Raw genomic sequence first — 144,179 nt, 5'->3', positions numbered from 1 at the left:
AAAACGGACTAACCAAAAAGTTGTCAAGCTCTTGGCGCTCGTGTGGGGAGACTGAGTGGCCATGTTGCTGCTGAGAAGCGTAAGAGCGCAGGAGGTGGTGCGACTGAGACAGCTGAGCGTCTATGAGCGGCAACTGATCGATTGGCGTCGCCACCCGAAGACAGGACACGTGAGCAGATAGGAGCTGCTCGTAGAGAGGGTGTGTGGCTATCTCAGCCTTGAGCTGCCTGTTATGCTGGTCATGATGACCGTCGATGCCGCCACCACCCATCATCCCCAACCCGGATTCTTGCATTTCTCGACGACTCGATCCAAATCTGTTGGAAATTCTGAGAGATGGGTTTTGTAGAGAAAGAGGAGAATTATAAAGGGTAATTTAGAGCTTGGTTCGAGGACCACAGAGAGAGTAGAAAACCCTTGAGTTTTGAGAACGGGATTCTATGCCGTTATGGTGTATAACAGTGTAGAGAGAGAAAGTGCTTGATATAGGCTTTGAGTACAGTTTAAAATCGTTAATGGTGTAAGAAAGATGCCGAGAGCCGTATATTGGGATCTGAGACAGACAACTTTCTGCACCACGTCTGAGAAAAAACAAAGATTCTACATAAACAAAGAGAGAGGGAAAATGAAAAAGATTTTTAAAGCTTCCTCGTTATGAGGTTTTCAAGGTTTTGTTTTGTTTTGGTTTTGGGGTTCTGAGAAATGGAACTAAGAGAGAGAGGGAGGGAGGAGAGAGAAGATTTCAGAAATATTGGCAATAGAACGAATCATTACCATGAAAGCGGTTGGAAGAGAGCTCGTAAAAAGAAAAACAAGATAAAGCTGCTTGCTTCTGTGGCCTGACAATTTGATTGCTTTTCTTTTTTCTCTTCTTCCTTTAAAAATTTTCCTCTGATTTTGGTTTTCTGAGGGGTCCATTTTTCCTTCCTTCTTTTAAAAATTTTCTTCTAATTTTTACTTTTTGAAATAAAACGATATAATTTACACTAAGAGACAGGGGAGTTCAGCTAAGTTAAATAATGGGTAATTTAATTTAGTATCGAATTCAGCATGCACAAGATTCAAACCTAAGATTTCCCACTTACAAATGAAGAGAAATACCACCAGACCATAATACTGAGTGACTTTAATTTTTGTTTTTAGGTAGATTGCCAAATTTATAAATTATGCTTTTGTGAATCTTTCCGGCCCTTAGAATGGATGGATAACTGTGGTCTGCCATCATTTGTCTTCCTTTTTTCAAATTTTTTTTATAAATTATGTGATATATTACGAATAGAAAATAAGTACTAGAATCAATACTTAAATAATAATTAAATCATATGATTTGTAAATTTTAGTCTATATAGTTGTCTCTCTAACATTATTCGTAAATTTATTGAGGTGGTTAATTACAATTAATTATTTTTCGACCCAAAAACAAATTACAAATAATTATGACTAATCTTGGTTTATAAAGATTGAATTTTGATTAGGCATAAGAACTAAGGGGCTGTTTGTTTGGCTTCACTAAACTTCCTTGGACTAGACTGGATTACACCTTATCTTAGTCCCGTGTTTGTTTCATGCCAGGACTATGTTTTATGAGACTCACCTAGACTAAGTCGGACTAAAAGCTTCGTTGAAGGGTCTTAGTGAGGCAACCCCCCCCCCCCCCCCCCGCAAAATTGGCCAGATTGCTAAGCCAAATCTGATCGCTTCACCCCCTCCCTGCTTCGTTCCTCCCATCTGCTTCTATCTCGTGTCCCACAACACTGTTCAAACCCAGATCTCGCAAAATTAAAAAAAAATGAAAAAAATTTGCAGCGGTTCCCTATTCAAAACCAAAACCAACTCCCAAAATTTGAACCCAAAAAACCCAGGAAATCCAAAAAAAAAAAAATGCAATGGGATGATCATGGTTGTTTCAATCATACACATGCACCCAGAAAACCCAAACCAAATCCAACCCTTATCCTCCACCTTTGAGCCAATCACACATGTAGCCACCTCCTTCAATCTCTTTCTTACTCAATGTTTTGATTTTAAGATTTGCAATTCATTTTGTGAGAGGAAGTGAAGAGGCAGGAGGGAGAGGTGAAGTGCAGAGGTAGGAGGCGAAGAAGATGAAGTGAAGAGGTAGAGGATTTGCAATAAAAAAAGTTGGTCTATTCTTCTAATTAAAATAAAGGTTGAGAGAATTTGCAAACCTGAAACATAATTAGGTTTTTAAAAATTAAATAACTACAATATAATATTTTATAACAAATATCAGTTCTTTTTAGTTTTTTAAGGTAAAAGTAAATTAAAAATGATAAAAAAAATAATTTGGGTTCTAAAAATATTTTAGTCCATAGTTTAATCTTCCACTGTACCAAACACTTCACTATTCTTCTCCTACTTAGTCTAAAAGCCAAGTCAATTCGACTTAGTCCCTTAAATTAATCCAATTTGAAATAATTCAGTGCAACAAACGTATCCTAATAGAAAATCGACAAAGTAGGCTTCAACCATCTATTTAAAAAAGTGATTTTTTTTTTGTAAGTATATAAAATAAATTTGGTAAATATTTAAAGAAGTGATTTGGACACTTCACGGGATAGGATCATAAATGGAGCACTCCTTTCTATACGATTATTGTTGACTAACACTACACTAGACTCTCTCTCTTTATAGAGGCAGAGCTTTCTGGCTAGAACTTGTGGTCACACTGTATAAAGCTGTCGAACAATTTACTATACAAACTTTTTAGGATTATGCTAGAGAGAAATACGATGTAATGGTTAATATTTGAATTCTTTTAAATTATTAAAGAAAGAATTTAATCATTAATTGTCATATGATGTGACTTATAAAATATAATAAAAAAATGTGAACCCTATAACATATTATGTGATGAAAAAAAAAAGGTAAATTACATTTTATCACTTCAGATTTGAAGTCTATTGTAACATTATACAACATCTTTAAAAAAATTTACGTTCGTATCTCATGTACTATTTTATTTCAATATAATACATCCGTTATATTTTCTATTCATTAGTCCGTTAAAAGCTAACATAATAGTAGTGAAACCCATTACCCTAAATATAATTTACCCTAAAATAAATGAAGTTAATAAAAACATCATCTTCCTCCTTCAACTCATCAGCGTAATCAATCATCGAACCAACTCCTGCCAGCCACCTTCTTCCAGATCCCAACTCAGTTGAGCCACCCTTCCTTGTTAATATGATGAATCTCACCGGTGTCATACCTGAACATCGGCGTCCTTCTACTTTTTCAGAAGCGGCATGATTTTCCCCACCATGTCGATTCATGCCAACACTTGTTTAGAAACGGCGTAATGGGGCGATGGTGAAAGCTGCACGATGAACCAGTTTTGGCCGCTTCTGGTTCAGATTCTTCTGATAGACGTGGTTTTCATTGCCGATCTGGAAAGGTCGTTGATGGGGGCGTGAAGCTTAATTGAACCCTAGTTCGTTGGGAACACTGCATGAGTTCTTCTCCTGTGGCCACCTAGGATTCGATTCACACTACAAAAAAATTAGTCATTACCGACAAAGATTTTCTGAGGATCCTAAAAAACCGTCATAAAAAGCACATTTTGTGACCTTAAAATATGGATTGTCGGTAACATGGCATGAAACAAATTTTTATTACCAACACACATAATGTCCTCGGAAAAAGTTTCAAGTTTCGTTGGAAATGCACTTTTGTTTGGCTGGAAGAATTGGCGTCAGTTGTATTAACGACAAGTAAAGTTCTTATCGGAAATAGAATGGTTATTTCCAAAGGTTTACTCATGTTGACGAAATTGATTTAGTATTTTTGAAGGAAAAAAAGTCCTCTTGATAATGTTTTTATATTTTTGAGGGAAAAAAAGTCTTCTCAGTAATGCTTTTATATTTTCGAGGGTGATTAGTTGTTGTCGGGTTTTCCGACAAAATTTTTTCTTTGTCAGAATAAATTTTTAAGGCATATGGTTTTGTTGGAACCAATTATTTAACAATTGTCACATGTGTCGTTGGAATATTTTTGAAATAAGTTTGATTCTTAATTTAAATTCTACAATAAATAGATCATATAACTTGGAATACATATGGAGAAGATTGGACCATAAAATTAAAAATAAAACCGTTGAGCAAAAATATGCATAACTTAATATAGTATTCTATAATAAAGAAATAATTTGCACGCTTTTGTTAACTCATAACATTAAAATAGTAGGGTTAATCTTAGTTTACTACCATAAAATTTCTTGGTTTTCAACATTTGGTATATGAAGTTTTTTTCATCCTAAAGTGGTACATAAGGTTATAATTTTGGGATACTTTCATATATCTGTTAAGATTGCTGTTAAATTTACCGTTAGCTGATGAGGTGGCATCCACATGGACAATGATTGGCGCCATGTGGATATTAAAAAAAATAAAAATAAATTAATAAAATAAAATAAAACTTTTGGTCTTCTCCCTCACCCCTTCCGACCCCTACCCTTCCCCCTCCCTCTTCGACTCCACCCATTCCATTTCTCTCTTTCTCCCTCCCACATCTCTCTCTATCAATGGCATCCTCCAAGTCCACATCTCTCCTAAACCCTATCAGGCTCCAAATCTCCTCTTGGACCCATGTCTCCGCCCATTTCTTCGGCCCGGTGGCACCGCTGGAGAAACCTAATCCATCAAAAGCTAGATCCGATCAAAGAATATATGTCTGTAAATCGACCAAAATGTCTTCTTCAACCTTCAGTGGCGATGAAACGGAATCGTTCTTCTGGTTCCTAGGCGCTGCTACGGTCCTTGTCTTTTCTTGTATGTTCCGATTCGGCCCAGATCTAAACGCATAGGGTTTGGTCCGGGCGGATATAGGGATTTTTTTCTCTCTCATATTCTGGGTTTGGTAGGAAAAGGGGAACAAGTGTGTGTAAAAGGGTAAAAAGCATTTCTCTAAAGCCATAGATTGCTACACGAGGGCAATCAATCAGCAAGCTTTGAGTGATTCTGACACCTCAATTCTCTTTTCAAGTCAAACCCATGTCAATCTTTTGCTCGGTAACTACAGACGCGCTCCTACTGATGCCGAGGAAGCAATCAAGCTCTGCCCAACTAATCTCAAGGTGCTCCGTTTTCGACAAGTGGTGGTTGTCGTTGTTGTTCTGAGATGGGTGTGTTTGAATTTCTAGTCTTTTTTGTGTAGTTCTGAGCTAGGGTTTTGTTTGAAATTTTAGTCTGTTTGGTTTAAGAAATGTGGGTTTTGATTGTTAGGCTTTTCATGGATTTGGTTTCTCCAGGCGGTGGGTGCAGAGGAAAGAAGGGAGGCGGGTCGGAAGGGGTGAGGGAGAAGATCAAAAGTTTTTTTTATTATATTTTTTTTAATATCCACGTAGCGTCCAATTATTATCCATGTGGATGTCACGTTATTAATTAACGATAAATTTAACAACAACCTTAACGGATGTAGGAAAGTGTCCCAAAATTATAACTTTATGTACCACTCTGGGATGAAAAAAACTTTATGTACCAAATGTTGAATACCAAGAAACTTTAGGGTAGTAAATTGAAGATTGAATTTGTTGGTCGTACTCTTATAAGGTTGAAGAGTGTAGTTGCAAAAAATCAGAAAAATTAGATTTAAAATAACCGTGAAATCGTAAGTTTTCGTTTATAACCATTGAAAATTTTGTCCCATTACCTAATAACTAAATGTTTGTTTTTTGCGATTTTTTACATATATGATCTTAGAGTATATACAAACAAGTTTGACGGTTGGATCATTGAAACTAGTTTTGTAGGATGTGTATTCCTTCAAAACGATAGATTCAACAAACACTTGGAGTTTATTTTATACTTCCATTAACTAAAACATTACATTTTGTGGTATCCACTAGTGCAAATCTTTTAAATTGAAGATCGAATTCATTCATCATACTCTTATAAGGTTGAGGAGTGTATTTGTAAAAAATAATCAAAATCAAAGTTAAAATAATCATTAAATCGTGAGTTTTTGTTTATAACCGTCGAAAGGTTTCGTCTCGTTACCTAATATTCGAATGGCAGTTTTTTGCAATTTTTTATGTAGGAGATCTTGGAGCATATACAAATGAGTGTGACGGTTAGATCGTTGAAACTAATTTTGTAGAATGTGTATCCCTTCAAAACGATAGATTCAACAAACACTTGGAGTTTATTTTATACTTCCATTAACTAGAACATAATATTTTGTGGTATCTGATAGGAGCGTATTTATGTGACCTTGCTAGCTTATTTTTTTGCATTTACTTAGTTAGTTTCTATTTATTATAGTGATTTAAGCTATTTTCGTGTGTTTGTAAGTCAATTGACTAAAGTGGCAAGAAAGTGCAATTTAAAGCATTTTGGAGCAGTTTTGGGCTTGGAATGGATAGCACATGCTTGGAGCAAGGTAGATGGATGAAATGATGGACGAAATTGAAGTTCAAGAAGGGCTAGGAATGTGCTAAAGAGTTGAAGAAATTAATTCAAGACTTGGAAGACAAGGAATCAGCCACAAAGAAGGAAACATGAGTCAAACTATCTTATTTTGACTTAGTTAATTCTAATCTTTTCCTACTTATGTTCCAGCTACCAAAGGGATTCCTAAATATATTGGGACACTTAAATATGTGTTCTAGAAGCCTAAATCTCATTCCTAAACTCAATGCTGCACCTATTCTTTCCTTGCCGTGCAAGGAAGTCACATTCCCTTTTCTTTCTAGGCTTGCCGCATATTTCCTTCATTTTTCTCTTGGGATTCTGATTTGTTACCCTTTTCTTGGAGGATTTGGAGTCTTAAAACCTTTCCCAATTCAATTTCCAGCCGTGCCCTTCCTTCCCAGATACAAAAAGAGCCTTACCGTACCAAAGAAGGGATCCATTCACTACTATTCATACTCTCAACCATTCATTTGTACAATTCATCACTCAAACCTTCACCCACACCTTGTGCCGCATCAAAGAAGAAGAAGGAGGACCCTGGGACGTGCTTGCCATTCAAGCTTGGATTGTTGGAGTGTTTCTAGGTGTTTTCAATCCTTTGTTTCCAATGTTTAAGTTTAATTATCTTTGTTTTGCAAATATGAGGATCTAAACTTGTTTTAGCTAGAGGAGAATTTGAAACCATGATTATATTTGCAATATGAATTAATTACTTCCAGTTGTGATTTCTAAATCGTGAATGCAATTTACTTAACTATTTGATTAAGAACTTATTCTTGTGTGTTGATTAAGAGGGCCTGCTTAGTTTGTATGCGTGAATTTGATGCTAGAATATAAGGAAGTTTCACATAATCGTTATGAACTTATATTCACAAGTAATGAAGATTGCTGGTCACGATCATGTTAAGTTAAATTCCTGGCATGAGTATCATGATATCATAGTTTCGAATGCCTTGTCAATGCTTATGATTTTCACAAAGCTTAATGATCTTTGCTTGTGTCTCTATTATGCAGTTCATGTAGGGAACTTGGGAAGAATAATTTGGTTGTCGATGCGTTGTCCGTCCAATTCAACGACTTAAGGAAAATCTGAGGGTTAATTAGTGATGACACGGTTAATTTAGGGCGTTGAGGTTCATGGTTTATTGGAAAAGCAACTGGAAATTGATTTGTATACAAGTGTATCATGTGTGGAGAAAGACCCTCTAGCTAGCTTATCACCCATAGTTCCCCCCAATTTTGTGCCAAACTTGTTTAAGTCTTTAATTTGCTTGTTTTTACTTTAAATTCGTCAAAACCCTAATCCCCTTTACTTTGTTGTGTCAAATTAGTTAGAATCTATTCAAACTTGTGTTTTTGAGTGTTTTGAGTCAAAATTAATTCAATTTTCATCCAAAGTAAGTCCTAGTGTCTGTTTTGAGTCTTTTTATTGTTTTGTGCAGTTTTGAGTTTGATTAGTTTATTTTGAGTCATATAAGTCTAGTTAAGAGTCATAGAGTCTAGTTTTCAGTTTTTAAATTTAGTTTTGTGTTTTTAAGTCAGTTTAGAGTAGATTAGCAATCCCTCCTAATCCCCGGCCTAGAACGATCCTTACTTACATCTTTACTACAATTATCAATAAGAGGGTTTAATTTGAGTGCTATTTTATATCACATCAAATTTTTGGCACCATTGTCGGGGATTAGCAACTTTGCTAATCCCCCGTTGTTTCCCTTTGTTTCTTTTTCGTGTGTTTTTATTTTAGTTGCTAACTTTGTCTTGTTTTCTTGTTTTTAGGTACTAGTTTATGACTCGAAGCTCTTAACCTGTTCGTGCAAATATCTTGGACTTTGACGATGACTTTGAGCGAACTTTGAGAAGAAAGAGGAAGGAGCCAGAACCTAATCCACCTATTCTAGCTCAAAATCTGAAGTAGAAGAGGAAGAAGAGGCCACGGCTCAGGAATTAGAGGAAGCACAAGTTATGGCAGCAGATAATCGAACAATCAAGGAACTTTCAGCCTCGGGATTGGACAATAACGTGCCCCTATGTATTCAATATCCTAGGGCAGCTTAAGACAAGACCGATGAGTTCGAATTGAAGTCTAGCTTGTTGCATCATATTCCCAAATACCATGGGCTGTCCATGGAAGATTCAAACAAGCACTTAAAGGAATTTGAAGTGGTATGCTCAAGCATGACTCCAATCAACGTGGATGGCAACATTTTGAAGATGAAAGCTTTTCCATTCTCTCTTTTGGAAAAGGCTAAGGATTGGCTCTATGAATTAGAACCTGGAACTGTCATATCTTGGGAAAACATAAAGAGAGCATTCTTCGAAAAATTCTTCCCTACTTCAAGAGTCATTCTTTTGAGGAAGAAAATTAATGGCATTCAACAAAACCAAGGAGAGTCATTTCCACCATATTATGAGCGTTTCAAGACTCTAGTTGCATCATGCCCTCAACATCAAATAAAAGAAGGGCTTCTAATTCAATATTTCTACGAAGGACTTCTTCCAATTGAGAGACAAATGCTAGATGCCTCGGCGAGATAAGCTTTGGTTGACAAAACACCAATTGATGCCAAGACCTTAATTGCAAATCGAGCTTTGAATGCACAACAATACGAGGGAGTTGGACAAAGGGACACCCCATGACAGCAACCACAAGTGAATGAAGTAAGTGCAATTTCTGAAATTCAATCTCAATTGTCTAATCTCACTGTTCTTGTGTCACAGGTTGTTGATGGATCCAAAGTTCAAAAAGCAAGTGTATGTGGCGTGTGCACCATGCAAGGACACCCATCTAAGCAATGTCCTTAATTGATAAAGAATGGAGGATGGGAAAGTGCCAATGTCGTAGGTTTTCAAGGCCAAAATCAGCCAAGGCATGATCTATACGCAAACACTTACAATCCGGGATAGAGAGATCATCCAAACATGAAGTGGGGGGAGCCTCAACAACCTCAGCAATAAGGAGGATTTCGACAGCCACCTTCTGGGATTTTTCAAAGGCTATTTGCACCAATGCAACCTCAACCACCTCCGGTTCAACCAAATTCAGGTATGTCTTTGGATAATGATAAAGTTATTCAATTACTCACATCTTTGACGCAGGGAGTACAAAATCCAGCAAAAAGGTGGATGAATTGGAGAAGCAAATGGGACAAATGGCGGAATTCATGGACCAATTCAGAGAACAAGGCAAACTGCCTAGTTCAACCGTTGTGAATCCAAAATGAGGATTTGAAACTGCCAATGCCATCACTTTGAGAAGTGGCAAGGAAGTTGGAACCGACCCACAACCATCCAAAGCAAGCTAAAATGAGGAGGAAAAGCTCCTGCATGAAGAGGAGGAACAAGGCCAAGCCACGGCAAGGGTGTAGCAACCCTTGCTGCAACCACTCACTGCCCCTAAGTCGTCCAACAAAGGTAAGTTAGGCCCAAATTCAATTGTTTCTAATGTTATTCCACCAAATGTGCCTTTCCTTCGCACATTTTTGCAATCAAAAAAAGAAAAAAGTGACAAGGACATTATTGAGACATTTAGGAAGGTGCAAGTCAATATCATGCTCTTTGATGCAATCAAACAAGTTCCAAAGTATGCCAAATTTTGAAAGAACTTTTCACAACAAGGAAAAGGATTTCAAACAAGGAAGTGGTCCATGTAAGTGAAAATGTCTCTGCAATGTTACAAAGGAAATTGCCTCCTAAATGCAAAGATCCAAGTAGTTTCAATATCCCTTGTGTAATTGGTAATACAAGGTTTGAACATGCTATGTTAGACCTAGGTGCATCCATTAATGTCATGCCATATTCTGTTTATGCATCTATGAACTTAGGAGAGCTTAAAAATGATGGAGTTATTATTCAATTAGCCGATTGTTCTAATGCATATCCAAAAGGAGTTTTGAAAGATGTTTTGGTGCAGGTTAATCATTTAATCTTTCTGGCTGATTTTTATATGATTGAAATGGAAGATTCGGCCCATTCTCTACCATTGCCACTCCTACTTGGAAGACCATTCATGAAAACAGTCCAAACCAAGATTGATGTGGCCAATGGAGCATTAACAATGGAGTTTGGTTGTGATATTATTAAATTCAATGTTTCTGAATTTATTAAGAATCCTAATGATGTTCGTTCTTGTTTTGTCATCGATGTGCATAAAGATATAGGGTAGGAACGTTCAACACCTATCAAGAAAGATGCATCTAAAACCACCATCGAAGAGGGAATTGGAGTGGAGCACAAGGAACACACCACTGCCCTCAAAACACCCAATTTGGCCGAAAAGCAACCATAGTGAAATATTGAGGACAATCTAGGGTGTTGAGGGTTAATTAGTGATGACACGGTTAATCTGGGGCATTGAGGTTCATGGTTTATTGGAAAAGCTACTAGAAATCGATTTGTATGCAAGTGTGTCATGTGTGGAGAAGGACCCTCTAGCTAGCTTATCACCCATAGTTTCCCCCAATTTCGTGCCAAACTTGTTTAAGTCTTTAATTTACTTGTTTTTACTTTAAATTCGTCAAAAACCCAATCCCCTTCATTTTGTTGTGTCAAATTAGTTAGAATCTGTCCAAACTTGTGTTTTTGAGTGTTTTGAGTCAAAATTAATTCAATTTTCGTTCAAAGTAAGTCCTACTGTCTGTTTTGAGTCTTTTTTATTGTTTTGTGTAGTTTTGAGTTTGATTAGTTTATTTTGAGTCATATAAGTCTAGTTAAGAGTCTTAGAGTCTAGTTTTCTGTTTTTAAGTTTAGTTTTGTGTTTTTAAGTCAGTTTTGAGTAGATTAGCAATCCTTCCTAATCCCCGGCCTAGAACAATCCCTACTTACATCTTTACTATAATTGTTAATAAAATGGTTTAATTTGAATGTTATTTTATATCACATCAGTATCCACTAGTGCAAATATTTTAAATTGAAGATCGAATTCATTCATCGTACTTTTATAGGGTTGAGGAGTGTATTTGTAAAAAATAATCAAAATCGGAGTTAAAATAATTGTTAAATCGTGAGTTTTTGTTTATAACCATCGAAAGGTTTCGTCCCGTTACCTAATATCCAAATGGCTATTTTTTGCAATTTTTTACATATGAGATCTTGGAGCATATACAAACGAGTGTGACGGTTAGATCGTTGAAACTAATTTTGTAGAATGCGTATCCCTTCAAAACGATAGATTCAACAAACACTTGGGGGGCATTTGTTGCACTGGACAGTCTCGGATTGGATTAGCTTCAGGGACTAAGCTGGACTGCTTAGACTAGACTAAGCTGGACTAACTTAGTTAAGCGTTTGGTGCAGTGTCGAATTAACAAGTAGGATAATGAAAATAATACTGTAGTTTATTGTCGAAGTTGATTTATTATTAATTTCTTCACATAATCTCTCTCTCAGCTTCCCTTCTTGATCTCGAGTCCACCAGCAAGCTGCTCCACTTCCCTCATTAACTTCATAATTTCACCATCCCTCTACTCATCGCCTTCTCAATCTCAAACTTTATCTCACATCATTTGCTCCATCTGGGTCATAATAAAAACACCACAAACACTTTTCTCTAACTCTAACCCAACATTTTCCTTGCTCTACTCATTCAACTCGCTCACAAGTGGCATAATCTCCACGGCGGAACTAACTCAGCTCGGACTCCAAATCTGCCTTGCCCTGCACCAGTGATTCCACCTACTGTTGGCGGTCCATGGTTTCCTTAAGCAGCAGAGAATTCAGCAACTTGAGGTTCTGGAGCTTCTCGGATGGCACGTCCATGGCGGTGGTGGCGGCAGGAAATATGAGATTGGGGATTTTTTGCCGGTGATGGTTGGTGGTGAGAAATATGAGGTGGGGGATTTTTTGTGGTTGATGTTGGTGGTGGGAAATATGAGATTCGAGATTTTAGAGGATGATGACCATGGCGAAGCGAAGCAGCTTGCTAGGGATAGTCTGCAGATCTTAATTAAATCCCATCGAAATTAAGAAGCCCATAACTCACAGAGGGGCTCGCAGGGATAAGGAAGAAGCCGGTCTTAGCAAGTCCCATGGTTTGGGAAGGGCCTCGCTAGAAAAAATACTTTTGTCATTTTGAAAAATCAATTTTGACGAAAAGATAACTAGTAACGACAAGCCACAAGCATTGTAAATGAAGCATTTTCGACGGCTGGTCGAAAAAAAAGTAATTCTAATGGATCAATTTGCGACGCCCATCGAAGGCTTTTGCCCATCATAAAAAGTATTTACGACGGCAAAATGCCTTTTCTGATGACATTTGACCCTCGCAAATGACCAATTTTTTTTGTAGTGTCACCACCAATTGAATCAACCTGATGAATTTGAAGCTGTCTTCTAGAAACTGGCGAACTATCTATCGCTTCCTTCTCTCCAATTTCCCTGACCCATCTGGTCTCTCTCTTCCTTCTCTAATCCTTCTGGATTACTTGATTTATCCATTTTTATTGACACAAAATTCTAATTGCAGGTTGGAGGTTGGTGATTGTGGATTTGAGGAACCATGGGAAATAGGGCGAGATCAAAGGTCTGAACTCACTAGATCATTGGGTCAACGCGGCCTTGATTTGGCTGATTTGGTTAGGACTCAGGGTTGGGTTTGAACCCACCTCTGTTCTCTTTCTTTCTTTCTCTCTCTCTCTCCCCCCCCTTTTCTTCAGCGTTTCAATCTTAGATTCTTTTTTTGTTTTAATTTTTTTAACCCACGTGGGACAAATTTGAATTCTAAATCAGCAAATTTGGGCTCCACACTTTACACATCATCAGTTAACAGTTAACTTAACGGATTGACTAACGGTTGTACGAAATTGAAATGAAATGAAAGTAAATGTATGGAATTGAAATGTTTTAAAGATGTTGTATGCACTTGCAATTAACGCCAAATCCAAGGGTGCAAAATGTAATTTACCTAAAAAATAAGCATATGAACAAGATGCTCAATCCTAGCCATATATGTCGGAGTAAATTTTCACCTCCAATTGAGCTGACAAAAATCTACACACACAAAAATAAGAGACAAACAGAGTTAGACAACCACCGATGTAGTGTTAGCCAAAAATGACTCCTGATGGCTAAGTCAGAAAGACTATAGGAAATAATAAAAGTGGTGAAAATTCTTGATTATTTATATAGAACTTAGGAGTTAAGCCTAGCAAAGTGTTACCTAATATGCACACCAATGGAGGAATATTACTTTGAATGTGACAACCCGTCTCCAATTTTTACGTTTTTATTAATTTTAAAAGAGTGATTCGACGATAATGCCCTAGAGGCGAGGGTATTGACTTTCGTTGACCAACGTATAGTGAGACATACAAAATATTGTTTTAGTGTATCCTTGTAGTGCTCATCACTACAAAACTGAAGGTGTAAGCTGAATCAAGATTGGGATTACGATAGAAGTTTTATAGAACTACGAATCCGAAAAATACTTTTGTAAATATTACTATTTTATGTCTATTGATTCAAATTATATTATTATTTTAAGATTATTTAGTTATTATTATTATTTTATTATTTGGTTGAGAGAAATGAAGGAAAGGGGAAGGTTGGACGGAATAAAGAAGAAAGGAAAGTGTTGTTGCCCAATCAGAGAAGAGTGAGGATGAATTGGAAGAGAAGAGAGGAAAAAGGCTAGCCAATGAGAAGAGAAGGAAATGAGGGGAAGGGTGAAAGTGAGAAGCACTGAATCCATTATCCCGCTCCGTTTCTCCTCCTGACTCGACTGCAACCTGACGGGTTGCATGGTTTCCGACGAGATTTTCGTCAATTTCTCTTGAGAAAATCAGCAAATTACCACCACCATACACCTCAGAGCCATCCATGCTTCCAATTTCATCCAAACACGACTAGGTTTAACCTCAATCTCAAGAAGAACACACAGATGGGTGCGACGGACACGGCGGCAATTCATCCATTTCTGAAAAGCTTGCCTTCAATCACAACCACCAAAACACTTCCCTTAAGGCCTAGAATAAAGGCCAAAAAACTATAGAGGCGGTGGAGCACTGGAGGTGAAGGATCGAAGCCACCTATTTATAGGGTTTTCGGCGAGTTTGAGGGAAATTGGAGCTTTTCCTAGCCAAATTGGACTTGGCCACAGGTATAAAACTTTCTCTACTTATTGAGATCTTCAGTTTTGTGAAATTTGGTAATTTTTGCAAATAGTTGATTTTTTTGGTGAGTCGGGACGGCTGTTCGCCGTGTGTGGCGGTGGCGCGTGGGTCGAGGCATCCCCCTAACCTTCCTAGGTTAAATTTGATACCCCAATTCCATAGGTGAAGTTCGATTGATGAAATCTCATCATTTGAACATAGTTTTGATAGAGACTGCCACTTGATGCTTATATGAATTGACGATTCGACCGTTGGATTGTCACCAAACCTTAATACACTATAGTACGTAAATTTAAGGATATTAGGAACTGATGGATGGGTTTTCTAAGTTTGTAAATCTAAACGTCTGCCACCACTTAATTTTAACGATTGGCGGAGATCCGGCCATTGGATCATTCTAAAACTTTAGGACGTTGTTCTAGAAGCTTATTGAAACTCTTGGGAAGTTATGGATCAAAAGTTTGAGGTGCGGATCTTCCAGATCGGTTACGTAAGGTTGTGGACCCTACAGCGAACCTTTGACCGATGGTTGGCTTTTGGTATATGGGTTACAAATCATTCTAGAACATCCTTGGGGATGTGTTTTATGTAAGTTACGTCTTTTATCTATAAGAATTCTGAGATGTGATTTGATAATTGTTCTAAGCGACAATTGTTCGTGGCACCTCGATATTCGTGTTAGGGAGTTGTAACGCGGACTTCAGATGAGTGGGTCTTTTCCTTTTTATAATGTGTGTGTATATATATGTGATTGATAGTTTCCATTTATACACTTGAAAAAGAATTTCTTACATACGCCTAGATTAGACTAAATTTTATAAGAATTAGCAAAATGATGAAATTTATGAAATATGCTACATCCTACGAGATGCATAGGTATGCTTACAATCCTTGATGCCATAATTATATCTACGGCTATGAATGTTGGTATGTTGATTAGAACTATTGAATCAATGTGGCATGCTTATATTTATGTAGTCTACTCATCATTGCTGCACCCTAGTGTTAATGCTCGGCCAGGGCCAGGGCCAGTATTTCACTTGTATGTTCACCTCCGCACAGCACACTTGCCTTGGATCTAAGTAGGTGCTAGTCCTGTTGTACAAGTCGCATTAGGCGACTCCGACTCGTGTGCTAGCATAGATTGATGAGCATCAGTTCAGTCGTACACGTCGCATTAGGCAACTTTAACTTGTGTGCTAGTATAGATTGATTGAAAACCTGATTTTACTTATATTACTGTTGAGATATTGTGCCGTAATGAATTATTTAGATTTTGCAGGCTACGGTAAGTATTTTTATACCATACGTAGTAAGTATATTTTGGAAACTATACTTGTTTTACGGCAAGGGGTCATAATGTTTTCAGAAAGGTTTTTATAAAACTTTATTTTCAGGCCCACTCACCATTGTTTTTCGCCCCTTCAGGTTTTAGTAGCTGAACTTTCTTATTGACGAGGATTCTTGGCAAATCTCAATATAGGTGGCTACCTATAATGGTATAATCCTTATCTTACCTTCCTATACCTTACTTATGCTCTGTCATCACGGGTGAAATGGGTTCATTCCCGCTCACAGCGCAATCTTATATTAGGCACCTTTAGGTTTAAATTTATTAACATTTTTCCACATCACTACACTTTATGACTTCGTCACCTTCCAGGTGCCAGCTAGCACAGCTCGATTCGGAGTTCTAGTGGACATTCCGGGTTTGGGCGTGTCCCTGAAATTCCTAGAATATGTAGAGACTAATAGGCAAGCTGTTGAAAATCAATATAATATGCGTAGGTCATGTGGTGATCAACTTGGATTGTTGACAAATAATTGGGCCTAAAGTATCAAGTGTTAAGACCCTCAGTGTCTTCTACAATTTCACAAAGAGAATACCAAACATAATACAACAATTATATTTCATTAACTGCCTAACTTCTCTTATAAGCTAGTATTTGTAGTAGATTCTTCCTAACAACTTGTGATCTACTAACTAACTATTACATCGACAACGTACACTTGGCATCACAAGATGATGCCAATTGTTAACATCTTAACAATACCTTCCCCTTGAAACAATGCTTGAAACAAGCATTTAACAAGTTGACAGTTGACATCACAACACAACAATACAAAAAAGTCATGGAACGAATTCCATAATTCGTTCATAGATACTCAACTTCAGGGAATTTGAGCTTTAATTCCTGATACAATTCCCAGGTAACATCTTCTTTGGAGTGATTCTGCCATTATACTAGCACTTCAGTTGCTGTAGTATTGTGGTTCTTGATGATTCGCCTTGCTAAAATGGATACTGTGACATCCTGCAAGACTCCTGAATCTGTAATCACAGGTAGTGGCACAATAGGTTGTACATTTACTCCCAAGTGTTTCTTCAAACATGACACATGGAACACTGGATGCAATTTGGAATGCTCTGGTAATTGCAATTGATATGACACAAAACCAACCTTAGTTATCACTTAGAAAGGTCCATAAAATCTGGGTTGGAGCTTATGGAAGGGATGTGACGCAAGGGACATGTATTGATATGGTACCAACCTCAAGTAAACCCAATTACCAATCTCAAATGATCTCTCAATTCTATGCTTATCTGCTTGGGCTTTCATCCCTACCTGATCAATTGCTAAGTTATTCATGAGCAATGATAATACTCTGTCCCTTTCTTTCAAACTGTGATCCACGGAATCCACATTAGTAGACCCACTGTATAAGTAGAAATGACTAGAGGTGGTTGACCATAAACTATCTCAAAGGGAGTAAGTTTAGAAGCAGTGTGGTAGCGGGTGTTAAAGCTCCATTCAGCCCAAGACAACCAATGGACCCATTTTTTAGGTTGGAGACTATAGAAACATCTCAAATAAGTTTCCAGGCAACGATTTAAAACCTCAGTTTGGCCATTAGTTTGAGGATGGTACCTCGAACTGAGACATAATGAAGTCTAAAGAATTCTCTCCAGAACTTACTCAAGAACACGGGATCCCTATCACTGATTATCAAATTAGGCATTCCATGGAGCTTAAAAATGTTGTCAACAAAAAGTTGAGCAACTAATGAAGCAGGATATGGATGCTCGAATGCAGTGAAATGAGCATCTTTCGACAGTTTGTCCACTACCACCAATATCACTGTTTTTCCTTTGCAAGGAGGCAACCCAATGATGAAATCCATCGAAATATCTGTCCACACTTTTGTAGGAATGGGAAGATGCTGCAAGAGTCCTGGAGGAGACAATGCCTCATATTTATTTTGCTGACAGATGGAACAACAAGCAACTGATTGTTTAATAAATTTTTTCATACCCACCCAATAGAAACACCTGGAAATTCTTTAGTATGTTTTCAGGAAGCCTTCATGACCAGCAGTAGGAGAAGCATGATGTTTCGCAAATATTTTGTCCCTCCATATGCTATATGGACTTAATACAATCCTATTTTTATATTTCAGAAATCCATTATCCACCTGATACTTGAAAGTGGAAATAGGTACTGAATCACTGTTAAGGGACAATACTTGCTGTGTTTTTTCCATAATCCAAGGATCCCTTTCAAGGTTTCATCTCATATCATCTATCCATTGAGAGTAAGGGTAGGATATAGCTAAGATATCCATTTCATCAATTTCAGTTATCTAATGCAAAGAAGAATCTTCCACAGGCCCAAGTACTATTTATAGGGCATCTACAGCTTGGTTGTTGCACCATTGCTTGTGATGTATCTCATAATCGAAACCAAGAAGTTTAGTAACCCATTTATGTTGGAATGGTGTGTGAGGTCTACCGTGGAGGAAATATTTCAAACTATAATGATTAGTTTGAATTATGAAATGGTTGCCCACCAAATAAGACTGCCACTTATGAATGGCATGTATGATGGCCAACATTTCCCTTTCATATGTTGACAGTGCTTGGTTCCTTGGACATAAAGCTTTACTGGTAAAGGCAATGGGGCTCCCCTCTTGTTGAAGCACTGCTCTAATTCCATGGCCTGAGGCATCCGTTTCAAGAATGAAAGGTTTGCTAAAATCTGGCAAAGCTAACACTTAGGGAGACATCATAGCGTGTTTAAGAGTTTGAAAAGTTGTTGTAGCTTATTCAGTCCATTTAAAACTGTCTTTCTTAGTGAGAACCGTTAAAGGACTAATAATCTTCCCAAAATGAGGGATAAATTTTCTATAATACCCTGTTAATCCCAAGAATCCTCTTAGAGCCTTGACAGAAGTACGGACATGCCACTTGGCAATGGCATCTAATTTGGTAGGATCCGTTGAGACACCATGCTGAGAAACTATGTGACCCAAATATTCCACCTGTGATTGCCCAAAAGCACATTTGGATTGCTTGACAAACAAGGTATGTGCCTTCAATATATCAAAAGCTATTCTCAAGTGTTGCAGATGCTTGGACCAAGAAGTACTGTAGACCAATATGTCATCAAAGAAAACCAGGATAAATTTCCTAAGATATGGTTGAAAAATTTCGTTCAGCAAACACTGAAATGTTGCAGGAGCATTTGTGAGGCCAAATGGCATCACTAGGAATTCGTAGTGGCCATCATGTGTCCTAAATGCTGTCTTCTCCGTATCTTGTGGATGCATACAGATCTGATGATAACCTGCCCTCAAATTGAGTTTAGAAAAATAACTTGCACAAAACAATTCATCAAGCAGTTCATCAATAAGAGGGATAGGGAACTTATCCTTGATTGTAATACCATTGAGCTCCTTGTAGTCCATACACATCCTCCAGGTTCCCTCTTTCTTTCTGACAAGAATGACAGGTGAGGAATAAGGGATGTTACTCACCTTTATAAAACTCGCATGCAGTAGTTCTTGCACACATTTCTGTATTTTAGTTTTTTGTACCGAACCATATCTATAGGGCCTTGTGTTGGTGGGTTTACTGCCTTTTATTAGTGGAATCCTGTGATCATGTATTCTATAAGGAGGCAAGGAAGTCAGAGTGAGAAAGATGACCTCATATTCTTGTAATAAGATGTGCAATTCTTGTTGTTGTTCTGTAGAGATGTTCTAGGAATTCAAAGTTGTATGGGAATGAATTTCAGCCAACTTAGAAGTATCATGCATAATATTGTCTGCTTCATGCTCATTGTGGTAAAGAACTGCACCAAACGTTGGTGGCTTATAAGGTCTTGGTAGAGAATTTGACCCGTTATCCCGTCAGGGTTGGATTAACGGTCTGCGTATTTTGTTAGTAGTCATATTTGATAAGTGGTACACTTGCCAGTTTCCATTGGTCACCAATATTTTATGTTTTCACAATATATATGTGTGTGTGTATAAATTCTTCGTGTGTGTTTGTATATGGTACCGATGCTAAAAATAAGGTTTCATATTTGATCCATAATTGTATACCTAATTTGAGAGAGTTATCCCATGAGAAAAATGAATGGAAAGTACTTTTCAAGTCTTTTCTAAAATTTAAAAAAAGAAAAAATCATGTATGTTGGTGCAATTTACAAGTCTTTTTCGATGATTATGTATTTTGTTATAGTGTACACTAACGCACTTGTAATATCAATTTACAAAATATTATATTGCTATTAGCAACGTACGTATATAATTTCTTATCGTTCATGTATTATGAAGTACACATGCATTAACGATTAAAATTTATCCATGCATGCGTAAGGAAATGACTTTAACATGTTGAATTTAAATATGTTTTGTTGGGCTAAACACATCTAACACACAATTACGTTCGACACTGGACGATAAAGTTCTACTTTTCTAACATTGCAACCTTGGTGTTTTAAAATCCTTCCATTTTACGCATTGTGATAAATTTAAAACAAATTTCTCAATGTAAAGGTGTACGTTATTTTGAAACAAACTTCATAGCATTTTAACTAAACTCAAACTCAAACTAATCCCCATTTTACACATCTGATATATATATATATATATATATGTGTGTGTATCAGAAATAGTTGATTCAAAAGTCATTTAACTATCGTTCAGTCTTACGGTCTGATGATATTCTTCTTCATTTATAAGTGAAAAGTCTTGGATTTGAATCTTGTAATTGGCAAATTCGATACCAAATTAAATTACTCATTACGTGGCTCAACTAAATCTTCTTTTCTTTTCTTAGTCTAAAATATATCATTATACTCAAAAGTCATCCAACTGCATAGCCTAGTTCATGGTGGGTGCTCCATTACTCAAGATATTGGCACCGCCTGTCGGTACCAAAACCTTTGCAAGTCTGCATTTTCTATGTTTTGTTATTTAAGAAAGTCGGCTGAGGGTTGGGATGTCACTATTGCCGCTTCCTTGCCTTGGCTGCTGCTGCATTATATTATGCTTTTCATATTTGGATCCTTTTGGAAATGCGAGGATCCTTTTCTTGGGGATTTGAGGATCAATAATCGTATCCGTTCATTGTATATCGTGTGGTTAATTTTTGTTAGACATTATTTATAATTTAATTTTAAATAGATTTGAAAATAATTTTTGATCATACGATGTACACTCATGGACAGAGCGAGGCAAGGCTTTGGGGGGGGGGGGAAGGGGGGGGGCACATGCCTCCTCTCACCTTTTTTTTTTTTGGTATTAAAAATTATTCTATTAATCATATTAAACCAGTAAAAAAATCCTCTTGTAGTTTTTAAATGCCCTCCTTTGTTTTTATCTTCATGTACTAATGTCTCAATCTTGTTGAGTTGCATGTATTTGAGTAATTAGTACGAATAAGCATTAGATTGTCAATACAACAATCAAAGACAAAATTAGACAATAGAGTAATAAAATTAGGCATTTTGTAACTAATTTTTTTAGCATTTGTGAAAAAAAACTAGCTTTATTTGTTCAGAAAAGGAGCTTAAATTTTTTAAGGTGCCCCCTCTTAGTTAAATTTCTGGCTTCGTTCCTATGTACGATAAACAGATACAATCACAGGATCCCTAGATCTTGAAAAAAAAAATTCGACGAGGATCTTTTCCTTCATATTTTATCAATTTCATTATTTCCCACGTTTGCCAAATATTTTTATTGTTGTTGGGACAAAAAGAATTCAAGAAAAACTACGCCCACCCGTTTGTTAGGAAACAAAATGACCCACCACAAGCACCAACTTTTTCTAGAATCTACGTGGTACATAGTGGGCCAAGAGATGAGTTGCCAACCGTGGGATCTGTTTGTTGGAACTTTAAATAAAAAAACCTTGGCTGAGACGATTATTGGACGGCAACGTCAAATGCAGTGGTTGAGGTAGAAAACTAAATTGGAATGAGCCCTTAAGCTATATGAAATATTGCAATATAATTAACGGGAATAAAATTAGAAGTTTTATTCTTTTGTATTGGCATGAAAATTTTTAATGAAACAAAAATGGTGAAGTTTTAAATTTTATATGAAAAACCTAGTATTGAAATGATTATATTATAAATCAAAACTTGTTTATGAGTCTTGATAAAAAAAAATAATATTAACAAATTAAATTTGAACTAAAATTTAAATTTCGTGACTTAAAATAAGATCTTGCTCTAGACTGTGTAAGCCTTTATTTAATACCAACTCGCTAAAAAAGAGGGTATGATTTTTATATGTTAAAACTTAAGGCTAATTATAAAAAATAAAAAAAATGAAGAGAGCGTAGTTTTAATATGGTAAAAAATAAGGCATATTATAAGGTATTTTTATTCTTTGAGCAAGACTTGAAGCCATGGACATTTGGAATTGCAAAAACCTCACTACCCAATGAGTCACATGCTCATTTCTGCAAAAACTTGCATAAAGTACATACAAAAGGCTGGAATTTTAGAATAGGCATGGACCAATACTGGACTCTCCGTAACTCCATTGCTGATCAAATAACGCTAAATTCATTTCATATAAATCATTATCTCTTATTTGAGAGATCATGTCTAATCTTTAAGTGCTTTGTTTTTTTTCCTCTGGTGGTTGAGGACGTCAATATTATGTTCTTAATTGGTTGGAGGGATGCATGAAGTTGTCCCAATCACAAATGTATAAATATTAGGCCCTTCTAATTTCTATTAACATGAAAAGTTTGAATATTGTACCAATAGCTATATATATATATGTATGTATTAAAAAATTAGTTGTGGTGATTGAGGCATCATGAGGAGCAATGTGGGATCTATAACACAAGAAAAATAATTCTTGATGGGGAGATTTGCATAAAATTAGACCTAAAGCATTTAGCAATAATATTATTCCAATGTTCCTTTTGTTTTACGTGTAAATATTTTGTTTGCGTAGGTAGCAAGGAAGCATTTTATCTATATTTGGTATTGTATTCTTTAACAGATAATAACCAACCACTCATTTTTAGTGTTTCAACAAAACAAATGCATATTTCGAGCAAAAAAAGAACAACAAAACAAATGCATATAACAAATTCAAAGTAGACGTCCAATGTGCATGCTTCAATTTGGTTTCTAGGGAGGATAACATTTTAAAAAATTATGAAAATGTAGAATGCGCGATATGAATTTATATGAGCTTAAATAACATAATGACAATTAGCAATTTATTAGTAATATTTCTGGTCAAAAAAGTGAATTGACATAGTTTTGGTCACCGGCTCATTGAAGGTTTGGTACTATAGAGCTTAGTATTATCGTATTATCGACATGACATGAAGTAGGTGGATTGCCCTGCCCGTACATGGTTTCGTTTTTTGTTCTTTGGAGACCTATAAGGGCTGTCCACCTAAATTGGTACTTTTTTGTTGACTCTAAAAATTATAAAGTTTACGTGGCGTGCATGCCCAGTAACTATGAGCTAACTATGCCCTTCTTGTGAATGTGGGCGTGCCAACTCGCAATCGAAATCGATTGGGTGCGTAGAATAGATGTGGTGATAGTGGTATTGAATGCACTGTTGACTTTTATACTCGAGTGATTATGGTCAAGGAAGGAACACGTCTCGACCTTGGGCTCTAAAACCTGTAGACAAAGTTGCCTAAATCATTGTGAAGTTCAAGAACTCATGCACCAAGTTCAGCTGCCTCCATTATATTCATGAGAATGTAGGTGCACTTAATCAGTATTAGGATGTGGGGACACATATACTCAAAGGACATGAGTGTTTTGATGGTGAATGTGATTCGGCTGTCTGAATGTCGAACTGCAAAATGCACATGAGAGTAACTAATCATACAACACTTCAATTCATTGGGAAGCTAATGAAGTAACATCTTTCCATGAAAAAGTCAGAGACTCTTCATTAATTGAGAATTGGATAGATAACCAACCAACTAGAAGCAGTTTTGTTTACTTGTTCGAACTGAAGGTGCTCCTAAATCGCCTTGTTCTACGGCTCCAGTGCTATTCACTTATCCTACTGAAGGTGTCACTGGTTGCCAGCACAATGTTGTTAGCCAAAACTAAAGATGTGTTGACAGAGAAGGTTAGGATGATTATTGTTTTTTCTCAGGGGTGTCAGAAGAGCTTCGCGTAGAGCGAGGGTTTGGCATAGAGCGTTTTGAGTTGTTTGTTTGTCTGTCACATCATTGTCCATGTGAATGTTATGTCACACATTAACAGAGGTTCTGACGGAAAATCTAAAAGCAGTATGAAAGAGTCCCACAATCCTCACTTTAGCTATGACATCAGGAATAAAAAACTTAATGTCTGAAAATTTGAAAACCACGATATTTTAGGGTAATAAAGTAAAAACTAACTAGAATATTTATACCTACTATAATTAGTACGAGACACCACATGGTATTATAGTTGTTATGGTATGGTTCGAAGTGGGTTGTTGGATTGCATAGGAAAACAATGGATAATGTGAAAGACAAGGAAAAGCAGATGCACCCTCTCAGTCTGTCACTTTCTCAATCTCTCCTTCTATTGATCAGTCGTCGTTGTAACGTCGTCGTCGATGGAGGTGGTGGTGGTAGGAAAAGGAAAACTAGTTCACCATCACAGCTGTAACTTTGTCGTTTTCTTATCTCTTACATTTTTTCTTTTTTTAATATTGAGATTCGCGGATTTTAGAATCTTTAATATAAAATAATTTCACAAAAAGAAAATAATGAAAAAAAAAAATCAGAGTTAAAAACAAAATAAAAATAAATTGAAAGTGTGGTCCTTCCAGAGAAGCAAAAAGAAAGAGAAATTATCTGGTGTGGTCGCTATCGGGATAGGCCCCCACAAAGACCTCTCTTTATCTCCTTCCCCTTGAGGATATTTTGTCTTTCATCGATTCAAAAGTGCCCCAAAAGTCAATCCGTAGGCTAATCATCTTCAATTAACCAACACAATTTTTATGTGCATGAGTAATGTTAAAGAGATTAAAATTACAAACTAAATGATAAGTCATTAATAAAAAATGAGCACATTTATCATTGTTTAAGTAATAATCCAATCATCAACTTCTATGTCATTTAATTTACAAAATTTAGTTTACAAATTTAGTCTCTCTAGCATTTGAGGGAATTAATGTTATGGACATTGGGCAACAACTGTGATAGTAGATACTTTCACATGTATTAACGATCAGAATTACTTAAATACACTTCTTAATCAATCTTAACATAGTTCATTTTGATACATGCATCGATCATCAAGAAGAAAAATTATGCTATAATATGATACTTTAGAAAGGAACTTCGAGTCATTACAGTACGTCTAGCTAATACCTTCGCTCAGCTCCAAGCGAGAATTATTGGCTCATGCGTGTACATGCGACTGACCTAAACATAAGTCGATCGTCTTGATTAATGTCAACAAAGATGGTTCAATAGGGTAAACTTGCTGTGGATGATGATGACTCAGGGTAAGGACTGAGGAGCAAGGTCAAGGTGATTAAGAATTTTGAGGGCTGCCATTGGTTCAATTTGGTTGGTTAGTGTGTTGATGTGGATCCTACGAAGAACAAATTAGCTTTGATTATTGGTTATTTTGAGGCCTCTCTCTCTTTAAAGGGAAAATGCTAAGAAGACTGTTTTTTAGATAACATAACATGATAGTTGACAGTTGGATACATTCTTTAATGATTTAAGTAAGAAATCAGACCGTCAATCGCCACATTATGTGATTTACAAAATATAATTTAAGTAAATAGTCTCTCCAACTGATGTCCCTCACTAAAAAAATTGTCAAACCTTCCACAATTATGTTGTGGCCTTAGTCTAGTCTGGCTGGTCGAGTGGGTATATAGAGAAGACATGGCATTTGACACGTTTTTGGGGGCCTTATATTATTTTAACCATTCAATAATATAAACCGTATGCTGTAATTCATCGAATAATTAAGTGAGATTAGCCAAAATGAACGGAAATCAAATTCTATTGTTGACTAATCAAAATTAGTTAAGACAGCACAACGATTAGATATCAACAACATAGCCAAAAAAAAAAAAAAAAACTGATAATTTTGACAATTAAGATTTTAAAAAACATCATTTTAGTCAATTTTCCGTCAAGTAAGTCCTTTACAAATCCATAAAATACCATCACCTCAATGTTGGAACCAAATTTGAAAATTATAATCCCACACCCAGCATATGAGATTGTTCTCAATCTTTTACAACAATAACAAAACCTTATTTCACTAAGTGAGGTTGATTACATGAATCCTAGAATGCCACTACTCTCAGTTTTGTAATTGTTCTCAATCTTTTAAAAAAGAAAATTAGAGAAATGGACTGAAATATGAAAAATGAAAAATTTCAATTATTCAAATTATTAATTTCAAGACATTTGACTAATACGTCGTTAATATCAATTTTGATCCGATCAACAACCAAGATTTGAAAAATGATCATTTTCGTCAATATTTCCAAATAGTTTGGTGTTACCACTGTGGTGAACTAGTGACATTGAATGGCACTCAATTCATTGTCTGAGAAAATATGAATTTTTGGCAGAAAATGCAGGAACTTCATTAAGATTGATAGGAAAACGTGCTACATCAACTCAGAATGTTCGTGAACAAGAGCCCAGTTTCACTGTTATCCGACCTTTCTCTGAACCTCTCCGATGAGTTAGAACACCGACCTCATTCATCCGGTTAGGGTAACTGCCAGGCTTGGGGGAGGGCCGGCAAGCGAATTGTTTATCTACTTACTATATACAGTAAAAAAACTTTCATCTAAAAATCACATAAAAAGTTGGACGGGGTTGATTAATGTCGTAATATAACTCGGGGCCAAGACAAACACCATTTACAATACAAACTTGTAAGACTGCTGGCTGCCGGAATTCACATCAAAGTACACTTCTCCTTTTTTGCTTCGGGTCTTGCAGATGCGGATGCCGACGAAGTTCTGGCATTGTTTCTTGGCCCCTGCAAAATTTCAATTGTTTGCTCTCAGATTCATATGATATCCTCCGAAATGAAAAATCTAAAATACTTCACCATGCTATGACTGACTGCACCAAACCTATGTAATCTAAAACACGGACAATTGTGTTTATACAAAATTAGTACGTCAGTCACCCTACATACGTGATATAAGATATGCTTAGGCAACATTAGTATCTGACTACTTATATTAAGTTCGAATGCAATATGATGGAGTAATACAATCATTTTCACCAGTTTTTTGCCGCAAAAAATTGAAAGGGAGAAAAAGAAAGAAATAATTAAAACATATATTGAACAAGAAACTATACCTGGGGACCTACAACCATCCTTGAATTGCCACTACTAGATGGTTGCTGCGAGTTTTGACGCTGCTGCGGTTGTTGTTCAAACTCCTGCTGCTGCAGAGCAATTGCCAACTGCATATCAGAACTGCCAATACACAATTCAACATTATTAGTACATTTTGAACTCCGTAGGCCAAACCATATTTTAATAACCAGGCTGTAACTTGTCGCACTGCAGAAAAAGGTAAAACCATATTTTAGAGGCAATATCCCTAAAATTTCGTTTCTCATCTGGTTTTAAACTACAGATTGTAAATCAACTAACTAAAGATTGTAAATCAACGAATAATCTGCAAGTAGAAGCAACGTAAAATAATTACTTCATATCGAATCCCGCTTGTGCTGCACTATCGATGCTAGCAAGATAGTCCTGAAAGTGAACATTAATTTCATATTAGCATCTCAGAAAACTGTGCAGAGACTAAATATAAAAGTACGAAAGGTCCTGCCTACCGCAGTGCTGGTGACAGCATTGTTTTCATCCCATGTGTCATTTGTATGACTTTCTACCTTAAATTCTTTGAAGTTGCCTGTCATAAACAATGTATTCCCATTGACCTGAAATGCGTAGGGAAACATCATTAGGATACATAATAGTAGGGCGTGAGAGAAAGAGCATGACAATGTGAATATAAGAATCCAACTTTAAAAGTTTGTGCATCAAGGCACCATACTATTTTGAACATCTCTGATTCTCTCTACATATGGAACTTTTATACTTCGATGACAGAAAATATTGGGATTGCTAATGAACTTAATCTAACATTTCAGCTAGACCTTGCATTCGTATTGTGTTTCTCGTGTTCGTGAAATACCCGATATCTTAACGGGTCATGTCGTGTAATACCCATTAAAATGAATGGGTAATATGACCCAATCCGTTAAAGAAAATATATTTTAAATCAAGAAATAATCAAATGAAAAACGTAATACTAAAAACGTAAGTGAGATCAAAGAATCTAACAATTAGGTGAGAATAAAAGAAATCCTATGGCTATTGTTGTAAAGTTTTTTTTTAATAGTTTTTTGAATTAATATAGGGGTGTGAAAAATATAAAAAAAATATACACACACACACACATACACAAACGCTCATAATGACAAGCTCTACAACTTTTGTGAAGAGGTCAACTACGAGATTCGCCACCATAATCCCCTAAACCATAGATTTAAACTTAAAGTTTTAACTGTTGATTATCGTTTACATTTAAACTCCACTCTTCTCACCGAATTTTGTTTGTTCAGATTTTCTTTTCTGAAAATATGATCTTTTAGCGTATGCAAAAAGATGATGGTTCGGATCATTGATATCACATTTAGATTTCTACGTTTATCTCTAGAAACTATATAACATCGACTCATATTTCAATTAACCGTAGACACCGAAACGTGATATCAACGATTTGAACAGTTCATTTTTCTGCATTAGCTAAAAATCATGTTTTTAAAAAAGAAAATCTGAAAAATGAAATCAAATGAGCAGAGTAGAGCAAACGACAACTGATGATTAATTATAAATCTAGGGTTTATGGATTATGGTGTCGGATTTCGGAGTTTGCAATCACAGTAAACACTATTCATGAGGGTTTGGAGGGTTTTAAAAATCTAAATGATGATGCAACTGTCGTCTAAGCATAGAGGATATAATCACGAGTGTTTGTATATTCTTTTCATATTTTCACACTTTAAAATTAATTATTATATTTATTTTGAACTCCTCCTAAAACACTATTCACGACGGTTTGTAGGGTTTTAAAAATCGAAACAATGATGTACCATCGTCAAAGTGTAGAGCATGTGATCACGAGCGTTTACATATGTTTTCACATTTTTCACACTTGTAAATTAACTACTATGAATTTTTAATGTGCTTTGGAATTTTTTAATCACTTTTGTTAGATTTAATAATATGGTTATTGTAGTAAGGTTTTTTAGTAATTTAAAATTATCAAACGAAGTTTTTTTTATTGGGTTGAAACGTGGTTAACCACGGGTAAACCTGTTAAGAACCCGTTATTAACGGGTTTTTAACGTGTAATTCGGTTAGTTAACGTTTTGACCCAAAACCCGTTATTTTCGTGTCGTTTCAGGTTGTGTAAGGGATTGCCAAGTCTAATTTCAGCTGACTATAAAAATTTAAACTAACCAGGTTGGGCGGGTTCCTCATTTTAAATAGTTCCCTTAAAATGGTTAGGTTCCACCATAAGTATATTAACATAAAACATCAGCGTATATCTACCTTTTCACTGGGATCAAATCATCAATACCAGTGAACATGCTTTAAAAAACCTTGATGGATAACAATCTCCTTTACTTAGAAACATAGGAATTAAATATCGTACCTCATTTAGCTTTTCCCACACCAAATCAGGCTGATTTATGTAACCCTGATCAGTAGCCAAAAGATAAAGTTCACCATTGAACTGCAAACGGAAAGAGATCTGGTAAATACTTTACGTAAAAGAAATAAAAATATGGATTTCGATTTCCACCCCCCCCCCAAAATAGATGATCCTGGCAATTCAAGAGAAGCAAACATCAGTCATTAAACTTTCAATACATACTAACCTTAAACAAGGTGCTGAAGTGATTATTTCGGAAGAACACACATAGCTCATGCTCTTTAAGACCCTCTTGTAAGCAGAAAAGGCTGCACAACCACAATAACAAATAGTTAACGGAGAACATAACTTTTATCCAAAAGGATTAAGGCCTACAAATATCAAAAAGTAAGCCAGCATACCCATAAAAAGTCAACTGACTAGCATTGTTCTTCAAAAAAGTCCTAACCAGTTCACCTGAACCCAATTGGCAATTGCAATGGGAGACAGTATATATCAGAACATTAAAAACATTAAATGAATGCAAAATAGTCACCAAATTTACAAATGAAATAACAAGAACCACAAAAAATCATTTTTCCGCTCTAATATGGTATAGCACTCACCTTGTTGTGGAGTGATTTCACCCTTGGGCCTTGCATCCAAGGGGCTTTTGTCAACTTGTTTTGCGAGTACCACCTCACCTTCATATACAGGCTCTCTGTCTTCAACAACTGGAGTTCCTGAATCCTGAATGCGCTCTTCTCCTTCATATATGGGCTCACTGCCTTCACCACTTGATGCTAAAGTTTCTGATGCCTCATTTTGCTGCATTCTGCCAGTAGATGAATTCAAACCCACATTTGGAGCAGATGAGCAACATCCCTCTGTCGCGTTGCTCTCATTTTTCTTATCTATATGTCCATGAGCATCAGGTGTAAGCTTGGCCTGACTCTCAAACTTTTCATCCCCTATTGACACATCTGTACAGTTCTCCTCCAATGACTCAGTATCTTTCCCCAGAGAAAAAGAAATTCCACTTTCAATCTTGACTGATTCATTTGTAGTGCTTTTCACTTCCAGATCAGAGGAAAGACGCTCTTCTGATTTCATATCAGTTGGCTGATCATAATTTTCTGCCTTAACAGTCTCTGACAACGAGGAACATGCTTTTTGCTCTGGAGTAGTATATAAAGATATCGCATTACTACTCTCATTCCTGGAGGCATTGCAATCTTCTGGTACATACAGTTCTGACTGATGGACATTATCGTATACAGCAGCGTGATTCTCTGATTCATCTACAGAATCTACTGGCATAACCTTCTCAGGAAGTGTACTTGCGTCTGAACTAATCGACAGAGGGGCTCTGTTAGTACTGACAACTGCACATGGATAACAAACTAAGGTTGTCAATTCGGCCTCCGACATTTGTAAAGCCCTCATCAACTCCTCTTCTTCTTCACGGTCACCTTTTCTTGCCTTTGGTTCATCAGAAGCTGAATGTGGAGACTTGTTGAAAGATCTAGTTGTAGAAAGGCATGGTGTAGGGACTCCCAGGGTTGCAGTTGTTGCGGCAGCAAAATCAACGCAATCTTCTTCTGGAGTATTCTTACACTCACTCTCCATATTCTGGGTTTCCAATGCAACAAGTTCCCCCATGAGAGCATTATAAGACTTTGACCCAATTGCATTGGCAGTATCATCATCCTGGTCAACATACACTAGAAAATTGATTACGAAAACAAAAGCCATACGGTAAATCTCAGATGGCATATTCTTCAACAAAAATCAGAACATTTTATTCAATGAATTATGAAAGAAACAATACAATGTTACAAACCAGGGAATAAAGTACATGTACACTGTAGCCTAGTAGCCTACTGAGAATATCATGAATTTTCCTAAAAAAATTTAAAAAATAAAATGAAAAAGTAGAAACATAGCATATTGTATCAGTAACAAGTTTCCCCAAAAAACTTTGATCATTATATTAATGACATAATAATGAGATACACCAACACAGGAAAATCATTTGAATTTTCAAACTATATGCTGTTTTCCCACTCCAGAAAGTTGCAGAGATCAAATGCATGTCGAAATTCCACTCATGTGATGGTCAATCCAATACCTAAGCAACAGACTTTCTGAATTTGTTTCCAGTTATGATGTGATATATGACATTTCATTACTAGAAATTTCCATATATATTGAGGCCCGGTTTAAAGTAGATGTATGCATGCAGACCTCAAATCCTGAGTTCAAATCCCATCACAACCCCTTTGGTGGCCACTACATGAATTTTAGCCCAGTAATTGCCCACTCTTGTGGCACAGAGGGATTACAAGTACCCAAAATCCACCAGATTCCACCTTGGCAATACACAAATGTACACACCAGGACCTGTACATGTTATGCAAGAGCAATTTTGATCCGTGGCTCTCTTGTGCTTGCCTAACATGAGACCCAATTGATTATTCCTACCCATAAATTCAATATTCAATTTATGTTCTTTTTTTGGCCATAAAGTTTTGGACCATCTTTTTTGTGAGATTTTAGTCATTTTATGAAGACACAAGATATCTTTATATTGTGGAGGCACACATTGTAAAGTTGTTTAAGTAGTTAGGTGCGTGAAATCTAATATAGTTGTTTTGTGCAGACACGTGATGTCTTTATGTTGTAGAGGTATATGATGCCATCTAGTTTATAGGCATGAAACAATAATTCAAGGAAGCATAAGCACAAATCTATTTTTTTTCAATTCTTTTCATTTAATTATGTCAGTTTCTTTTACGTTTCTAAGTTATTTATTAAATATTCAAATTATGTAACAGGTTGGAGAATGATGATCTTGGGAAATAAGGTTTTCTTTCCTAATTTGTTTACAGTTTGATGTAGTTTCTACTTTGTGCATAGTATGGTTGTGATTTAGCATCTTATTGTGAATCTGTGATTAGAGTTATACTATATTTAAACCCTTTTGGGCTTATGAATAGTGCATATAATTCTCTCCCCAAATTTTCAATTACTAATATTATGTGAGGCAAACAAGCATTAAGGGAGCGTACTTCACCAGGCCCAAATGCACCAACCTACAGCAACCATCAGACTTGCAATAAGCAAAATTAGTGCTTGAATAACTCTAGAACTAAGAAGCAAACCTGCGGATCAACGATCCAACCATGATATAGTGGAATGTCTAACAGGTCAAATATGGCACACTCTGGTGTAAACTCAAAATCATCTATCCTGCAATCATTAGTTAAATTTCAGTTAAAACTCACAATGAAGAACATCACAATAAACTACTGGTGGAAATAAACAATGGCAACCTTCTGAATTTTATATTAACATCAATCCCCGTTGCAAGTTGAGGGAGATGATCAATAGCATCAGCAATGTTTTGCTGTTGGTTTTCTACATATCCTGCATCTTTATTCTATATCACAATAACAACATAGTTCGCATCAATTTACAAAAAGAAAGAGAGAAACTGGGAAGTGGTCATGAAAAAAATTGTTATTAATTACATCAATATTACTGTTAGAATCAATTAGTCGTTCAGCAATGAGCGAAAGTAGTTTCTCCTGTGATACTTCTGACGTGTCTGGACTCAAATTCAAGCTGTTCCTCAGCGAGAGAACGTTACCTGTAGGAAACCCAAATTCAAACCAACAAAAGAAGGCATGAGTCCTTTTCCCCCAATAAAATAATAATCTTGGTATGCATCTGTTTCCGTAGGTGTACATCACAGGATTATTCATGTTCAAATTCACTTGCATAAGAAACCAAACATACAAGCGTGCGTGAAATTTTTGTTCCTGCATAAGGAACCCATCCAGGACCCAGTAATTTGTCATAGGCCTGACCTCATACAAGAATTTTTTTTAGCTAAATCGAACTGTTCATTTAATTAAAATCAAATAGCAATGGCACTTAAGATTCATAAAGTTACCCATTAATTTCCACAGATCTCCCAGCAACCAAATAGCTAATCAAGAAAATGACAATTGAAAATAATAACAATAATAATTGAAGAGCGATTAGAGAAACAGAAATAATGTAATGGCGAGATTGTTCGTTCTCGGCTTGACAACCAAATAGAGTAGTCGTTCAATCCAAAAATCAACTTTTTTATGGTACCAGAGCAGCTTGTCCTGCGTGTGAAACCCAAGGCCCCACGTGCTCCACCCGATTTGTGTTGTCCACATGAGAGCATTAAAAATTTGCCACACACAAGGGGCGTGTTGAGAGTATCAAATCCCACATTGGAAAAAACATTTTTCATAATCAACAAGATTGATGATCCGAAAACCCTAGAAATGAACTGGAAACTGATCACAGGATCCTCCGATTTTGAATATATTACAAAAATGATTAATCGATGTTTGCCAGGATCAAATCTTGATTCAGAATCAAAAGAAGACCAAATAAATGGAGAATACAGAGTATTGAGTGATCAAGTCGGTATTTTCCTCCATGTTTGTTTGTTTGCCAGAAAAAAAGCGTATGAAAAATAACAGAATTTTCGAATCTCAGTTTCTGACTACACTAACACACCTGCAACTCACAATTGACAGAAAACCACGAAACAACTTCAGATTACGAGTCAAAATTCCAATCCCCTAATCATTTTCCTCTACTTTCTAATGGCAACCAATCAATCCAAATCCAAAAGCAAGAAAAATCAGAAAGAGAAACCCAAAGCGAACGAGACAGAGAGAGATGAATTACAGATTGCGAGCAGCGGGCAGGGACCATTGTCGTTCTGGAGGACGATAGGCGCGGAGCGTCCCAAGAATTGGATTAGCTTGGTCTTGTGCACGCACTCTTTCACTGATTGTGGTTGCTGCTGCTGCTGCTGTTGTTGCTGTTGCTGCGGCGGCGGTTGTGGTGGCTGCTGCCGCTGCAGCTGCTCCGGATTCGGTTCTTCAGTCGACGACGACGACGCCATGGCTGTAATTGATTTTTTATCACCACGTTTTTTGTTTTCTTTTCTGCTCGTTTAGAGAAAGAGAGAGAGAGGGGGATTGTGATTCGTGGAGTATTTACATTTTTTTGGTTTGACGGAAACGCCAGAGCAAGTTCTGCTTTTCTTTTTCCTTTTTCTTTTTTCCTCCAATAATATTTTTGTTGGAAATTTTATATTTAATGGAAGATGAATTTTCTTATTTCTTGTCCAAGAAAGAAAATGAAAGTTTCCAATTGTGTTAAACCAGGTTCTAAAAAGAGCTATGCGCGGCGGGTTAGTGCCTAGCGCTTGGGTGGTTAGGCGGGGTCCAGGAGGGTTTAGGTAAATTTATTTTATATCTTATAAATAAGTGCATATTGACACTTACAAAATGTTATACTTGTATGAAATGCATGGATAAGATGATAAAAGAATGATAAAATGCAAAAAGAGTATCCAACATGTCCAAAATTTAAAAACACATTAAGCATTATGCCATATAACCTTAGTGAGGAGTATTGTAGCACGATATTGTCTGTTTTGGGCCCCTACCACACCCTCACGATTTTGTTTTTAAGAAGTGGTATGGGCCCCCACCACATCCCGGGGCGGGATGTGACTTCTTTAGCATCCCAGATTTCAACTAAGACGTTTTGTTGCAACCCTCCTTGATTTCAATTAAATAAATTTACTATACACACACACACACACACACATATAAGTGCTTATGCACACTTAAAAATAGAAAGAAAGAAAAAACACAATTATTAATTGAATAATTATAAGTATGAATATATGGATTTATGTATAAAATTTTAGGGTAAATGTTGGTTTTGTAATATTTGTAAACCGGATTTGGATCCTCTCCTGAGCTAATGGAGAGGATCCTCATGACCAATCATCGTGGGTTATTGGATTTTTATCCAACGGCTACAAACAAGGGGTCCCTTTAAAGTTATAATGATTGTAGCCGTTGGATAAAAATCCAACGACCCATGATGATTGGTCAGGAGTATCATCTCCATTAGCTTAGGAGAGGATCCAAATCCTTTTAAACCCATATGTTATAAATAATTGGTGGACCTTGTTTTCAAATAAATACAGAAGGTTGGGCTTTGTTTCTTGTGAAACCATATTTGCTTTTTCTTCTGTCAGAACCATATTTGTTAGGCTTTTACTAATTAGGATGTTAGATGGCGCTTCTTGATTGGGCATCAATTAAAAACAAAATTGAAAAAAAAAAATGAGGCTTTGTCCCGTGGGTGTGGCTCAATGTCTTCTTCTTCCTTGGAAGCAGCTTTCTTCATGGAGTTGCAGAGTTAAAACAAAGTCATAGCGTTGCTTCTTTCTCACCCATGCCCAGACTGCCTAAGTCTCTGACGCCCACCTAGGCGCCCCAATTGCCGCCTAGCACTCTTAGGTGCCCACCCAAGCCCCTTAGGTGCCCGTCTTATCTCTTCCCTAATTTGCCTCCCGATTTGAGCTTAATCCAAGCGGACGACCACTCCGGCTAGGCCGATTTTTAGAACACTGTGTTAAACCACCACAAAATGATCATGTGATTGCAGACGAATGTTAGACCTATATTTCACATAGCACGTTATGGGTTCGCTTTCTAGTGCTAGTAAATCACATGATGGTGGCCCGAGAGAGGCTGAAATGCATATGTGAGTCTTCTTGGCCCTGCAAAAAAGTGGACTGCCATGACGAAGTCCCTTACAAACTCACTCACTCACCAATCTCATCTAGCTCTCTCTATGTAATTGATGATGTGGTTGTGGAAGGTTGTCAAATGTGAATCCGATTCTCTCCGGATCTTCTTTGTGAGGATCCAGGAATCTATGAATTGTGTTCATTCATCGTACATCGTGCAGTCATAAATGTTTTTAATTTTTTTTATTTATAATTGAACACAAACAGTATTTGACGAAAACTGACCGCATGATGTAAGATGAACGAACACAATTCACAGATCCCCGATCTTCACAAAGAGGATCCTGTTGGGTCAAATGTGACTCGTTAAGGAGGAAAAGTCCAAGTGGATGCTAGACGGGTTGAATATGTTCTAATATGGTCTTTTTGAGATGCCCTGTTTGGTATTGCTTTTTCTTTTTTTTTTCACCAAAAGCTGCTCCAGTTTAAACTTAAGTAGTAAAAAAATGTTTGGTAAAAATAAAATATACTGGTTATTTTAAAAGTAATGACATCCAGATAGTAGTTTTGAAAAGCAGCATGTAGGTTGCTCTTAAAAGCCACTTTAATAAAAACGAAGTTAAGTCTTTAGAATATTTTTAATTGTTGTAATATGCTCATTAATGTTAAACAATGACATTATTTATCCTTCTAAACATTTTTTACATTGCTTTTTTATACTCACAACACTTTTAAAAATACAATTTATCAAACACTCAACTGTTTTATTTTATAATTGATTATTTTTAAAGCACAACAGAAACAATTTATTAAAAAAACACATCAATTCCAAACTGAATATGGCCTTTGATAGCCAAAATTGGCAAGCATTTTAATTTCTGGTACCTTGGTCTCTTTTGGCAGTAATAATTAATGTTTATGGTAATCTAGTGCTTTATTGTTTCATGTTAAGGGGTGTTGTATTCGGAATAGGATCAGGAGAGGGATCCTCATCCGTTTTATTCAATTCAAATTTTGAATTTTCGTCTTTGTTTATTAACGAAATTTCCTTTTTTTTTTTCTTTAATAAATAAATAAATAAAATCTCATGCAACCCTCTCTTAAATATTGTATTCCCATCCACGACATTGATAAAAAAACAATTTAATTCTCTCACGAAGTTTATACTCGTGTTTTGTTGTTATTGTCGATGTATCGACATTTAATATCTGATCACGGATATTTAAGTGAGTGACACTTTAGTTAAACAAAATTATACCTTGGAACAAGGTGCTAGAGTAATTAACCCTAGGGTTTTACAATACCATTTAAGAGTACCCATAAACGGGAGACAAGGATTTCCATGAAACAGATTCACAGACACATGATGTTTCTTTTTCAATAATATATTGTCATGTTCAAGTTTTTTCTTCACGTGACAATATATTATTGTATCGAAACGCCACGTTGCGTTGAATCTGTTTCATTTAAGTTACTCTCCTAATAAATGATGTTTTCCTAACAAAAAATGTACAATGAATCATTTGGTAAAGTTCAGATCATCAAATTTGTTTGTTATATTTGCTCATTAAATAATCTCACATATTATATATACTAAAACCCAGCTTGGGGTTACTATTGATCTATAATGTGCGGACGGATTTGCCCCTCATTTTCTTCAATGTTTTCTGATTTTGGTGGGACTGTGCAGTGAATTGGCCATTTTGCCCTTCATCGTACATGTTGCGCGTGCCTACTGCCCGTGTGGCTTTTCGTGTTTTGTGGGAAATATAGTACTAATAATAAGGCCTAGAGTGGTGGATATTAGATTGGCCAAGTTGCCTTTTTTTTTTTTTTTGAGTCATTAATCTATGATGCCCTCTTTGAAGCTTATTCTTTTTCTTGATGCTAATAAAACCGCTTTCGTAAGAGTAGATTCATATAGAAATAGACAAGGAATCTGGCTTCTCTCGTAAATGTAGTCTTCATACATCATTAGGAGAGAAACTTAGCTTGCCAAATTTGATTAATTAGTGGATATATACATATACATATAGAGAAATTTTATTTGAACTCATATAACCTTTTTCTACACTCAACTTATTCTCTACACCTATATTATTTTTAATTAAATACTTACTATCTCTTTAAATCTAAATTTACTACCTAAACTAACCTCACAAACCCAATTCAAAATGTAAATTTATCTTGACACCCATTTAGAAAGTAAAATCTCAAATTAAATAATTTGGTGAAGTTTCTACTTGTTTATGGGAATTATGAAAGCTTTCTGGAGTTCGACTTGACACACCCCGACCCGGAATGTCCACTAGGACCCCGAAGACGTGCTGGCTAACACCTGGAAGGTGACGAAGCCACAAAGTGTGATAATGTATAAAATGTGATTAAATTAAAATCTAAAAGTGCCTAAGTACCTAAGTGAGCAGTGAGCGAGTCTGGACCATTTCATGCGTGATACAGAGCATATGTATTGTACAGTAAGGTAAGATAATGATTATACCATCATAAAAAAGACATATGTACTGAAAAGTGCCACGAATCCTCGTCGATACGGAACTCTGCTGCTAGAACCTGGAGGGTGCAAAAATAGAAAATGTGAGTGAGTGAAACAAAACTTTTCAAACCAATTTCAATTACCAAAGGTAGTAGCCCCTTGCTGTAACAACTGTATAATTTCCCAGAAAATAACAAGCGTGACTATAACTCAAAACCATAACCAAAATAACAGTCTCACAGTTATGCCGTGTCAAATATCTCAATAAGAATAAGTACCCCAGGTGAAATAAATCAATATGAAATGGTATATCAGCCGGATCCACCTATTGTGGCCTGTACGGTTAAATCAATAGTTCATCAACATGCTAGCTAATAGCTAATCAACATATTAGCCAATAGCTCAATAACATGCTAGCCAATACCTCATAAACATGCTAGCCAGTAGCTTAATAACATGCAACCAATAGCTCATCAACATGCTAGCCAATAGCTCATCAACATGCTAGCCAATAGCTCAATAAGTATACATGTACACAAGTCGAAACCACCTAAAGTGGTCTGTACGACAAGAATAAGTGTAAATAAATACGCTCAAGTGCTATGATCACGTGAAGACTGTGCGAATGAGCGTGGGTCACCTACGAGTCGGAACCACCTATTATGGTCTGTACAACAGGATTGTGCACCTACCTTGGATCCAAGGTGAGCGTAAGGTGCAGGAGATGAACATCACGTGAAAGACTGTGCCCTGGCCACGGGTGGGAGCACTAACATCGGGTTGCAAGTGTATGAGCTCTAATTGCATCTAATATAACATGTACAACTCATGGGCAACCTGTACAACAAGGTCGGAGTTGCCTAAAACCTAAATGTTGTCATGTCATATGAGGAGCGCATATTTTACTACTTATTTTACTCTGAAAGCTACATTTTCTGGTGTCATGTTTGTTCTAAATGAATGAAATTACATGGTTTTGAGAAAAATATGAATTCAATCCTTTTAAGTTCAATTCAAATAAAGTAGCTGGAATTTGGTTTTGTTTAGTAAGTGGATTGAGTTGAAGTGTGTTTGTTATATATATATTTTTTTTCTTAGTCAAAATTGGTCTTAAGTGATATTCACAAGTTGGGAAATTTTCAATTACATTTTTGGCTCATCCAAATCTTATGCAAGTCTTTCCTTTAGAAATTAGACAACAGCTTATTTGGTTGAATTTTTCTGTAGGGATCATATTGTTTTACAAGTCTAAAAGGACATTGACTAGTTAACTAGACCGTTCACTTGCACATGGCTTCTTACCAATTCCATGGGAAAGAGTTTTTATTGTTTTCTATTCCAAAAGAAAGATAAGGCTGCATTCACCTCTTGGCATTGTACAAGAGAATGATAGTGTTCAAATCCACACACCACCAGAGATAGTACCAGAGATAATACTTCATCCACCAAAGTTTCAATCGGTGGATCTCTACGAGAAGATGAATTTGGAGCATTGGGTTGATTATCTTAACTTTTGGAGTCTGGGCAGTTTTTGAAAAGTGGCAAAGATGACCTGGAAGGTTAAATTCGAGTTGCACAGTTGGGGGAGAATGGAAAAGGAAAGCAGAGAAATGTTATTCACATATTTTCTTGCTCCTAATTAGTTTGACTTTCTTGTGGTGTGTTCTTTTATATTATGGGTTTTGGTGTGAAGGCATTAAAGAGAGATTTGGCTGTTGATGTTTTAAATGGATTTACTAAGTTATTGAAATCAAAGGGTAAACAACAGCAAGGAGATCAAGGGCACAAGTTTGTCAGAATTCATTTGGGTGCTTTAATGTACCAAAGAGTGGCCAGCACATAATTGAAGATTTCTACCGTTTTTTTTTTTTTACTGTCAGCAATCAATTGGGGTTAAGCTTTTCTTCGGTTACAGAAACGTAAAAGGGGAAAAGAAAAAGAAGAAGAAAAACAGGGAGTAAGAAAAGAAGGAAGACTAGAGGTGCAGAAAAGCAGGGGGATTTTTCAGGCTTTTTCTAAACTAAATTTTCTTCTTATTTCTTATGGATTTAGTACCAATTTCGATTATGTTTTGGAACTAATTTCATTTGCTAGGGCTATGATGTAGCCTAACTATGAATTCTTAATTTCTCGGTTTAATTATTTATGAATTTTCATTCACTTTGAGTATCATTTTGTTGTGCTTATGAGCTTGATTTTAATTCTTGTGATTAGCTACCACTTGGGTTTGAATTGAGTGTATGTGATGCGAGTTAACGCATATGCCATGTTGTTAATTCGGTTTTAGCGTCTTGCAAGTGGTACCATGAATTTCTTGTTGTAGATGCCATACACTAGGTTTCATGCGGTCTTGTAGTTAGTTCCCAAATTGTAAATGAACTTGTGTGTGTTTAGTAGTCTAGATGCCATAGATTATTAGCACATATGAATGTACGTAGTAATCTAGATGCCATGGATACTATATGAATTAGAGGAACTAGACCGTCAAGTTGGATGTTTATTTGTTAATAATTAACTGTTAGAATTAAGTAGGATTGGTTATGGTGAATCGGATGCTCTAGTGTTTTTCACAATTGAATTATAATTTGTTTACTTTGTCGTTGTCATCACTTAGCTAAATTCATTTCATTTTATTTACATCACCATTTCAAAATTCTCATTCAAATCATCAATTTTTCTTTTCCAATTCAAATGAAACTTAAATTTAGTTAGATAGTTAGAATTACTTTCAATCTTAGTTGGAACGATCTTGTGCTTGCCTACTATATTATACTACGATTCGTACACTTGCGAGCATTAAAATTTTGGACTTAATTGGATTGATTTTGATTAATCTAATTTTAGCAACACCATAACTCCATCATTCCAACTAATACCATAAACTCACCTGAACTTACCTATGTGTCCTGCGTTCACCTTTGCACTTCAAAGCATTCACAATAATTATGTGTAGATAATATACATATGGATATGCCATGATGCAATCTAATACTCAACCATAACATAGTGTTTCTAAATATATATATACAACATGGTGTGATATGCATAATCTATAACGCTCCACTTCCAAACTATTTATTTTCGGGAATAATTATCGGTAATAAGCCCAACTAGACACTAGTTTAATTAACTATCATTACTTATGTTTCGTTACTTTAATTTCTTGATTCCTCACACATTGATTTATGACCAACATTTAACCACCAAATCATAAGGTTAAATCTCACATTTTCCACCAATGTCTCTTACATTGCTCATTTCTCCAAACAAGGCTATTGTCTCATTTATTATACGGCTGCATCTAATGTCTCGTTAGACTGTCTACATACCCAAAGCAGGGATCAAGCCATTCGTAGTTCGTACTAGTCCTCCAAAGCATTCATAGAAATTATATGAAATATTCAATTTATAAATGTTTGCTGAGATGTCAATCTTATCTATATATATATATATATATATATATATAGATATGATAGAAGGGAAAAGACCCACTCACCTTAGGTCTGCGCTACAACTCCCAAGCACGAATATCGAGACATCACGAACGATCCTCACCTAGAACAATTATTCAGTCACGTCTCATAACTCTTATCCATAGAACCCATAGTTTACATAAAACACATCCCAAGGACGTTCTAGAATGATTTGAGATCCATTGACCAAAAGTCTACCTTCGGTCAAAGATCAACGGTAAGGTCCACAACCCTACGTAACTCAATCCGGAAGATTGCATCTCGGATTTCCGATCCGAAACTTCTAAAGATGCACATTAAACTTCTAGTGGTTGGATCTCCGCCAATTGCCAATTCAAGTGGCGGTCAACGTTTTATTTTACGAACTTACAAATCCAATTTGGGAAGATTCGTACGTCAGATTTCTAATCTGTAAGTTTTTATTATCCTCAAATATTACATACTATAGCGTATTAAAGTTTGGTGACGATCCAACGACCGGATCATCGATTCATATAATGACCTTTTAACGTATTGTAGAGAATTTAGGTTCTAACGATCCATGTACGTCATACGATCCTCAAGTCTAAACTCCAGGAATCTAATTTATCCTAAACATAACATTGACGGTCCTCAGGCCATGCACTGCCGCACGCGTCGCCGTGAGTGGCAGTCGGCCGCCTTGACTCGTCGGAAAATTCAACTATTTCTAAAAAATCTCAAAAATTATAGAAATGAAGATGTCAATGAGTAGGGCAACTTTCATACCTGTGACCAAGGCCAATTTGGCCGGGAAAATCCCTAATTTAGCAAAAATCCGTCAGAACCCTTCGTGTGGGTGTGCTTCGATTCTTCCTCCTTGATGATCCGCCGCCCCTACAACTGATTGGGCTGTGTTCCATACCTCAAGGGAAGTCTAATGGTGGTAGAGATGGATGCGATTATTTTCAGATTTAGGTAAATTAAACCCAAATTCGCCGCACCGCACTATGCGGTTTCTCTTAATTTTAAAGCCAAAACCCTTGATTTTTGAGGTGTAATAGGAAAAGGGAAGGTCATGGAGGGTTTTACAAGGGTTGGTTTGATACGATTCACCAAAAAAATGGGCTAAAACCCATCGAAAATGGCAAGAACACCAATCGGGTCGGGTTACCAGTTCGCGGGTCGTGATTCCCCTTTTCTCCCTTCTCTCCTTTCTCCTTCTTTCTTCTCTTCCTGATTGGGCCATTCAATCCTCTCTCATTTCTCTATTCGCTGCACCTTCTCCCTTTCTCTCTGGTTCTCCCTTCTTTTTCCTCCCTGTAGACCCCCTTTTTATTATTATTATTTTTTTCTCCCTTTCTTTTCCAACCGCCCTTAATAATAAATATAATAAAAATAATAACATGAAATGAATGAAATAATAAATAACAATCCTTACCAACGTTCTTTTGAAATACAGTAAGGTAATAGTTCATACGCGTCATGAACTACTGATCAACGAAAATCAATACCCTCGCCATTAGGGTATTCTCGTAAATTCACATTTTAAAATATATAAAATTGTAAAATTAGGGACGGGTTGTCACACGATTTCTGAGGACAAGTTAAATAATTCGGTGAAGTTTCTACTTATTTATGAATCTTCCATATACTAATAATAATTTATTCTGTAGTTTCCCCTTCAGATTGTATGGCTTGAATTTGAGGAACTGTTGTGTTTGTTGAGAAGATTAGATGCACAGCAACGACAAAAAAGTTAAAACAAACTTCAAAGTAATTAAAAGTACTGAAAATGAGAGTTTCCCCCTTAAAACTTATTTTCTCTTACTTAAAACCCATCCTCTTTATTTTTTTCAAACTTAAACCCCATTTACTAGAGTCCAACTAAGCAAATTTTCTTAGCAAGCTTGGTATGTCAGTTTTTATAATTCTCATGTTCCTAAAATACCATCATAGAGTGTAGCGTGGGTTAGGTTTGACTTATGATTAATAATAAATTTTACATTTTATTGTTTTCAATGCAATTAAATGCCAATTAACCTATTGTCACATCCTGGCCCGAGACGGATCACTTCCCGGGGCGGATCACTTCTACTTTGGGCTTACCATTCCCTCACGGTTTTGTATTTGGGAACTCACGAGCAACTTCCCAGTGGGTCACCCATCATAGAAGTGCTCTAGCCCCCTTCTCGCTTAACTTCGGAGTTTCTACGGAACCCGAAGCCAGTGAGCTCCCAAAAGGCCTCATGCTAGGTAGGGATGGGAATATGCATTTAAGGATCACTCCCCTAGGCGATGTGGGATGTCACATCTATTGTATGATTAGGCTTTCTTTTCTCAATTTTTTTACCAACAGTTGTTGTGACAGCCCGTCCCGGACTTTTCATACCGTAGGGGTGAAATGACGGTTTTGCCCCTAATGGATAATTGTTGTTTGTGTGGTTGTTTTGGGTTCTTGGTTGGTTGCATCCCAGCCACACATCCATCATCATCCTCATCCCCCTTCTCTGTTCACCCTACTTGTCCCGAGACCCCCTCTCTCTCTCTCCTATTCCTATCTTCTTGTACGGACAACACCATAACCTTTGGAAACTTCACGGATCGAGGAAACAAACTACATATTTATGCTCATGAGGTCCTTAAGAGTTCAACCATACACATTTCAGGTAAGGATACCTTCGTTTTCACGTCGAACTCGGGATCCCCCAATTTGGTCACTGTTCATGCACACGTTAATTCTTGTGTTTTTGGGAATTTCAAGCTTGTAGGAAACTTGGTGAGGTCCTTAAGAGGCTCGGGGTGGTTCGTTTGAAGGTTTTGGACGTCGGGATTGTGAGTTGCAGGTTTGGTCGGAGTTGGTGGTGTTTTTCTAGCGAGATTTCGTGGGTTTTAGTGCTTGAAAGTGGTGAGACCTATCCCGAGGACGAGCATGGTCACTTGAGGCAAGGGGGTTACAACCCTTCTATATACCAGTGAATGGGCTTTTGGTTTTCCGTATATACCTATATACTTATGTTTTTCCCAGAAAGTGAAATGAAACGTTTATACGTTTATATGCCATGCATTATGTTTACCCATTTAATTATGCATTATTAGTTGCATATATATATGTGTGTGTGTGTGTGTGTGTGTTGGTGCTGCGGACGCACAGGTAAGTGCCAGGTGAGTTATGGTTTATGTTTATGTTTATGTTCAGTAGTGATTTGAGATGCATAGAGAGCTCATAACCTGCACCCCCTGTGTTAGTGCTCCTGCCTAGAGTTGGGCACAGTCCTTCACATGAAGATCACCTCTCGCACCACACGCTCATCTTGGATCCAAGTTAGGTGCACAGTCCTATCGTACAGGCCACTTTAGGTGGTTTCGACTCGTAGGTGACCCGCGATTATTCGCCCAGTCTTCACGTGATCGTAGCATTTGAGCGTACTTATTATACACCCAGTCCTGTTGTACATACCACTTTAGGTGGTTCCAACTCGTGTGCAAGTATAGTTAGTGAGATGGAGATTTGAGCTCTAGATTCAGTCGTACAGGTCACGTTAGGTAACTCCGGCTGACAGATTACACGGCATTGTTTGGCATTACCTGAGTACTTGCATTTTATTTTGAGACATTTGGCTTGGCATATTTTTCGAGCATGATTTATATATATGTATATATTCTACTTTTCTGGGAAGTATACAGGTTTTACGGCGAGGGGTTAGAACTTGGTTTATGAAATGGTTTTTGAAAAGCTTTGTTTTTGCCCATTCACGCTTTCTGTTTTGCGCCCCTCTAGGTTCTAGGTTGGCTAGCACTTTTGGTGGCTCCCCAAAGGATTTTCCCGGCTTATCTGACAGATTATCACCAGTGTAGGACCACCTTTGGGTGTGTTTATTTAGTGTTGTTTCTCCCGGATTGCATTAGGTCTTCCGTGCTCTGAACTTTGTTTCTCACACTTACGCTTGCGCATGTATGTTATTTACTTTGTGTATAGCTGAGTTTTTATTTATTCGTACTTTTATTATTATTTATTAGCTTCCGCACTGTGCACATGGTTACGTCACTTCCACGTGACGGCCAGCATGCCCTGATCTCGGTCGGGGTGTGTCAGTTGTTTTATCGTGAGACTAACTTACCTTATTGGCATGCAATATATAATATAAATAAATATATTGTGGTGTTTTATGTTGAAACATGGACAAATAATTTGTGTAAAAACAAATTATACAAAATAATGTTTGTATTTTTTTCTTTTCATAGAAAATAATTTACCTAGCTATATGTTAGCATCCACTTAGATTAGAATGCTGTAAAAATAATTTACCTACCCCATCGGTGTGATATTGTAAAGAAAAAATGTATATGATTACTTTGGATATTATAATTAATTATATGACTTTATTATTTGTATAGGTAAATTAATAAGTAGATTGGTGAATTAGTGACACACCCCGACTAGGAATGTCCACTAGGACTCCGAATTGAGCTGTGCTGGTCGACACTTGGAAGGTGACGAAACCATAAAGTGTAGTGATGTGGAAAATGTGAATAAATTTAAACCTAAATGGACCTAAAGACAAGAGTGCGTTGTGAGCGGGGATGAATCCATTTCACACGCGACGTCAGAGCATAAGTAAAGTACAGTAATATGGGTAAGGATCACACCCTCGGAGGTAGCCACCTATACTGAGATTCACCATGAATCCTCGTCGATACAAACTTTCAGCAGCTAAAACCTGGAGGGGAAATGTTATAACCCCTCGCTGTAAAACCCTTATAATTTCTCAGAAAATAATAATACATACGTATATAGAAAGCATGCTCGAGAGTAGTGAAAACCAAATATATGCCATGTCAAGTATCTCAGCAATGAAATAAGTAAGCCAGGTAAAATAAATCAATATAAAATGATATGCTAGTTGGAGTCACCTAACATGACCTATACGGTTGACCTATAGCTCATTAACTAACTCTTGCACATAAGTTGGAACCACCTAATGTGGTATGTACGACAGGGCTGTGGTGTAAATAAGTATGCTCAAGTGCTACGATTACGTGAAGGCTCTGCGAATAATCGCAGGTCACTTACGAGTCGAAACCACCTAATACAGTCTGTACGACATGGCTGTGCACCAAACTTGGATCCAAGGTGAGCGTGTGATGCGGGAGGTAAACTTCATGTAAAGGGCTGTGCCTTGGCCATAGGCAGGAGCACTAACACCGAGGTGCAAGATAATGAGCTTTACATGCCTCTACGTATAACCATAACCAATGCAACCACTAACATCATACAGTACTCACCTAAAACTTACCTGGCCTCTGCAATGTCATACAATAGTATACACATACATACCAATGCATATAATAAAATGAAATGCAAGCATGACATGGCACTTAAAACGTAAATCCATTTACAACAATTTCTGGGAAAAATGGAAAATATATATATACGTATATATAGAAAACCAAAAGTCCACTCACCTAGAGTCTGCGCTACAACTCCCTAACACAAACATCAAGGCATCATGAATGATCGGTGCCTAAAACAATTATCAAATCATGTCTTAGAATTCTCATCAATAGAACATATAACTTACATATCCTATTCGGGAAGATCCATACATCAGATTCCCGATCCGTAAGTTTCTAATATCATCAAATATTACGTATTATAACGTATCAAAGTTTGGTGACGATCCAACTGTCGAATCGTCGATTGATATAATAATCAAGCGGCGGACCTTAATCTTGGAATGTATTATAACGTATCAAAGTTTTGTTAACATACAATACATATGCAAAGCGTAAGGCTTTTTGGCTTTGGTTTTAACTAAACAACTTCATCTTGTTTTATGTTATGCACTCAATTTTATGCTTTGAATGAAATGGGCATGAGTTCTAGTATTTGGAACTATAGTGATGAAACGCATTCTAAGTAGCAACCAAGCAACGAATAATGAGATCATGCAACGACTTAGAAAACAAGAAATCAAGATTAATAACTCTCCAAAGAATGTTTAGACTCAAGTCTCTCAAGGTTGTAGCGTTAGTTTGAGTTTCTTCCTTCAAGCATGTTACAAAAACTGATTTTTTTTCTTTGTGATTACATGTGAATTCGTAAATGTCAACTACAACTAAGCATAAACCAAAGAACATATCAAACTTCCATCCATGTTTGTAACTTTCTTTAATAGTCATGCAATTAAAAACCAAATCTTCATCATTGTGTTGGAAGGTATCCTAAGACACAAACATACATAAAAACAAAAACGACTCCAAAAACAACTCTTTTTGGGTTTTTAAAACACTCTTTTTCGATTTTTTTTTTCAAATTTTTGGATTTTCTGTTTAAGACACATAAAAACACCCTAAAAACACTTAAAAACAGTGAATAACAACTTTAGAAGTGATAGGTGATAAAATCCCACGAATTTCGTGCAAAAATAGCTTGTTTACGCCCCCACACTTAAACCAAACATTGTCGTCAATGTTTTAATCATAGACTCAGAAACAAACAAACCAATAACACAACGAACAAACATGACAATCATAGCAAAGTAAAAGCAATAAAGAGTAGGGTTTAGAAACGCAAATCTAGTTATGGAGTGTTGGAGATTCCTAGGTCTTCTTTATTTGCATGCATGGGTTGCCTCTCAAGAAGCGCTTGCTTTAACGTCTTCCAGCCGAACGAGACCTCATTTTAGGCTTCATTGGAGCCCACGGCATGGAAGGTTGCACTATCCACGACATGTTCCTCAAGGTTCTCATAGTATGGCTCAATGAATGGGAGGGGATAGTGATCCTCCCTGATTGTGGTGTTTTGGTTCCTATAGTCCATGTAAATGCTCCTACCACTTTGAAATCGATTTGAACCTGCACCAAAGAAGGTAACAACCTATTAGTTGAAATGGGAATTGGAATTGGGACTGGAGACTTACTAGGATGTTGTGGCAATGCCCCTAGAGCAGCCATCAACTCGCCAATTTTATCACTAGGCACGGCCATATTGGGTGTTTTTAGGGTAGTGGCGTGCTCCTTGTGCTCCACTCCAATTCCTTCCTCGATGGTGGTTCTACATGCATCCTTCTTGATTGGTGTTGAACGTTCCTGCCCTATAGTTTTTATTATACCAACGGTAAAACAAGAACGAACATCATTAGGATTCTCAATGGATTCAGAAACTTTAAAGTTAATCATATCACCACCAAACTCCATATTTAAGGCTCCCTTGGCCACATCAATCTTGGTGTGGACTGTTTTCTTGAAAGGTCGTCCAAGTAAGAATGGCGATGGTAGAGAGTGGGTTGAATCCTCCATGTCAAGCACATAGAAATCTACAGGAAAAATCAAGTGGTCTACCTCCACCAAAACATCTTCCAAAACTCCTCTCGGGTATGCATTAGATAAATCGGCTAATTGAATAATAACACCATCATTTTTAAGCTCTCCTAGATTCATAGATGCATAAACAGAGTATGGCATGACATTAATTGATGCACCTAAATCTAGCATAGCATGTTCGAACATTGTATTACCAATTACACAAGGGATAGTGAAACTACCTGGATCTTTGCATTTAGGTGGCAGCTTTCTTTGCAACATTGCAGAGACATTCTCACTTACATGTACTACCTCTTTCTCTCGAATCTGTTTCCTTGTTGTACAAATCTTCTTCAAAAACTTAGCGTACTTCGGAATTTGCTTTATTGCATCAAGGAGCGAGATATTGACATGCACCTTCCTAAACGTCTCCAGAATGTCTTTTTCATCCTCCTTTGTCTTAGATTGCATAAACCTGCTAGGAAAGGGCACATTTAGTATAATAGAACTAGACAAATTTGAATTTGGACTTACCTTGGTGGTTTGGGATGGTTTTGGTGCACTAGGGGGTTACGGCAAGGTTTTGGCTTCCTTTGCTGTGGCCTTTGCTCCTTGTTGTGCTTCTTGCAGCAGCTTTTCCTCCTCATTAAGGCCTTGTTTGGATGGTTTTGGATGATTTCCAAGCTCCTTACCATTTCTCAACGTAATGGCCTTGGCGGTTTCAAAGCTTCCCTTTGGATTCACAATGGTTGAACTAGGAAGTTTGCCTTGTTCTCTAAACTACCCAAAGAACTCTGAAATCTGCCCTATTTACTTCTTCATGTTACTCATCTCTTTTTCTTGGTTCGCTATTCTATTATTTTGATTTTGTATCCCTGCGATATAGAAGTTAGTAATTGAATAGTTTGATTATTATCAATTAGCGAACCTGAGTTTTGTTGGGCAGTTTGTGATTGAGGTTGAGATTGTGCAAATGGCCTTTGATATATCCCAGGGGGTGGCTGTCGAATTCCTCCTTGTTGTTGAGGTTGTTGAGGCTCCCTCCACTTGAAATTTGGATCATCTCTCCATCCCGGATTGTATGTATTTGAGTATGGATCATTCCTTGGTTGATTTTGACTTTAGTACCCCACGGCATGGGCACTCTCCCATCCTGTATTCTCTATCAATTGAGGACATTGATCATTGAGATGTCCTTGCATAGAGCACACTCCACATATGGTCGTACCTTGCATTTTGGATCCTTCAACAACCTAAGACACAAGCATAGTGAGATTAGGTAATTGAGATTGAATTTCAGAAATTGCACTTACCTCATTCACTTCTTGTTGTCGTGGGGGGGTCTCTTTGTCTAACTCCCTCGTATTGTTGTGCATTCAAGGTTCGATTTGCAATTAGGACCTTGGCAGCCACCGGTGTTTTGTCAACCAAAGCACCTCTCGCCGAGGCATCTAGCATTTGTCTCTCAATTGGAAGGAGTTCTTTGTAAAAATATTGAATTAGAAGCTCTTCCTTCATTTGGTGTTGTGGGCAAGATGCAACAAGGGCTTTGAAACACTCATAATACGCTGGAAAAGACTCCCCTTGGTTTTGTTGAATGCCACTAATTTTCTTTCTCAAAAGAATTACTCTTGAAGTTGGAAAGAATTTCTCCAAGAACTCTCGTTTCATACTTTCCCAGGAAGTAACGATTCTAGGCATCAATCCATATAGCCAATCTTTAGCTTTTTCCAAAAGAGAGAATGGAAAGGCTTTCATCTTCAAAATGTTCCCATCGACATTGATGGGTGTTATGCTTGAGCATACAACTTCAAACTCCTTCAAATGCTTGTTTGGATCTTCCATGGACAGCCCATGGTATTTAGGAATATGATGCAGCAAGCTTGACTTTAATTCAAACTCATCGGTCTTGTCCGAGGCTACCTTATGGTATTGAATGCAAATAGGCACGGCATTGTCTAGTCCCGAGGCCAAAAGTTCTTTGATTGTTCGATTGTCCGCCGCCATGCTTTCTTCTTCTTCAAATTCAGATTCGGAATCTGAACTTAAACTAGGTGGATTAGGTTCTGGTTGCTTCCTCTTTCTTCTCAAAGTTCATTCAAAATCGTCATCAAACTCCAAGATGTTTGCATGAATAGGTTGAGAACTATGAGTCATAAACTAGTACCTAAAACAAGGCAAACAAACCAAATCAGCAACCACTTTAAAGGGCACGGCAAACATAAATAAAAAGACACAAAAACACACAAAAGACACTTTGACACAACACAAACAAAAGGGATTAGCAAGTTTGCTAATCCCCGGCAACGGCACCAAAATTTGATGTGAAAATTAACTTGACACATAAATTAAACCCTATTTGTGACAATTGTAGTAGATATGTAAGTAGGGATCGTTCTAGACCGGGGATTAACTAGGGATGCTAATCAATACAAATAAGACTCAAAAACACTAAACTAGACTCTAGAGACTCAAAACTAACTTAAGACACTTAAAACAACAACCAACAATCAAAAAGACTCAATTCTAGACCTAACAAGTTATTTGGACAAAAATAGAACTTAACTTGACTCAAAAGACTCAAAGAAAACAAAATTTGACTCAAATAGCAAGACTAAATGAAAGGGGGATTGTCTTTGACGAATTTAAAACTTAAAACAAAAACTTTGTAGAGAACACTTTGTAAAAACGAAATTAGGTGAATTAAATGGGTGAAAGGCTACTTCTCCACACATGATATATGCATATAAACCAATTTCCAGTTATTATTCCTTTAGACTATGAATGACAACGCCCCAAGTTAGTTGCATTGCACAACTAACCATCAGGTTTTCCTTATTTCATTGAATTAGATGGAATACGCATCGCAACCAAATTATCTTTCTCAAGTTCTTTATATGAAACGCATAATAAAGATAAATATCAAAAGTTATTAAGTTCTATGAAAATCATAAGCATTGACAAGACATTCATCACCATGAAACACATGAGACTCATACCAAGGATTTACTTAACACGATTGTGACTAGCAACCTTCACTACTTGTGAATGTAAGTGAATAACTATTACGTGAAACTCCCTTATACTCTAGCATCAAATTCATGCATGAAAATTAAGTGTCAACCCTCAACCAACATACATAAACAAGTTTTGATAACTTAGATAAGCAAATCACATTCAAGACTTAAGAGACAATAACTGGATATAATCAATTCATATAAAACATAGAATCATGGCTTCGAATTCACCTCTAACTAAAAAGAAATTAGTTCCACATGTTCAGCATAATTGAAAACCAAATTAATATAAACATTGAACTAAAACTAAGGATAGAATACACCTAGAAACACTCCACACTCCAATGGCATGCATGGCACTCCCTTGGATAGCAAATTGCACAAGCCTTCTTCTTCTTCCTTCCTTGCTTGCGGCACTAGGGTGATGTGGTGTGAATTATGGTGTTTGATGGCTGAAAGTATGAATGAATGGATGAGTGAATGGATGATTTAAATGGTGCGGCATAGGGTTGTATTTATAGGGCTTAAACCCTAGGGAAATCAGATTAGGGTGTTGTAGAAATTAGGTGGGAAAAGGTTTGCACAATCCTAAGGTAAAAGGACTAGGATTCCACGGCAAAGACCAAGGAAGAAAGGGAAAAGGATTGTAGATTCTAGAGCTTCTAGAAGAGGGGGAGGCGCCACTTTTGTAGGGTTTCTAGAAACAATGTGTTTTTGGCAGAAATTGGACTTTTAGAAGGGATAAAGGGTGTGACACCTATTTAGGAGGAGATAGGGTCTTCTAGAACCATATATTTAGGTGTTCTAATATCAAATTAAGTCCTCTTTGCAGCTGGAATTAAGGTAGCAAATGATTAGGATAGGATAAGATGAGATACGGTTGGATAATGTTTTTTATTTCTTACTCTTTCCTTATCCTCTTTGTTTTAGAACTTCTTTCTCCAGATTTGTAACCTTTCCTAGCCTCTCTTGACGTCAATTTCGTCCATCCACTTTGCTCCATAGTTAAGCTATCCAATCCATGCCCAAAACTGATCCAAATAGCTCCAAAATGCACTTTCTTGCTCCTTTTGCCACTAGGACCTAAAAACATATGAAAATAGCTTACAACACTATAATAAGTAGTAGTTAACTAACTAAATGCAAGGAAACAACTTAGCTAAGTAGCATAAATATGCTCTAATCAAGGAGACTAAGGAAAGAATGCCTTCACATGGGTGAATATCCTTTGCTAAGCAAAGAGGTGCTTCAAAGGTATAAAAGTTTCTCAACTCTTTTCTTTAAGATTTGAGTTAAGTCTTGGTTCACCACAATTACCAGGCCTTGAATTTCATGGATAAAGTTTTGTTTTCAAATGCATACAAGCATGATTCCGCCTTTTAATTGTTAATTGCATGCATAGATGTTGCTCAAATGAACTAGTTTTCACAAATATTTCCTTCATTTATGATGAAGCCGTTAGTTTAGTTCTTTTTGAATGATGGATTGTGAAAGGTTATGACACTAAAGCTTGTGTTTGTAAACCGAAAAAGAAAACCGAACCTGTCAAGGTGGGAGCCTATCATTGGGTCCTTATTAGGAAAACCAAATGTTGAAGTCAAAGTCCTCCACCCACCCCCCTTCTTCCCAATCTTCGCAACCACCTAATTGAACATGTGGGAGGCTATGATTTTCCATGTTCTTCATCAAGGACAGTATTGCATATCCCTCCACCGCATGGACATGGTTGGGATGACATCCAGTATGATAAAGTGCAATTTTATCACAAATGTGAAAAAAAATATGGAGATGGTCAGGATGACATCTAGTATGATATGATCGGGTTCATACAGCGATACTAGGTTAGGGAACAAACTCAACGGTCACGAATAATGAATGACTTGAGACTAGTCATACTCACGCTTGAATTAACATAACACATACTAACCTTAGCGGATTGTCAATGTCTAATTGGCAATTCCTATGGCTTGGAACATTTTAGGAATGAACATAAGAGAAAGGTCTCGTTAATCTAACTTACTTAGATCACTTCTCTCTTAGATTAAATACATTCCTTGGATTCCCTTATTGCTTAAACAGATAATACAATAAATAATGATTAGCAATAAGCTTTGCCTTTCATTAAACATATAATAGTTTAACACAATAAGTATTCCAAAAGCCATTACATCAAATGAGTGGCTTTGTCGGTATACATCCAACAGTTTATCCCCTTGCAATATTAACACATCTTGCATACAAAATGAATAGCCACAATTCAATTATTCACACCCTCTTTAATGGTCATTCATCATATATTCATAAAAATCATCTAACACCCTCGAATTACCGCCCATAAATTTAGTGTTACAAATTTGGGTTGGCATTGAATTAGGCTCAGGGTTAGTAGCTTCATTTCACCAGATACAACATCATAAGTGGGGCTCAGTGTCGCCTCTGTTTGTTCTTCGAGCTTGCTCCGGCAGGAACTGGACAATTGCTAATCAATCCAAAGTTATTTCAAATATTATAGCCATAAATATATTGTCAAGCAAACCCTATTTTCATTGCGTACCATCTATCTAGCCATGGATAGTTCTTCTTCCCACCCCTATGTCTCTAATTTTGACTCATTTTCCTTTAACTTGAATGGGATCTTCAAGCATCTCGGTTTGGGAACTCCTGGCCTCCTCTATAGTCTGTTTTCTTTTCTAACTGCGGTTACTACCACCCAAACAGTTCAGCTTCGTATCCAATGATGTCAAAGGCCAAGACAGAAGTACGGTACCTTCATTTACATCACCATATTATCAACCAAGTCTGAAGTTTTTTTTTTTAAAAAAACTGAGCTCTTTTTGGACACAATAGAATTATCGGCATGTTTGCCTACTTATTTCCCTTCCGTGTCGAAGACAATGCTATATTTGGCGGTTTATAGCCACCTTTTCATTATGCAACGTTCTGGCAGTAGCTCTATTTGTTTCATTCTCAAATATGCTAATATGTGTTGACAAGGAAGTCCCCGAAACTCCATCTCTTTGCAGCAGCTCTACTTGTTCTTTTGATAAGCCCTGGGTTCCTTGGCTTGAGTTATCGCCCCGCTATTATCATAGTAAAAAGTTACTGGTGGTGTAATGGTTGGAACCACTCCAAGTTCAGTAATGAACTTCTTCAGACATAACACTTCTTTACCAACTTCAGCTGCAGTGACATATTCAACCTCCGTCATAGAATCAGCAATTACATCTTGTTTCTTGCTTTTCTAGCTGATAGCCCCAACATTCATTGTGAACACATATCCGGAGTTAGAACTTCTATCATCGATGTCATATTGGTAATCTGCATTTGTATAAGCTTACACGCAAAACTATGTCGCTCCTCCATGAACGAGGAACATGTCCTTAGCTCTTCTTAAGTACTTAAGGATCATCTTGACAACTGCCCAGTGTTCTGATCCTGGGTTAGATTGATATCGATGAGTAATGCTCACAACATATGCGATATCAGGCCTTGTGCATATTAAGGCATACATGAGACTTCCTATAACGGAAGCATAAGGAACAATACTCATTTGATGTATTTCTTCAGGAGTCTTAGGTCTCATAGACTTAGAAAGGTGAATTTCATGTCTCACAGCAAGAAAACATTTCTTAGATTGTTCCATCTAGAACCTATTTAGCACCTTATCTACAAACATAGATTGGGATAATCCAATTAATTTTCTAGATCTATCATGATAAAGCTTTATCCCAAACACATAAAATGCATCTTCCAAATCTTTCATGTGGAAGGTTTTAGACAACCACATTTTTACAGAAGAAAGTACCTCAGTATCATTCCCGAATAGTAATATGTCATCTACATATAACACTAGGAATATAACCGCATCCCCGACAACCTTTTGGTAAACACAATTGTTGTCTTCGTTTTGAGTAAAACCAAATGACTTAATTTCAGTGTCAAAACGAATGTTCAGCTCCTAGAAGCTTGCTTAAGTCCATACATGGACCTCTGAAGCTTGCATACCTTAGTCTTTTCATACTTGGACACAAAACCTTCGGGTTAACTCATATAGAGCTCTTCCTCTGGATAGCCATTCAGAAAGGTTGTATTCACGTCCATTTGCCATATCTCATAATCATGGTACGTAGCTATAGCAAACAAAATCTGAATGGACTTAATCATGGCCATAGGAGAAAAGGTTTCTTTATAGTCAATCCCTTCTCGTTGCCTGTAACCCTTGGCTACTAGTCTAGCTTTATAAGTCTCCACGTTTCCATCAGCGCCTATCTTCCTCTTGAAAACCCATTTGTTTCCAACAGGTACTATACTTTCTAGAGGGTCTACAAGAGTTCATACCTAATTTTGATACATAGAATCCATCTCGAATTTCATGGTCTCTTGCCATCTCTTTGAATCAATGTCAGATATTGCTTCAGTGTAGTCTTTAAGGTTCTCTTTTGTGTCATTATCACCCAGAAGGTGCATTTCCCCAAAGTCATTATCTAAGCCATACCTGTTAGATGGCTTGCTGACCTGTTTAGATCTACATGGAGCTAGGGATTCAAGTATAGGGTTGTCAACTTGTCAAGTGCTTGTTTGTGGTTCATCATTAATTTTATTAATTTCCATCATTTTACTTCTAGTTCATTTAAGAACAAATTTATCCTCTAAAAACTTAGCAGTTCTGGCAACAAAGACTTTCCGATCGTCAGGATGGTAGAACTCATTTCCCATAGTTTCTCTAGGATATCCCACAAAATAGCACCTAACTAATCTTACTTCAAGCTTAGTAGCTTCAAGCTTCTTGACATATGCTTCACAACCCCAAATCTTAATATGATTAAGACTTGGCTTTCTCCCATGCCATATCTCATAGTGCATCAATGAAATTGACTTGGAAGGTACTTTTTTAAGCAAGTGACTGCTGTATATAGAGCGTATCCCCAGAATGTTACTGGTAGATCGGCGGAACTCATCATAGAACGAACCATGTTCATCAAGGTTTGATTTCTCCTTTCAGAAACTCCATTAAGTTGTGGAGTTCCAGATGGAGTCCATTGTGATATTATTCCACACTCTTTGACATAATCTAGGAACTCATTACTTAGATACTCTCCCCCTCGATCTGATCTTAGGATCTTTATCTGCTTCCCAGTTTGCTTTTCAACTTCATTCTTGAATTCTTTGAACTTTTCAAAGGATTATGACTTTTACTTCATAAGATACATATAGCCAAACCGAGAGTGATCATCAATGAATATGTTATTATAGGAGAATCCTCTTCTCGACGTAGTAGACATAGGTCCACATATGTCAGTGTGGATTAACCCTAGAATTTTAGTGGCACACTCTCCCTTCCTAGTGAATGGATATTTGGTCATCTTCCTTTTCAAGCAACATTCACAAGTACCCATTTGGTCATTACCTAATTGGCGGAAATATCCGTCTTTCGACATCTTGCAAATCTTATCAAGGTTCACATGTGCAAGTTTAAGATGCCACATCTTTTCTTGGTTAAATTCTTCTCTAGCCCTTTTGGGTTTCGAGGTATTCCCACTTTCAATACAGTGCATCCCACTACTTCTCTCTAGGTTAAAAAGTCCCTCTATCATATTACCATGAGAGATAATACGACCGTTCAAGTATAAAGTGCAATTCATTTTGTCAAACAATACTGGGTGCCCATCTCGTAAAAGCATAGAGATAGAAATCAAATTCTTTATACATGAAGGAAAATATAATCAATTTTTAAGTTCTAAGACTTCCCCAGAGGGTAGTTTAAGCATGTAGGTGCCTACTACTTTTGCAAAGATCTTAGTGCCGCTCCCAACGTTCACAATCATCTCCCCATTACGCAGTGTCCTGCTCCCTATTAGTCCCTGCAACAAATTGTAGATATGTTTACTAGCGCTTGAATCAAATATCTAGGAATTGGAGTTCAGTGTAAAAGCACTCTTTATGACAAAAATAGTCCCTTCAAAAATTCATGTCATAAGACTCGCAACGCGCACCCTATATTTATTTCTCCAACGTTCATCCTTTCCACAATGAAAGCATGTTCCTTTGGATTTTCTTGCCTTCTTCTTATGCAACCTTTTCCTTGTGATTGCATTCTCACTTCCACTGTCCTTTTTGAAACCTTGTTCAAATTCACAACACAGGTCAATCATCTCTGAAAGAGTACAATCGATGGAATCTCCTAAACTCTTAAGATCTTAAAAGATCATTTCCATCTTTTGTCCATGTTTTTGGACCAATTTCCCCTTTGCCATTTTGGCATTCAATAGACTACAAACATTTGAGAATCGTAGATTACTAGTCTCAATGTCATGCATCTTATGCAAACTATCAACCATGGCACAAGAAGTGTCCATGTGCTTATGTAGCTTCTTAAGCTCCTCACTAAGTGGAGTGAGGATTAAGCACTTGGCTTGTATGTCATCCTCATAGTGTCTAGCATAGTTTTGACAGTCCTCCTTTGAAGCTGGTTTCATAGGAGGTACATGAGGAGGGGATTACTTGAGCACATACGATATGTCATTCATCTTTGAGACATTCTCAATGTGATGATACCAAGGAAATGTTGGCCCTTAAGGCTTTTTTTGTCAAGTATAATGCTAGGTGTAATTTTAGGCATGTCATTAACTACATAACATAATAGAGATTGTATTAGATTATTGATTTTAAAAAACTACTTGATTGGGTCTTAAATCAAATAGTACCACCCACTATTTTTGGAAAATTCCACATCCCTAAATGGAATCCGAGAGTTATGTTGAACTCTTAGCAGGGTATGGGAGGCTCACCATTACCAAGCCCACCTCACAATGATATGATGTTGGTTAGCAATAATAACGATGGGAGAATAATGCTTTAGTCATTTACAACTTTTGTAATTACCCATCTAGTTTGGCCTCTGGAGAATGATACCTCACAATGATATGATGTTGGCACCATTGCACTTACTTAAGTCATTCCCATCATGCTAGTTCGTGTAAGGGTTCAAGAATAGCCTTACAATGATATGATGTTGCCCATCCTCGTTGCCTACCTCACCACATCATGTATGTACATATGGACTCCTCTTGAATGTAAGCACATACTTTGAACTTCCCCATGATAGGATGAAGCTGGTGTATGAGTCACAAATGATTGGAGCCCACCACGGTGGAAGGCCTACAAAGAGATGTTCAAAGCATCTCTCGCTTATCAACTTAATATTCGTTTTGTTGAGGGAGTAGTGTTGGGCTACATCAATTTCATTTTAATCTTATTAAAAGAGACTTGGCCCTATCACAACCATTGGTCCAAGTTTATATGAATTAGTAGTATACAATACTCCCACTATTTCGATGAAATGCGTGAGACTATATGGAACTACTAACGAATGCTTAGCATCCTCATATGGACTATATAGTCATTTTAGGTCATAGGATGATTATGAACCATTTGATTTGATCCAACACGAGCCTTATGTTGGACCTTGGGTCTAAGGTAGGTAGTTGTTAATTTTAGTTACGCATTTAATCTAATTAAACTGTCATTTCCTATTAGGCGTTGGTCCCAACTATTCCAATTTGCATGCAAATAAACAAAAGGGAATACTTGAAATAAAGATAAGGGCTTATGCCCTTTTACAACACATTTGATGGACTTATGCCCATTTACAACACATTTGAACTAATCAAATTACATTCAAATCTAAACTACTTGACCCAAACATTCACAATGTAAAGCGGCCAATTACATAGCTCAATTATTGAGGCCTTTACAATGTTAGAGCGTGGACAGGCCAAGATTGGCCCAGTTGCTAGCGAGTCCACTCGCACAGGGGGGAATTTAGGGGGGTATTTGGCCTAGCTTTAACATTTGGCTTTTAGCCCAATGTTTTAGCTTGGGTTAGAGAGTGTTTGGGGGGGGGGGGGGAATTTGGGGAAAATTTTGGCATTTGGCCCACCACTGGAGTTGGTTTTAGGGGTTCCTAATCTCACTTTAAAACACTTTTAACAAGAGAAACAAAAATCCACCCTTTGGATTTGGCCGAATTTCCCCACTTACATGGTATCAAATTTTAGTTCCAATATTCATGCTTAAATGAACTACATCTACAATATTTGAGATGCTAAATTTTCAAGCAAAATTTATATTCAAAAAGCAAGAACAAATCTTGTAACATTTACAACATTTAAATCACAAACCATGAAAAACACAAAACCCAAAAAGATTCACCATACACTAGACCTAGGCTCTAATACCACTTGAAGGAAAAATTTGTCCTAGCTAAGAACATGTGAGAACATTTGAACACATAAGCAAACTAATAACAATTTAAAGTAGGCATGCATTCAAAAGGGATTCACCCAAGTGGAGGGTCTTCAAGTCACCTCCTTTGCACCTTGGATGGTTGTTTCTTTGCTTCCCCTTTGCTCCTTAAGGATTTGAGGAGAGGAATTCCAAGAACACCAAAAGTCTGGTGTCTCTAAGTCTCCACACCAAGGATAAGGTATGAAGATGAAATGGATGACTTGGAGGAAGGAAGATTGCTAGCTATGTTTCTCTAAGTGTGGCCGGCCTCTTTGGAAGACAAAGAGAGAAAGAGTTTTGCTCTTTTCTTCAAAAGAAAAAAATCTAATGTGGTAAAGCTATAAAGTTCCTTTTATAGCATCTCACGTTTGAGTGGCAAACTTGCAATTATGCCAAGTTCACTACCACTCACCCTATGGCTAGCCATCCTTTAGTTATTGGGCTAATTGCCCATTTTGTTTTAGTTGTAATACAACTTAAACACAATGGGCCTTATGGACCAAAACCCTTTTAGGCCCTGAGACCCGAAACTAACTTGAAAGCCCAACACGAATGTTTCGTATAATTAATTAACTAATTAATTAATCTTGACCATTCTCAATTAAACCATTTAATTGCTTATCCATCTCATTTATATCTCTTCACTTTCATCCTTACTCGGTGTACGATCCATTAGGTTCCAATTAGCGAGGCAATGGGCGATTGTTACTCTTAACAATCGATTGTGAATTGAAACTACATTTCAATTCTCCCCTTGATGAAGATTAATGTTTGCTAATCTTCAAGGCTTCCACAAACCATGAGTGACACCTAGCAGTATGTCATGGCTACCTAAGCTAAGTAGAAGTGGTTGGAGAACTTATCCAGTTACAATTACAATGCAATATGATCCTTCTCTAATACAATCCTCTTAATCACATTGTTTAAGCGATAGTTTGTTTCATGTTTACTATCCAATGTGATAATTCTCTATATGATTCAATTAAATATGATTTGGAACAAACTTCCTAAGTCATGTTTGTATGATTTGGCCATAGACTCCCAATTCATATCTCAGAGTATTCTCCCTCCACCATGGAAAGTTAGAGATCCCTTGTTGTGCATTCATATGCCTACATAACTAGATAGCTTGACCCCAACAATATCGTGGACACTCTTGATGGAATGCCTTTGACATGATCAAAGATCAAGGACCTAACCATTAGACATCTATGATACCTCAGGTCAAAGGACTACTTTGCATATTGCAACTGACAAATTCTTACATGACATGTATGTACGAACTCTCTTTTGATCGTTGTTCAATGTACTCAATTACCTTTTTGAGCACCTATGTGTTTGTATTAGTGTCCAACACTAAATTACTCGAGACTAGTTATACTCATGCTTGAATTAACATAACGCATACTAACCTTAATGTTGGAAATGTGCCCTAAAGCCAAGCATATGATGATACTTTACAGACATTTCACATGTTAAACTAATCTAGTTTAATATAAAAGGCAAACATTATTGTTTGAAGCCGTCTCATATAAATGTTATATGCTTAAACGATAATTCCAAGGAATATGTAATTGAGAGAATGTGATCTCAAGAAGTTAGATTCATGAGACCATTCTTTTTTTGTATACATATCCTAAACGTTCCTAATCATAGGATTGCCAATTGGGCATTGACAGTCCGTTAAGATCAACACGTGCTATGTCATCTCTTAGTGAGAGTGACTGGTCTCGAGTAATTGGTGTGACTGACATCAAGACAAGTATGTCGATGCTCAATAAAGAATGAGTCCACTGAATACGATCAACAAGGAGTTCTCATACTCATGTCACATGAGAACTCATGGTTAGCATAATGCAAAGTAGTCTTTTGACCTAAGGCATCATAGTTGTCTTATGGTTAGGTCCTTAATCTTTGACTATGTCAAAGTCACTCCGTCAGAGGGTGTCCACGACACAGTTGGGGTTAAGCCACTTAGCCATGGAGGCAAGTGAATGCGCAACAAGGAATCTTTAACCTTTAAACCGTTTGAGGGAGAATACTCTATGATATGATTAAGAATCTCTGACCAGAGTATGAATAAGATTTAGGAAGTTGTTCCAAATCACATTCAAGGTAATCATATAAGTAAATGAATCACGTTAGATAGTAGACATGAATAAACTATCAAACCAAACAATGTGGCCAAGAGTATTGTATTAGAGAAAGACCGTATTGTATTGTAATCCTAAATTGAATAGGTTCTCCACCTCTTCTGATTAGATTAGGTAGCCATGATATACTGCTAGGTGTCACTCATGGTCTGTCAAAGCCCTAAAGGTGTATAATCACTAAAGGGAGAATTGAAAGTATGTTTCAATTCATGATCGATTTATAGAGTTCTAATTGCCCATTACCTCGCTAAAAACCTAATGGATCGTATACCATGTAAGGTAGAGATTGAAGAAACAATGGAGATGAGTAAGGATAATTAAATGGTTTAATTATTTATGGTTAGGATTAATTAACATGTTAATTAATCAAACGAATAAGTTCGTTATATACCTCGGGTTAGTTTTGGGCTGCTAGACCTAATGAGATTTGAATGTCAAGCCCATTAACATAAGTTGTATGACAACTAATGAGGCCGCCCATATAGAGAAAGAAAGGGGTTTTGGCTCTTTTAGTCACTTAATTGAAGGAACTGTATAAATAACACATGCTCTCCTTTTCTCTCAAAGAGACCAGCTACCCTAGAGGAAATTAGCTAGCAATCTTACTTCATCTAGGTCACCCATCTCTTCATCAATGCTCTCCTCGGCATTGAGACTTAGAGGTTCTCTATTTTGGGAACTCGGAGATTCCATTCTACCATCCTCATCCAAAAAATCCATGGAGCTAAGAAGTAAAGAATGAAGGCCCTATCTTTTGGGTGATTAGCCTTTGCTTATGCAAAGAGGAATCAACAAAGGTATAATAGTTCTCAACTCACTTTGTTCTTGAGTTAAGTCTTGATTCACCACACTCACTAGGCCTTGAATTTCATGGGTAAAGTTTTGTTTTTGAGTGCATACAAGCATGATTCTGCCTTTTAATTGTTTATTGCATGCATAGATGTTGCTCAAATGAACTAGGTTTCACAAATATTTCCTTCACTTAACGGATTGTCAATGCCTAATTGGCAATCCTATGGCTAGGAACGTTCTAGGAACGAACATAAGAGAAAGGTCTCGTTAATCTAACTTACTTAGATCACTTCTCTCTTAGATTAAATACATTCCTTGGATTCCCTTATTGCTTAAACACATAATACAATAAATAGTGATTAACAATAAGTTTTGCCCTTCATTAAACATATAATAGTTTAACATAATAAGTATTCCAAAAGTTATTACATCAAATGAGCGGCTTTGTAGGCATATTTCGAACAATTCATCCCCCTGCAAAATTAACACATCTTGCATACAAAATGAATAGCCACAATTTAATTATTTACACCCTTTTTAATGGTCATTCATCATATATTCATAAAAATCATCTAGCACCCCCGAATTACCGCTCGTAAGTTCAGTCTTACTCATTTCAAATATTACAGCCACAAATATATTGTCAAGTAAACTGTATTTACATTGCCTACCTTCTGTCTGGCCATGGATAGTTCTTCTTCCCAACCCTGCGTCTCCAATTTTGACTTCGCTTCTCTTTTGTACTTGTCTTCGATGCCCCTTTTCTTTTAACTTGAATGGGATCTTCAAGCATCTCGGTTTGAGAACTCTTGGCCCCCTCTGCAGTTTGTTTTCTTTTCTAACTGCGGTTACCACCACCCAAACAGTTCAGCTTCGTATCTAATGCTTTCAAAGGCCAGGATAGAAGTATAGTACCTTCCTTGGACATCACCATATTATCAATTAAGTCTGAAGCATTTTTTTATTTTTTTTTAAGAAAACTAAGCTTTTTTTGGACATGATTGCATTGTCGGCATGTTTGCTTACTTATATCCCTTCCGTGTCGAAGAAAAATGCTACATTTGGCGGTTTACAGCCACCTTTTCAATATGCAACGTTTTGGCACCAGCTCTATTTGTTTCATTCTCAAATATGCCAATATGTGTCAACAAGGAAGTCCCCGAAACTCCATCTCTTTCCAGCTACATTTAGCATAACCTAAGGTCATATCAATCCCCAACCTCTTCATCTTTGTCACCCCCGCAGTTTTTCAAGTACTTTGTACACTGCCTTATTCTTATGCCCAGACTGCTCCCTCAATAAACCGTCACCCAGTCGCCGCCCCAATTACTACGACTGAAATCGCTCAATTCGTCTTCTACTTATTCGAGAGAGGGATATAAATAGAGAGAGTGACTACAACAGCCGAAGCAGCCTCAGTCATCCACCCCCGTTTAGGGATCGCAGGCACTCCCCGCCGCGGAGGTCTCTGCCACCTCTGTTCAAGCGATCTAGAAGGGAAGATTGAGGGTATGATGGTAGCAGATGGAGTCCTAAAAGAGGATTTGGACTTGGGGATAGGAGGTGAATTGAGTTTTGTTTGTGAGTTTGTACTTCTATTTTCTATTTTTTTTTTCTAAGAGAATATGCCATCATCACCTCAATCTAGATCCGATCTGATCATCTCTCTCTCATCTATTCCGACTGTTTTTTTGCAAGCAGGAATCTTTTTCTAGCTCGGATTCTAGACTGGTTTTTGCTTAGATTTTGGGTTGATTCTCACTCAAATTCTAGGATTCGATCAAATCGGCAAATTTTCAAAAATGGTTTCTCAAAAAGATTGAATCTTTTTCTTATTTGTGTATTTGGAGGATTTGGAAAGAGAATAGGGACGAATGTTGGTGCAGTGGTGGTGGTCGATGTTGAGCGGGAATGGGCGGGAAGGCTGCGGTCCTACCCTGATGCGAGGGGGTGAACGAGTGTGAGACATTCTAGTTTAAGCATTAAGGACAAGGCCTGTTATTTTGTAAAACTGATGAGGGTATTATTGGACTTTAGAAAGTTTCATTAAAGATGCACTATAGCTCCGCGTGCTTTGAAAAAAAGCCAGTTTTCCAAAGCAGCATTTAGTTGGTTCGGCTGTTCTAATGATTTCAGTTGTCAATCACCACAGCTTCCAAAATAATCCTTTTTTTTTTAATTTACCAAACACCTTCAACATAAAAACTTAAAAAATAAGCAGCTTTTTTTCTAAGCACCAAATTGCCAAACCAGGGCTTACTTTCGCGTGACATTATAGTCATTTTAGTTAAATCCCGCATGACATTATAGTCATTTTAGTTCACTTTGTTTAGACCTGGCATTTCTGTCGTTTTTTCTGTGTTCATATAGTTTTCATAACATACCTGATAGTTTAACGAATCGTGTCGTGTAACACTCCATTAAAGTAAATGGTAATATGACCTGACTTAAAATTGACCCACTAATATTATCAAGTTATATGACCCGATCTGTTACCCGTTAAATAAGCTATATTTTAAATCAATAAATAATGAAAATAAAAAAACATAATTTAATCCAAAATAGAAATGGAAAACGTAATACAAAATTAGCATATGCATACCACATGGTCACATAATATTACTTCAAAACATAAAAAAAAAAAAAAAATATTTGTCTTTCAATTATAACATACCCCAAAATAAGAGTCTGAAGAAAAAAAAAACATTAGTAAATTACTACATAATACCAAATATTCAAGAATACACAAAATAAAGGGAGTTGCATTTCAAGGTTGAGGAACCTTTCACGTTTTTCACAATAAAACCCTTCAAATTACTTTTTTTTTTAATGTGTTTGGTATTTTTAAATTACTTGATATTTTTATTTTTAATATATTTTATAATGTTTTAAATGTCACTATTTGTGTGACATCCCATATCGCCCAGGGGAGTGATCCTTAAATGTATATTCCCATCCCTACCTAGCACGAGGCCTTTTGGGAGCTCACTGGCTTCGGGTTCCATGGGAACTTCGAAGTTAAGCTAGTAACGCGCGAGAGCATTCCCAGGATGGGTGACCCATCGGGAAGTTCTCGTGTGAGTTCCCAGAAACAAAACCGTGAGGGCGTAGTCGGGGCCCAAAGCGGACAATATCGTGCTACGGTGGTGGAGTGGGCTCGGGAAGTGGTCCCCCCCGGGCCGGGATGTGACAATTTGGTATCAGAGCCTAACCCTGGTCGTGGTGTGCCGACGAGGACGTCGGGCCCCTAAGGGGGGTGGATTGTGACATCCCACATCGCCCAGGGGAGTGATCCTTAAATGTATATTCCCATCCCTACCTAGCACGAGGCTTTTTGGGAGCTCACTGGCTTCGGGTTCCATGGGAACTTCGAAGTTAAGCGAGTAACGCGCGAGAGCATTCCCAGGATGGGTGACCTATCGGGAAGTTCTCGTGTGAGTTCCCAGAAACAAAACCGTGAGGGCGTAGTCGGGGCCCAAAGCGGACAATATTGTGCTACGGTGGTGGAGTGGGCCCGGGAAGTGGTCCCCCCCGGGCGGGGATGTGACAATTTGTCTATAGTATACTAAATAAATAAATAAAATTTAATTTTTTTAAAATTTATATAGAATAATAATACAAACATACAAATTTAATATACAATATATACATATACACTATGGCTGTTGTATTTTATAGTAATATTTTTAGTAGTTTAAAAATTAAAATCATCAAAATAATTTTTTTCTTAATGTGTAGAAACGGGTTACCTGCAATCACATTCGTGTAAACTTATTAAGGATGCATGATTAATGGGCTTTTATTCTGTGACCCAATAATGAGCCAGTTAGATATCATGTTGATTCAAAAATTGTTATTTTCATGTCGTTTGCGTGCCGTATTAACGGACCTATAAAAAATTGCCATGTCTAATTTTGTTTATAATTTCATAAATCTTTGGGGGAAAATAGTTACCAACGAAAACGCCAAACGAGTTGTAATTAAATGCAGGTGATGAGTTCCCCATGACACTGCAACTCCCATGTGTGGTCCCCCCAGCTCTAAGCACCTGAAAAACCACACCGCTCTCACGCAGAAGCCACGTGACAGACTTTGATATGTCTAGCAACTTTGGACACGTGGCAGCACCTTATAACCGATACCTCTATCCAATCGTACGGAAAATTAATATGTGTCTCTGCCCCCGTATGGACAACGCCTTTTTTAAATGAGGCATTTTTTACGGTGCCTATCCGGTGCTCCAAAATTTACCTGCAACTTCAGGTTACAGCGATTGTTTGGATATAACTAACAACGTGGCAACCGACAGGATTGCTTGCTGCTTTTTCTCTCTATAGCTCATCATTGCCCATCCGTCAGTCACTCCACTCACGTGTGACCAAAAGGCTCAATGGCATCGCGTTTCTGTGCACCCCAACAAAGGTATTTAATTTTAAAGGGCTTTTGGATCTAGGTCCAAAAAGTATTTTGAATTGAGTCCAGTTATTCAATTACATATTTTGATATCAATTTTGCTCCTTTAGATAAAAATATTTAAATTATTTAATTTTGTATCATTTATTCAGTTTTTAAATTTTGAATATTTAAATACCGAAACTAAAATACTATCTAGTGACTAACTACTATTTATGAAGAAAACAAAACCGAAATAATCTAGTAACTACCTACTTATTGTATAGAAAGAAAAATGCTTTATACCTACAAAGCAAATATAATGTACCTGCAAAACAAAAATAAACTACCTATTGCATTGGAAAAAAAATGCTAGTAACCTACATGGCGGAACATAGAAATATAAATATGATATAATATACCTCCATTAAAGGAACGAGTTTGGAGGGAAGAACACAAAAATATCACCCATGAAAAGAAGAGACAAAAAAGAGGAGGATTGATAGAGAGAATTGTTTGGAAGAAGGAAAAAAGGTGGGATGAAACGGACTGGGGGTTGAGGTGATTATATGGTTATAACTTATTCTACAATTAAGGGATTAGTTAAACGACAAATAATCCCATAATTAAAAAATTTTGTGTATTTATAACAATTCGTAAGTCTAAGGGGTAAATATGGTACAAACTACAAATAAGCATACGTAGAATCTTAATTATTGGACCTATTTCAATGAAGTGAACTAATTCTACTAATGGCTCATAAAATTGGATCTATATCAAGTTATCCCTTAATTTTAGTCCTATTATTTTTTTTAAGAAGGTGCTATCTACATATTTTTATTTATTTATTTATTTTTAAGTCTCACAGATTTATTTTTTAATTTTGAACTTTTGATATTTTATAATTCAACGATTCAATAGTTGTAAATTAAAAAAATTTGTGGGAATAGCACATCTTTATCTTTTAATCATTTTAGCATTGGGTGAAGAAATAGTAAGTGGGTCACATGTATAGGTTGGGCAAGTATTCCCTTGTTTTTAACTTTTTGGGGAGGTGTACATTAATTACCAAAAAAAGAAAGGAGGAAGAGTAGATTGGGTTCAAAACTTATAACCTCCTTTCCCTTTTCATTTTATTCCAGGCTTTTTATATTTCCAGAAATATTCCTCTATTATACATTCATAGGGTTCTCGTTAAAGGCTTTGGACCTAAAAAGGAAAAGAAAAAAGTAGAACAAATCAATCAATCTTAATTTTCTTATTGTATGGGTACTTTGTATCTTTAAATCTTTATTCATCTTCTTCCTCCTCATAATTTGTTTCTAGGGTTTCTTGTCTGCCCCCTTTCCATATTTAGAAACCCTTTTTCTTGTTGTTGCTTGAGATTTTCCAGGAAATTGACTTCCGGTTTGTCCCGGAATTCGATTAAGGTGAGAAAATGGTGAGGGGGAAGACGCAGATGAAGCGCATAGAAGATGCAGCGAGCAGGCAAGTGACCTTTTCGAAGAGAAGAAATGGGTTGATGAAGAAAGCCTTTGAGCTTTCAGTTCTGTGTGATGCAGAAGTTGCACTTGTTGTCTTCTCCGCAAGAGGGAAGCTCTACGAGTTTTCCAGCTCTAGGTACGTTTATCTTTTAGAACAAAACCATAATATTTTTGTTTTATTTTGTTTCTAAATTAGGCATTTTAAGATGGTTTTATAGTTAATTTAATTTCAGATTTTGATTTTAATCAGTGCAGAAAGCTGCTTCTTGTGTAGTACGTGTAGCAAGATAGATAGATAGGGAAAAGTCTATACCAAATATATTGGAAAAGTCTAGACCAAACATATCTCAGGCTTTATGTGTGTGTGTGTGTAATTACTGTTTATAGACCAAATTCATAAAATTAAGCTTCTTTAATTTCCCCTCTTTTCTGATTCAAAAATATTTTTGTGGTAATTTTGTTCATCGGTTTGGGTTGAAAGTATTCTGGGTTTTAATTGGGTTTCCTTTTCTCTCTCCTGTTATAGACCTTTCACTCACCACATTTGTTTCAAGAAATATTTGAACAAGAAAAAGGAAATCTTTGAGATGTGTAGTTTCTGATATATGTATTATTTAGTAAATATATTCACATGATTTAGAACTGATCATAAGATGAAGATTTTATTAAATAAATGGAAGTTTTATAGTTAAATTTGTCATAAGATTTGACAATATTATATTTTATTTGTTAATTACTTATTGTTTATAGGATCTTTGTTTTTTCTGTGGATATTTACTGAATCTAAATCAGTGACATGTAATTAACCCTAACAAATAAAACAAATATACTTGATTTATATAACTTTAGGTGAAATAACTGACAAATAAACTTGGAATTTTGGTCTATCAGAGGGACCTCTGAGTAATATATAGCTTTAGTTCCTGGCCTCTTCATTCTATATATTGATTAGTACTTAAAAATGAAGGGGTCGCTGTTCCTAGTATCTATTACTGGAGGATTTTGTTATTATGCAACTAGGTTTTAAGTTTTTGTTTTAGTGAGGACGTCGTCTACTAAGTACTTGTAATGCTTTCAAAAATTCACTACATATTAATGACGATTGACACACATAATAAATTATTAACGATACGAGAGAATCTCTCCTCCACTATATAAGGACTGTACGCTTGAGTTAAATGAATAATCTTGTTTGAAGTATAAGATGTGATTGATTTCTGACCAACATTTATGCTCAATCAAATTAAAAGATTAGTAAATGCTTGCATCTTCTTAATCTTGAGAAGTGGATATGGATATACCTACAGTACCGTTGCTAAGAGAATCATATTTGTGATTGAGTAATAATGGACAAACTATTACAAATGTGTTCAAACAAATTTTCAAACTTTAATATTAGCCTATAGGTATAGATGTACCAAAAATTAAAATTGACTAGAATGTGTTCAAACAAAAAATTGTAAAAAAACACTATTTACTATCTTCATTTTATCATAGTTGTATGCTTAATTAGGATAAGAGAATTAAGATCATTATTATTACCATTATTGAAATATGGATAAGGCCGATGCAGGGTTAGGGAGGGTCGAACTTAAGGCCTTTTGTACATGGGTGAATACTCTTAAATACTTGAGCTACAAGCCCTGTGCATGCATGACAATAAATGTTGTTAACGATGTGTACTAAGAAGCTTACAAGAGTACGATATTTTTTGTTATTTTCATCAAAAAAAAAAAAAAGAAAATTGTATGTTTAGGTTTTCAAACATTATATATGGGAGACTTTGAATGCAATCTCTAGTTATGAATATTCTTTGATTGAAACCTTGTTGCTTTTCAATTTTTGATCGAAGTCCCTGAAATTAATGTGATGATTTCTTTCTATGTATGTTACTATATTTTTTAAATTGAAAAATGAAATTTATAGTTGTTTATATTAATGAGATTAAAAATATTAAAATATAAATATACTATTGTGTGCGTGTGTGTATATAAATATGGGTACATTCATCAAAATTAACCAAAAAATTATTGTACCAAAACATGGGTACATTCTTCAAAATCACAAAAAAGAAAAAAAGAAAAAAAAAAAGAAAAGATATTAGGCTTAATAACATCAGTAAATTTCTTCGATTAAACATGACATGGATACATTCTCAAATCAAAGCAAAAAGAATTTAACCATATAAGTTTAAAAATGGATTAGAAAAAAATTGAATAGATTTTATATAAAAATATAACAAATTGGTATATTTAAAAAATGAGTACATTTTAAGATTAAAAATTTGAAAAAATTACATGAATGGTTACATATAAGATTGAAAAATTGAAACCATTTTTTGAAAAAAGCTAATGGGTACCAACTTATTCTAATTTATTTATTTTTGAAAATGTTTTGAATTGAAAATTAGTTAGACGTTTAATAAAGGTGTGAGTATTAAAATTCTAAATTAATTGTTAAATTTTATTTAAAAGAATTATGTAACTGACGTGTAAATTCATTATTACATTAATGCTAGAGACTTAGATCAAAATCTAAAAACTAATAATGTTTTAGTTAATGAACATTAGTAACTAGGGACCGGATACTAATTTTTCCATTATATATACATATGTGGAATAATAGTACGCTAAAGCTTGGTCTCCACACACAACTAGTTTGATTACTTGAGAGTGATAATCCAAAATAATATAAATGGTAAACAATTAATTGGGAAAATTTGACAGTTCCATTCAATTTTAATTTTCGAGTACATCTTATTATATCTATCTAAGAACCCCCTCATTTTCAAAAGGTTTTACCTAACTCTCTTAAATCAACTCTGTCTCAATTTTTCCCATATCGATCGTCAAAATCCATTAGTAAAATAGTTAAAATTGTTCCCCTAGCACAAATGACACATCTCAGCTACAATGGGACCTATTTGTGCCACATAAACAATTTTATCGGACCTGTTAATAGATTTTAACGTTAGGGGACATAATGAGACACATTTTGTGTTTCAGGAGATTAAGACTTGAGTTGAGTTTTAGGGAGTGTTGCCTTATATAAGCCTTTTCTAAACACATTCCAAACAGGTTGTTACAACTCAGTCACCAACTATAAAGTGAATCTCCTCTTAGAAGGTGGCACTTGTAAGGATCTGGATATAAGAACGATAAATTGGTTGAGTTTATAGTACATCTCCTTTCAGAGAGATTTAGAGTTTTTTTTCTTCCTTTAATTTAGCATGGCCTTCAACTTTATCTAACATTTAATTTCTTAAATCATTGTAAACGTGGTTTAACCTTGTTAAAAAACCATCTGCATAACTTCACTACTAGCACTCCTGACCTGACTTGCCTTTGACTCAATCACATAAATATAATAGGTCATCTCTTTCCATACTCGATATATCTCAATCTATGTTGAGATTATCAATTCCACATTGGAGAAGGAACACACTTTGCATGTGCTTATAACTAATTGAGCTACTCTCATATTGCCAATTAATTTTATAGTGGAACCTTAACTTTCTTCATGGTATCATAGTAAGTTGTCCTACGTCATCCAATTTGTATTGTCCATGTGTTAGGCTTGAAAATTTGCCAAACATAAAGTGGCTTGATGAGAGTATTAATCCCACATCAGGGAAAGAAGGGACATTGCCTATGCTTATAAGTAATTGAGCTACTCCATATTACTAATTCATTTTATGGTGGAACCTCAACTTTCTTCAATGTATAATTATTTACACGTAGTACTTAGTCATCTTATTAGCTTTTAATCTCAAGCTCCAATCACCACGTCATGGCTTGTCACGAATACACATAAATCTATCGTCCACACCCCCCACCCCGCCCCCCCCCCTCCCACCCCTCTTCTTTAAACTTTTATCTGGGTTTATAGTTGCCTATAATTTGAATCTGTATGGATAATATGGAAAATAAATCTTAGCACAGTTGGTGGTATTCTTATCTCTTGTTGTGCTTTCAGTATCAACAACACACTAGACCGTTACCAAATGAGAGTGAAGGATGCAGGCCATCTTACCATTAAAGCATTTGAAGAAGATATGGAGGTATCTGCCACTGCACACTGGTTCTATCTATCCTTTCATTCAATTAAAATATAAATTATTCCAGCTGCTATATAATTGGTTTTTTCCCCTTTTTGGAGAACTATTGGTGTATAAAACCTTAAAATTCGACGATTCAAATCATTAAAGTAAAAAACGCAGTTGAGTCCGCGAGAGAAATAACTATCCTGAAAGGGCTAATTATTTCATATCTTCTTTTATCAAAAGCAATTCCTTTTAAGACCTGCATGCAGGATAAACGTTACTAAATTTCTGGCAATTTTTGGACTGCATGCAGCATGAGAAGGATGACACTCAAACCTTGGCAAAAAAGATCGAGTGTATTGAAGCTTCTAAACGGTTTAACTCAATGCTCAACTGGAAATTTGTATTTTAAGCTTGTTTTAGTGTTGTACTGCAATCAGATTTTCATTTTCGTCGGAGATTGTTGATAAATGCTATACGTATGGTGTAGGAAGCTGTTAGGTAATGATTTGGAATCATGTTCCATGGAGGAACTACATCAGATAGAGAATCAACTGGAGCGAAGCTTAACAATAATTAGGGCCAAAAGGGTACAGATTAATTTATAGGAGTTCTATATATATGCATTCTTTTTCCTTCTCTTGGTCTGCTTATACAGGATTTCTTTATATTTTGCATTAATAAATAGGTCATCAATTCAGTGGACTTGATATAACAATCATTCCGGATGGCAGAGAAAAGATAATTAATTAGTAGAGCTATATATATGCATTCTTTTTCCTTCTCTTGGTCTGCTTATACAGGATTTCTTTATATTTTGCATTAATAAATAGGTCATCAATTCAGTGGACTTGATATAACAATCATTCCGGATAGCAGAGAAAAGATAATTAATTAGTAGAAGTTCAAAATGTTAAAGGTTTAAGTTATACATATATTATGTTTGGCAAAAAAGTTATACATATATTATGTGTGTATTATGTATTTGAAGTGTAAATCTCACACCATTGAATTAAGAAACATACGTATCGTATAAACAGTTGAGCCACTTCTATTATTGTCAATTGGTTTTAGGGTGTAACCTTAACTTCTTTCAACCTGTGTTGCCTACATGTTAAGATTAAAATGCCTCTTACGTGGCGTCAGGGTGTATGCTGAGAATGAACCCCACATCGAAAATTAAGGGAGAATTGAGTCAATCCCCAATATTGCCAATTGAATTTAGACTGAAACATGAACTTTCCCTTTATAGGATATAATTTGAATCATTACTATAAGCTACTAACATGTAATGCACTTTGTTTTTCCTTTATCAGAGTCAGTTACTGACGGAGCAGATTGATAAGCTGAAGGAAGAGGTAATTACCAGTAGAAGTTTCCGTTACATATTATTATTCGCGTGCATATGCCTCTATTTGTCTGAAAATGTTGATATGCCGTGTTCTTAAACTTCCCATGATCAGGAGAAAAAGCTATTGCAACAAAATACAAGGCTGTGGGAAATGGTAATGCTTCAGATTCTCTCATAAACGTTGAACATCAACATTGTATACACATCCTAGTTAATGCAATTCTTGGCCACTTTCAACTAGGGTTCATGATCTCCAATATCTACAAGTGAATCCATTGGATATGCATAAAGGCTACTGTTATCATGGTTAAGTAATGTTGTCGAATTGTAAATATATAAACATCTTATATTGCCATGTATATAGCATCATAAATTGATTAGAAAGTTAATTGTCGACTTTGAATCTAGGGTTCATGATCTCCAATATGTACAAGTGAATCAATTGGACAGGCATAAAGGCTTCTGTTATTATGGTTAAGTTATGTCGTTGAACTGTAAATATGATAATATAAACATCTTATATATATTGCCACATATGTAGCATCATAAATTGACTAGAAAGTTAATTGTTGAGTTTGGATAAGATTGAGTATCTTTATTGGAACTTGACATTAGATATATAGGTGTTAATTTTGGTAACTATATTATTCTTGGTACATTTTTATAGGTATAATAAGCCAAATCAAAATCAGAATCAAAACCTAATCTAAATATACTTGGGAATAGTCAAACTACCATTTTATGAAAGGATAAAAATTTCAAATATATACTTAATTGTTTATGTATGACTATTAATTGATTCAGTGTAGCATGCAGCCACTTCGTGCTTCAAGAACAAGCAAGCATGGAGATGATCATGGAGTATTCCTGCCCCAGACACCAAATATGGATGTCGAGACGGATTTGTTCATCGGGCCACCTAAAAGACGGCGAAGTGGCCAAAATCCGTAGGATGACGATGTTGATGATGATGATCTCAAATTCAACATTCTTGATAATAAAAGTTTACACCTTGAAAAATCTGCAACAGCAGTTCTACAAAGCTTCATGATGGCCGTACCGTGATTTTTCGTGTGCACCCAAAATAATTTTGAAGTAAAGCAGTTAAACGTATAGTATATGAATAATTGTACGAAAATTTCACTTTTAATGTAATTTAATAATTTTTTACATTGTCAATATTTTTTAAAATTAATATAATTAAATCAATTAATGTAATTTTTTTTTTAAATATTTTGAACAAACGATATTATCTACATTAAAGGGGATATGTGAGTTTAGCCTTACAATGTGTTAAGCAATAATTTAAATTCATTATAGTTTAAATTAAATATTGTTGGGGTCTAAAAACGTCACGCAAGACTCAAGAGGATTGAAGCCCAGACATTCTATAAGATACATACTATTTCGTGCTAAATCCAATTTATATCATATGCTAAGGTCCACAAGGCTCTTAGAAAACTCTGATATTTGAAACTTCGGCTTACTTGGGAGTACCAAAGTCAATTCACTATAATTTAAATTAAATATTGTTGGGGTCCAAAAACATCACGCAAGGCTCAAGAGGATTGAAGCCCAGACATTCTATAAGATACATACTATTTCGTGCTAAATCCAATTTATATCATATGCTAAGGTCCACAAGGCTCATAGAAAACTCTTTGATATTTGAAACTTCGGCTTACTTGGGAGTACCAAAGTCTAAGCCCAACATAGAGTGATCCCATGCTAGGTAAGCAAATGAGATATTTCCTTGCACGTTATTTCAGTCGTGCACTGTCATTAGCCCAACTCCATAACAACTATCTTCCCAGAGTATTTCACTCTTTCCTTTCCCAAAGTATGTCACTCTTTCCTGACCAAAGTATTCCACCCTTTCCCTGCACCAAACTATTTCACCTTTTTAGCTCAATGGAAAAGTAAGCTGTGATGTCTAGACTTTTAGATCTGGATTTCCTTTTTGACATTGTAATTGTACCACATGCTCAATCTTGCTTTAGGCTATTCTTTGTTTATGGATTGTGTCTATTAGGGAGAAATATTCAAGGATGTGGCATATCTTACTTTAAAAGGTTTGTTCATGCATGTGCGTTTCACATCTATATTCCTGTTACATTTTGATTAGCTTAGTTGTCTAGTCAGTCTTGCGTGCGAATTTCTAGCAAGCTAGGCATGCAACTTAAAACCTGCCCACATGGGCTAATTGACAACTTTTTACTGAATGTCTGTTTTTCATAAATCTCATTCATACTCTAGCCAGAGATTCTTAATCATATCGTAGAGTATCTCCCTCAAACAATTTAAAGGTTAGAGATCCGTTGTTGTGCATTCGCTTGCCTCCATGGCTAAGTGGCTTAACCCCAACTATGCCTTGGACATCCTCTGATGGAGTGACTTTGACATAGCTAAAGATCAAATACCTAACCACAAGACAACTATGATGCCTCAGGTCAAATGACTACTTTGCATTATCCCAACCATGAGTGCTCATGTGACATGAGTATGAGAACTCCTTGTTGATCGTGTTTAGTGGACTCATTCTCCATTAAGCACCTACATACTTGTGTTGGTGTCAGTCACACCAATGACTTGAGACTAGTCACTCTCTCTAAGAGAAGGCATAGCACGTACTGATCTTAACGGACTGTCAATGCCCAATTGGCATCAGAATGTTTAGGATATGTATAAGAAAATAATGGTCTCATGAATCTAACTTCTTTAGATCACATTCTCCCAATTACATATTCCTGAAACTTATCGTTTAAGCATATAACATTTATATGAGATAGCTTAATCTTTGCCCTTTATATATATATATATATATATATATATATATATATATTAAACTAGATTAGTTTAACATGTAAAATGTCCATAAAGTATCATCATATGATTGGCTTTTAGGGCACATTTCCAACACTTTAGAGTATTTGGAAGTGTTTGCTATATTTTGAGAGATCAAGAACACCTAGCCAAGTTTGATACAAAGAGTGATGAAGGAATCTTTCTAGGGTACTCCAACACAAACCGAGCTTTAGAGTTTACAATCTTCACACAAATACCCTCATGGAATCTATAAATGTCAAAGTTGATGACTCCATTGTTCTTTCTACTCTCGATATTGAAAATGTTGATTTTTTTTTTCTTCTCCCTCAAAGGATAATGGTGATGCTTCTATTAAGTCAGGTGTGTTGTAAGAAAGTCAAAATAAGAGTGAATCAAGCACTGATCAAGATTCTCACATCCTGTTCAAGGATAAACCGAAATGGGCCAGAAGTCATTGGGATGAGGAAATAGTGGTCCTATTGACAAAGGTGTTAGAACTTGAAGACAAATTGTAGATGAAGCTGTCAATGTGTGCTATGTTTCTTAAATTAAGCCTAAAAATATCAAAGCTTTTTTAACTGATGAAGAATGGATATTGACCATACAAGAAGAGCTATATCAGTTTGAGAAGAATGAAGTTTGGTCCGTTGTTAACCGTCCATTGAACACTAATGTTATTGGCACCAAATGGATTTACAAGAACAAGTCTGATTAGTCCGAAAATGTGATTAGAAATAATGGTAGACTTGTTGCTCAAGGACACTCTCAACTTGAAGGTGTTGATTTTGATGAAACATTCGCTCATGTTGCTCATCTTGAATCTGGCAAACTTCTTTGCGTTATTGCATGCCATTTAAAGTGCAAACTATTTCAAATGGATGTCAAAATCGCCTTTCTTAATGGGTTTTCTTAATGAAGAAGTCTATGTGGAACAACCTAAAGGCTTTAAAGATCCTCACAATCCTAACGGTGTGTACAAACTGAGGAAGGCTCTTTATGGTCTTAAGCAAGCTCCTCATTTTTGGTATGAAGATTATCTTCTAGTCTTTTTTCTCATGGTTACACATGTGGCTCAGTTGATAAGACATTGCTTGTTAAGAAAGTGAAGACTCATGTTGTGATTACCTAAGTGTATGTAGATGATATTGTTGCTAGCTTCACTTCTGATTCTCTTGTGAAGCAGTTCATTAATATGATGACTAGTGAGTTTGAGATGAGCCTTGTATGCCAAGTCAAACAAGAAAATGATGGCATTTTTATTTCTCAAGCGAAGTATGCCAAGAATTTAGCGAAGAAATTTGGTTTTGAAGGATCAAAAGCTACTAGGTCACCAATGAGTACGAGTGCCAAAATTCATAAGGACTTGTGTGGCAAGGATGTTGACTAAATCTGTATAGAAACATGATTGGAAACCTACTCTTTTTAACTGCAAGCAGTCCTGATATTGCTTTTGTATAGGTTTATCAAATATATAAGTAGAACCACTAATTATGGGCTTCAATATACTCGTGACACCAACACAAATCTAATTGGATTCAGTAATGTTGATTAGGCTGTTACATTGTTGATTGAAAGAGTACCTTTCTATGTTGGAAACAATCCAATAGCTTAGCACAGCAAGAAGCAAAACTATGTCTCTTTATCTACTGCTGAAGTTGAATATGTTGTTGTTGGAAGCTGCTGCACTCAATTAATATGGATAAACCAAATGCTCACTGACTATGGTATTTCTCAATCCAACTTTCTTGTTTATTGTCACAATATGAGTGAAATTGACATTTCCACGAATCCTGTCCAACATTCTACCAAATATATAGACATTAGGCATCATTTCATTAGAGATTTTGTGGAAGGTAAAGTTATTACCTTAACCTTTGTCCCAATTGAAAAACAGCCAGCTGACATCTTCATTAAAGCCCTAGATAATTGAAGGTACGAAGATCTTCGACAATTTGTTAGTCTTTGTGCTATGAATTTATTAGGTTGTGTAGCCTTGCTTCCAAGAATTGATTTTTTTGTCCAATCTATGTTCATGTTTTTGTGTAGATAGCTATCTTATCAGATAATTTCATTTTGCTCTCTGTACGTATCTCTTAGCGGTCATACATTGTTAGTAATATGTGAATTAACCTTGGATAATTATACACTGTGATGTCAAAGTTTCTCCCTATTCTCTCAGATGGCCTTTGGAAAATCATTTTCTTACTCATCCAAATCTTGAAGTGATTTTGAATTTAATATTGATTTGATCCTTAGTGGTAGTGACTTTACTTGCTCTATAATCTGAAACAAGTGTTAATTCTCATCTTCTTTTTGTCCTCTCCCCAAATCAAAACAAATTTTCAAATGAGAGAGTGTTGTATGTGAGGGGTGTCTTCAAAAAGAAATTATATATCATCAAAATGGGAAAATCTCATCAATTTGGCTTTCCATGCAATGTCATATGTAGTGCTTCAAGGTCCCCCGCCACAGGTCATGAATCAAATTCTTTGAAAAATCAAAAGGTGTCTTATCAAAATTTCACCATCATTCCAATGACCTTGGCATTTATCAAATTGGTGCCCCCTTAAAGTTCTTCGTCAAATTTATCTTTTGTTCCAAGGCTTGTGTCTTTATTTTTGTGAGTCTTGTCCTTTGTTCATTTTATGTTGGAAGTGTTTTTTTTTTTTAAGTTAACAAATTATTAAAAGTTTGGTCAAAGTTTGAAAATACTTTTTGAGATTAAATGTTTGGTTCTATGTTTTCAAGATGCTGTCACCAATCATGTACCCTTACCTTGACACATCATTGTTGCATCATGAGCAAGTGTTCATCTCTACTTTACTATTTATGTAAGCCTTTGAAGAGTTGTCTTTTGACAATTGCATTTCATGCCTTCGTGTCAAGCACTTGTCTTATCAATATCTCTTGGAAGCATCGATATTCAAATTATTTTTCTTATCCCTTCTAATGCCTTGTGCTTTAGTTGTAATGTGTTGGTGCAATGATTACAAATGTTATCTTGATCTCTGTCTTTTTAATGAGATGTCTTCATTTGTCTAGCTACATTAGTCTATGCTTCTGCTCAAAACTGTTTGTCAAATGGACATCTTCCTTTTCTGTTGAGTCACCATCCTTCCTCAGAAAAGTGTAATCATAATCTAGGATTATGGGGAGTTTGTTTATATGAAAGCATCATTTCTAAGGGACTTCAATTTCATTGCATGCATCCTTTTTGGCAGAGTTGGTTCACTTTGGTTGGACAAACTCATATGATTTATTGATAATTCTTTATCTGCTATGCTTTTGATGTTCTTGCATTGTATACTTGCTTCCATTTTGGAAATTAAGTAAGATAATCCACCTTTTCTGTGTCTTACTATGACAAAATAGGGGAGAAAAATTTTAGTTGTGTTACATATATACCTTGCAAGCTTTTTACCCATGATAAATTTCACTTGTTCTAATCAAGATTTGTGTTTTGCTAGATCCGTTCCTTTGTTCATCTCTTAAGTGTGGGTGAGTGAAATTAGTTTTAGGCTTAGGGTATTTTGTCAAGGAAAGCCAAATGGGGAGATTGGGAAATCTAGACTTTTAGGTTTGGCTTTCCTTGTCAACATTGTACTTGTACCACATGCTCAAATCCTGCTTGAAGATATTCTTTGTTTATGGGATGTGTCTGCTGCGAAGAAATGTTCAAGGATGTGGCACATCTCACTTCAAAATGTTTGTTCATGCATGTGTATTTCACATCAACATTTTTGTTACATTCTGACTAGCTTAATTGTCTAGTCAGCCTTACGTGTAGATTTTCAGAGGCTGGGTACGCAATTTAAGACTTGCCTATATGGGCTAACTGATAACTTTTTGCTGAATCCTTTCTTTTTCATCCTTGATCTTTTCAAATCGTTTTGAAGCCTAACACATGTTCTTTATGGGCTGAAAAACAAACCAAAGCTTTTGGGGTTAAGATCCCCTAGCTAGTTTCATCTTGTGTAGACTGGAGGACGACTTCATTTTGGTGCCACAAGGTGAAAAGCTTAGGAGGAGCTGCCACTTCGTGAAGACCGAAGAAATCCTTATCTCATGCAAAGTAAGGTTGCACAAAGGTAAAGTTGTTCCTTAGATTAGATCTAGAAATTGAGTTTTGTGTGGATCTTTGTAAGAACCTTATTTGCATTAGTGGATTGGATTTAGTGGAGATTTTTTAACCTAGAGGTGGGATTTTCCAACCAAAAACTCCTTGTGTGGTTTATCATTTCTCTTGTTCACATATCTTGTCCATTTTCTTGTGATATATTGTCTATAGGGTTTGCAAATAGATATGTGCTTTGATCTAAGTTTATCAGAGTTTAAATGTGTGCTGAAATGGACTTTATGTAACAAGGACCACGTTAGTAAACCAAGTAGAATTGTTTATTCTTATTTTTGGTAACTGGTGACGCTGACTGGTCAATGAAGCATATACTGAATTTTATATTACAGAATTGCTCAACCTCAGTCATCCATCTACATAAAGCTTCCAAAGGCAGGCATTTTCTGGAGAGCTTTGGGAGCTTGTTGTATCCACGACATTTTAGGTTGCTAGTGTGAATTCCGCTACAAAGTCCGTAAGTGCTTAAGCCTTGATTAATGTCTTAGGTTGGTATATTATCTCATGTTGCCCCAGTTCAATGACCCATTTTATGACTCTAGAGGAGGTGTCATGGAAGATGGATCTTAGCAAATACTCCCTTATGTAGATCATTCTGAACGACTGGAAATATGGTCGGAGTTTTATGGCTGCCGTTACTATAGGATAAATTTTTCCATTTTCTGATAACTCGTTTCTAGTTCGAGAAGAGCTTTTGATATGCAGTATATTGGTTTATGCTCCCCCAAAGTCTTCTCAGGTCAGAGCTGCATTTAAAGCATAGTGAGATATAGCTAAGTACATATAGAATCTTCTTTATCAATTGGTTTGGATAGCAGCAAGGGTTTGGAGATGTATTCTTTGAGCTTCATGAAGGCTTCTTCGCATTCATCCGTCCAGAGTAGACCTTTTCTCTTCTTTATTGTCGTTAAGAATGGTTTGCACTTATGAGTGGGATCAGGAATGGAATCTGCTAAGGGATGTCGCAGGGATGCCGTTCACCCTATTAGGCTTTGTATTTCCTTCATAGTCCTGGGCAATCTCATCTCCATCATTTCCCTTATCTGGTCTGGGTTAGCCTCAATTCCATGTTTAGTGACCATGTACCCCTCAAGAATTTGTTTGACACTACTCCGAAGGTATTTCTAGATTCAACTTCATGTTGTACTTCCATAGCAGGTCAAACGATTCTTAGAAATGCATTATATGGTCCTTCCTCTCTTTATTCTCAATGACCATGTCGTCTATGTAGACTTCCATCGTGTCTTCAATCTTCTCCTTAAAGATTCGGTTGACGAGTCGCTAGTATATTACCCCTTACTTCACACCAATTTTTAGAACTAAATTCACACACCCCTATGAATGGTGGTTGAGCACAATCTCGAGCAACCTACAAAAAAGTAAACAACGATGAGTAAGCCTAAGGCCGGGAAGGGTCTGTTGGCCAGAAGCTCTTCAACGGTCAAGTTAGTGAATCATTTTAAACTTAAGCAGTAGGCAAGAGAATTCAAGTGTTTATATTGCGTTAACATAGATGAAATCTAGATGGGTGCATTTATACCATGAGGAGAGAAACCTTTTAAGGATAGAATCCTCATTCTAAGCCGAGAGAATCCTAGAGGATATCTAGAAGTAGATATTGCATCATCTTAGGATTTGTGATTAACTGCAACGCAATCCAATTCCTAGACTGTAGGAACTCCAAGACTTGAAACTAAATTGAAAGCACAATACGAACCTTTTGTGTAATTAATTAACTAATTAATTAATCTTGACCATTCTCAATTAAACCATTTAATTGCTTATCCATCTCATTTATATTTCTTCACTTTCATCCTTACTCGGTGTATGATCCATTAGGTTCCAATCAGCGAGGCAGTGGGCGATTGTTATTCTTAACAATCGATTGTGAATTGAAACTACATTTCAATTCTCCCTTTGATGAAGATTAGTGTTTGCTAATATTCATGGCTTCCACAAACCATGAGTGACACCTAGCAATATGTCATGGCTACCCAAGCTAAGTAGAAGTCCTTGGAGAACCTATCCAGTTACAATTACAATGCAATACAGTCATTCTCTAATACAATACTCTTAATAACATTGTTTGAGTGATAGTTTGTTTCATGTCTACTATCCAATGTGATACTTCTTTATATGATTCTATTGAATATGATTTGAAACAAACTTCCTAAGTCATATTCATATGCTTTGGCCAAAGACTTCCGAATCATATCTCAAAGTATTCTCCCTCCACCATGGAAGGTTAGAGATCCCTTGTTCTGCATTCATATCCCTACATGACTAGATAGCTTGACCCCAACAATGTCGTGGACACTCTCGATGGAATGCCTTTGATATGATCAAAGATCAAGGACCTAACCATTAGACATCTATGATGCCTCAGGTAAAGGACTACTTTGCATATTGCAACTTATGAGTTCTTACATGACATGTATGTTCAAACTCTCTTTTGATCGTTGTTCAGTGTACTCGATTACCCTTTCGAGCACCTATGTGTTTGTCTTAGTGTCCAACACTAAATGACTTGAGACAAGTCATACTCATGCTTTAGTTAACATACCACATGCTAAACTTAGCGAATTGTCAATGCCCAATTGGCAATCCTATGGCTAGGAACGTTTAAGGAATGAACATAAGAGAAAGGTCTTGTTAATCTAACTTACGTAGATCACTTCTCTCTTAGGTTAAATACATTCCTTGGATTGCCTTATTGCTTAAACACATAATACAATAAATAGTGATTAACAATACGCTTTGCCTGTCATTAAACATATAAAAGTTTAACACAATAAGTATTCCAAAAGTTATTACATCATACGAGTGGCTTTGTGGGCATACTTCCAACATGATGTATTTTATATACTTGGGAAAGAAATCTATAATGATATATTTCAAGATATAATTGGATTATCTCAATCCCTATTGATAGACAAATGATAAACTTCAAATGGAAAGATAGTTCCAGTTAGATTGGGAAATTGCTCTTCTTAAAAAGAATGTGCTCTTCAACCCCTAAAGAAACATAATGCATAAATAGAATCTCTATGCATGCGCAGAAAGGTGACTTTTGTATTTCATAGTAAGGAAAACATTGATATGAGTTGTACCTAGAACGGTACAAGACAATATCAATGCAGTTCTAGGGTTAGAGCCATGGCAATTGTCAAGTGAGTCCTTAAGGATTTAAGAAATGCTAAAGGATAGGTTCCTTAAGAATGTAGAAGATTTAAAGTACCAAACGGAAGAGTAAACATACTAGATTATGAATCTAATATCACATCCATCAATGGATATATCTTTATTATGACTAAAGAGACAATTAGATAGCTCTTTATTAAGTCCAAAGAGATAATTAGATGGAAATACTAAAAGTAGTGACTGTAATGTGTTCCACCATGAATACAAAATATATAGCCATATAAAAGCTTACAATAATGTTATTTGGATGGGAAAGTTCATTTATAAACTCTTCATTTGGTTCTAATCATAAAGTTTCACTAGTGAACACCACTACGACACTAATGGGGCGATAGCTAAAGCCATGGAATCAAGGTCTCATCAAGATCCGAACACTATTGAGAGATTGAACCAAATGATTAAGAAGCTTGTATAATGGTGACATTAATCTCAAGGTTCCTTTTGTACATAACATGTCTAGTCTAAGCCTACTACTCAACTATTTTTGAAATGACTTCAGAAGAGGTATCGTCACTGATTACATGGCTGAATAGCTCTAGTGCAAGTGGGAAATTGTTGGAAATATGCCCTAAAGCCAATCATAAGATGATATTTTACGAACATTTCACATGTTAAACTAAACTAGTCTAATATGAAGGCAAAAATTATTGTTTAAAACCGTCTCATTAAATGTTATACCCTGAAATAATAGGTCCAAGGAATATGTAATTAGGAGAATTTGATCTAAAGAAGTTAGATTCATGAAACCATTCTCTTTCGCACACTTATCCTAAAAGTTCCTGATCATAGGATTGCCAATTGGGCATTAACAATTTGTTAAGATCAGTACATGTTATGTCTTCTCTCTGGGAGAGTGACTGGTCTCAAGTCATTGGTGTTATTGATTACAATACAAGACAAGTATATAGGTGCTCAAGGTATAAGGTACTTCATCAAAGGATGTCAACGACATTGTTGGGGTTAAGCTACTTAACGATGGAGGCAAGTGAAAGAGCAACAAGGAATCTCTAACCTTCAGACCATCAAAGGAGAATACTCTATTATATGATTAAGAATCTCTAGCCAGAGTATGGATGAGATTTAGGAAGTCGTTCCAAATCACATTCAAGGTAATCATATAGAAAAAGATAATCACATTCGATAGTAGACATGAATAAACTATCAAACCAAACAATGTGATCAAGAGTATTGGATTAGAGAAAGACCGTATTGCATTTGCAATCCTAAACAAAATAGCTTCTCCAAACCTCTTTTGATTAGCTTGGGTAGCCATGACATAACGAAGATGAGTATAGACAATTAAATAATTTAATTGTATAAGGCAATGATTAATTAATATGTTAATTAATTATACGAAAGGTTTGTATTGGGCTTTATGTAAATTTTGTATTTCGGGGTCCAAATAGGTTTTGGTCCACAAGACCTATTAAGTTTAAATTGTATGACAACAAAAACAAAATGGAAATTAACCTAAAACGCACATAAAACCGGCCTAAGAGGTAAAGAAGTGATGGCTCACTTATTACAAGTTTGCCACTCACTTAGCATGAGGCATAAAGGCAACTTATTACAACTATATGGTGGAAAATGAAAAGTGATGTGGGAGGAAGAAGCAAAGTTCCTCCATCCACATCCAAGAAGTCATGGAAACAACTATGTGGCATGAGTCTTATCAAAGACTAACATATATGCTTTTATATGCAGATGCACATTATTACAATCATATATATATATATATATATATAAATGTATATCTATTTATGCTTTTATCAAAGACTAACATAGATAATGTGCATCTGCATATAAAAGCAAAGCGCTTATCCCTCGTTAATAGGCTCTTTGCCTATACTCTTTCAATCCTCTAATAATCCTGTGATAATCATAAGCCAAGTTAAGCTTTAATTGATATTTTAAGGAAAATTGTCCAAAATTACCATTTCCGTAATGAAATTGCATAAACGGAGGGCACCCCATGATTCAAAACACTGAAAAACCTGGTTATAAGTCACGCATTATGCATGCGCTGTCGTGCTCCAGCCACGAGCCACCACACATCGTTGAGGTGGTATCACGCGCCGCCATGGGCAGTCGTCGCCGACAAATGCGTCCTTGTACTCGCCGCCACAGTTTGGCGAGTAGACGTCACACTTGCCATCTCTAGTGTTATGCGCTGATATGGTGAGGGTTTGATAAAGGTTGACAAAATATACCTCTGCCATTGGAAGATTCCGTTAAAGTTAACGAATTTCCATGTTTTGTCGTTAGAATTAAAGACGACAGTAATCGGCTGCTGTCACCAGAGCCTCGCCGAAAACTGCAGAAATGCACCAAAAGTTGCAAAGGTGATTTCGGTCCCAAATTTCACTCCAAAAATTATAGAAAACATAACTATAGAGCATAGGGACTTACTTAAAATAGGTTTAAGAGCAATGGTGGTCGAATCTACCTCGAATTCGACAGATTCCCTTCGAAAGTGCTCGCTGAATTTTGGAAACGAGAAACAGTGTGCATGTCAAACCTTATTAATTTCCAAATAATTTTCACATGCAAAGTGGTACTTACGTACCTAAGATTGATTCGAGCAAAACACGAGCTCCAAAAACCTCAAACTCGTCGGAGTTTGCTCGAAGAAGGTGACCGAAAACTGGGCAAGGTTTCAGAGAGAATGCAGGGGGTTAAATCCCATGGTTCAAAGTAAAATTCATCACAAACACATCCCAAGAAAGTCTAAAACACATATAAGTAAGAATCATGTCACAAGTCACCTGGGTTTCAAGCTTCGAAGCTTGAAGCCCTCGGCTTTAATGGCAGAGCACTTCTAAGTGCCTCGATCCTACATGCAATGGTACCACCAAGTTCCTCCCATCTTAGGGATTCCAAATGTAGGTTTCAATGTCTCGATTTGTGAAAGGAAGAGAGAGATTAAGAGCTTCTCTTCTCTCGGTGTTAGAGAGAGAAATGAAGTTGAGAGAGAATGAAAGTTTAGAGAGAGAGTGAATCCTGAAAATAATGTGAGAAGAGAAGGAGAGTGGGCCAGATGTGGGTTAAATCCCACTTAAGATTATTTTAAGTGAAATCACCAACTTGTCCCTGCACTAATGGTAAAGTTACAACTAGGCCCTTAACTTCCAATTTAAAATTCAATTATTGACGCTATAATAACGTACCAAATTAAATTCATGAAACTTAAGAAAGTATAAGGATAGAATTCTTGAGTCATAGCTCGATAAATTAATTAAGACACCCACTCAAGAGTAAAATACATGGGAATAAAATATAGTGTTTTAAGGGACGGGACATAACAATCAAATACCCTTGTTTAATTATGCTCTGAAGTCTGGCTGGTAGGTTGAAATGCATAAGACTTTGAACCAGCCCTTTTGGTGTCTCAAGAAGACTTTGATTTCAATTGTTTGACCTAAATATCCAATTTTGGTCCAATGACCATGATTTCAAATTTACACCTGAAATTGGTACCAGGCGGAATAACCTGTATATAAAAATTATAATCTGCTGAACTGACTTGTCAAGCCCACTGGTCAACTAAGATAGATTTGTTACTCAATAAATTAAAGATTTAATAACCAATTTCAAATGCTAAAAGCTATCCTTGTCAGCAAGGCCTCAATTCGTTACAAGTTATAAATGTGTCAGGAGAGCATGATTGTGACCACATACCAATTAAATATTCAAATGATACATGTAGCATGTATATGTATGTAAGATATGTGACACAATACAAATAACTTTGGACACAAGATATTATTGGCTAGAAAAACCCACCTCAAGGTTAAAAAATCGGGGACACCATTGCCCCGCCACTCTGCTTGTCTTCTTGTGGTTGGGGCGGGTCATTATCCACTGAGTCCAATCCCCTAGTATAATTAAGATTCTTACAAAGTACCACTCAAAGCTCAATTCCTAGGCCTAGTCTACGGAGCAGCTTTACCTTTGTGGAACCTTGCCTTAAACAAGATGGATTACATCGGTCTTCACAAAGTGGCAACTCCTGAGCACTTCACTTTGTGTCGTTGAAATAATGTTGTCTCTAGTCTTCACAAGGTGGCAGCTCTTCCTGAACTCTTCACCTTGTGGCACCGAGACCAACACACAAACTATGCATATGATGATATGGGAATGATATGCAAATTTGGATTCTATTGTCCAATCAGTTTCTCCAGTCAAATGGTTAAAGGAAGAAACTGACGAAAATCCAAAAATGGGTCAGCTTACAGAATCAAAACTAGAAACAGTTCACCACAAATTTAATGCAAACCCACAAAGACAATGCAACCCTATTCCTCAATGATTAGGTGTTTAATGCATGAAAGAAGATTTTGCAACTATGGTTTCACAAATGAAGAGCAAAAAGGAAGGTGAAGCCTTAATGCTATTTTCTCTCTTTCTCTCTCTAGGAAATAAAATTGGAAACCCCCAAATGAACTGATGAACTAGCTAGGGATCTTAACTTCAAAAGCTTTGGTTCAGTTTTCAATGCTCATGACACGTGTCAAGCTTCAAAGTGATCTGAAAAGATTAAGGGGGAAAAAAATACACATACGGCAAAAAGTTGTCAATTAGCCCATGTAGGCAGGTCTTGTGTGCCCAATTTGCTGGAAATCCGTGTGCATGGCTGACTAAACAACTAAGCTAGTTAGAAAGTGACAGGAATGTAGACATGAAATGCACATGCATGAATAAACCTTTTGAAATGAGATGTGCCACATCCTTGAACATTTCTTCCCAACACACACATCCAATAAATAGAAAAAAGCTAGATTGAGCATGTGGTACAATTACAATGTTGACAAGGATGGCCAAATCTAAAAGTTTAGACTTCACAACACCAATTACAAAGTATTATTGGTGTGTCAGAACCACTTGATCCTTGGCTAACGGAGTTACGTTCGACGTGAAGTGCAGGGACGAGATGATGCATCGAAGGATCCTGCTGAGCAAGGTCGATCTCTAACCTCAGCGCCTTATTCTGCTTAGGTATATAGGCATTAACCAAGTTAACAGTGGCTGATGGGAAAATGATCAGTGTCAACCAACATATGTGCCTTCTTAGGAAACTTGAGCTTGCCTTTATCGATCCAATTCTGGATAGCATCACAAAACATAACACAATTGTTGGTTGCATGCTTGTTAGACTTGTAGAATTTGCAATAAACCTTGCCCTTCAGGTCTTCAGCCTTATGCATAAAATGACCTCGCCGAAACTTGATTGTCTTCATAACAAGGAGTTGGTCGAAAATAATATCAGCCTTAATGATCTCAAATGTATAAGCCTTCGAGGTTTGGATTGCAACCTCAACTGAAGTTGTCCATGTTTTAATATCCTTTATGCTAGCATGAGACAATGCCTTGCATACAAACAGCTTATCAACTATGACCTCGGCAACATCTATATTGAAATAAGGTGCCTCCATATCCTAAGTCAAGGCATAACTCATAACTAGATTCTTATACAGTGTTCCTTGGGACTCAATTTAATTATGATTTCTTCTTTAAGTAACGAGTCATACTGCTCAACATGTTTGGCTAATTCATACATATTGCAAAAGTACATGTCCAGGTATTTCTTTTGAAACTCCATGCCGAGGTTGTTTTGGGCTATTCGAACATATTATCCCTTAAGAAGAGGAACTCAACACCATTTCTAGGTAGCTTGAACCGATAGGGTTACTGAATAGGTGATTCGTCTTATAACTGGGCTATCCTTGCCAACCATGAGACCAAAACTTCCATTCCAGCTTGGTAAAATTGTTCTTTAAATTTCCTTACCAAATATTCCCAAGTTTAATGGCAGGCTGATAAACCATGAAAAAACAACCAAAGTCAGAGAAAAAAGTTGAAAAGCCATAACTTATGAAAGTTATGGTTGGCATTTCCACATTGGGCAGTGAACTGAGCAATATGCTCTAACGAAGAGAGGCTTAATTCACCAAAAAAGAGACTAAAATCAGGGATTCTAAAAACCTCGAGGATATTTGAACTTCTCAATGTATTACGGATAAGAATGGATGAAATGTGGGATCAATGACCATTTTTTCATGGTCGAGTCGAGCATTCTTTGAATCTCATCCATATCAACTGTCATAGAATCCTCTTTCTCACCAATTTTGACCATGCCCGCAGCGGTGGCGACCCGTAAGGCAATTCCATGTTGGCTTTGTTCTTACTTGAACTGCCTTCAGACTGATGTGGCAGGAAGGGTATTTCTCTAACAAGTTTGATCTTTTTCTTTAAGGGGGTTGTACTCGATGAATAGCGCAGTTAGCAAATTGTTAGTTTTGTTGTCCTTAGATTAATCCTCTCATGGTGTTGATTGACTGTATCTTGTTTAAGACTAAACCGACCAATTTCACATTCCAAAGAAATTTCAAGCAACCTAGTATGTTCAGTGAATTTTCTCCATATAAAAGCTTTAGAAGGTGTTTTAGAAGCCTCATTGTCTTCTTCAACATATTCTTCATTGACCAACCCTTATGGGGATAAAAAATCGACAGGCTTGGTTGTTTGTGCAATAGCTGTTGCTGATAATGTCTGGCTGCTGAAACTTATTTTTATCTCTTGGTGAACTATAGGATCTGGCATGACGATAACAGAAAGGTTCCGTGCTAGCTCTACAACCTTATTTATAGATCATTCCCCTATCAATGTCTTTCTTTTGACAGAGTGAGTTTCGATGGCCATGAACTTTGTAACTTTTAGCATTGGGTCCCACCAGGTGTGCCAAAAATGTTGACCCTAAAACCTACCAAGCCTATGTGGTGCATATGCAGAGTAACGAAGAGCTAACTACGTTCTTCTTATGATTGATGCGGGCGTGCCAACTCTCTACCGAGGTGAATCAGGCGAGTAAGATGAGTCTATTGTGCTGCTGACTTCTGGACCAAGCGACTACAAGGAAGGAAGGAAAAATCTCTGCTTAGGGTTCTTAGAATTGCAAAGTTAAGAATCCTCTGCTCCAGGTTCATAGGCTTCAACTGTACTACATTGAATAGGTATCAGGCTATAGAATACCTCACTTTGTTGGGAAGCTAATGAAGTAACGTATTTCAGAGAGAGAATCATAAACTCTTCGCCAGCGGAGACATGGATAGGTAACCAATAAGGATATAAGAATGTTGTTTAACCAAACTAAATGTCTCATAGGCTAGATAGGTTCTACGGCTCCAGTATTGTTTAATCAAACTGAAGGTGTCGTCAATTGTTGACACATGATGTTTAACCAAACTGAATATATGTCAATGGGGAGTGAGTGCTTTCTTAGTATACGAGAGGGTTTTGCGTGGAGCGTTGTTCTGTGTATTGAGTTGAAGGTGCTTTCTCGTTGCAGAGGCTCTTCTATTTATAAGCAAGGCTTTCATGATAAACAAAGATGGGCAGAGTCTTGATAGGATTGAGCTCCCTCAGCATTTACCTGAATATTCCAAATTATCTTCTCATAGCCGAAACTAGAAAAATTCCAAATTGTATCTCAAATTGATGGGTTAGTGTGAGCTTATCCATGAAATTATGTACTCTTTGAATAGGAATCTATTTTATGAAAGATCCTGGCTTTCGTGCATTGGTGGGTCTTTGAGTCCACCCTTATCCAGTCTCAGCTTCATTCAAGCTAGTATTCTAAACCTAGTATCTTTATGAGCCCAATTCATTCTTATCTAATTAAACATGAATTCTGATCTTTTGAATAATTCTAATCTTACGAGAATAATTGTCAATCCTTACAGTTTCAACCCATCAAGGACTCAACCGAGCCATGCTCAAATGTAATGCAATGCCTTCACAGTCCCTTAGTCTTAAGGACTCAGTTGGGCTGACATCTTCTTGGGCTAGAACGCCCTCGGCTTATAGAACCAATGTTGGGACAAGTATCGAGTCTTACCACTTCAGATTACTCATTCTCGGCCCAGCCTCAAACAACACTTGATTAATAAAATTAGAGGTATGGATTAGAAATTGAATTCAGCGACAACGTTTCTGGTTACAGCCACTTAAATCCCTTGATCATAATTAATTATATTTAGTTCTCTATAACCTCCAGAAATTAAAATATAGTAGTCTATAATACAATGTCAAATCAAAATTTGTCTTCTGTGCATTGGATTATTCAACACATTGTGATATGATAATGATATTTTTTAAACTTTGACTTAAAACAAGAGCAAGTAATACTATTGTAGCCAATCAGAATGTATCCTTTATCATGCAACCAGTCACCAACTTAAAATTCCATCAACAAACTTAAAACCCTTTGGAGAATGAGAATTCAAATACTAAAAAATAAATTGTTTTATTCATGGCACAATATTTAATTATTTGTCAACTGCCTAAATTGCAAACGACATTACCTGCCAGCACGTTAGATAGCATGAAAATATTTAATATATTGAAGGCCTCAAAATTTTTTTTTTTTTTAAACAAACGGTATTATCTATATTATGGGAGAATGGGCAAACTTAGTCTCACAATGAGATAGTAATAATATGGTTCAAATTTTTTTTTTTGACGAGAATCAAACCTAAGACTCTCATTTACAATTGAAGATGAATATCACTAGACTGTAGTACTAAATAGCCAACTCTGGCTTGACTAATTATAGGGCATAACCTTCGTTGGGGTCACGAAGTCGTTTCTAGCTACATCAAATGTAAAGTAGTTGAACATTATATAAGGCATGCAAAACGTACTAATTGGCATTGCACTTGTACTTCATCCTAAACAGTCTTAAAGCAATCTCTCTATCAACACAGCCACGGCTTCTTTCTCTCCTTCAAGGAGCTTCAACTTCCTTCTCATGTCATTGATGCTGTAACCATTAGCACAACAGTGGCTGCAAGGGTCATTTACCGGCCGAGTCCATGGCACCTTGCCCATGCTACTTTTTACGGCGATGAGACCGCCTCTGAGACTATGAGTGTATACGCTGTTAATTTATGCTTTTAATTAGCTTTTTACAGAATTCAAATATATTGACCAAATGATTTGTTTCCAAATAACTAATATGTTATATTATCAAACTAAAAACTAAAACTGCATATTCAAATATAGCATAAAATAAGTTAACCATATATAGTTTTGTTGAAATTAATTGCATATGTATTTCTCCATTGACTTTATTGGTGACTTCCCACACCAGAAAAATGTAGCTAGCAAAAACGATGAACACTGATATTCGGATTAAGTACTTTATCAATTAATTAATAAAGCTTATGCTTAATTATTCTGTTTTCTTGGTACAGGAGGAGCTTGCAGTTATGGAAACTTGTTCACTAATGGGTATTGTGGATGCAAATTTCTTCCTCTTTGTTCTTGGAGAAAATTGCACCTACAAAACAAATAACACCTTAGGTCAGGCTGAAAGCCTCACGCGCCCACAATGAATTTGGGGGAGGGGGGGATTTGGCCGAAGAACCTCCAATGCCAAAGTTAGAATTTTGAGGGAAAAGTGTTTGGAAAATTTTTGAGTGTTTAGCAAGAGTGAAAACTTAGCCTTTTAGAGAAAATGAGGTAGAATATATAAGGCATGGCTGGTTCCCTTGGGAAAGAAGGTTTCTGGCCTCTTGTGTATTTTTTGGGTGTAATTGGTAGTTTAATTGACCATTAATAGATTAATTAGGTAATAAATCCATTAATTAGCCAATTAACATAATTTAAAAGGAATGTTTTGGGGGTTACCTTGTGGAGAAGATGGATGAAATAGGTTTTGAATATATACCTATTTGGACACTTTTGACTTGATTGTGGGATGTTTGCCCATTGCTCGCGCGTAGGAATTCTGGTTTTCCTCAAGGGTAATTTTGTCCTTTTTGCCCAAAAATCCACGTGTCGCCTCTTGATTATTTTTGGCTCCACAAATGCCCCCACACCTGTTGGGTTGCTCACAAAAAAGGGCAACAAGTGTAGAGATTTTCTTGCTTTAGGAAACTTTGGATTGTTTCCTATTTTGATGTTGATTCCCTCTTTAACAGGAAATTAGATCATTCTAGGAAAGGGAAATAAATTTCTCTCAAAGCCTATTATGTCCACCTTAAGTGGATTATTAAATCAACTTTGGAGAACGATTTATTCTACCCTACAAGAGAGAGAGAGAGAGAGAGAGAGAGAGAGTTTAGAGGATATTTGTTCCCCCTCCTCTAGCAATCTTCTACATCTTGCCCATGCAAAGGATCGTCCTTCATTGCTCGCTTCGTCTTCTCGTTGCTTCTAGGTAAGAAAAAATTAATTTTCTTGTCTTCATAATCTTTGTGGGAACCTCGTGGCTTGAAATTGGCTTAACGGGGATCGAGGAAGTGTGAAAAAATGGCTTGGGAAGCCATGGCAAGGTAGTGCCATGTGTGGCTTCATCTAACTTGGGCGCTGGTGAGCAGGAGGATAGGCCAGGCCGTAGGGCCTGACAAGTTTGCTGGGCTCCTACGACTTGGGCTTTTGTTGTTTTTTTCCTTTTTTTTTTTTTTTTCCTTTTTTTGTTGAGAAGGCTGGGCTCAGGCCTGTGCCTAAGGAAGAAAAGAGAAAGTAAGGCCGAGAGGCCTATTTGAGCACTTTCTTTTTTTTTTTACAACCTTCTAACGAATTCCTCTTGTATCTTTGTAGAATTTTGTCAAGCATGTCCTCCTCAAGCCACAAGAATGATGATGGTGTGCCGCCGTTGTATCGTCAAGGTGAGTCTTTGAGCAAGGTTGGCTACTTCAAGGCTGCTCACTTCAAAATTAGTTTCGATGACTTGTTTAGAGACTTCCTCGAGGTATATTGGCATGCCATTCTATCAGGAATGCGTGTGAAGCATGCTAAGGATGGTAGCAACCATGAGGCATGTGATAGGGCTCGGAGAGCCATCAAGTTTCACCCCTACTATTTTGTGTTAGGGTTTACTTTTCCTATGTTGCGATTTTTCCAAGAAGTGCTCTGCTCCATGAGATGTGCCCCCGCTCAATGTTCTCTGAATGCAGTCTGTGAAACGGTGGGATTCCACAATCTTAGCCAATTCTTTGACTTAAATTTGACCGTCAACGAATTTTGGTACTTTTTTGACATAGGCCACATCGAGGGAGTTGGGCAGCTGCAATCTCGCCATCAGTTTTTTGATAATTTGAGCAAAGGAGATCATGACTGGGCCAAGGAGACTTTGGAGATAATAAGTAGAGAAAGGGAGTCTGATTCTTCCCCTGAGCTGCGTGTTCCTACGATCTTTATATCCGATAAGTAAGCTGCTTAATCTTTCGGCTGCTTTGTATTTGTGCTAAACTGCTCTTTAATTTTTTTATTGTCTTCCGCTGCTTTTGTAGATTCGGAATTCGGCTCTACTCCTAAGACTTCTGCAGACATGAAGAAAGTGCATGCTGCTCTTGGTATCCCCTCCGAGTATCGTGAATGCGCTGGCTACTTAGTCCTTTTCGTACGGAAAAAGGTGGGCTACCCCCGAGAGAAGAGATAAAATGAATCAAGGTTGAAGCGTTGACTCGTCCTATCACTGTGGTGGAGCCTACTACAAATAAAGGTGGGAAAAGAGGCATTCCCCACCTGCCCAAGAGACGTCTGTTGAGAAGAAACTAAAAACTTCTTCCACTGCTCGTGAGGGTTCACCGGATGCTCCCAAGCTTGTGATTAACTTGACTTCTTCTAAAGGCGAGAAAGAATAAGTTGCTACATCTGTACTGGTGGCGCCTTCCGTTTCGAAGGCTGCTAGCTCGATTGCTGAAAGAATTGCCCAGTGTAGAAGTGCCTCCATGTCTTTGGTGTCGAAGTTTGTGCTAAAGAGTTCGTCTAGGGCTAAGTCTGGTTCACGTTTGGATATGCTTGCTACCATGAAGAGTGACAAGGTGCCCCTGCCTGCTAAAATGGCACCAAAATATGTTCCCTCTACTACTAAGATTGACTCGTCTGCTGAGAAGAAGGAGACAGTTCGCGCAGGCAATCGTGAGAAATCCACCAAGTCTGTTTCTGGGAAAGCTGCAAAGATTTGTGCACTTTTGAAGCCAGACCTGCTCGAGGACATGGATATATGTGCCAAGTTTGTTGATGGCGTCAAAGGAATTGTTGGCTCAAGTTCCTTTGCGAACCATACAACTGAGTATAGGAGGACTGCTTTGCTGGCCATGATGCAAAAAATAGCGATTCTAGTAGCCAAGTCTATGCTTCTTGATCAAGAGGATACCAAGGCTGTTAAGAAGGTGGCAAGAACTATGGTAGCCAAACCTTACTCCTCAGCCGAGAAAGTCAATAAATTGGAATTTGAGCTTGTTGTTTTGAAGGGGTCTAATATCTCTGCCCCCACTTCTTTGCAGCTTGAGACTGCTCGCCAAGTGATCGTGGATTTGAAGACTAGGCTTGACGCGATCCAGCTAAAGTACGAAAGTGCAAAGAAAGAGATCGACTGTTACATACCTCGTATTCAAGATCTTGAGCGTGCCATCTCTGAATTCCACTCCGTTGCTTATGCAAAGGATGAAAAACTGATAGTTGCATACAACTAAGTGATCCACTTTAAGAAGGTTGTTGATAGGCTTGAACCTCAAGTGTTGGAACTCCAAGGTGTTTTGAAGATTAACGACAATCTGAAGAAAGAAGTGAAGGAAATGCAATGGGTTTGTGCTTGCCTGCTCGAGGAGCATGAGCGGTTAAATGGTGAGAAGGCTGGGTTTGAAACTTTGTTTACTCAAAGTCAAGCCAATTTCTACAAGCTGGGTTATGTAGATCATCTCTTGGGTGGCCGTCTGATTTTGAGTTTTCTAGTAAAGACTTCGAGACATTTTCTATTTCTCTAGAAAATTAGCTTGCCTTTACTTTTGAGTCTTCTATTGGTGAATTAGTTGGAGAAGTTGGTGCCCAAGCTGGGGCAGCTGAAGATGAAGCGTCGGATGGTACCGCTGCTGAAGGTGTGGCAACCAAGTAGTCGTGGAATGTCCAAGCTATTAAAGAGTAGTCTTTTAGGTAGCCCTTAGGATTTTCTTTGTTTTTCCTTGTTTCTTTTGCTTGAACTTCTTCTGTCTTTGCTAGTTGTTTATCAATTTTGCTAGAAAATTTAATAAACTTATTTCCTTTGCTTTCTTCCATCTTCACTTCTTTTGTTCATGCCCTAACCTTTAGACTTTATAAACCAGTGGCAGACGTGCTGCTTTTCTATAAACAGACAGTCCTGCGTATCCTGTGCAGCCATAGGGTTGGCAGTTGGATGTCTTACTTACAGAAGCAGACAAATTCACTTAACCACTAGGCTGTTAACCTTGGCTTTCTCCAATTCTGTAGGTTGCGTAACAAGTTCCATAACATTTTAGGACTTGGTGTAGGTTATTACGCACTTGGAAATGATGAATCTTATCAACTACGTAGCATGTCGGCAGTGGATAAGGCTTCGTATATGCACACTAGCTTATTTAACCTTTCATAAGAATGTGCAGTTGTATAAGTCTAGCATGGCTTTACTGATTGAAGGGCAAGTCGTAGACAGTCTTTCGAAAAACATAGGCTACCTTAGTGCAGTCAGTAGCAACTTTAGGTTTCCAGGGCAGCTGTCCATAGAGCGTACAGCGTAATGTGCCCCTTCCGTCTCTAGGGCCCAGTTCCCCACAGATTAGGCTAAGAGACCTAAAATCCTTCAGTTAGCTAAGCCTTGAAAAAGACCACTATGGCTACTTCTAGGAATCCCGGCGCAAGCGATCGTGCATCTAGTTATACTAGAGCAACCAGGCTCATCCACGTTTGGATATTCGGAGTATAGAGTTTATCCTCCCACTTTGGAGAGCAAACCCATGTGGGTGTCAGGCAATTAGTTTACCCTCTCACACTGGAGAGCATGGTTGGTCCTTCGTGGGGTGTAATTCCTGTGGTGAGTCCCTAAGAAGGGTGCGATCTGATGTGAAAATTAACTTAACACACAAATTAAACCCTCTTTTGACAATTGTAGTATATATGTAAGTAGGGATCGTTCTCAAACCGGGGATTAGGAGGGTTTGCTAAAACACTTTAAACTGACTCAAATAGATAAAACTAAACTTTAAAACACTTAACTAAACTTAAAAGACTCAAAACAAGTGCACAAGACTCAAAATAAGCTAAAAACACTCAAAACTGCCCAAAAACACAAACTGGGCAGATTCTAACTCTAAACACAATTTTGGACGAATTTTAGTTTTAACTTGACTCAAAACACTTGAAAACACAATCTAAAATAGATCCTAACTAGTTAGACACTCTAAAATAAAGGGGATTTTAGTTTTGGACGAAAATAAAGTAAACAAAACAAGAACTAAAACTAGGCAGATTTGCACGGATTTGGTGGAAATAGATGGATGATGGGCTAGCTAGGAGGTCTTTCTCCACACATGACATACTTGCATACAAAACAATCTCCAGTTGCTTTTTCAATGAACCATGAACCTCAACACCCCAAGTTAATTAGGTATGCTTAAATTAACCCTCAGATTTTCCTTAAGTCATTGAATTGAATGGAATTAGTGCATCACAATCAAATTATTCCTCAAAAGTTCCCTACATGGAAGCGCATAATAGAGAAACAATCAAAGATCATTAAATTCTATGAAAATGATAAGTGTTGACAAGGCGTTCGTAACTATGAAAGCGCATGATACTTATGCCAGGAATTTACTTAACATGATTGTGACTAACAACCTTTACTACTTATGAATATAAGTTCACAACGATTAGGTGAAACTCCCTTATATCCTAGCATCAGATTTATGCATGCAAATTAAGTGTGCACTCTCAATCCACATACACAAACAAGTTTTAATTCAAACAGATAAGTAAATTGAATTCACAATTCATGAAATCACTGGAAGTAATCAAATCATATTGCAAATATAGCCATGATTTCGAAATTCCCCCTAGCTAAGAGGGGATTAGTTCCTCATACTCACAAAATAAAGATTATTGAATTTAATCATTGAAAACACAAGAAAGGTTACACCTAAAACGTTCCAGCAGCTCCAATTCGAAGGGCAGGCACGCCTAAGGGCTTTCTTCCTTCTTCCTTGTTGTGGCACAAGGTGTGGTTGGTGGTTTTAGGGGCGATGAATGGTGTATTCTTGCTTAGGATGATGAATGATGGTTGATGAGGGTGAAAAGTTGCGGTAGGTTGTATATGGAAGTGAATGGATTGAATGAATGATGTAGAATGGTGTCTAGGGTTGCAGCAGAGGTCTTTCTGAATGGCATGAGGGTTTCTCCCGAAATTGTGGCTGAAAATATGTATATATAGGTTCAGCCAACCCTAGGGTTAATCAGATTAGGGTTACAACTTAGCAGATTTTAAGGATTAGGGCCCTAGGGTTCGGAACAATTAATTAAATCCACTAAGAAGAAGGTTTGGCCCAATTAATTTCAGACAAGGATTTGTATAACCCAAACCACAAGGAATGAGGCCTAATAAATCAGAATCCACAAGGAAAAAGGGATGGAGGGGTGCGGTAAATATTGGAGGGAAAGGAAAGTGGATTGCAAGGCAAGGCAAGGCTTTCTAAAAAGGGAATTGGCGCCACCTTTGTAAGGTTTCTAGAAACAATGTGTTTTGTGGCTGATTTGGGACTTCTAGAAGAGAATGCTTCTAGACATAGATTCTAGAAATATATACTTAGGTCCCCTTGCAGCTAAGATTAAGGCATGATAAGATTAGGATAGGATAAGATAAGATAAGGTTGGATAAGGTTTTGGATAATGTTTCCTCTTTTGAGCTAATTCCTTATCTTCTTTGTCTTGAATTTAATTTCTTCATCTTCTTATCAGATTCCTAGCCTTCTGAACTCCAAATTCGTCCATCCATCTTGACCCATACATATGTTATCCATTTAGTGCCCAAAACTGCTCCAAAATGCACCAAAATGCACTTTCTTGCTACTTTAAGCCTTTGGACCTACAAACACACGAAAATAGCTTGAAATACTACATTAACTAAGAAATAACAACACAAATGCACAAGAACAAGCTAACTAAGTTGCATAAATATGCTCCTATCACGATCTTCTTTTGAAGTGCAGGAGAGATAAGTTGTTGTAGACAGCAGTCAAGCTAAGCTGTAAATTACTTCTAAATTCCTCATTGTAAAACGAATGAAGCGAACGAATAACTTAGTTGTAAAAGACTGCATAACAACTGGATAGTCTTCAGCTTGTGAGGTGGTGCCCGTTAAGCTACTTGAGTCTTTGAGTATTGATATAGTGGGAGGTCACACATGGTACTTCCTCAAGTTGTAGGCATTCCATTGCTTCTCGATCTCTTTGTGGTGTAATTACCTTTGTTGCCTACTCTACTGATCTTATATGGACCTTCCCAGATAGGATCCATCTTTTTAAAGCCTTCTTTGCAGGTGGTGATGAAGGCCTTTCTTAGAACTAGATCTCCAGGTTGAAACTGCCGGATCTTGCCCCTTTTATTATAGCTTAAGAGGAGCTGCTGCTGGTAGGCTGCCGATCCAGGTGATAGTCTGCTCGCGTTTTTCCTCTGCTAGATCTAAGTTTATGGCCATCTCCTTACTGTTCTACTTAATGCTTGGCAGTAGAGTGCTAATGCTTGGTACGATGATGTTGGGAGGAATGATTATTTCCGAACCAAATGCCAAAGAGAAAAGAGTCTCATGGATTGCTAGTCTTTTGGTAGTGTGATATGCCCATACACATCCGGGGAGTTTGTCTTGCCATTTTCCCTTCTTGTTAATGATGGATTTCTTGAGGCAGACGAGGATCATCTTGTTAGATGTTTCATCCTGCCTATTGCTTTAAGGATATCTCGGCGTGGACATGTGCTGCTTAATGCCATACTTTTGGAAGAATTTCACCAAATCTTTACCAACAAATTGCGAGCTGCTGTCAGTGATGATGGACTGAGGGATGCCAAATCGGCAAATGATGTTCCTTCATATGAAGTGCTCTATGCCTGTCTGAGTTGTGGTCGTCATGGGCTTTACTTCTACCTATTTAGTAAAGTAGTCGGTTGCCACGATCATCATATCTCTACCCACAGTAGCAAGCAGCATAGGTCCTACCAGGTCGATTGCCCACTGCATGAACGGCCAATGACTTGTCTGTGAGTGTAGCTTGCTAAGAGGCAGTGCTGATACCAGCTTGTAACGTTGGCAACGGTTGCACTTTTGTACTAACTTCTTAGCATCTTGGTGCATGGTGAGCCAGTAATAGCCTGCGTTAAGAGCCTTCTGTGCTAAGGATCAACCTCCGAAGTGATTTTCACAAACGCCTTCGTGGATTGAGCTTAAAACCTTCAAGTCATCGGGAGGCACTACGCAGCAAATATGTGGTTCATTGTAAGATCTTCGGATGAGAATGTTGTTCCACATGTAATAACGTGCTGTTTTAATTTGGAGCTTTCTAGACTCCAATTTTTTTGGAAGGAGTGTGTCGTTGACTAGGTAGTCTATAATAGAACTTTTCCAGTTGGGAATTATACTAACCTGTGACACTTTGGCTGCTGAATCCATCTATATGCTTAGCTTGTCTAGATACTCCATCGGAATAGAGCGTTTGAGTTGGTGGTCGAGGGCGGAGCCTAGGCCGGCCAGTGCATTTGCAAGGGCATTGTCTGCCCGTGAAATTTGAGTGAGACTGTAAGTCTTAAATGCCTCAAGCTACTTACGTACCTTCTCTAGATATTGTACCATCCATGGATGTTTTGCCATCTACTCCCCAGTAGTCTGGCTGGTGATTAGCTAGGAATCAGAATGAATAACAAACTTCTTCACCACCAAGTCTTTTGCCATTCGAAGGCCTGCCAATAGGGCCTCGTACTCTGCTTTGTTGTTAGATGCTTTGAAGCCTGGAGTGATCGCATGCTCGAGCAATAAGCCGTCTGGGGTGACATGGACCACACCTGCTCTCAAGCCTTTATAGTTGGGTGTGCTATCGACATGCAAATGCCAGAAATCTCCATTGGACGAAACAATAGCAGCTAAAGTGTGGTTGGCTGCTTTTGGGGCTTCACTGAGTCCCACTTCATCACTCATTGAGTAGCATCAGACCATGTAACATCACTGGATGAGCTTGAAAGTATAGTCTGAGCTTCTGAGCCGCAACAACTAGTGCCAAAATTAACTTTTCGATCTTCGGATATCTTGTTTCCACATCGAGAAGAGTTTTAAAAGTGTAGAATACTGGCAGTTGGGCCCCCAACTCTTCTCGTGAGAGCAAAGCTCACTGTTACTTCGGAGACTACTAGGTAGATGTGTAAATCCTCCACTGTTTCTTCAGGTCTTAGAAAGCTTTTACACACTCTTCATCTCATTTGTCTCGTTGTGCCCTTTTGATAGCCTTGAAAAATGACTTGCATTGATCTGTGGATCGTAAAAGAAAGAGGTTGAAGGCAGCTACTCGTCCGATCAAGCTTTGGATCTCTTTCAAGGTAGTTGGAGACTTCATCTCTAGGATAGCTTAGATTTTTTGAGGATGTGCTTTAATTCCTTGTTGGGTTACTAAGTAACCTAGGACTCAGCCTGAAGATACTCCAAACGTGCATTCAATGGGGTTGAGCTTCATCTTGTTCTTTTTGAGGATGTTGAAAGTTTCCGCCAAGTTGCAGATGTAGTCTGACCTTTTCTTGCCCTTTACCGTGATGTCGTCGACATAGACCTCCATGGTTACCCCAATTTTCTTTTTGAACATCATGTTTACTAACCTTTGGTAAGTGGTTCCTGTATTCTCGAGGCCAAAGGGCATGACCTTGTAGTAGTAGGTACCGCTCGATCACGAACACAATTTTCTCCTTGTTGGGCTCGTACATGGTTATTTGGTTGTAGCTTGAGTATGCGTCCAAGAAGCTGAGCAATTGGTTCCCAGAAGTTGAATCTACCAATAAATCGATCCGAGGGACCGGATAAGGATCTTTTGGGCATGCTTTGTTAAGGTTGGTGTAGTCTACGCAAACCCTCCATTTGCCCTTTTCCTTTTTCATCACTAGCACAACGTTGGCAAGCCATGCTGAATGTGCTACTTCTTCTATAAATCCGGCCTCCAGTAGCTTGTCAATTTCTGCTTCAAAGATCGCTACTTGCTCGGGTGTGAAGTGCCTTCTCTTTTGGATCACTGGTGACCATGCAAAAACGTCTTGGTTTTCCCTAAGAAAAGTCGCGAGTTCTTCTTTTTTGGTTGGGCTTAGACGTGAGCCGATTCTAGTTGTCAATTTCAATTGCTGGGGATTAAAAATGATGTCTTCGGCGTCTTCTTCTGGTTTTCATCCTATCTTGTCTGCTTGGGCACCATCTTCTCGATCCGCTTGCTGTAATTGATATTTGGTAGCCTCTTCGTCCCTTTGGACTTCAGTAGCCTCCACAGGGGTAAATGTCTTATTCTTTGACTCCTTCATCACTTGCACAGTGCATCGTCGGGATGCGTACTGGTCAGACTTGATCTCTCCGACTCCTCATCTCGAGATGCAAAATTTGATTTTTTGATACTTGACGGAAGTGACGGTATCCAACTTGATTAACCAAGGTCTCCTAAGAATCTCATTGTAGGGAGATGGGTCATTTACGATCATGAACGTCTACTTCGAGACAACTGGCGGTGTTGTCGTGTCAAGTTTGATGTGGCCGATAGCAGTTAAGTTGTGCCGGTTGAATCTGATGAGTACCTCTGCTCGGCGTATGATTGTGTTTTCTAGGCCCATCTTCTGAATGACTGGCAGCTGAAGTAAGTTGACTGTACTTCCATTGTCAACCATCATTTTGTCAACTATAGCATGGGTTAGTTAGACAAATACTACTAGTGCGTCCTTGTGTGGGAAATCGACGCATTCTGCACCTTGCTCAGTGAAGCCAATAATGGGTCCAAGTTGGGTGTCGACTGCTTGGACTTGTGAGATTAATAGAGTCTACTGGATCTTCCTCTTCTTAGAGTTGTTGGTGGCCCCCAAGTGCTCGGACTCAGTGATGATACCATTGATTCTAATCATCTTAATTGGTGGCTTTTCGTCGTCATCTGCGTTCCTTCTCGGCTGTACAGCTGGCTTGTCCAAGTATCTGTCGACCTTGACTTCTTTCATGAGCTTTTCTAGGTAGTTTTTCCAAGTGTAACAGTCGTTGGTTGTGTGACTAGGACCTTGGTGGAATGTGCAATACTTGGTGTGGTCCAACTCGGAAGTATCTCTTTTTTATTGTTTTGGCAGCTTGAACCATAGCTCGTTCTTGATGTCATAAAGGATTTAATGGATCGGAATTAAGAACTTAGAATAGTTCTTAGTCATCGGGCCTTCTTTGGTCGTGGGTCGATCCCTATGCTTGGCCTCATGACTGCCCTTGCTAGACTGTTTCTCATCCCCCTTCCTTTAAGCCACTACTGACACTTTTTGAGGCTGCTCGAGCACTTTTTCTGCTTGTCGAGCCTCTTCCCAAAGTGCATGTTTCTCTGCCAGGGCAAAGGAATCTACTAGAGTTAAGTCTTTTTTCATGATCATTTCTCCGAACAGTGGGTGGTCTATTGGGAGTCCTTTTTGGAAAGCTACACTTGTTATTAAGTTGTCGCATCCGACGATCTTTGGCTTCTCTGCTTTGAACCTCTTTACGTAGTCACGGAGCGACTCTTTTGGGTTTTTCTTCTTGTTGAAAAAGTGGTCGAACTTTTTCTTGATGAGCGGTAAGATGAGTATTCTTTGGTGATAACCAAGGAAGGATCATCAAAATTCGAGATGGATCATGAGGGCAAGGTGTGAAACTAATCTTGTACCTCACCTTGTAGAGTGATAGCGAATATTTTGCACATAAGGGCATCGTTATTCCGGGAAAGGACCATTGCGCGTGGTAGTGCTTCAAGTGCCTCTCCAGATCTCCATCTCCTTTGAAAGATGTGAAGTGTGGCATGCTAAACTTGCATGGAGGCTCTATCTGCTCGATCTCGTCCGTGAAGGATGACCTGCTCATGTTGGTCATATCTCGCCGTAGTGCTTCATCGACCACTTCGTTGCATTAGAAATCATGTAATTGTTCATTGAGGAGTCTCTTTACCTCTTCTTGGATTTTCCTTTGTTGGGGTAGCAGAGCTCTCGGTTGCCCCCGGTCTTAACCTGCTAGTCTAAGCTGCTCTTCTATGTTCTCGGCATGTCCATGTCACGGCAGCGGTGCATGTGATCCATTCCTAGCAAGCAAGAGAATTCTTTGCAGGATGCCGGTTGAACTTGAGCTGAATTGAGTGACTATTTCTCTCCGTTCGTCGTGTTGTCTACTCCGATGAGATGTGGAAGTTGCTTCTTGCGGGCCTAGCCGCGAGTGAACGGTTTTCCTGGAAGACTGCTCATGTTGATCATCGATGTGTGGTCCTAACCGTGAGTGCATACTTGCCCCTAGGCTTAGTACAGAGTGTACACTTCTCCGCGTGTTAAGACAAAAGTATACACTATCTCGAGGACTTAATCAAGAGTGTACGCTGCTCGAATGCTCAGTTCATGGCTGATTAAGTGGGTTCTTGCCGGGACACTGCTAAAGAGGTTCTTCGTCTACCCTTGTCCTACTCCGGGACACCTCACCTGAGACACATTAGATCTTGGTGCATTGCAAGAGCTAATTCACCAAGGTCGTATATTGTGCAAGGGCGATCATTAACTCTATAACTTGTCGAGACAAGTGTTGTTCGCCATTCGGATTAGAAGAGCTTGGAAGGAACATGCCTCCTTGAGCAGTGGAAGGGTGGCAAACTCCAGGCGCGAGATTTGAGTTGGGAAATGTCAAATCCGCAGAGAAATGTGGTGAAAATGCCCCCAGCTTGATGGTTGGTCCGGATGGTTGAGATATTCTCGAGCCGACTTGGGCTGTTTAGGAAACCATGGAAGCAGGCTGGGCGGCAGGAACAAGTGGGCCGTGAAAGCAGGTTGCTCGGCATGTGATGCACCCGGGTGTGAGGGTTGGGCTCGGCTTGGCAACATGTTGGCTCACATTGGGCATGGAATGACATGGTTTGGGCCGTGGCCTTAGTACCATAAGCCTTGGATGGCACGGCTCGGGCCGTGGTGGTGACACCATGGACCTAGCCGTGGGTGGCTACCATGGTGGCCATCGCGATGGTTCCTGTGGTGGAAACTCATGGTGGTTCCCGTGGTGGAAACTCATGGATGTGGTGCCGCTCCATTTATTATCACATTTAGCCTCGTGGATCGCCGCGGTCCTATCTCTTGAATATTGGAATTTTCACTTCTTGAATTCTCTAAATTTCTAGCCATTGTACTTCCCTTTTACGTTTTTTTCAAAGAATTTTTTAAAATAAAAAAATTCTACTAATAAAAACTTACAAAAAATCTACAAATGGACAAGAAAATAGAAAAACCTTGGATGCGAGAGTCTTCCACAAGTGTGGGACTCAACTCTCAATGAAAGCACCAATTTGTGGATGCAAATTTCTTCTTCCTTGTTCTTGGACAAAATTGCACCTACAAAACAAATAACACGCCAAAAGCCTCACGCGCCCACGATGAATTTTGGGGGCGGGGCGCCCGGGGGGGTGGGGGGGGTGGACTTTGGCCGAAGAACCTCCGATGCCAAAGTTAGAATTTTGAGGGAAAAGTGTTTGGAGAATTTTTGAGTGTTTAGCAAGAGTGAAAACTTAGCCTTTTAGAAAAAATGAGGTAGAATATATAAGGCATGGCCAGTTCCCTTGGGAGAGAAGGTGACCGGCCTCTTGTTTGTTTTTTTGGTGCAATTGGTAATTTAATTGGCCATTAATAGATTAATTAGGTAATAAATCCACTAATTATCCAATTAACATAATTTAAAACGAATGTTTTGGGGGTTACCTTGTGGAGAAGATGGATGAAATAGGTTTTGAATAAATACCTATTTTGGGCACTTTTGACTTGATTGTGGGATGTTTGCCCACTGCTCGCGAGTAGGAATTCCGGTGTTCCTCAAGGGTAATTTTGTCTTTTTTGCCCAAAAATCCACATGTCGCCTCTTGATTATTTTTGGCTCCACGTGTATGGTACAGATACAGTAGCACTGAGCTCAACCTATTCGACAATGGATAAGCTTGCGGAACTTGTTACCAGATAAAATGTTACGGGGCAAGTGCATGCTTTAGAAATTCACCACTGTCACTGCCACCAACCTTTGTCCGCCAAACTGGTCCAAGGACTCCAATGCCGGAGGCTGGTGCAACCCTCCTCGCACACACTTCGACATGGCCAAACCTGCCTTCATGAAAATTGCTCAGTGGAAGGCCGGCATTGTCCCCATCATGTACCGCAGGTATGCCATAAAAATTTTAGGAGACATTATGGTTGGTTTACTGAATTGCAACACTTAGTAAACTCGTAGACTACTGAGACTAAAATGAAACTTCGCTTAAACTATGGCAACCAAAATTATGATTTGGCCTTAACTAAATAGTTGATTGCATAAGATCACATTTTCACAATTGGACTGCAAACCTTCTATGTAATTTTCTTGCAGAGTTCCGTGCATGAGGTCAGGCGGGCTTCGATTCTCTTTCCAAGGAAACAGGTACTGGTTACTGGTATATGTGATGAATGCAGCAGGAGGAGGTGACATTTCAAGCATGTGGGTGAAGGGAACCAGATCAGGGTGGATAAAAATGAGCCATAACTGGGGAGCCTCGTACCAGGCATTTGCAACCTTGAAAGGTCAAGCTCTCTCTTTCAGGCTAACTTCCTGCACAAGCAAAGAGACTATATTTGCGTGGAATGTTGCTCCTTCAAACTGGAATGTGGGTTTGACCTACAAATCAAATGCGAACTTCCATTGATGCACAAGAAGCACGCAAATATGCAGAGATTATGAGATTAATTAATATACCTATTTACCACACTTTTTTGTTTTCTTAATTTTCTTCTTTTGCCCCACCACTCAGTATTACGATCTAGTGGTATTCCTCTTCACTTAGAAGTGAGAGGTCTTAGGTTCGAATCTCGTGGATGGCAAATTCGATACCAAATTAGATTGCCCATTGTGTGACTTAGTTGAACTCTCCCTCCCCTAGTGTAAAAATATCGATGTACTAAAAATAAAATTCTTCATTTGCCCCAAGGCCTTTATCAGTAGCTTTGGCTTGGCAAATTTTTCCTTTGTTAATTTGCATCTGATATATCCTTTGCTAAAGGGATTTTGACTGACCACAATGAGAGTGGACAACTTGTTTCCAGTATTATTTGGTTGAAACGAAGTGTTTTGCAATGCAATTGGTAGATTGTCTTAGTAGATGGATCATTTCTCTTCAACTTACTGCATTTTAGGTTTAATCACTCTTAGCTTATAGCTTGTAATACATAAACAAAATGCAAATATCATCTTACTAGTAAAAGTTGTTATCATCTTTCATATCATACATTTCCACTCTTGTATGAATTTGAAAAATGCTTTTGTCCCAATAATATTTGTAACATTTAGAGCCATAACAAATTTAATTTAGAAGACACTTATGTTACCGGTAAAGTACCAATATGATCATCATCATCAGCCTTGTCAGCAAATAGCATCAAAAGCATGAAAAAAGACCTTGTGATCAAAGGAAAGGGATCCTCTCCGAATCCCTTTCACCAAATCCTTCCCATCAACTAATTCGGACCCTTGAAATTTAATCTAATGGTTAAAAACAAAAGCCCATTTTAAAAATTATAATAACTTTAGCCGTTGTATCAAATTTCAAAAGTCCAAATTGACTAATGGGAAAGATTTAGTGGAAGAGATCTGGAAATGATCCCTTTCATTGATCAAACAGCACTTTTAGTCAATGGTGATCTAACACCACTTCACAAACACATAATAATGCACTCTTAGACTGTCAATCCCAAATTGGGAAGTGATCATAAAAAATAAGAGGAGTATTTTATGTTCGCCCTCTTAAATTAAAATGCTAAGCGTTTCGGTTGGTTAAAAGAATATACTCAAGCAGTCAAAGTCGTACGTTTCACTCTCTTCTTTTCTAATATTGTTCGTATAAATTAAAATTAGATTGTAAATGACAACTAAAATAGACACGTACACAGCTTCAATAGATAACCAAAAACGCAATATTTTGTCCAAAACACCCACAAGACATTGAAGACAATGGTCATTGCCACCATGTTGTTTGCATTTTTGTATACTATTTCATCCATGTGAATTGTGGGCCATATAGAGAGGAATCAAATGAAATGACATGCTTGCTATAAACGTGAGCCCTACACTTAAAGTGGTTAAAGTGGGGAACATGTTATCAAACACAATTAGGAGTATTATCTCCGATTCCCTCCCAAAAGAGAGCCATGCCCTCTCATTGCATTGCCCTAAGCACGCTAAGCCTCCCTTTTCCACTTCCTTTTGCCATCATCACAAAGGCTCCAACATCATTTCTTCAAACCTTATCATATGATGGTCCTATATGACTACTCTCCTTTTCCAACCCAATATTTTACTTTCTTTTTCAGAAACCCAATTTTCCATTTTCTCATGAAACAAGCAGGCATATATATTTTGGTGTTGTAGAGACTTGATTTTGTTTAGGATCAGAAAATGTCAAAACCACCTAACATATATTCTCTCCAAGACCTATATAAGGGGAGAAACAAAGTAAGAACTTTCTTTTTCCTTTTTATTTGCTTACCCTTAATTAATCCACCATTGCTTTTTCTGAGTTATAAAGTCCTCAAACAGTTTAAGCCTAACTCTTTGCAGCCCTGTACCTGTTTAGATCTAGTTTTTCATAGAATTTGATAAGCCAAGGCCATATTCTTTTAGGGTACAAGTTTCCGAGAAAATCAACCAAAACCATTGTAGATTTATTTATTTATTCTCACATATGGGCTCTCTCTTCTATCTCACATTGGTTGTTCTTTCATTCATATGTGCAGTGTTAACAAAAACTGAAGCTCAGAAGATCCAATCAGCCCGTCTTCTCGACCTTCTCATTCGAGACATCACCTTCAAGGCGTATGACACACGCATCAAGACAGGAACACTACACACTGTAAATTTACCGGCAAACTTCTCTGGCATATTTGTTGATACAGCAAGGTTCAGATGTGGAAGTCTGCGAAGGTACGGCGCGCAGATAAAAGAATTTCGTCTATGCACTGGTGTATCTGTGCATCCGTGTGCTGAGAGGGTCATGGTAGTTAGACAAAACTTGGGATATAATTGGTCTTTGATATATTATGCCAACTATAACCTATCTGGATACCAGCTTGTTTCTCCAATTTTAGGCCTCTTAGCATATAATGCCGGTACTGATGTGAACTTCAGCAACCCTTTTGAGCTTGGCATTGAAGCCGGAGAAAAACCCATCAGCATTGACTTCAAAAACATCACAAGGATGAGCAACGAATTGGGTACGAGGCCATTATGTGCAAGTTTTGAAGGTGATGGGAAAGTGACATTGGCAAGGGAAACTAAACCTTACATTTGTGCTGCAAAAAGGCATGGACATTTTGGGTTGGTCATCAACAAACCTATTCCGGTGCAGTTGAGGAAGAGAGTGAGCCAGTGGAAAGTCGCGGTTGGAAGCTCGGTTGGATCTGCATTGGGTGCTTTTCTTTTGGGGCTGCTTCTGGTGGCAATGCTTGTGAAGGTGAAGAAGCAGTCGAGGATGGTGGAGATGGAGAGAAGGGCTTATGAAGAGGAAGCTTTACAGGTATCAATGGTTGGACATGTAAGGGCTCCTACCGCATCGGGTACTCGAACAACGCCAACAATCGAGCATGAGTATATACCTCCTCCTCACTGAATTGAATTCAATTTTGTTCACACTAAATTATTCTTTTTGTAACATTATTTAGTGAAATGGAATTGTGAGATAGAGTTGTATTGTATTTAACCAAATTTTCCAAGGCTCCATTTGTTGCCACTACTAAAAAAATAGGACTTGCTCTACGAACATTTGCGCGACACAACAACTTTCATAGGGTAAAATATCTTTACCCAATGGATATTTCAGTTGGTAGGACGAAGATGGTCAACATTTATGGTTTACTCAAGTAATATTTGTCGGACAAACTTTTCGCAAGAAGATGGAAAAAAATGGCGCGCAATAGTAGAGGATTTGCTCGACGCATACCTATTACTTACATGACAAAATGATTCGTTGGGCAAACCCCTATTCATCAATTTATAAGTATGTGCCTTCCTCTTCCTTTTTATCCTCAATACCTTCGTCTTCCTCTTTCTACTTCGTCCCTTCCTCTTCATCTTTCTCCCTTCTCCCCTTCTTCTTTTCTTCAATACCCCCTTCTCCCACTACCCAAACCCTACCATTTCACCACTTTGCACAAAGGTCCCCAAGTATGTCATGAAAAACACCAGCAGCAAAGGCATGACTATAGTGGCCAGAGTCCATAATTAGAATTATGATGGTACCTAGGTTGACACAACTAGCTAGGGGAAGGAGGGTCACCTTTAGTTATGGAGGTTTAGGGAGTACATGAAGAGGAAATCACCATAATGTGAAAGAACATAGTGAGGATACCACTATAATGTCGAAGAAGGTAGTAACGAAAAGTTACTCGAATGTCTGGCATGCAAAAGAACATGGAGTGGAAACCACCGTAATGGCCAAAACTCTAAATGCTATGACTGAGCCTTTTTTAAAGCTCTAAATCCTATGGCTTAGCCTTTTTGCATTGTACTTAAGTTAGAATAAACTTTAAGTGTTTTGTAATCCCCAACAAATGCATTAGGCATTGCAAAATCAGATTTGTCTTGTATCACAACATTGACTAATATCATGTAAATTTATCTTCCATCACTGTGATAACTCATATATTTCATGCATTTATACCATCATTTTCTAATCTTTTTGTGATGTTTTTGAGTTAAACTAGTTGCATTTTACCTTATTTTGTGTTAGTGTGCAGTTACATGTACTTTAGGATCAATTTTGAAGGCAAAAGAAGTGAAAACATGCCATTTTTGGGGTTGACCCTTATTCAAACGTGGAAAGAAGTTTAGTGGCCTGTTTTGAAGCCCAAATAAAGAATCCAAGACAAATCCGGCTTGTTAGAAGACCAGGAGCAGAATGGGAAAGGAATTGGAATATCTAGCCTGATTTGGAGGAGCCAAATAAGGAAAAACATTCAAAACTTTGGCTTAATGGTTGGGATCACCTTGCAATCAACTGCAACCCCATTTAGCCTATAAATACTAGGGTTTCATATCACTTTTTCACAAGCCCCCCTTGGGGGTCTCCCAGAGCTCTCTCTCTTCTCTTTCTTTAGCCTTTCTACCATAAACAAAACCCTATTTCCCTTCACCATCCATTGCCACCGAAGAAATCACACACCCGTGCTGTTCTTGAAGGATTTCAACATCAGAATTGCTTCAAGGGGGTTTCTTCTATGAACTTTAGTTTCATTCATGTTGTTCTTGATATTTATATATTCTGTAATCATGTTGTGTAATTAAGTTCATAGTTGGGGATTTCGATGTAGCCTTGCAAAACTATTACATGTTATTAAGTTAAAGTGTTCGATTCATCCATCTGTTTTCTTGTTTTATTCACTGATTTTATAGTTCAATTTGTTTGGTTATCTTAATATTTGATAACCATTATGGTTTGTTACAAATTATTTGATCAAGGTTATAGTACACATCATGCTTAATCTTGGTAGACATGTGGATGAATGAAGAAACTGCTATACATACATCCTGCCATTTGATTTCTTTGGTTCTTGGAAGTTTTCTAGTTCTTAATGGATTCTTATTTGGTAATCTAAGTTGAACATCAAAACTAGGTTGCAGATTAGGAGTACTTGATCACAACCACACATCAAATGGATGATCATAAATGAGTAAAACGAACCCTAGTTGCAGATTGGAGAGTTGAATACGTTTTGACCTAATTTTCTTGGAATTGGCTTGTAACGGTGAAATCGGTATCCCTAGTTCCATTCTCATTATTTCTGAATCAACCTATCATTTATCTTTATCATTCTTGCATTTTTAAGTTATTTAAGTTTTCAATTGAAAAAACAAACACTTAGTGGAATTATAAAAAAAACACTTAGTGTTTTGGAATCAATGCTTTATAAGGGGACATGCATTCTACGAAACTAGTTTGGGCAATCTAACTACCAAACATGTTTGCATATAATTCAAGATTTCCTACACAAAAAATTCCCAAAAAAAAAACTTCGAAGATAAAGTAACAGGACAAAATAAAGGGTACACTAAACAACATAGCTTTTGCTCAATGTTTGCCTTATACTTAACTAATGGAGGGTGTAGGACCATGATTTTCTAGGGTTAGAGTACCACTGATCCGAATATAGTTACCTCAAAAGTCCGGTCATGGACTCACCGGCTTCAGGCAGAGCTGGATTAGACGGAGTAATGGTGCCACCATCACTATATTATAAGGCAGTAGGCGGCGTCCTAGTGACTTTGCTAGATGACCATGCTTGTTCCGCAAGATACGTGATTTGATCCAGATGTGGACACAATCATATCTCTTAAGTCCTAAGACCATCTCCAATGGTGACCTAAAACCTAAAAATATTTAGCCCAGAAAATTTAGGTTTTAGCCCAGAAACAGCTTTTCTACTCCAACCCTTCTGGCTTAAAATTTTAGCCCTAGATTATCAAAGAATGAATTAAGGCTATTTTTTTTTTTAAATTAACTTTTTAAAAAAAAAATTTATGTAGACTATCCTAAATTAATTTTATGAACATTTTAACCTAAAAATATTTAAATTCCGATAAATTTTGAAAAATCACTAAATCAATACATGAAAATCAAGATAAACAACATAAACTTAATACCAACGACATTTAATAAACCACATAAACTTAAAAAATAAAAAAGACAATTAATAAACCACATAAACTTAAAAAATAAAAAAAACAATTAATAAACTACATAAACTTAATACAATCGAAAACTCATAGACTACATAAACTTAAAAATGATATTCACCATCTTGACTTGGTGATGGACTTGGGTGATAGTCTTGAGATGAGTCATCATCTTGAAATATACTCCTTGTGGCATTCCTTCGTAAAATTTCCTTTTGCTTACCACGTAAGTATCTCTTCCTCTCTGGAGTGTATTTGTCGAGGTCCTCCATTATCAAATTAGTTTCGTACCTTTCTTGCTCCCTATCCCCTTCTTCCTTCATGGCCAAAAGCATTTGGGCCGATTCTTCTTGCCGACGGCACTGGATTTCCTTCATGGCCAAAAGCATTTGTGCACGTGTCGGATCTTGGGACTTCCCTTTTCTCTTTGCTTCCTTTTGCTTATCTCTACCCGGGGGCCTTGCAAAAGAAGAAGTTGGGGTCATTTGTTCGACACCTTCATTGTCGGCAAAATTCACACCTTCATTGACATCATTTGGGGGTGGGGCTTCATTATGAAATAATCTTCCACATTGTTGGTTCGCATCGGTTCCCCACCTTGGACAATCCTTGAGGATGTTCCAAGCATGATGCAACTTAAAAGCTTGATTTTTTGGTGTAGTTCTTGTCTTGTAAATTGCCATTGCTTTGTCACCCTATGCAACAAATACATAAAAACAATTTGTTGCAAAATACTATTATGTACATGACAACTAAAATATCAACAAATAAACTCACAATTTCTGAGGCGCCCCTTCCACTAGGCATGTCAACCATGGCTCTCTCCAAGCTTCCTTTCCACAAAGTGCATGCTTTGTTGATAATCTTCCACGGATCATAAACACCACCAACTTCCCTTCGACCGGCGTTGGAGTTTTCATGGAACTTAGCAACGATTTTACCCCATAAAACCTTTCTATTTTGATTGGTGTCGACGGCACCATCTTCGCTAATCGAAATCCATGCCAAACATAAAGCAATATCTTCGTCAAAGGTCCAATTACGACCTCTAACATGCTCTTTTGCCATCTTGAAAATTCTAGAAATGAGAATAAATGGTATAAAGAAAAATTGGAAGAATTGTAGGAGAAAAGTGAGTTTTGTGTGGATGTTTGAACAAATACATAGGTATTTATAGAGTTTTTGGTTGAATTTTAAGTTAAATAATTTTTATAAATTATTCTAGCCGTTGGATTTAAATTTGGACCGTTAGATCTTTTTTTTTACCGTTATATTTAATTATATTTGATCTAAGCCGTTGGATTCAATAAATACATAAATATAAAACTAAAAAAAAAAAAAAAATTGAACCTGGACCGTTGGATTAACCAACGGCCCAGTAATCAGTCACCGTTAAATTTGTAAAGCAGCCCAACGGCTACTTTGTTGCAATTATTGCGTAGGGAACAGCCCACGTGGGGCTGTCGAGTGGGAGTCTAAATTGGAGCGTGCGGCGCGTGGGAGAGTGGATGAAAGGAAAGTGGGCTTCACAGCCCGTGTTTCACTCACAACAGGTAGGGCCCATAATGAGTTTTGGCCTAAAAACGGGCTGGTATTTGGCCTTCTTTTAAGTTTTAGGTTTTAGGTTTTATTTAGCACATGGGTTGGAGTGGGTTTTGGGGGGGGAAAAAAGGGAAATTTTAGGTTATAAGCCATTGTTGGAGATGGTCTAAGAGGGTGCAATATGACAACACATCCCTAAATTTATGTTTTTATTTATTTTAATTGAGAGAATTGACGAAAATGCCCTAGAGGCAAGAACTTTGACTTTCGTTGACCACCATCTAGAAAAACATATGGCTTATTCTTTCAGCGTATTTGAGTAGCACTCGTTGGTATGAACACATAGGCGAAAGTTGTTTGCGAGTTCAGATTATAACGGTATAGTTATGGACGTTCGAAGTTGTTTTTCCTTATTTTTTTATCTTAATCCTTTATTTAAATGAATTCCCACCTCCCAATCACAAAGGAAAGGTAAGGGAACCAATAAGAAGATGAGTTAGTGACCAATCCAATAAAAAGGTTAAGGGACCAATTAGAAGAGGAGAGAGAAATGGTTATCTCCCTTTCAACCCGTGCATACCATGAACCCAATTTCGATCCGGCCAAAATTCCGGCCATTCTCCACCATTTTTCAGTTGAAATTAACACATCCATCACCTGCAACCTACTCCACCACCTCCCATCTACCATCTCCTCTTAATTTGAGGGTTTTAGGTCCTAACTCGCGAGGAACTTCACTGGAGAACCAGAGGTGCTCGACGGCAATTCCTCCATTCTGGCGAGTTGTACCACCCACCACCACCCTTAATCAACTGTCCTTAGACCCAGGAACAAGACCTAACAAGTGGTTGGGGCGTTGGAACACCGAGGAAGGAGAATCGAAGAACACCCACCTTAGGGTTTCTAACGGGTTCGAGCTAAATTGGGGCTTTTCCCGGCCAAATTGGACTTGACCACATGTATAAAACTTGCTCTACTCATTGAGATCTTTATTTCTATGAAATTTGAGAATTTTTAGAAATAATTGATTTTTCAGGCGAGTCGAGGGCAACCAACCGCTGTGTGGTGTGGCGCGTATGGGTCGAGACCCCACCTACCCATCATTGACTAATTTGGATGCCCTAATTCTATATGTGAAGCCCGATTAACGAAATTTCATTGTTTGGTACAATTTCGCTAAGGTCCGCCATTTGGTCATTATTGAATCGACGATCCAACCGTTGGATCGTCACCAAACTTTAGTAGGTTATCATTCATAATATTTGAGGAACTTTGACACTTATGGATCAAGATCCGACGTACGGATCTTCCTAAATTGGATTTGTAAGTTCGTAAAATAAAATGTTGACTGCCACTTGAAATTGCAATTGGCGGAGATCCAACCTTTGGATAGTAATGAAACTTTAGTATGATGTTTTAGAAGCATAATGTGGATCTTTGGAAGTTACGGATCAGAAATCTCAGGTGCGGATCTTCTAGGTCAAGTTACGTAAGGTTGTGGACCCTACCGTCGACCTTTGACTTTTGGTCAATAGGTTTCAAATCATTTTAGAACGTCCTTGGGGATGTGTTTTATGTAAGGTACGTGTCTTATCAATAAGAATTCTGAGATGTGATTTGATAATTGTTCTAGGAGCCGATTGTTCGTGACGCCTCGATGTTCATGCTAGGAAGTTGTAGTGTGGACCTCAAGTGAGTGGGTCTTTTCCTTTTTATAGTATATATATGATTGATAGTTCCACAAATGCTTTTAAATTGATTTATGCATTTTATGCCATGTCATATATATATATATATATATATATATATTTAATACTATGATATGGTTGAGTTTTAGATTGCATCATGGCATATTTATATGCATATTACCTGCATATAATTGTTGTGAATGCTTGGAAGTGCTAAGGTGAATGCGGGACGTGCAGGTAAGTTCAGGTGAGCTTATGGTGTTATTTGAAATGATTGAGTTATGGCATGACTATATTTATGTTTTAGGCAACTTCGACATTGTTGTACAGGTTGCAATAATAAGCAACTCCGACACTATCGTACAGGTTACAATAGTAGGCAACTCCAACACTGTCATACAGGTTGCAATAGTAGGCAACTTTGACATTGTTGTACAGGTTGCGATAGGCAACTCCGACACTGTCGTACAGGTTGCCTATGAGTCATACAGGTTGCCTTAGGCAACTCCGACTCATGTATTAGCATAGATTAACGAGCACCTGATTTATTATGCTACCACTGATTTTTAGTGATTTGGAATATTTTTGGATTTACTATTGATTTGTACTTGATTTCATACTTATATGTAGTATAATTTTCTAGAAACTATATAGGTTTTACAGCGATGGGTTACAACGTTTTCAAAAGGTTTTTGTCTAAACTTTATTTTTAGGTCCTCTCACCTTTGTTTTTCGTCCCTCCAGGTTTTAATAGTTGAGCTTTCTTATCGACGAGAATTCGTGGCAAATCTTGGTATTGGAGATTACCTTCGATGGTATGATTCTCAATCCACTCTACTGTACTTTACTTATGCTCTGATGTCACGTGTGAAATGGGTTTATTCCCGCTCACAGCGCACTCTTGTATTTAGGCACTTTTAGGTTTAAATTCATTCACATTTTCCACATCATTACATTTTATGGCTTCGTCACCTTCCAGGTGTCGGCCAACACAACTTGATTCGGAGTCCTAGTGGACAATCTGGTTCGGGATGTGTCATGCAATGTCTACTTCTAAATATCCTCTAAGATTCTCCCAGCTTAGAACAAGAATTCTATCCTAAAAAGTCTCTCTCCCCACAGTATAAATACATCTGTCTAGGGTTTATCTCTGGTAACGCAATCTAAACATTGAATTCTTTTGCTCACTGTTTCAGTCGAAAACTGTTCTACATGCACATCCAACACTCTCAAACAGGTTTTTCCGAATTTATAATACAAAGTTATTCAACAAAATTAACTTCATATAAATGGTTATGAAATTTTAAACAATTTCACACCGCATTTAAACTCACCTAAGCTATGTATGTTTCACTAACATAAATTCAAAATTTCACACAACCTACAATTGCAAAATACATATATGTATCACAATTAAATAAATTAAAACTTACTAAAAAAACATAAATTAAGAGACAAATACATACCCTTCCCTTAATTTTATTGCAATACAATTACAAACTTACAACAAACAAAACTCATTAATCAAACAATTAAACAAACAAAAAAATATTTAACAAATAAAAAACATTAACCTTAAATCAATTGGGAGAGGAAAAGATGGGGAAGATATGGGTGTGAGTGGGGGAGCGAGGGAAAGGGAGAGCAAGATTTTTTTTGAAGAAGAAGAGAACAACGTCGAGCGAGCGGGAAGAAGAGTAAAAAAAAGGAGAAGAGAGAAAGAAGAAAGCATGATCCTTAAGGAGTAGGGTTTTGCCCGACGACCCAAGTCGTCAAATAATAGGTTTTCCAGTGGTATTTTTTGACAGGTCGCTGTGGACCTTTACCCAATGGCGTATAGACATGACCGGACGAAATATATTGTCAGCCAAAAACTAATTAAATCGACAAACATAATTTTCATCAGGAAAACCTTTACACAATACGTGCTAATTTTTTTCTTGGTGCCAAAATTTTGCTTAACAAATTATATCTTGCCGTGTGAAATATTTTCATCGCTCAAAACCAATGAACAAATATTAAATGCAAAATGAACAAATATTAAATGCAAAACCAATGAACAAATATAATGAGTGTCCATCCCAGTATTCAACAAGTCTCTTATAATTTATTGAACAAATATTAAATGCAAAATGAAAGTTCTCGATTCTATGCCTAAGTGAGAGTCTCGACCTAGCGGGTGCCTAGGTGGGTTTAGATGGGCTAAGCGGACGCCTAAGAAGGTCTAGGCGCTGTTTCTTGATTTTCAAACACATAGGCATTAATTAGGACGGTGGCCAACCACTTAGAGCCTAGGTGGTGCCAGGCGGGGGATTTTTAGAACAGTGTGCAAAAATTTTGACAAAACCCTAAATGTTGACCAGCTTTGCCTGACAAACGTATATTTTCGTTGGGTAAAATCTCTTGACCCGACAAACTATAGTTCGTCGGGCAATATTTGGTCGGGTAAATAGTATTTTATGGTAGTGAATGCGATTACATAAAACCATTGATGTGTCTTCAAACTTCAAAATGATCTTAACCACCATTTTACATTGAAATTAATTGTGAAAGCAAAACACCTTACAAGGATTTTCTAAAGCTGAGAATATTTTTTTTTTCTTTTTTTAAGTGCAATGGCAAGGGCAATAGAGCATTAGGCGAGAATTAAGAGCTGCACACTGGGACCAAGTCATCCAACTACTAAAGCAACCTACCCTCCCTTTTGCACAAAGCGATTAGGGGGACCTAACCACTTTTACAACGTCTTCAAACTCCCACAACAGCCAAAATACTGCTATATGGATGCAGTGAGATTTCCTCTTTTTATGTGAATTAGTTTCTAACAACTTGCAAATGATATGAGTTCTACTCGACCTTCATTAGTTAAACTGAACAAACGATTGCGCAGGTGTAGGCAATATGCAATATACCTGCAGTGGATTTTTTGTTTGTGGTTTATTTTAATTTTTATGCTAGTGACATTGAGAAAGTGAGCATCAATCAGACATTGAAAGGTATATACAATGATATTCTAAGGGGGTCTAGACTAAATCACCACGTAAGAGGACACATGGTGAGAGTATCAATCGTATGTCAGAGAAATATTAATCTTACATCGGAGAAAGAGTAAACCTTGAATGTGATTATAAGTAATTAGCCTACTCCTCATAATACCAATTAATTTTATAATGGAATCTCAATTTTTTCATGAAGGATTTGTGATCATTCAAGCCAAATCTAAACCATTAAATCACGATTTAGTCATAATTTTTTTTTATTATTATTAAATGAAGGAAAAAATATGCAAAACTATTACATAATTTAAGAATCTGGATTTTGAACCCAAAAAACATATATAAAAACCCAACAATTTTTCAATTATAACGACAACAAAAAATTGTACTTATAACATTCTCTTAATGTAATAAAAAATAAGAAATTCCTCAAAACCACTCAATGTTTTTAAGAATAGATTTGCTCATCATCATATTAGCATTGTATGAGTTTAATTTTATGTAGAGAATTAGGATCTCATCCGTTGTTCACAACATTATTTTATTGAAACCTTGTTGCTTTTTAATTTTTTATCTAAGTCCCTTAACTTTATCCACATCAGCACCTTTGCATTTAAAACATTACATGCCACCATTTTGCTTAATTTTTTTTTTAATTTGTTGTTAACCTAAACAACACATCAAACGTATTATTATATTGACTCATTTATGCGTATTAATTTCTGAATTTTCATATCATGATTTGGGATCGCATCTATATTTTAGACATAATAAATTATGATTAAGTTAAAATCAGAAAGTCCATTTAAAATATAATGTCACTCTTTTGTGCAATAGTGTACCCATGTTTATATTCTTCGTTTAATTATTTTGTCTTGTTTATGTATATTTTTATGAGTTGAATGTATTTTTTGGTCAGATGGGTATATTTCTCCTGCAAAATGTACTGCAATTTGTTTCCCATTGATTTTGCAATTGGGTTTGTGTGTAGGAGTACACGGGTACTATTGTGGCCCACTCAACACCCTGAGCATCCCCGTATTTTTAGAATAATTTACCGACATCCCACGCGCCCCCACGAGCTGGCCAAGGCACAGCCATACACATCGGCCACACGCGGGCACGTGCCTGGCACATGGACGGATTCCCTAACGACATTAGGGAATATTCTGTTAAATATCAGCATATACCGTCTAAAAACTAACGGTGTTAGCTTACGCCGTTAGTATATTCCGTCAAAGTTGGCGGAATATTCCTTGTCTTTTCCGATGGTTCGCCAGATTCAAGCGCCGGGCATTACTGCATTCGCCAGTTTCTGGAAAAACTTTAACTTTAATATCTTCGCCATTTTTCAACCAAATTTCATAAAATTTATATCAAATTGAAGCCCTGGACAAGTATAACATGATCTTACCACTTTGAAGTCCTAACACCAACTGAAAATGGTCCGAAAATAGCTCGACACAACCGGCCAAACCTGAAACTCGATAGACCCAAGCGTTTCGACGTTCTAACCACTCCAAAACTAGCCTAGGATCCTAGCAGAAACGTTTAGGACCCTTTTTGAGCTTTAAAATACTATGAAAGATCCACAATCATGTTGGAGTAACAGGGTACCCCGCCGGAGCTCGTGAGTTCTCGAGTTCCCAACGTCTTTTCTTTGAACAACTAGTATGATTAGGTTCGTAGGCTTGCAAGGAATCCAAAGGTGGTCCTTAGAAGTTTGATCTGTGGTGTTTTGATGGTGTTTGAAGGTTGAAGGCTCGGTTGTACGAACAGAAAGAATTTCCAAGAAAAAGAGAAAGAAGGGAAGAAGGTTGCACATGTGTGTATGTGTGTCCAACGGAATTGAGCATTTTAAATTGTCCTAAGTCCTAATTGGGCTGCATGGCCAAGCTCATGCAATTTGGGTCCAACCCAATTTCCTCTCTTCCTTACTAATATTCCCACTATGAATCCAACTCAGCCACTAATTCACGTCGACACCCTCGTAACCTCAAATATCAATAATTTTTTTGTCAACGGGGCAATAATTTAAACCATATAAATACATTCACATCACAACGATCACGAGGGTAAAATTATCATTTCCATGCATTCAAGGATAAAATATTTTTTAATTTGGGATGGGTCGTCACAAGTACATTTGTCTTTTGTGTGTTATAATTGATTAATGATGCATTTTCCAACAAAATTTTGACAAGAGAAGATTATTTGGTAAATTAGTATAAAACATGCTTACAACAGCAAACTTTTCTCAAAATTTATGAGCATAGCCTGCAACCAGTGGGTACATTCAATCATGATCGAGGAGCGTATTCAAATGGGTACATTTGTACGCAATGGGTACATATTGTTTTGCTTATGGGTCCATTCCTTATCTACTCAATGATCAAGAATTTCAAATTAGTTGAACGAAAAAACCTTATTTGTTTACAATTTGGTTTTCTTTGATAACAGATGACGAAGATAAGAATTTTGAATTCAGGCAATTAATTTTGCCAATTGAGTGAGAAAAATAATTATCTTGAATTTTTTTATTTTAAAAAATAAAAAAACTGACATGGATTGATACTAATAGGCTGAAATGTACAAAGTTAAAAGAATTTGATCAAAGATTGAAAAATAATAAGGTTTCAATCAAAGAATATTAATAGCTAAAAACCGAATCCAAAATCTCTCAAAAATCAATTCTATTCCAACTCCCCATTTGAAATTTTGAGAAGCATTGTTCCTTTGGAGAGTATGACATAATATGTTATGTTATAAGTTGTTGGCTGTTTTTTATGTTGCTTTAATCATCTTTAACAGTTTTAACTGTTTCGTTCTGCACATGCAATACCACAATTTTTGCTCACCGTTTGTCATTCTCGTACGCATGCATCATAAAGCAATCAATATTCTTAATATAAAAAATTAATCATACCAAAGAATTGTACATAAATATTTACCTTTAGCTTGTATGTAAATTCATACAATTTCCTATACAAGTAATTGAACAATTCAAATCCTAAATTAAATTTTAATTCATGTGTGCCACTCTTTTATGCCAATTCATGCCCTTGAATACAAAGCATAAATGATCCTAAAACATAATTACATAAGTGTAACGTGGCTAATATATTAAAAATTAAATAAACATTTTAGACCACAACATATATAAACTTACAATCAAAACCCTTCATATAACAAACATTTGGTATACCTGTAATCTTAAGTGGCTTGATAGAGTCAAGAGGTTCTACATAAATTAACGATATGTGTAGTTTTTCTTGTGTGGTTGACCTTTTCATTTTGAGCTCTATCTTACATGTGATATGACTTAAGGCAATATTTGTATCATGTTAGGTCACCTCCAACCAAAAGAGCTAAATAAAGTCCTGTCCAAAATTATAGCCCCCTAAAAAATTATTTTTAAATGAACAGTGTTAGACCATACTAATATACTATCTCTAACCAAATGGGCTGTAATAGCCCCCTCAATAATTTATTTGTTTTAAGTTTACGTTAAATTTATTGGTTAATTTAGTTAAATTACTGTTGAATTTGTTCAAATCTAGTCATTGAATTTGAATCAATTATTGCAACTAAGGAGTTGGGTTCCAAAAAAGACTAAGAGGGGGCTACATTTGGCTAGCATTATCCTCCCTTGGCCAACTGATGCTCCTTTGGCCAAATAATAGTCTGGTAGGCTCCATAGAATTATAGCATAGCCATAGGTTGGATATGAGTTTTTTGACAAATCAGACCATTTTTTTACTTTTAGTCTTTAGCCTTCTCCATTAGAGATGACCTTACATGTAGTAAAGCGAGATTGATCCTCTTTATGCATTTGAGCTTCTGATAGGAGCATATTTATGCGACTTAGTTAGCCTGTTTTCTTGCATTTGCATAGTTAGTTTCTATTTATTATAGTGATTTAAGCTACTTTCATGTGTTTGTAGGTTCAATTGACAAAGTAGGCAAGAAAGTGCAATTTGGTGCATTTTAGAGCAGTTTTGGGCTTGGAATGGATTGCGCATGCATAGAGAAAGGTGGATGGACGAATTTGAAGATCAACAGAGGCTAGAAATGTGCTTAATATCTGGAGAAACAAATTTGCAAGCATTGAAGATAAGGAATCAGCTACAAAGAAGGAACATTATCCAAACAGCCTTATCTTATCCAAACCTTATCCAATCTTATCTTATCTCTTATCTTATCCTATCCTAATCTTTTGCTACCTTGATTCCTGCTGCAAGGGGGACATCCAAATGACATTAGAACACCTAAATATCAAGTTTCTAGAAGCCCTATCCTTCTCCTATATTGGTGCCGCACCTATCCTTTTCTAGAAGCCTAAATCTATGTCGCATGGTCCCTTTAGTTTTCTTCTAGAAGCTGTGTATCCCTTATCCCTATTCTCTTTGGTTTCTGATTTCTAGATGGCCTTTTTCTTGTGGATTTGGAGTGTTTAATTCTTCTCCAAAACAATGACTCTATGCCGTGTGTTTTAGCCCTATAAATACTACATTTTGCCGCATAAATCAAGCACCACCCTCTACCATCAGATCACCACACCATCCACCACACCTCAAGAGCCTAAATTCAGAAAATCCCCATTGTGTCGCAGCAAGGAAGGAAGGAGGAACCACCTGGAGTCGTGCTTGCCATTCAAGACGTTGGATTGTTGGAGCGTTTCTAGGTGTATTCTATCTTAGTTTTCAATGTTTAAATTTACTTGTCTTTGTTTAATTGCAAACATGAGGAACTAATTTCTTTTTAGTTAAAGGTGAATTAAAAGCCATGAACATATATGTGATATGAATTGATTTCCTCCAGTTATTGTTTTTTGAATCATGAATGTTATTTACTTATCTATTTGATTGATAACTTATTCTTGTATGTTGATTAAGGAGGCCCACTTAGTTTGCATGCATGAATTTGATGCTAAAATATAAGGGAATTTCACCTAATCGTTATGAACTTATATTTATAAGTAATGGAGGTTGCTAGTCAGAATCGCGTTAAGTAAATCCATGGCAGAAGTATCATGCAGTTTATAGTTACGAATGCCTTGTCAATGCTTATGATTTTCACAAAGCTTAATGACATTTGATTGTATTTCTATTATGCTGTTCATATAGGGAACTATTGCAGAATTGACACACCCCGACCCAGAAAGTCCACTAGGACTCTGAATCGAGCTGTGTTGGCCGACACCCGGAAGGTAATGAAGCCATAGAATGTGATGATGTGTAAAGTGTGAATATATTTAAACTTAAAAGTGCCTATATACACAACTACACGGTGAGCGGGTATGGACCCATTTCACATGTGATACAGAGCATAAAACAAGTACAGTGAACAAAGATAATAATTATACCATCAATATATGCCACCAGAACTGGGAGTGCCACATGTCCTCGTCAATACAAAACCATGCTACTAGAACCTGGACGGGTGTAAAAATAGAAAATGTGAGTGGTCAAAACAAAGATTTTCAAAATCATTTCCATTATCAAAGGTAGTAACCCATCGCCGTAAAACTCGAATAGTTTCCAGTAAATCATACTACGTAGAAGTATGAGATCAAAAGTATACTAACAGTAAACTCAGAAGTATAATACTACTCAGCAACTCATTAGCAATATAAATAATCATGTGCTTAATAAACCATATGAGCACGCAAGCTGGAGTCACCTATAGTGACCTGTACGACTTATTCATATGTCATCATATATCTCATCAATCATGGCTAGCGTATAAGTCGGAGTCACCTATAGTGACATGTATGACTTATTCATATCTCATCACATATCTCATCAATCATGGCTAGCATATAATTCGAAGTCACCTATAGTGACTTGTATGACTTATTCATATCTCAGTAATATGTCAGCCGGATCCACCTCTTGTGGCCTATACGGCTGAACCCATAGTTCATCACATATCCCTGCACACGAGTCGAAACCACCTATAGCGGTCTATACGATATGCTGAGTGTAAATAAATACGCTCAAGTGCTACGATCACGTGAAGGCTGTACGAATTATCGCAAGTCACCTACGAGTCGGAACCACCTAATGTGGTATGTATGACAGGCTGGCACCTACCTTGGATTCAAAGTGAGCGTGTGGTGCGGGAGGTGAACGATCACGTGAAGGCTAGGCCCTGGCCACGAGCGGGAGCAGTAACACCGGGGTGCAGGTTTATGAGCTCTAATATATCTCGGCACAATCTTACTCACTACCATCATTATGATTAAAGTGTACTTACCTAAATCTCACCTGAGCATCCGCAATGTCATTTGGCACTTCAAGGCGTTCACAATAATTAGATTCAGGTAATATACATATGAATATGCCATGATACAATCTAAACCAAAACATTTCATAGTGTTTCCAAATAGGTATAATATAACATAGTGTGAAATGCATAATCTGCAATGCCCCACTTCCAAACTACTTAGTTTTGGGAATAATTATCAGTGATAAGCTCAACTAGACACTAGTTTAATTAACTATCACTACTTACGTCTCCGTACTTCAATTTCTCGATTCTTCATACATTGATTTCTAACCAACATTTACCCACCAAGACATAGGGTTAAATCTCATGTTTTTCACCAGATTCCTTCGCATTGCTCATTTTTCCAAACAAAACTTTTGTCTAGATTATTTAATCTCACTTATTGGATGGCTACATCTAACATCTTGTTAGACTGCCTACGTACCCTAAACAGGGATCAAGTCATTCGTAGTTCACAATAATTACTTCAAAGCATTCACAGTAATCATAAACAACAATCGATTTATAAACGTTTGTGGAATAATTAATCATATACACACACACACACACACACACACACACGATAGAAAGCAAAAGACCCACTCACTTGAGGTCCGCGCTACGACTCCCTTGCACTCGTATCGAGACATCACGAACCAATGTCGCCTATGGCCAAGGCCAATTAGGCCAAGAAGAGCTTCAATTTTGTTAAAACCCGTCGGAAACCCTATACTTGGGTGTGTTCGATTCAACCTCCAAACTTGCACCGACACCTTCACCACTGTCTGGGCTTTGTTCCTGGGTTCCAGGGAAATGTTGTGGTAGTGGTAATTGAAGGAGATTGATTCACAATTAATGAATCCCGAGTAATGTCTCACGGCACCCACTGCTGATTTTTAGAACAATTTACCACCAAATTCCTTCTAATCTTGGGTGAAAATGGAAGAAGGGAGGTCAAAAGATGATTTCCAGGTGGAGAATGGGTGAATTTTGTCAGATTACTTGGTGGAAATCACCCAAAATTAGAACCGGGTCAAAATCGGTTTTGGTCGTGGGCATGGGTGTGGCTGACGGGAAGAGGGATATCCCCTCTCCTGATTGGTTGTCCACCCTTCTCTCCTAATTGGTCATTTCCCCGTTTTGACTGATTGGTCCACTCCTTCCTCCCTAATTTTCTTGGTCCACTCCTTCCTCCCTAATTTTCTAATTGGCTACACTTCCCACATGGTGGGATTTAATTTTCTTTTAAATCTAAAGTTTAGTGAAACAATTTCTAATGTTCGTTCTTATACCATTATAATCCGGACTCGCAAACGGATTTCGCTTATGCGTCCGTAGCTTCAAAATCTAATCGAAAACATTAATTGTGACTTCGAATGGTCAACAAAAGTCAAACACCCTCACCTAAAAGGGTATTTTCGTAAAATCACGTATTAAAATTATAAAATCATCATTTTTAGGGACAGGCTGTTACAATCTACCCACCTTAAAAAATTTCGTCCTCAAAATTTGGGATCACTAATTATACATAAAATACTCTGAAAATTTTTTGTAGGAAATGTACACATAAGGAAGAAATTAAACTAGAGCGGTTGCATAAAAGAGAATGTCATTCCGTCGCGATCAAAGTGCAGTGATTCCTCTTTTATGCCTCCAAGCTCAAACTTTCCCTCTTCATCAGTACCATGCCAAAATATAATATTATTCACAGACGCACTCATAGTATAACGTACTTCGAAAATAAGTATGTAATATCTTTGGGTCAAGCCCAAACAACAAATCACTAATTAAATAAGTAAATACAAATACTAACGTAGAATGACTTACTTGTTTACCTGCTTAACGAACCCAACGAATAAGTTATTAATATTACGGTCAGCAGTCCACAATATTGACAATTCACTGTTGTCCCGATAAGCAAGTGACAATTCCCGAGAGTGCAATAGTACCATCTTGCCCCTCATTGGGAAATACACATACACGCCTCGATCATGCTCATTCGCTACCTTCTTAGGCAACATCGTCAATAACATAAATTTTCTACATCACAATCTTAGTCAATCAAATATTTGTTCGCAATATTCTTCTGTAAATCACAAGCTACACATACAATATTTATATTATATTTCAAATGATACCATACTCCTAAACAGTAATGTAACCGTTGTTACCCATAATTCTAACAAAAGTAAGCGTCTAATAAATATGCACTGTGCGTAAAATCTCTATACGTCAACTCCAATGATACCATAGTTAACCCAAAATTGTAACCATGGTTACAATTGACTAAAATAGAGATAAGGATATACTGCAACCATGCTAATGGTGGGACGAACAAGATGCAACTCGTCCACTAAGGTCTGAGTAACTCATTTCAGACTATTCGTTAGTCTAAGGGTAGAAATACAATACTGAACAACTTTTAATACTCAAAACCCTCATACAGACTTCCAAAGGCTTGGAAGTGAAACATGTAACACGATGAAATATAAATACACCATGATGATAATCTTGTCGGGTTTCTGTTTGCCTAAATTTGTATAGAAGTCTAGGAGCAGTTTTCTCAAAAAGTTCTCATCCTCTGGACGCAATTAGAAAACTGTAGTTGTCCAGGAAGTTTGAACTCTATATCCTCAATATCCCCCCAACATTATTCAAAAGCGAGGTGCATCTAGAGTGAGGGTTCATTTAAAACACATCAAAGGGAGCCTCGATTTTATTCCTTTCCTACCTCTACATTTGATCATGTCACAAAGAGAACTTCTAGATCACATTACTCAAAGAAGTTGACTACATCCCACTTCTATCTTAGTTGTCTTCACAAGTGTCTTGTTGTTGAAATTTCAACACCCATTTTAAGGAAATAATTATTGCCAATACTTTAAGTTTTAAAGCTGGAAGAATATTATTTTCTACTTAAGTAAAACTACCACCAATCAAAATACCACATGAGCGTAACCTTGGTTCAGCATCACAATTATTGACTTTCACATTCTCTACACATATAAACTATCTCAAACTGATAGCGAATAATGACACTTCCCAACTTCCACTCATATAACAAAATGATTATAATCATTCGAACCATTTCTTGATAGGTTAAAGGTAACTCCATATCGATACTCATAATTGCTGATTAAATTCTTCTACTGCCACTATAAAAAACTTAGTCTGTTTCAAAAAAAAAAATTGAGCGTATATAAGAAGTTCTAAGGTTGATAAAGATTTCAGACACGTTCTCCATCGAGAAATATCATTTGATTTCTAAGCAAAAATGATAAATGTTAACTTCAAGTCATGGATAAAATAGCTCATTCCAAATGGTTCTTACTAACATCGATGTGAAAGTGGCACATACACCCGCCAAATCAATCTATCATGAATTCCTCACTAACCGAGCGTGAAACCATGTCAAAAAGGTTAAAAGAACATTCAAAAATTTGAGGGTCAAAATAAGTTCATGAAATTTAGAGTACAAGATATCCTGATTAAATATACAATTTCAATGTCTAAGTGGTCCTCCTGAACAGTTTGTCCATATCCAATTGATATGGGAAATAGGCCGGTGACTCTAAATCAACCCAATTGCCTTTAATAGCAGGAGGTGAAGTTAAAGGTACGAACAAAGCTGATGTAGATTAATATTAAAAAGTCGAACGATTTCAAAAGTGATGAATTATGAAAAAAAAACAGAACAAGTCCAACGTTGTCCCAAGCCAAAAATAGAGAGGTAAAATTTAAGAATAATCTAACAAGATTTCTTGATGATCGAAAACTAACGTCACAAAATATTGAACTACTAGTGACCAAAAGAAATTTCCTAACCTGTTCTTCTGTCGAGTGTTACCACGTTAGCACCACATTGCCACATGAGACATTTCCAAAGTCCTAACAAAAAGGGGACTTCGCAAGATTTCTATTAAGTGATATTCTAGCAATACTACCAAGAAATCAAAACTAGCTGAGATTTCCAATCTCAAAAGGATCAATTCTAACAATGGAAGAATGATGATGGAATTATTTGGTAAAATCTCTGGTCATACACAATTATCAATACATTAACTTAGGCCATCAACTTGCCTCAAATCTACACCTTTCCCCCTCAAGGGAAATCTTCATTTTAATTCTAAGGACATTGCCAAAATGATCATCTAAAATGTCATGAAGACAACATAACTGTCCAAAACTTAAGAAAAGTTAGCATATTTTTCCATATTCGACGAGGTGGCATGATTCGAACGTTAAACACAAGAACCACGAATGCTCACATCATGCGTGTGATAAACACAATACTGCCCCAACTTATGCTCTAATACCAAACTAACACATCCCGACCCGGAAAGTCCAATAAGTTCGACTTGATTTGTGTTGGCCAACACCCGGAAGGTGACGAAGCCATAGAATGTGATGATGTGTAAAGTGTGAATAAATTTAAACTGAAAAGTGCCTATATACACAACTACGCGGTGAGCGGGTATGGACCCATTTCACATGTGATACAGAGCATAAAACAAGTACAGTGAACAAAGATAATAATTATACCATCAATATATGCCACCAAAATTGGGAGTGCTACATGTCCTCGTCGATACGGAACCATGCTACTAGAACCTGGAGGGGTGTAAAAATAGAAAGTGTGAGTGGTCAAAACAAAGATTTTCAAAATCATTTCCATTATCAAAGGTAGTAACCCCTCGTCGTAAAACTCGAATATTTTCCAGCAAATCATACTACGTAGAAGTATGAGATCAAAAGTATACTAACAGTAAACTCAGAAGTATAATACTGCTCAGCATCATATTAGCAATATAAATAATCATCTGCTTAACAAACCATATTAGCACGCAAGCTGGAATCACCTATAGTGACCTGTACGACTTATTCATATCTCATCACATATCTCATCAATCATGGCTAGCATATAAGTCGGAGTCACCTATAGTGACTTGTACAACTTATTCATATCTCATCAATCATGGTGACGTGTACGACTTATTCATATCTCATCACGTATCTTATCAATCATAGCTAGCATATAAGTCAGAGTCACCTATAGTGACCTGTACGACTTATTCATATCTCAATAATATGTCAGCCGGATCCACCTCTTGTGGCCTGTACAGCTGAACCCATAGCTCATCACATATCCCTGCACACGAGTCAGAATCACCTATAGTGGTCTGTACGACATGCTAGGTGTAAATAAATACGCTCAAGTTCTACGATCACGTGAAAGCTGTGCGAAGTATCGCAAGTCACCTACAAGTTGGAACCACCTAATATGGTTTGTACAACAGGCTGGCACCTACCTTGGATTCAAGGTGAGCATGTGGTGCAGGAGGTGAATGATCACGTGAAGACTAGGCCCTGGCCACGGGCAGGAGCAGTAACACCAGGTGCAGGTTTATGAGCTCTAATATATCTCAGCACAATCGTACTCACTACCATCATTATCATCAAAGTGTATTTACCTAAATCTCACCTGAGCGTCCGCAGCGTCATTTGGCACTTCAAAGAATTCACAATAATTAGATTCAGGTAATATACATATGAATATGTCATGATACAATATAAACCCAAACATTTCATAGTGTTTCCAAATATATATAATATAACATAGCGTGAAATGCATAATCTATAATGCCCCACTTCCAAACTACTTTGTTTTGGGAATAATTATCGTTGATAAATTCAACTAGACATTAGTTTAATTAACTATCACTACTTACGTCTCCTTACTTCAATTTCTTGATTCTTCATACATTGATTTATAACCAACATTTAACCACCAAGACATAGGGTTAAATCTCATATTTTTCACCAGATTCCTTCGCATTGCTCATTTTCCCAAACAAAACTTTTGTCTCGATTATTTAATCTCACTTATTGTATGGCTGCATCTAACGTCTCGTTAGACTGCCTATGTACCCTAAACAAGGATCAAGCCATTCGTAGTTCACAAGAATTACTTCAAAGCATTCACAGTAATCATAAGCAACAATCGATTTATAAACGTTTGTGGAATTATCAATCATATATATATATATATATATATATACACGATAGAAAGGAAAAGACCGACTCACTTGAGGTCCGCGCTACGACTCGCTAACACGTATATCGAGACATCACGAACCAATGTCGCATGTGGCCAAGGCCAATTAGGGCTTGTTTTTACCTTAATTTCGTCCAAAATTCAATCCCTCTTTACTTGGTTGTGTCTTTTAGTTAGAATCTACCCAATTTTGTGTCTTTTAGTATTCTGAGTCAAGTTAAAGTTAGAATTCGTTCAAAGTAATCCCTAGTGTATGGTTCGAGTCAGTTATTGTTTTGTGCTGTTTTGAGTCATTCTAGTTTGTTTTGAGTCATAAGAGTCTAGTTTTCTGTTATTACTAGCTTGGTGATTTGGAGTTTAAATTAAGTAGATTAGTATCTCTTCTAATCCCAGGCCAAAACGATCTTTACTTTCATATACTATAATCATAGGGTTTTAATTTAAATGTTAAAATTTTTCACATCAGCTTCCTGCAATTTTATTAGATTAAAGTAGATTATCAATTCTACAGGGAAGACAAACTTTCTTATTTCCAAATTCTAAGCATTATTTGAAATTTGGTCAAAACTCAATCCAATTTTGCCTTAAAAAAAAACAAAAAAAGTAAAGTTGGTAAAAGTGCTTAAGCTTTAACAGTATGCAGAGCGAATAGGACTTACCAAAGCCTGTTACCAAACGCACCGCAATAACCCCCTTATGATTTTCCCGGGATAATTATCCCCTTTCTTACCTAGTTTTCCCGGGAAAATTACCAGAACGCATCAACCCCTTCTCTCTCCTCCCTTCCTCTCTCTCTCTCTCTCTCCTTTTTCCTGTCTCTCCATCTTCATCCCAAATACTTCTCTCTCAGACAGAGAGACAACAAACACACACCCACACACTGATCCTCTATGGACGATCCCACGGCGCCACCGAGAACCCCATCGTCGTCTTCCTCCCAGCTCAATACGCCTCCAACACTGCTCCGCACTCCTCAGGCCCTCCGATCGCTAACCCCATCTCGGCACATCGACCGCCTGATCAACTTCAACCACCACCAATCGCCGTCCAGGACCATCTACTCCGATAGGTTCATCCCCAGTAGATCCGGCTCCAACTTCCCCCTCTTCGACATCTCCAATACTCCATCCGAGGGCCGCGATGACTCGTCGAGCGCCTACGGCACTCTCCTACGCGCTGCCCTCTTTGGCCCTGACTCCGGTGGCGTCGTCCCTCCGGCGACGCCTGAGAAAAGGAGCGCGATTCAGATGAACCCGCCTAGTCCCAACATCTTCCGGTTCAAGACCGAGACTCGCCGATCAATGCACTCGCTTTCCCCTTTCGGGTTCGACGATGTGGTCACCGGGGTTCACCATGGCCCGGTCAAGGCTCCTCGGAAGGTCCCTCGGTCGCCTTACAAGGTGAATTTTTATCAATTTCTGGTCTTTTGCCGATTTGAGTTTGGTTGGATTTTGAATTTTGTGATTTTTTTTTTTATTCTTTTTTTGGTTTTATGGAAGTTTTGTTTCTTGTTCAGGTTTTGGATGCACCTGCTTTGCAAGATGATTTCTATCTGAATCTTGTCGACTGGTCTTCGCACAATGTGCTTGCCGTTGGGTTGGGAAATTGTGTTTATTTATGGAATGCTTGTAGTAGCAAGGTGAGCTCTTGCTTTACTTTGCTTATCCTTCTAATTTTAACTTTGTTGTTGTAATTTGAGGCAAACTGTATGTTTTTCGATCGTGTCATGTGTGTTTTTCTTCGTGTATTTATGAAATTGATCACTTTGAGTCTGTGCCAATGTGATTTTTTTTTTTTTTTTTTTTTTTTACTTTATGATTGGATGTTACTTGCAGGTAACTAAGTTATGTGACTTGGGGATTGATGATAGTGTCTGTTCCGTTGGCTGGGCTCAACGTGGAACTCATCTTGCGGTTGGAACTAGCAATGGAAAAGTCCAAGTAAGAGATACTGGTACCTGATCGCATCTGATAGACACGTTGCATTCTTAGATTTGAAATTTAGATGTTATTTTTATATTTCTGATATTGCAAAATGGAATTACAAGTGGAGTTGCAACAACATTCACAATCTAGGTGTTTGAGCAACAAGTTTGTGACTTTAATACTGTGAAGATGATCTCGTCAAACAACATAATGCCTGAAATACTTATATGAACCACAGAAGTCGTGGAAAAGTTTTGTAATTAGAATGTAGACTAACTAATGCAAGTAACAAGGTCCTGTCTAGCTGCATATTCCTGTCTGGTCTGTGGTGCAGACAGTCCCACCAACACATCATATCAAATGTTGATAGGGCAAAATTAGACATTATCTATTACTCATTCTAGAATCCCCAAGTATTGTTTTGCTTACCAGATTCCCTACGTGGCTTTCGATAGGAATAGGAATAGGTTAATTGAAACCTCCATGCCCTGCTCATTACATTGTGAGTCTGTCTCGGTTTTGGTAATGCGACTCTGAACACAATCATCTGGTTTTGTGACTTCCGTTAGTTTGATAGGTTGCACAATTATTCAAACATGAATAAAATTTTGACTGGTGATCTGTAACATGCCCTCTGTGTCCGGCCTTGGTTAGAACCAGATCACAGTGTATACGATAATCAGGTTAGGATTGTAACTTATGTTAAAATTGGATATTCAACGCGGTTTCATGGGAGCAGTTTATGGGCTGATTTTTGTGCAATATTATAACAGGAATTTCATATCTACCACCATTTGTCTGATTGTTTTCATTTGAGTTTTACTGTTAGACATGTGACATTTGTATTGTATATATGCTGCTGAATAATTGGTTGATGCACTTGCTATCTACTGTGTAGATATGGGATGCATCACGCTGTAGGAGGGTAAGAACTATGGAGGGCCATCGACTACGCATTGGGGCCTTAGCCTGGAGTTCATCTATGCTGTCTTCTGGTAGCCGGGACAAGACTATTCTTCAACGTGATATTCGTGCTCAGGAAGATTTTGTTAGCAAACTTTCCGGACACAAGTCAGAGGTCAGAATCTTATAGTTCATGTTAAATTTGATTGAACTTCTTGGTTCTACAAGAAACTGATGGTTTTAAAATTTTGGATTTCCACTGTACTTTCAGATACAACTTTCAATGTTACTCATTCTAATCCTTTGTTCTTCTAATTTGTACTTCGTGTAACATGCCGTTTGTCTTTTGTCATGTTATGGTCCATGTATATCTTGCATACCATTTTTTTTTTTTTTTTCATTTTCATATTTCTCACCCTGAAGATCATATGATTGTCCTTTAGGTTTGCGGACTGAAGTGGTCTTATGATAACCGTGAGCTGGCATCTGGCGGGAATGATAATAGGGTATGTTGTGGAAATTTTTCTTTCAGTCCGACTTATGTTTTGTGCATTCTAATTTGGTCATGCTACCTATTCATAACCAATAATGTGCTATACAGCTTTTTGTTTGGAATCAACATTCAACTCAACCGGTGCTCAAATACTGTGAGCATACTGCAGCTGTGAAAGCTATTGCATGGTCTCCCCATCTTCATGGGCTTCTTGCGTCTGGGGGAGGAACTGCAGACCGATGTATTCGCTTCTGGAATACAACCACCAACTCGCATTTGAGCTGCATGGACACTGGAAGTCAGGTGAACAGCTTGTAGCTTATTTGAACATGCATGCAATTAGGAAGCTTTTCCCGATGAGGAATATTTAGAGAACCTGGACTGATTGCAGTGAAATTCTTTATTTCAATAGTTATAAACCCTGTTGTCGTTTCTTAACATAGTTCTTTTTCTAGTGAGTTTCGCCAATATAAAGTGATGGAAATTGGCAATTTTTTATTTTATTTTTTTTTACATTTCACCTTTTCCATGTGATAATAAAGGGAGGAAACGGGTTAAAACATTCACAACTTGAATCCAGTTACTTTCGTTGTGTATCTCATATAGGGGCTAAATCAAAAGAAAAACTAATTCACCTGGAAAAAAATTTGGGTTCATCTCATTTGTGATGATATTGATACATTCAGTTCATAGACATGAATTTAGTTGGTGACTGAAATCCCTCCCTATTTCTGATAACAATGCTAGGCTGTACTTATATCCATTCTATATCTGCAGGTATGCAATCTTGTGTGGTCGAAAAATGTCAATGAACTAGTCAGCACCCATGGGTACTCCCAAAATCAGATAATAGTTTGGAGATATCCCACCATGTCAAAGGTGAAAAAAAGTCTTGTCAATTCCCTGTGGTCGTAACCAATAAACGTCATTATTTTCTTTGCTAATTTTTCATCTTCTTCTGCTGATATAGCTTGCAACTCTTACGGGCCATTCATACAGAGTTCTTTATCTTGCCATCTCGCCTGATGGACAGGTTCTTACCCAATTCCTTCTGAATTTACTTACCCCTTTTTTATGGTTGTGCAAATTACTTTTCATTCCTTTAGGCATATTTTGATCTGTCATATTGATTATTGTTTCAGACAATTGTCACTGGAGCAGGAGATGAAACACTAAGATTTTGGAACGTGTTTCCTTCCCCTAAGTCCCAGGTAAAAGACTCAGTACTTGATTGGAATGTTTAACGCAAACGATTTGGTTAATAGCTCTTCCTTAATTGTTATCAGACTAGGTTATAAAGGATACATAATTGATTATGCTTCCTTAAGAACTCCTTTTCTGTCGTTGTAAAGTCTACATTTTATTTTAGTTCGTAGGAGTTGCTCACCAGTAAGATCATTAGAGAAAAACAAGGGTAGTTTAGTAGCATTGATTATTTTCCTTCCCTGACATCGCTTAACAATTGTGTTCTATATCCTTATAATCACGTTATCTTACGTTATATATTGTGAAGTGAAATTGGTTGAACCAAAGACTAAATTGCATCTAGCTGTTCCCTTTCATACCCTTTACCCTTGAATCTATTTCGGGCTCAAGAGGAATACAGCTCATGTCATATGAATGAAACTGTTACTGCAGAACACAGAAAGTGAAATTGGAGCATCATCTCTTGGAAGAACGGTTATCCGGTGACCTTGTACATGACGTCAATATACTGACTTGGCAACCTTCACAGTTGCTCAGACCGCCTGAGGATGGGAACATCAGGACGATGTCATTCCTTTTTGACATGATATCACAGACGAGCAGAGATTATGCCGGGACCTCAAAAGGCTAAGACGAGAGATGAAGTGATGGGTTTGGTCGGGTTTCGATTTTTACTCTCGTTTCCCACATAAGTAGTCTACTATATATAATGTATGGAAGGGGGGTTGTGATCAATTATTCTCACCTTCTCGGTGCGCCTGTACTTTGTGTATTTAAAGAGGAGGATACGCTGGGAGATAAGTTGGGTCATTGTGGTGTAAGTTTACTTCACATTCTTTGTAAATGGATCGCAATTTTATTTTCAAATTTTAGTTGAAAATTAGGTGATTTGATTTCGCAACTCTAGTTTGTGTCATCGCAATCGCACGTGCGAAATCCTTGGACAAACATTGAATTTTGTTATATTAGATGTTACATTAGTCACCGACAAGATTTGAACTCCCGTCATCGTGCAAGGGCTCACAAATAGAGCTGCCTTAAACCAATGGACCATTAACCATATAATTCACAATGTTTGACAATTCAGAACCTTCTCCTTTGTTAGGATTAACACCCTTCCGATCTGTGGCTATAGATTGAATCGCCACCAAGTGATTCGTAACGACAGCATGTGCAACTTCGTGAAAGGTGAGATGCAGATTTGAATGTTTAACGCAATTTTGTTTATAATATTTTGTGATATTTTGTTTACAGAATTTAAACTACTCTAGAATTGGTAGATTATTTTTACAAGGGAACTTTTAATTCTAAAATTGTTATTTCATTGATCATCACAAACAAATATAGACGTACCACCAAACAAACTAGAGTATCTCTAAACGGCTACTACCTGCATGAACTTACAAATGTTGCCAATACAGATCTATCACAAAAACGATAGACTCAACAAACCTATACCTCCAAACACACCAAACTTCGCTAAAGTGTGAAGCCATATAAAGTCATTACAAAGGAGCGTGATCACAGAAAGTCATCGTTGAAAGACAAGATTGCATAACTCATCCATCAAAGGTGAAGGCCACATCCAATTACTGCACAAGCGGGACTACAACACTTGCTAGGCAAAACAACAAAAAAAACTACACTACTTTGGGAATGGAACCACTGCTTGGCTCATCTTTGTGGAAGATTAAGACACTCCAGTCAAGGCAGAGCCGCCAAATCTGATCGCACAAGGCGGCGCAACCACAAATTGAATGTAATTAAAGGGTCTTCTTTGTACTTGAAATTAAGGTTCCAAACGACGGTACATGAAATTACATATTTTTTCAAAAATTTATATATAGGTTTTTTTTTTTTTCAATTTAATCTTAAAATGTCTGAAAAACACTCTATTTAGGTTACTTCAACTACACTGAATCAAAGGATTTGATTCGAGAACAAAAACCGAAAGAGAATTGAAAAGTTCACACAACCACCCTTTCAGTCTAGATTCTTCCACCAAATTTCATGGTTTCTCACAACCGTTAACAACAAAAATAGTTCTAACTTCTAAGTTTTTTGATTTGGAAGACAAAAGTTCCAAATTTTAAGAGGAAGAGAAGAGAACGAGTAGGAGCAGGAGGAAAAGTTTCTGAAGTCGAAGGAAAAAAAAAAGGTCACAAGAGGTTAATACTACATAACATTAAGGGCTACATGTGATTTACCCTTAGATTTGAGTTCTACAACTACTAAATTTTTCATTTTCTGTCTCAAACATTCAGTTTGTGTATCTTTTCTTTTTTAGTCTCAAATGTTCATTTTCCATACCACTTAGTTCTACGTACCGTTGAAGCAAATTGCAAAAATAAAGAATAGTGTAGGTTTTTTTATTAGCACCTCACATATTGTTGAATACATCCCACTTCAAAATGTATTATTAAGGGCTGGTATACCTTACTATGAAATGACTGTTTGAGCCTTGGTATTAAGAAAGAAAATTATTTTTATAAAACACCCCGAATTATTTTCAAAACATGGATTCTAAGATTTTCTTGTCCGAGCTCTCAAGGCCACTCCCCTTTCATTGTAGAACAAATTCCTAACCACTAAATTACAAGCGTGTTGAATCAACTTTTGTAAGTTTCACATGACAAACGCCGACGACCAAAACAATAGGTACTTATCTCATAATAAAACAAAGTCGCCAAAACCTAGCAACTATGTTCTTTCTAATTGAGCGGTCACAGTTAAGCCACGTCAATATCTTATATTAATTTTTTATAGTAAGAGAAAGACAAAATAAGAGAATGTGAGAAGAGAGGATGGAAAGAGTAGGGGAGAGAATTCTAGTCCATATATTTAAATGTGTAGCTAGTTTACAAAAGTGATCAATTAGCACGGGAGCCTGGAAGTGGGTTTGAACCTTGCATCTGACTTCTTTTAACTTTTTTAATTCTTTAATTAAAGGGTAAACTACCATTTGACCTTTTCAATTATTACTCCAGTTGAAATTGACCCCCTAAATTATTTTTTTGGTAAATTAACCCCTTGTTTGTAGATTCCATCTATTATTTGGCCAAATTCAAAGGAAAATTAGTGTTTCCTTCATCCATTCTTACTTGCCAAGTATAACCACCAATAAACTTATGACAATTGAAAACAAAATAATGTGTAATGACAATGTGAGATGGTCCGTTATGTAAATGTTTGGTTTTTTTATTTATTTTTTTTTATTTATGTTTTATGCTATATGTTTTTGAATTATTTTGTGTCCATATGTCAAAATTTTATTGGTAGTTATAGTTGACAAGTAACAATTAATGATGAAATGACTAATTTGCCCTTTGACATAATTGATTCCGCAGTCTAACCGCAAGGGGTTAATTGACTGATTTCAAATAGTTTAGGGGGTCAATTTCAACTAGAGTGATAGTTCAGGGATCAAACCGCAATTTACCCTTAATTAAATGCATGAATTTTCACAATAAAATGACACAAATTCGAACCCTTGGCCTCTTAAAATTAATGGAAAACACGAATACACCACACCATCAGTTGGTTGTATGAAATCTTAGTCCTATTACATTTATAGTACAAGTGAAATGAAATTACATTCTTAGCATTATTACTTTCCCACAGACCCTTGAAATCTCAAGGCCGGTCTTAGAGACACGAATTTCCAAATCAAAAACCTCTAGTTTAGACTCATCCATGCGTACCGGACCTTGATTACCTCATGCAAAGTCTGTAAACACCTAAACTAGGAGAAAAACTTGTATGGGCTTAGCTTGCCACTGAACAATGTTGAGTGACACTACCATCCACTCAAAACATGCCACTTAATAAGCATTATCTACAATAGTTGTTATAAATTTATGTTTAATTTTTTTCTTAATAGAATTTTCTACTAAATTACTACACCTCTCATTTTCTTCTCAGCCGCATATTGTCTTTTCTCTTCCCCTTGCTTTTCTTCGCAAAAATCTAAAAAAAATAAGAATCCACCTTCTCTAACTTTTCATATCATGAAACTAGGAAGCAACCGATTTTGTCCTCTTTGGTTTCAATTCAGTATCTGATTTTATCCTATGAGCTTGACTTGATTAACACACAAATCTCTAATATCCAAGAAAGATGATACAAGTTGAATCTACCATTTTTAAACCAAAATTTTCTCATAGTTTGTTGTGCAGAAATTCAAACCCCATAAGAAGAGATAAAAATGCTTCCATTATTTTATTGATTCATTCAAAATGCATTTAGGCGATGATTTTATAGGGTGGTTTATTTTCTCAATCATAACATGGTTGATGTTTTTTTTTGGTTCTAAAGTGAATTATTTTTCCTTTTATTTACCAAACTTGTAATGGGATTAAATACCATATATAATGTATATACCAAACTTGGAAATGTATTTGATGATAAGATGCAGCGTGAATTGACAGTTGTCGAACGATTGGTCTGTGACCCAACAGATAAGCACCAACTAATAGGTATATATCTACTTACATTAATTAAACAAACAAAAGAAAAAAATGTTTAGTTTGTATCTTGGGTTAGCCCTGAAACCTCTGGTGGGTCCCAACCCTAGTTTGATTTGCCTGGGGAAGCTGTTGGGGCCATGCAATCCAAGTCGTTGGTGGGAAGCAACAGTCGCAGTCCTCTTGGCACGGCTGTGGTAAGACCCAGTTGCTTGGAGAAGTGGCCTCCTCCCCCTTGCCCTTGTTTTCCTGGTGGTGGGCCCCGCCTGATGATTCGCTAGAAGGTGCGGTGGCGGCGGCGGCGTCTATGAGTGTGCCCCAGCACTCCACCTTGTTGAATTCTGGAACGCTCGAGTGGAAGTAGACCCATACCGAAGCCTCCTGCAGTTCTGGGTAGCCGTTGAACAAGTTGCGGTCCCCATGAACAAAGGCCTTCAAAACCTACCAAGGGAAGGGAATATTGGTTTTAGTGAATATCATCAAGACAAATAAGTCAATCAGAGAAGTCAACTATCACTCGTAGCCACAACTGTTACGGATGTGATCTCTGATAATAAATCCATGTATCAAATGCACAACGGAAAATTATTAGTTGGATAAAAATTTATTAATTAATTGCCGATTTACCACAGGTAATTCTTTGCAGAAGATGAAGTATCTGAGCCTTGCAAACAAATCCAAGAGAAAATGGCCTCCACTTATGTGACAGTGAACATGGAGAGACATCTTGTTCTTGACTTTCTTCCACTGAGCCACAACTTCATCTCTTTGCAGCTTGTTGTACCACCCTTGCAACTGCACCATCAAATTTCCCAGTTTCCATTAAATTCTTTGTTACAATAATTAATCGAAAAATTTAGACTTCAATTCAAAATTCTTAAAACCTGAGAGTTGTCGATTGTTTGTGAAATTGCCAGAGTGAGTTTTGAGGTGACATCACTATGAGTGAGTGTGTAAGTTCTCGGAAGCTTTCCTGGGTGCTTCTTTTCATCCACTCCTAAAAACAAAACCTTCAGCTTTGATGCTTCAAATATTGCTGGCCCAAATAGCCTTGCATTAACCTAATCAAATCATATCAAAATCAAACCTAGAATTCTATTTCAATACTCAGCAACAAAAAACTGAAAATCCAAAAGCACCCAAGTTAGAATCCCTCGCCAACATATGGGAGATTCGATTCGAATATAGCTTGAATAAAAAAGTTCTGCGCATAAAATGATTAAAAGTAAAAGGAAACTTACAGGAAATATGGCCCTGTTTCTTTTCTTCGGTGTTCTTGTATTGTGACGAGAGAGAGAGAGTGAAGGCTTGAAATCTGAAGGAAGCACAGAAGCAGCAGCCAGAACGCCCATCTTTCTTTTACTCTCTCCCTCAGTAGGCAGCCAATTGAAGAAAACAATATGAAGCTTCTAATTCTGGTGCTTTTAGTCAATAATCAAGTACAGAAAAAGGAGAAGTGTGCCCCTGAATTTTGGGGTGCTTTGCTTATACTACGGCTTTTGCTTTTGCTTTTTCTTTGAGAATAACTTGTGAGCTAAAGATGAGATCATTGAGACGCGTCGGTTTGGCAATCTTTGCCTGACATGATGAGATCACGGTTGCTTCAAGAAATCGACTTCTTTCTGGCTTTTATTGTTGGACCGTGGGGAAAGGGATTCTCTCCAAATTCCTTCCACCCAATTTTCTTCTTCAAACAATCCGAATTTTTGAAATTTGATTTAATAACTAAAGTTATTATAACTTTTAGAGTGGATCTCTGTTTGTAGCCATTGAATCAACTTTCAAGGGTCCGGATTGTTTGATGAGTGAGATTAGGTAGAAGGGATTCGGAGAGGATCTCTTCCCGGATCGTGGACTATTATTCTGTAGTGCA

At 37.2% G+C, this 144,179-nt stretch overlaps 6 protein-coding genes and 1 pseudogene across 10 annotated transcripts in view; 4 read left to right on the top strand and 3 right to left on the bottom strand.

Annotated features, from left to right (window-relative positions):
• LOC103952872 (homeobox protein HD1-like) overlaps positions 1-864 on the bottom strand; it is a 5,779-nt gene extending 4,915 nt beyond the window's left edge. Inside the window, exon 1 of the mRNA XM_009364561.3 lies at positions 14-864. Within this exon, the coding sequence (XP_009362836.1) occupies positions 14-295 (282 nt within the window). The 5' untranslated portion in view covers positions 296-864. The remainder of the gene's footprint in view (positions 1-13) is intronic.
• Positions 865-26,620: 25,756 nt separating this feature from the next.
• On the bottom strand, positions 26,621-34,509 carry LOC103952870 (ubiquitin carboxyl-terminal hydrolase MINDY-1). The gene is made up of 12 exons (XM_009364560.2): positions 34,259-34,509; positions 33,055-33,173; positions 32,857-32,963; positions 32,686-32,773; positions 30,148-31,231; positions 29,944-29,998; positions 29,769-29,850; positions 29,543-29,623; positions 27,654-27,758; positions 27,521-27,570; positions 27,165-27,285; positions 26,621-26,835 (listed from the first exon to the last, which is right to left on the bottom strand). The coding sequence occupies exons 1-12, from the start codon at positions 34,476-34,478 to the stop codon at positions 26,752-26,754; spliced, it is 2,196 nt and encodes a 731-aa protein (XP_009362835.2). The 5' UTR covers positions 34,479-34,509; the 3' UTR covers positions 26,621-26,751.
• A 34,576-nt stretch (positions 34,510-69,085) lies between these two features.
• Positions 69,086-76,093, top strand: LOC103952886 (agamous-like MADS-box protein AGL19). Of its 4 annotated transcripts, none has more exons than XM_048589158.1 (7): positions 69,091-69,618; positions 73,458-73,542; positions 73,838-73,899; positions 74,015-74,114; positions 74,841-74,882; positions 74,988-75,029; positions 75,692-76,093. In XM_048589158.1, exons 1-7 carry the CDS (start codon positions 69,437-69,439, stop codon positions 75,824-75,826), a joined length of 648 nt encoding a protein of 215 aa, XP_048445115.1. In that variant the 5' UTR covers positions 69,091-69,436; the 3' UTR covers positions 75,827-76,093. The 4 variants fall into 4 exon arrangements, with proteins under 4 accessions (XP_048445117.1, XP_048445115.1, XP_009362848.2 ...); XM_009364573.2 differs by having other exon boundaries at positions 75,680-76,093; XM_048589159.1 differs by having other exon boundaries at positions 69,092-69,618; positions 75,685-76,093.
• A 16,727-nt stretch (positions 76,094-92,820) lies between these two features.
• On the top strand, positions 92,821-108,748 carry LOC108867628 (annotated as a pseudogene).
• Positions 108,749-110,351: 1,603 nt separating this feature from the next.
• Positions 110,352-111,766, top strand: LOC103952869. Of its 2 annotated transcripts, XM_048589931.1 has the most exons (2): positions 110,352-110,550; positions 110,832-111,766. In XM_048589931.1, coding segments are annotated over exons 1-2 (873 nt in total). In that variant the 5' UTR covers positions 110,352-110,549; the 3' UTR covers positions 111,704-111,766. The 2 variants fall into 2 exon arrangements, with proteins under 2 accessions (XP_048445888.1, XP_018504349.2); XM_018648833.2 differs by lacking the exon at positions 110,352-110,550 and having other exon boundaries at positions 110,557-111,766.
• A 22,436-nt stretch (positions 111,767-134,202) lies between these two features.
• On the top strand, positions 134,203-138,745 carry LOC103952868 (protein FIZZY-RELATED 2). Its single transcript, XM_009364558.3, has 10 exons — positions 134,203-134,716; positions 134,833-134,955; positions 135,152-135,256; positions 136,140-136,319; positions 136,588-136,650; positions 136,746-136,940; positions 137,415-137,516; positions 137,608-137,670; positions 137,780-137,848; positions 138,276-138,745. The coding sequence occupies exons 1-10, from the start codon at positions 134,207-134,209 to the stop codon at positions 138,327-138,329; spliced, it is 1,464 nt and encodes a 487-aa protein (XP_009362833.1). The 5' UTR covers positions 134,203-134,206; the 3' UTR covers positions 138,330-138,745.
• A 3,447-nt stretch (positions 138,746-142,192) lies between these two features.
• Positions 142,193-143,907, bottom strand: LOC103952867 (protein STAY-GREEN homolog, chloroplastic-like). Its single transcript, XM_048589785.1, has 4 exons — positions 143,548-143,907; positions 143,191-143,367; positions 142,934-143,101; positions 142,193-142,747 (listed from the first exon to the last, which is right to left on the bottom strand). Exons 1-4 carry the CDS (start codon positions 143,656-143,658, stop codon positions 142,382-142,384), a joined length of 822 nt encoding a protein of 273 aa, XP_048445742.1. The 5' UTR covers positions 143,659-143,907; the 3' UTR covers positions 142,193-142,381.
• Between the last annotated feature and the right edge of the window lie 272 nt (positions 143,908-144,179).

This window comes from the organism of the source record quoted next, unplaced genomic scaffold (assembly GCF_019419815.1).
Source record: "Pyrus x bretschneideri cultivar Hongxiangsu unplaced genomic scaffold, Pyrus_bretschneideri_v1 Contig3, whole genome shotgun sequence".
NCBI classification, from domain to species: Eukaryota; Viridiplantae; Streptophyta; class Magnoliopsida; order Rosales; family Rosaceae; genus Pyrus; species Pyrus x bretschneideri.
The sequence above is the reverse complement of the archived record's forward strand: the minus strand, read 5'-3'. Positions and strand labels throughout refer to the sequence as shown.

What these genes read in the sequence shown, in the direction of transcription:
- LOC103952870 (XM_009364560.2), bottom strand. Translation starts at nt 34,478, where the DNA reads ATGGCGTCGTCGTCGTCGACTGAAGAACCGAATCCGGAGCAGCTGCAG. An exon ending in AGTCAGTTGACTTTTTATGG is followed by an intron (nt 29,851 to 29,943) that starts GTATGCTGGCTT and finishes GTGGTTGTGCAG; the next exon opens with CCTTTTCTGCTTACAAGAGG. An exon ending in TGTGGGAAAAGCTAAATGAG is followed by an intron (nt 27,759 to 29,542) that starts GTACGATATTTA and finishes TACGCATTTCAG; the next exon opens with GTCAATGGGAATACATTGTT.
- LOC103952886 (XM_009364573.2), top strand. Translation starts at nt 69,437, where the DNA reads ATGGTGAGGGGGAAGACGCAGATGAAGCGCATAGAAGATGCAGCGAGC. An exon ending in CATTTGAAGAAGATATGGAG is followed by an intron (nt 73,543 to 73,837) that starts GTATCTGCCACT and finishes GACTGCATGCAG; the next exon opens with CATGAGAAGGATGACACTCA. An exon ending in CAATAATTAGGGCCAAAAGG is followed by an intron (nt 74,115 to 74,840) that starts GTACAGATTAAT and finishes TTCCTTTATCAG; the next exon opens with AGTCAGTTACTGACGGAGCA.
- LOC103952869 (XM_018648833.2), top strand. Translation starts at nt 110,780, where the DNA reads ATGGGCTCTCTCTTCTATCTCACATTGGTTGTTCTTTCATTCATATGT.
- LOC103952868 (XM_009364558.3), top strand. Translation starts at nt 134,207, where the DNA reads ATGGACGATCCCACGGCGCCACCGAGAACCCCATCGTCGTCTTCCTCC. An exon ending in TCCCTCGGTCGCCTTACAAG is followed by an intron (nt 134,717 to 134,832) that starts GTGAATTTTTAT and finishes TTTCTTGTTCAG; the next exon opens with GTTTTGGATGCACCTGCTTT. An exon ending in TTTCCGGACACAAGTCAGAG is followed by an intron (nt 136,320 to 136,587) that starts GTCAGAATCTTA and finishes ATTGTCCTTTAG; the next exon opens with GTTTGCGGACTGAAGTGGTC.
- LOC103952867 (XM_048589785.1), bottom strand. Translation starts at nt 143,658, where the DNA reads ATGGGCGTTCTGGCTGCTGCTTCTGTGCTTCCTTCAGATTTCAAGCCT. An exon ending in GAAACAGGGCCATATTTCCT is followed by an intron (nt 143,368 to 143,547) that starts GTAAGTTTCCTT and finishes TGATTTGATTAG; the next exon opens with GTTAATGCAAGGCTATTTGG. An exon ending in AAACAATCGACAACTCTCAG is followed by an intron (nt 143,102 to 143,190) that starts GTTTTAAGAATT and finishes TTGATGGTGCAG; the next exon opens with TTGCAAGGGTGGTACAACAA.